A 122,276-nucleotide genomic window follows, 5' to 3' on the forward strand; every position below is an offset into this window, starting at 1 on the left:
AAAGGTGATGTCAGTTCATCCATTTCTTCCTCAAATACCAGCTCAGGTTTGTGATGAAAGAAAAAAAAATAAAGTAAAAAAATTTTAAAAAAGTATTAACAAAAATATCTGTATAATGAACTGATTTTTCATACTTCCCCAGAGACCACCATTGACAAAAATGGCTCCTGAGAATATAACACCAAGAACTCCCTCCAGAGAAGGAAACCCAAGCCTTTGTAAGTGTTATTAACACTCATGTCAGGACTGCTCTGATCTTCTCTCCTTGTCACCCTCAGCCTTATACATCATCTCCCATCCTATTTGCTCAGCTAGACAAATCCTTGATCTGTATTTCTGAGATGATGCCACCTCAGAAGGCCAGCAATAATCGGCAGTACATACACAGCATAACCCAACTTAAGCATGTGAGCTGGAAGCATGTACTCTGCAGTCATTAGACAGAGAAAAAGGCTCTTTCAAAGCACAAAGCAAGAACAGGAACCTAATTTAGCTGCACTGAATTGCCCTCTGGAAAAGAACAAGGTGCTTGATGATAAATCAGGAAGATAATCTCTCTAGATAGTTGAGGATTTACCAAATATACCCAAAATTATGTGGCATGCAAGCTCACAGGCAGAAGGACTGCACCGAGTGCAGAAATGGAGACTGGCTGAGCTGCACGAGGCTGATGGGGAGCTCACCCCTGGGCTGGGGCACACCACTGCTCAGGCATAGCTGTTTTCCCCCAGAAATCAAGAGGGGAGGGCCACTTGCAGCCGTGGATGCCCCAGTCCCCTGGGATGGCCAGCAGGTGCCCAAACATGGACAAGTGCCTTAGCATTTTGGTTTTCCTGAGCTCCAGCACGGGGGAGGTCTGTGCTGCAGCACATGGCATCACACAGCGCCTGGAGATGAGCCCTGCCAGCAGGCAAAGCACAGCCCTGCTCCTGCTCAGAGGCTGCTCAGAGGGTGGTTTCCATTACTGCCTGACCCCCGCGGGCAGGGAAGTGGAGTAATTCAGCTGCTTGGCTAAAAATAGGAGAGACTTCCCTTTCTCCCTTTGGCCTGTTCAGTGAAAGCTCTCCACACTGATTTGAGCCACTTTAACTGCTGCCTGCCTCTCTCCTTCACTAGCCTTTTGCAGGTCTGGTATTCTCTGCCCCTACATTTCATACCCAGTCTACCCACCTTTTCTCTGCCATGCCGCTTCTGACTTTTCTGTCTTCTTCTACTTTTGCAGCTGCATCCTACCCCTGCAAGTTCCCTTTCCCCATCACTATTTGTGCTGTCATTTTTAGGGCATCACAGATGCCCTAAGAAGGACTATGAAACCATAATTTTGAGTTCATTGCTGACATGCCCTCTGATGGTGGCAGCTGGCTGGGATTGATGTCTGCTGCAGGCATCTGGACTGGTTGATTCAAAGTTCTGCACAGCCAGAGAGCAAACCAAGTGCGAAGAAATACGATCCTTGTCCTTCACACAGCATCCACCCTCCTGTGACAGCACCACAGCATCAGGTTAGCAGCTGCCTGAGCACTGGGAGGAAGACTCAGAGGATGGACTGAGGCATGTGGCAGCTTGGAGCAAACTGAGACTCAGACTGCACAGTAGCGGTATGTGAACTACCTTTGCTAAATTCTTGCATTTGTTCCACATAAAAGTTAATCCAAATGAGAGCAGAATCTGGCTTTACTTTCCACGTGTCCCATATGCTGTTACATAATCCCTTCCAAAAGTATTTAATTGCACTTATAAGTACAGTGTCTCTGATACTAGAAAACTCCAGCGGTGTACCCTACTAAAATCCTTTGGCCAGCATCTACTGCTCCATGGAAAGACACAAAAGTCTTGGGCATTAAGTTATTACCAAGTAAGCTGCTTGTAGGTTGTTTCTTTCCAGCCTCCAGTGAAGCTGAAGGATAATCTCTGCCTGAAAGCATAGGACTGAATGTGCTGATTGCTTTCTTGTGACTCCTTTTTTTGTAATTTAAGAAGAATACTGGTTTAGATCCTGATTACAAACGTTGTGGGCTAGATGCTAATAAACAGTTGGGAAAGAAGTAATCAGAACAGTACATGCCCTTCACACCAGCTTTGGCACAAAAGAGTCATCATGGAATTTTACTGTCATTAGAGTATTTAACATTAAGACTTGTGGGTAGAAAGATGATTTCACAAGTCAATATTCTGGTCTCAAAGCTGCCACATGACATTTATCTAAGATGTGGACTACTGGCCACTTTTCTAGAAAGTAGTCCACACTTCTAATGTTTTTCAAAACACAGTATTGTCAGAACTGGGTTATAAAACAAACAAACAATAAAGGTAAGTTTATTATAGTAACATGGTCAGAATGGAATTATTCTACTGAAAATATAAACCAGTGCATATTTATTTTAGACCAACATGGCAGAATCTGTCCCACCCCTTTGCAAAAATTTCAGTGAAAAGCAGGATTTACACTAGACAAACCAAAGTATCCCTGGTGCAGAAGATGCATAACTACATAGAAAACATATTTCCCAAAGCAAAAAAATAGCTGACAACTTCTCATTAGTTAATTGCAGACACTAGATACTGCCATGAGACATGAGTTATCTATGTCATTCATCCTTCCCAAAGGTAACTTATTAGGTTTACCACCTCTCAGGAGAAAATGAAAGGCTATTCCTGTGTGGTCTGTATTGCTGATTCCCCAAGACAATTTCCTGGAGCCTCCCATATAAACTCTCTCTCATGCCTGATGGCCATACACAGGCTGGTGCCTGGACTCATGCAAGACATGTAACTGTGCAACAGGTTTTTACTGATTTTGGGAGGAAAAGGATTTTCTGACAGAGGAGCTGTTGGCTGGCTTGCTTTCACTTCTTGTGAGAATGAAGGCAAATGAAAATAAGGACTGAATTTGGTGTCCAAGTGCTTTGTATTGTTCCAGAAAAGGGACAGTGCTGACAGCAAGAAATTCTGGTGCAGCACATTCACAGTGATAGTGGCAGTCACATACCATGGCCAGGCCCTGTTTTATCATTTTTGTCTACATCCTTTGCATCAGCCTGGGCAGCACAGGAAACTGGTCAGACTGAAAAGGAGTCTGAAAAAAATTCCTCTTCCAGCTGGAAAATAGACAAAATCTAACCAAGGCTTCTCTTGAGCAACAAGAGCTTTCTCAAGAGATCAGGTACCAGGTGTCTGGGGAGAGAATTCTCTTCAGCTAGAAGAGAACTACTGCATTAGAGGTGAGACAAAAGAGAATCCCAGCCGAGGGAAAGGAGACTGGAACATATTGGTAGTGCAACAAGGATGTTCTTCACTTTGCTCTTTGCAGCAAGATGATCATTGATCATATACAACCACCTCGCAGGCAGCACAGTCTGCAAAACCTCAGGTGAAAGACAGAGTTCTGCTTTGGGAAAGTGTCAAACATTACTCACAAGCTCTTCCTTTAGCAACTAAAGGCCTGAGTAAAAGATTAAATTGAAGAAGGGTAGTTAATCAACACAAGACTTTTCTTTAGTTGAAACGAAACAAAACAACATGTTTTGGGAACTTGCAATATCATACCTCCTGCATAAAGTAAGTATTTTTACTGACATCCTTACAAATACTGGGATTTTGTCAAGAGGTTAAATGTTTAATTTTTTATTCAGCTTAGAATTCAGGAATCATACAGATTTTGCTCTCAAAGTTTCTAGCACTTATGGTGTATATGGAAATTTGAAAAGCTTCATAAATCCCTTTCCCAGTCTTCTTCCTGCACCCAACCTTCTAACCCCCAAGAAAAAAACAATAATAAAAGAGGCCCACTATGATTTTTATATCTCTGTCATAATATACAGATGCCATTTTAACAATATTTTTCATGGAAAATTTATGAAAATTTTTTGCTATCACTGAGGTTACATTCCTTGATAATAATCTAAGCTATTAAAATAGATTTTTCCTTTCAAGAAAAAGACTGGAACATTTAAATTAGCCTTTGAGAATTAGATAGAGATAATTTTCTCTAATTAACCATTCCAATTTCTTCCTAAATGACTTCCCCCAGTAAGTCAAAGATATTTCCCTTCTTAATTCTGCTACTACTGTGTCTAAAATAAGTCTACACTCAGTTTTACATTTCATTTTCTGCTACAGTGGATCTAATAAAGCACCTGATTTACAGAACAGAATGCACAGTGCTTAGGGGCTACAGGGAGAGGTTGTCCAACCCGTTGGTTTCAGAGGGTAATTAAAATTTACCCTCTCTCCAGCTCACAGCAAATCAGAGACATTTTGCAAGCTTGCTTCAAAAGGTCAGCAAAGATGGCCATGACTGGAAGAAGAAGATGCTTTTGTCTTCAAATATTATCTCACATATTATTCTTGTCCAAAACATTTGTCACTAGTCATAATCCAAGACTGGATACTGGAGCTGGGTGATCTGTGGTCTCTAATACCAGTCAAGAATTTCCTCCATTTCATTTACAGACTTCTCCAGAAAAAAAGGGAGATCCTAGTCTCAGGGGATGATAATCTCTCTTACCTTGTGAAGTAGAGATTTTCAATATCCTGTTAATCATGAAAACACTTTAATCATTCGGTGTCACACATATTCCCTCCAAACAGGCCTGCCATGTTTCTCCTCATGGAGAAACTCCTCATTTCTCCTAGGGCAGAAATCATGTCTATGCATGGAGAGAAACTTTTTATAAGGACATGCAGTGATAGAATGAGGGGGAATGGTTTAAAATTAAAAGACTAGAATTTAGATTAGGTACTAGAAATAAATTCTACCCTACGAGGCTGCTAAGGCACTAGAACGGGTTGCCCAGTGAAGCTGTGGGTGCCCCATCCCTGGAAGTGCTCACAGTGACATTGGATGAGAATTTGAAACATGGTTTAGTGGAAGGTGTCCCTGCCCATGGTGGGGGATTTGGAACTGGGTAATGTTCAAACAGAAGTGATTCTGTGGCTCTGTGTCCAGCTCACTGCACAGAACAAGTCCCATGAAACCCTGGGATCCTGAGTGACTTCCTCTGCATTGTGTACAAAAGGTTCAACACATCCATTTCAGTGTGTAGCAAATACAGCACTTGCATAGAACAAACCAGTTCCTCTGCAGTGCTCCAACTCAAAATTTCTGCATAACAACTCTGATCAGGACATTGAACATCTGGAATTACAGGCAAACATCCAAATATGGCAGATTTCAACCAAACATAATTTTCAGCAAAGCTGGTATATGTGAAAGAGCTGGAAGCATAACAGTTTTACGAGCCCAGAGCCAGCCAATCCTGTCAGAACTGAAATCTCCTACTCACTCATTATAAAATCAGCTGTTTTTACAACAGAAGGTAAGTCTTTTTGGTGCTTTTTTTTTTTTCTTTAGAGATTTTTTTATCAAAGACCTCAGGAGAGCCACCCCATCTCTATTTCTATTCTCCCTGTGCTTCTCAGGTTTTCCATGTTACTGTGCTTCTCTGGTTTTCCATGTTACTGGCCTGACTTTCTGTATTTTATTCAAAGTATAAAGAGCCACTGGAAGTTTTTCTGCAGATCCAAGCCCTGAGCACACATGCAGTCTCCAGAGAGTTTGTCAGGGAAGGATTTGCCTTTATCCAGTCCAAAGCCATTTAGATTGCAAACTCAAGAGAGGCCTCTGGAGTCAACAAAAGGAAGCTGCAAGCATCTCCCGGAGCTCACTGCATCCCAGCATTTGCTGCCTCCTCCCTGCCTTGTGAAGCAGTGAAGACATGAGCAGAACAGTGGGGAAACAAGGTTCCTACCACGGAATAAACACTATGAATAAAGAAGGAGAAAGAAAATCCCAGGAGCTGCAGCCAGCCTCCCCACAGACCAAAAATCAGGGGAAACCTGGACAACCAAAAAACATGTTTTCCTCCAAAACAGAAATTTGGCATGCACAGCTGTGGGGCCACTGGAGATGCACATGCAGAGGGCAGATCACCCGAATCTACAGTTTCTAGACTGAAATTTTTATGACAGAGGAAGAACCAGCATTAGACCTCTGGTCACAAGAATATTATAGCTTTGGGTAACAGATGGTCACTTCTTGTTATCATGTCCGTGAAATGTGTTAAAACTGGATAAAAATTTAGGTATAAAAGCAACTTGTATCATGCCTACAGTAGCCTTCTCACCTTCCTCCAAGGAAAGAAAGGTTGAACACAAATTATTCTTACAGTCTTCTTCCTGGCAAACAAAAAATTTCCTCCTTAGAGTACTTCAGTGTTGCAATGCATATTTCTCAAAGAGCAGAAAATCCTTTGCTAGGGAGCAGCAGTTTGCTATTAACAAATGCAGTGTGTTACTGCCTACTGGAGCAGAGCAGCTCACAGAAAATCTCTTTTTCCCTTTTGATTCAAAAGGTCATACAGTGTCTCAGAAACAGTATCTACTACTGTCATAGCTACTTCTATAGCTCAGAGAGAACTTTGCATAGCTGCCTGAACACTAGAATTAGTCCTTGGCATAAGAGTGAAAATTCAGCTGTTGAGCTACCAGTGAGAATTTGGCTATTCAGCTAGCAAGAAAACTCTCTCTGAGCTTTTGTGCAAGGTCTTATAAAACATTAATATATCCAATAGCAGGAATAGCAGTAAAGTAGTACTTCAATACAGCTGTAGACTAAGCCATGTCAACAGCCCAGCTCCAGGCTCCATCTGTTTCACTCCCAGACTCTGATGCCAGATTGATAGCAAAGATTTCATTTGATCTAACTCCCTCTCAGAAGAAAAATGCGCAGCTGACAAGATAATTTTTACATTATTGTCTCCATCACAATCATCTTATAAACCTGCACTCCTAAAGGTTATCCCGTTTCATGGTGCACAGAACAGAGCACGGAAACTAGAATGCAGGAGAGTTGTCTGCCATGAAATGGGGATGTGCTAGTTCCCTCCCCTGAGACAAGTCTCAGCTACCCTAAGATAATGTTTGTCTTCTGTAGACCACCTAGAGTCATGGCAACACAGACAGCACAAATGTACATGCTTTGACTTCATGCTCATAATTCCATGTGCCTTGCCAATTCTTCTTCTGCCCACAGCCTCCCTTGCCTAGGCTAAGGAAGAAGTTTCTGCATAGTCTCTCCATTCCTGAAGTAGCATAGAGGAAAGGGTGATCTGGCATCCAGCTGTGGGCCTTTTCCCTCAATTCTTCCCCCTCTCCCTTGTACTCAAGCAGAACAGACTTGCCTTGCACTTGGACCAGCCAGGTTTGGGGCCCAGGAGGAGTTGAAAGAGCAAAGGATTATGCTGAGATAAAGGAGGGAAGGGACATGGAGTCAGATCCCAGAATCTCTCTAGTATTCAAGTGTCTGGGTACCCTGGGGGTTATCACCAGAGAGGCAGTGCCTTCACCTCACACCCTTGGCCAAACAACCCACGCCAGGACAGTGCTTCCCGCAGCACCATGGAGGTTGCCAATGGTCCAGCCTGCCCCATGTCCCCACAGAGCAGCAAAGCAAGCCCTGAGATGATGCATTGCTGCTGCATTCCTGTGTGATTCCTCCACTTTGAAGGATGCAACACATGCAAGTCACTCTGGGGAAGAAGACTGAGACACAGAGGGGCCTAAAGCAAGCCCACAGTGTCCTGCCAGCCTTCCCCAGATGAAGGGCAAGGTAGGGGTTGCTGCTCTGCTAAATGCATGTAGCAGGAGTGCTGAGGCTCAAGGGCAGCCTCTGGAAGAGGGCTGAGACTCCACCACAGCCCTCAATTAATGGGAGACACTACCCTTCATTTCAGCTTTGAATTTGTTTTGTTTTAAGCTGCAGCAACTGGGTCTTTTTATCTGTCTGCCTGCTTTACTGAAGAGCCCTCTGTCATCACAGCTCTGCTTCCTTCAGGTACTTGCAGATTTGGATCAAGCCAGCCAGTGGCCTCCTGGGTGATTAGTCAAATAAATTGAACTCCCAACAGTTTCATTACAAAAGCAACTTTCCTGGTACCTTACTTGTTTTCCTCCCTTGCCTCAGAACCTCCTCTAAATCAACAGCCTATTTTCTGAGCTGCAGGCTCAGGGCTGGGCACAGCATTCCTGCTGCTGTCCCCCCTGTATCAAGCACACTGTTGCTCTACTTCTATCCCAGTGCTGCTCTATTCATCCCAGACTCACTCTAGGATACTCCTCTCGGTGAATATCCAGCATAAGATCATGACGAATATGGGCTGCCTTCTTCATTGACAAGATGTCAATGGTTTGTCCAAATGGTTTGTCTGCATCCAGCTCAAATGGTGAGCTCCAGGCTCCTTCATAGAGTAGTAGCACACGTCCATAATTATTTTCCAATCTGTGTTTATTACAACCTTAATATTGTAATTTCTTTTATGCCCCCTGATGCCTTGATCCACATCCCATTGTTATCTCTCTCCTTAAAATGTACATGGAGATTTCTTCTCTTCCTAGAAGCAAAGACAGATTTACCTATCGATGGATATTGTGGCACACATCCCAGGCCATGCCAGGAAGTTTTGTCCCACCAGCTGTCAGTCTGAGAGGGGCTCCTGGGTGTGTGCCACCAAGACACCTTTGTCACAGGTGACTGCAATATGCCAAACCAGCCAGAAGAACCTTCTAGAAGAGACAGTTTCTCCAGGGTAGGCTGGCATTCAGCCCCAAGCTCTATACCTTGTGTGGCAAAAGCCAAGAGCAAGGAAGGAGGGAAGTGGTTCTGTAGCTGTGTTCTCTCCACCACAGGACAGAGGCACTACAGATCCATGCTCCTGTCCCCTTGCCATGTCCCCTGTGCCAGGGTGCATTTTTTATTCCTGCATCCTGGCCAACGTGTATTCCTTGAGCACCTGGGGCAAACAGGATGGACCAAGGTGGCAGGCTGCTAGTCTCCAAACCTGTGTCACTCCTTCATCCAGCAAGCATCTGCAGCAACGTCACAATCACTGCTACAAAGGTCAGGGTGGCCCCTTGCAAGGAAAAGAAGATGCATCAACATTGTCTCTCTGTGCCCAGCTGCTGGAAAAAAACTTGAAGGTATTTCCAGGTGTTTGAGAGAGAGTTTAATGCATGGTAGGGCCTGTTCCATGCTCTGCTCCATGGCTGTATTCTGTCCAAAGGAACAAGAGGATGCTTCCAACTGCTGTGAAAGTGAAGCTGTGCTTGGAAATCTGACCTAAGTCACACAGCCTATCATCAGAGAGTGTTAAAAAAGAAGAACGGCTCCACAAAGACAACCAGGGCTTTTCTTCCTCATTATGTGTATTCTGCAGGGTACTTATTTACCACAAATTTAAGATTTTGCTTGGCACTGCTCTGAGCCCAAAACACTCTGAGGCACTAGGGCATGAAGGGCACTGGAAAACATTTTTTAGCCAAATAATTGTTTAATGTATTTTCATTTAGAAGGCATTTTGATGACAAGTTCCACAGAGATGTATTCAAGCACTCCCTCAAGAGTCATTTAATGTGGGGCAGGTGATACATGACCGTAATGGGTTTCAAATTGATTTGGATTAATTTTACTGCATTTCCAGAACTCTTGTTCATTAACATATGTTTGCTGTATGAGCTTTTTTAACTTGTAAAGTATTTTAATACCCACCAGTAGCTGTTTGGCTTGATTGTTACTCAAGACGCTCTCAAAAGCTCACATTTCCTTTGATAAACATGGAGGCACTGTTGCAAGGCACTAAACACAACACAAAGGAGCTTGAGGGCTGAATTAATTTTGTGTAAGTAGAAAACCTCAAGACATTATCCTTTGTTTCTAAGAACACATTTGTCAGCTCATTGCATAAGGAAAATAAATCAACTCAGTAGACTATGGATAACTTTTTAGAATGGATGCAGATCAGACATGTTTCATTTTTGGGTTTTGGATGACGAGCCATGCAGAACTATGAAACTCTGTGCATGTGTTTGCAGTGAATTCATTGACTGAGTAGCAGAAAATTCTGTAAGTAGGTGGACCAAGAAAGAGGAGCCCAAGCAGCAGACAGAAACCTCTGTCCCTCAGGACTGAGCATGCACATTTACTTATGCCTAAATTGAAGGCTTTGAGCAGCAGGACAAGCAAGGAGGAAGAGCACACAGCTTTTTTCATGTTGTGGCTTATGCCAAACATTTTGTCATGCATGTTGGGATTTTGGAGAGATTTTGCACTTTACAAGCACACATTGCAGGGAAAGGTCCATAAATGGGGACATGATTGCATACACAGAGGAAGGTGCATTCTGGATGCTGCAAGGAGAGCTACAGGGGTGGTCCTGTGACTTACAAGAGAAAATAGGAACTGGCTTTATCATCCCTACAGGTTGTCCCTACCTTGCAATATTTCCTTATTTTCAGAATAGCTCCCAGAAGCTTACAAGAATACTCCTGCACCCTGCAGATGTTCCAGCCTGTAACACAAACATCTCCCTCCCTTCCTCCCAGGACTCCTTCACCAGATCAGCCAGGGGTCCTGAAGCTACCTGAGGTTTTCAGAGAGGAGCAAACATTAACATTTTCGAAATTACAGGGTTCCTAGGGGGCAGCAGGGTGGCCAAAGCCGTATCTGACAGAAGCTCACCCCTCTGCATCTCAATCCAGTATCATGTGGCTTTCTCTAGCACAAACTCCTTCATCCAGAATAAAGGCACAGCAAAAGGTTATCCTCCTTGCTGTGGAAACAGCAGTAATTTTCCCACTGAAAGGAAAATTTCCTCCAATGTACAAAAAGAGAAACAATAAAACCAGCTATGTAATGACACATAATGTTATTTGTTTTGAGTTGTCAGAGCTTAGTTTAGTATCTCCATGTGAAGTTCTCAGATCACAGAAACTGAATCTTAAAGTGAATGACTTTTAAATCTGTTATGTTTGAATGGATATTGACAATGCTGTAGCAGTAGGCTGGAAGAGTGTTCACATAAACACTTAATCCTAATCCAGAACACATACATGACTCCAGCTCTCTACATTTCCTACTCTATATATTTTAAGAGCAGGAATTTCACATTACAATCACTTCCAACTCTAGGTATCTTATTTTGGAAATAATCTTTTAAAAATATGTTAATGCTTTAAGCATCCCACACAGAACTGGTTGCTCTGAGTTCTCCATTATTCTTTTAGCATAGTGAATGCACACTTAAAATTTCCTAATAGGTACTAAGAAGCTCAAGGCAGAAAAGATTTCTAAAATAACTCATGCTATTTTCAGAGAATCCAATTTAAACAAGTGCCAGCTAAAATATTTTTGGATTGAAAAGTTTTCTATAGTAACTTGGAAATACAAAATCAGTCACCAGGACAGTTCCAGCTGCTGTCTTTTTTGTCACAGACCTATACTTCTGTCCACTTAAAAATTCCTAGTTTGAAAATAGAAAGGTGTGAGATGAGCACTGTTTTTTATTTAAATGCTAAAAAAAAACCAACAACAAAAACAAACAAACAAACAGATTCATGTTTCTAAGCCACAGATTAGAGGTGAGGTCAAAGGATAACTCTGTCCAGGGGCTGGTACAAGGTTTGTTCCTACAGTTGCTGGAGGAAATGGAGCTATAGCTTCTGAACACAGGAATTGATGGGCAGGTTCTGGCCAGTGCAAGTTTGGGCCAGTTGTGGCCCACAGCCTTCCCTGTGGATCTCAGGAAGGAAGGAACACAAGAAACACAGACTTGGTGTTGCAGCATCCCAGACAAGTGCATTTGCAAGATCAACACCAGAAGACCCACTCTACCTCTATTTTATTTTTTCATCCTGGCTCCCCCTTTAAATTAAGTAGCAAAAGCTACTTTGTGGTATTAAAAGGGAGGAAACTAATGGGTAGTTGCATTATTTTGTTTCCAAATGGTTTCTATTAAAGCTTTGGGATATTCTCTGCCCTTCTGGAAGTCAAGCTGCAGATTTCATCCTCTGTGTGAGATTTCAAGCCCCTGCCTTTCAGCAAGCAATTTCCAGGCTCCAGGCTCTTCTCACGGACTCCTGTGCCCTTACTGTGAGTACCCGAGTCAAAGAATCTGCTAGGAGGATGTATGAAAGGTAAGAAGGGCATGCTCAAATGCTCAGGCAGGAGGGGAAATGTGGCTCATCCTCTTCACCATGTGCTGCTGCTGTGAACCCTCCTGGCCACGCTGGGCAGAGGGCAGCCCTCGCTCAGTGCAGTCAGGTCCCAGGACACGGGCTCCTGCTCCTGCTCTGATCAGCTTGGAGACAGCTTCTCTCTTACAGCAGCTCCTCATGCCCCTGCACCACTCCCCGAACTCCCCTGCCACTTTTTCACAGCTCGATCTTTCCATTTAGCTGCTTTACTTCCAGCACTGAAGACTGGTCCCCTGGGGCAGCTCTGTAAGTAGAATCAGCAGATAGAATTGTCTGTATCAAGGAGCAAACAGAAAAAAAAAAAAAAAAAAAAAAAAAAAAAAAAAAAACAACAACAAACAAAAACACAAAAAAAACCCAAAACCAAAAACAAGAACAAAAACAAAAACAAAACCAAAAAAAACTCCTTTAGCCCCAAAGAAGTGGATGTCAAGTAACTTCCCTTCCTGGAAAGATCAAGACTGTACAGGTCTCTAGTGTGACATTAGCTGCCACACAGCAGACCCCAGCACACAGGAAGATTTGAAAGCCTAGATCCTAGAAACTCAACGAGATCAATCCCACTGGGGATGGAGGAGGCAGAGAACTGACCAGAACCCACACACATCACTTCTTCCTCTGTCTCAGTTGGACAGACACAATGCCAGCCATCAGGAAAGTTCACGCACTGCTGCTTTAAATAGCAGCTAATTCCCAAAGCCCAGAACTCAACAGAAAGCTGCCTGAGGAAAAGCGCTCAGCAGCCTGAAAATCCCAAATTAATTCATTCTGTTCACTGCTGACAAACAAACTGAAATGGATTAATGGCAGCACACAGCAGAAAACTGACCAAAAGGGCTGGCTTTGGGTTTGTTGCTTGGCTCTCCAAAAGACATCACAGCACATCTCCATGTGGGGAGTTCCAGCTGCTCTGCCCCCAGGCAACATTTGCAGGACAGAAGGCCAGGGGCTGAGGCTTGGGTTCCTCAGTGTGTGTGGGCATGCATCTGCTTTCAAGGACATGTTGAAAATCCACTGAAATCAGCCTGTGGAGGACTAGGGCTGAGTTTACACCTTGCCCCAAGGACCTCACACTAAATTCCCTTCCTGCCACGTTCTGCCTGTGTCGGACCGTCAAGGTAGATCCTCTTAAGTGCTAGTGCCCACATCATTGATACAGGGTTTCTGTCTTCGCTCATAACCCATCTGTGCCAGAACTTCACACACTGAAAATTAAATGTCCAAAACGAGCATGTGCACACCTGAGAAAATGGTGGTGGCTTTCTGTGAAGCACAGAAATGAAGGGTTCCCCATCTTCCATTTCATTTGGGAGTCTCATCCTCTGGCAGCCCTTAGCTCCCTGAAACAACGTCCCCAGGGAGCTCCACCCTCACCTGCCAGCACCTCATCAACCAACTTGCTTTTTGTTGCTCTTTCTGAACCCTAGAGAGCAACCTGCCCAGAAAACTGCTCCCCTCTTAAATGAGACACTGGAGATCCATGCACACCTTCAGGTAACTATTCTTGGCAGTACACAAGACCCTTGAAACATTGTGCTGCTTTTTTTTTCAGGCTTTTCATGACAAGACAGCCCTGCTCACTTCATCCAGTGTAAGAAAGTTTTTGCCTTTTCTTCACAAATTCACTTTGAAGTCTGGAAAACAGCTGTCTTCAGGTCAGCAAAGTCTCCAGCAGCTGGAAGGAACCACTGAGATGTTGCTTCTCACACACCAGAGATGCAGACTCACTAGAGAAATCATTCCTGTCTAGACATTTACATGAGCATGGACATTCACAAGTCTGGGTGGGGCTGCTGAGTTCTAGCTTGAAGGACATCAGTTTCTAAGAGCACCATTGAAAGCTTACCACAGATCTGCAGGGACTGCCAAGCTCTTCCTTCCTGTACATCATCTGGCAGTGAGATGCTTCTAGGGCTTTGCCCAGCTGCCTGCAGTGTGGTAAGCTACCTTCATCCACCAGCCCTTGAGGATGGCTAAATCAGGAAATGTCATTATCTGGGCTTTCTGGAAGGTGGCACATGTTTTTCTATGGCTTTCCAACTTATTATGACTGATATTTCCCTCACATGCATATTCTTTGTGTAGACATTCATAAAAGAACTTGTCTGATTTTTGCCTTCTTATTCTCTGCCCTTCATGCCTTGCCTTTACAAGAAATCTTGTCCTCTATAGATCTGCCCCTGTCTTGTGCACAGGGACATCTTGCCTGGCTCCCTGCAGGTCACACTGCAAGCTGTGCTGAGGGCAGTGCTCCTCATTTTCCCTCTTAGCCCTTCAGCTTGCCCAAGTAATGTAAATATTCACAGCGCAGACGAAAACAGCTCATTATCTGAGGAAGGAACCTCAGCTCTGAGCGATGCTCAGCTGCTTCATACCAAGGGAAAGAGAGTCAGCAGGAGGGGGTTGTGCTGTGTTTCAGTAGGTTTTGGTTGTGGGGGGACTGCAAGAGTGGTTCCATGTCTGTAGATACCAACGGCCTGGTCAGAGAGAGAAAGCCAGATAAACTTTCCCAGGAATTCTTCTAGGAAAAGCTGTGAGAAACTCAGAGAAAAGGATTTAACAATTCTTAAGTTTCTGCACTTGGTGTTTGCGAACATATGGAATGTGTTATGGAAAGATGTTTACCAAAGGGTGGTTTCTTAATTAGCCAGTGGTGACAGCGTGTTGATTAAAGGACCAGTCAGGTCTGCCTGTATCAGAACCATGTATAAAAAGAATGGGTTTCCTAATAAAATTATTGTTAGCCTCTGATAATGTATGGAGTATGTGTCCCCTATCCTTCCCTGACTCAGTGGTGACACATGTCCAACAGAGCCAGTGCCAAACAGCTCCAGGATGGACCTGCCACTGGTCAGGGCTGAGACAGCCAAGAACTGTAGTAATGCCTCTATGATGGCATATTTTAGAAGGAGGGGGAAAAAAAAGTTATTGTGCAGATACAATTGTGGCTGGAGAAGACTGGGATGAGAATATGAGAGAGGAACAGTTCTGCAGACACCAAGGTCAGTGAAGAAGGAGGCAGGAGATGCTCCAGGTACTGGAGCTGAGATTCCCCTGCAGCCCATGGTGAAGCAGCTGTGCCCCTGCAACCCATGGAGTATCACTGGGATGGAGGAGCCCTGCACTGGGGGTTGCCTGGAGGAGGGGAAGACATTTTTTAATAATTTCTTTATTTCTCATTATCCTGCTCTGATTTTGCTAGCAATAAATTCAGTTCAAATCCTCAAGCTGAGTGAGTTTTGCCCATGATGGTATTTGGTGAGTGATCTCTCCCAGTCCTGATCTCAGTTCACGAACATTTTGTTATGTTTTTTCTCCCCTGTGCATTGTTGGAGAGGAGTGAGAGTGTGCCTTTGGTGGGTGCCTGGCATCCAGACAGAGCCAAACAACTTCAAGGGTAAAAGCACACTTCAGTTAAAGCTCCTGACTGCCTGGAGCTGGAGGGACTCAGACAACCATCCCCTCATCTTGGCCTTATTGATGCTCTAATCAGAGGGCTCTGGAGAAAAACCTGCCACTGCCAGTTTTCTGTCCCATTTTGTGACACATCTCTAAGTTTTACCTCTAACCATGAAGTCAACGCTGTGAATTCAGCCTGGGCTGAGGAAGATGAGCATGGGCACAAGCTCATTTTACTGTGAATACATTGCGTGGCAGAAGAAAGGATAGGCTCTTTCTCTTTTGCCCTCCTCGTGCCTCCTCCTGCAAGATCAGAGCTAGACCAGCTGCAGCTTCCATGCCACAATGTGCTGCCAGCCTCATCAGTTAGCAGACTGAAATACTTGTGGTTTTGTGTTGTTTTACACAGCAGACAGCAGTTAAGAAGAAGCATGCAAAAGTGGATGAGTTTGATCTCTGCCATATAATTTGGGAAAAAATTTAATTTGTCATTAAAAGGAGGAGAATCACAGAAACTTCCCCCTACCCCATTTGTCTATATACCAACAAGGGAGTAATTGCCCTGGGAAAGTAGAGGCACAAAAATACTGATATAAAAAAGCTTTTCTCCCTCTTGAAGCATAGTAGTTTCTCTCAACATAGCTATGTGAAATGCAGCAGATGGACTGAAACATACACGGAAAAGCATGGATAAAGTTGCGAGATGCACCCTGAAAGAGGCACATGCTAGTGGTGCTCCCACAAGCTGGTTTGTGTGCAGCTCAGTAGTGCAAGGACTCAGCAGTCAAAGCAAGAGAGGGTAGAATTTGCCTGAAAGCTAGAAGCAATGACACAGAAACAAGCAAAGAAAGCAAATAAAGATGCTGTCTTCCACTTGGAATGGTCTTGCATGTTCCTGTAAGAGGCTGTGTTCAGAAAATAAGGGATTTCTAGATACATATCTATTCACAGAATTGCTGTGTTTTTCTTTCACCAGTAAAACTCTCTCTCCATAAAGCAATGAGAATTCTCAACTACTTTCTAGCTTCATCCTTCTTAAAACAAGCTTCCCTCCTTCATTTACAAGCTGTGACAGGACCTTTCTTGAGATGTTACCTTGAGGGAGCAAGCAGCCCTGTGAAGCAGGAGCCACAAAATGAGTGCCTTGTAAAACATTCATGCATGAAAAAGGAAATTGCTCTGTACTATCAATTTCAACAATGTTCAGGGTGCAATGTCTGTGGATGTTTGTACATTACATTTACAGCTTTCCCACCCTATTCCTGCTTTTCATAGCATCATAGAAAGATTTGGCTTGTAAGGGAGCTTTGAAGATCCTGTAGCCCAAGACCCCTGCAATAAGCAGGGACATCTTCAGCTCTATCAGGTAGCTCAGAGACCTGTCCAACCTCACCTTGAACATTTCCAGAAATGATGCATCCACTGCTTCCCTGGGAAACCTGTGCCAGTGTTTCACTGCCCTTACCATGAAATATTCTTCCTTATATCTAGCATAAATCTCAAAGAATCATAGAATCCTAGAATCATAAAGTGGTTTGAGATAGAAGGGACCTCAAAGGTCATCTAGTTCCAACCCCTTGCCATGGGCAGGTCACATTTCACTAGACCAGGTTGCTCAGAGCTCAACCCAGCCTGACCTTGATTGCTGGAGGAATGGGGCATCCACACTACCCTCACAGTAAAGAATTTTTTCCCTGATTCTAAATTTACCTTCTTGTAGTTTAAAGCCATTGCTGGAGATCCTAATAAAATGTTTGTCCCATCTTTCCTATAGAGTCCCTTTAGGAGGTTTTTCTTCTTCAGGCTGAACAGCCTGAATTCTCTCAGTCCCCTAAAAGTGCTCCAGCCCTCTGATCATTCTTGTGTCTCTTCTCTGGATCCACTAGGTGGATCTGCTTAGGTCCATGTCTTTCTGGTACTGTTTTTCCACCTCCACTCCATTGCTCTGTGCAGGTCTGAAGCTGCACAGAGGATCTCATGACAGGATCCCATGAAGTGCTTACTAGTCAGCAAGTGAGGCTAAACACAATGAGACCCCAGCACTCAAATCCGTACTGTGGGATGCTGTTTACAAGAAATCACCCAGTGTGGAGCAGAATGAAAGTTTCTTGAGATGAAGAGGGAGATTTCTCAGTAAGAGCAGGGAGTTTTAATCGGAAGTTCTTATAAATGCTACTGGTCTTCAAACTAGATCAGTTTTCCAGCACTAGTTGTTTTGTCCAGCCTATGTTTTCAAGACCACTTTAGTTTTATTTGTATTTCAGTTCACAAATAGAGTGGATTGAAGTTAGTCACAAGCCCTCAAGAAAGACCTTGACAACATATTTCAACCTAGCTTTTTCACATTGCCACCAATAAGTCGAAGATTCAGTCCCTGACACTGGATTCACATATTTCAGTATTCCTCATTTGCCTCCGTTCATTTGTCTTCCTGGTGTTTTCTATGTCCCATCTAGTTACTTCCCCCTGATTCCAAACACTCCATCCACACTGCTCTTTTCCTGCCTGCAACAGTTCTCACCATTTCTGCTCTCCTGACAGATCTCTCCCTCCAACCACCAGCACTGCTCAGGGATAAGATGGGGAGTGCCTCTCCTAGTGTCAGTCTGCTAAATGCAGACCCAGCCTCGAACACAAGGGTTGCTGGATGCCTGTGGCATCCCTTCAGAAGGCCTTCTCCACATGCTTAAGCATTTTCAGGATCTGGATCTTTGATGCCCTTGAATTAGAGAATGCACCATTCTCTTTGCACGATCAACAGCACTTAAGGCAATTACACTCAGAAAATAGTACTCAACATGCATATGCCTACATAAAAGCAGCATGACACTAACGTTTCAAATGAAGAATTAAACTGATTTGGTCTTTATTTTCTAAGAGTACTTCATGCATCTCAAGCAATACAGCATCAGGCAAGTAAGAGATTTCAGTAATGGCAACTGGAAATTATTTGCAAGTTAGGGCTCTCTTGGCACTATGAGCAAAACACCCTGATTTCAGTGGGAACAAGCAAGGCTCAATTAAAAAGCCCGTTCCAGGGAAACAGTATGTTTAATGGAGTTGGGGGGGGGGGGGGGGGGGCGAAGGGCACATCACATGTAAAATAATCTAATTGATCTGATGAAAAAAACCCAGCAATTTGATTTAAGCACCTAACAGCAGGTGAAACACTTCCAGGGAAGTTACACTTGCTCTGTATTCAGCTAAGATATTTTCAAACCATCACATATCAAAATACAGACTAATTATAGTCTTTGCATAAAAGAGGAAAACTGCCCAATCTCTGTGCTTTTGTTTCATCTAATCTACGTTCATTGCACTCCTCATGCAAATGAGCACATTTGTTACAAATGGAGTAAAATTACATCGCTAATCATCTAGTATTTTATCATCTGAGTTTCAGACTTTAAATATCTTGTTTGTCTATACCTGTCTGCCTGCTGTGGTACATAGCACGTGGTGTACTTCTGGTATCATGGTGTTTGCTCTGCAAAATTCACCCTAGGGCGAGCAAGCAGGCTCCACACAAGTGATCCTTAAAATGCAAAAGGAAAGTCAGACCTTTGTCTGTCTCTGCTGATCTGTGAGCTAGGACAGTGCTGTGTGCCTCCTCGGGTGGCAGACAGGCCCCAGCCATGGCCCTACAGCATTCAGTGAAGAGGAAGAAGAGTTTATTCCCAGCTCACTGTCCAAGTTGCCGGCAGGCTGTGTGTCACATACCCTGACAGATGCAGCAGTGTGGAGGAAAGATGGACAGAGTGACTAATTTTGATCCTACACTTGTACTAAGGAATCAAAACAGGCAGCAGCTGTCCAGACTCCACCACAAGGATGCTAAGGCAGAAGTGCAGGTGTTGACCATGGTTGCAGATAAGAGCCTTCATCAAAAACCCAGTAAAATTCTGCTACTGAGGCATATTTGTCAGATGGCTGTCTCTTTAGTGAGTAAGAAGGAACTTGTAGGAGCTTCTTCAGTTTGCATTTAAATAAGGTTGTTCCAGGACCAGGGGAACTAGCAAGTCCACGTTTCAACACCTGTTCTTTGCCCAAAGCCCATGTGCACGGACTGATGAGCCTGCTGTTACGTCGAATGGACACAGGCTAAGTCCTGACTGCCCAGTCTTTACAGAATCACAGAATATTTAGGGGTTGGAAGGGACTTCAGAAGATCATCCAGTCCAGAGGTCCTGCTAAAGCAGGGTCACCCTAAGCAAGTGTCACAGGAACATGCCCAGGTGGGTTTTGAACATCTTCAGAGAGGGAGACACAGCAACCTCCCAGGGCAGCCAGTTCCAGTGCTCTGACATCCAGACAGGTATTAAGGTGGAATTTCTTGTGTTATTGTTATGGCCATTAACCCTTGCTCTGTTGCTGGCAGTGCTGAGAGGAGTCTAGAAGCATCCTCTGGGCACATGCCTTGGAGATATTTTTATGCATTGATGACAGCCCTTCTCTTCTCTTCTCTTCTCTTCTCTTCTCTTCTCTTCTCTTCTCTTCTCTTCTCTTCTCTTCTCTTCTCTTCTCTTCTCTTCTCTTCTCTTCTCTTCTCTTCTCTTCTCCTCTCCTCTCCTCTCCTCTCCTCTCCTCTCCTCTCCTCTCCTCTCCTCTCCTCTCCTCTCCTCTCCTCTCCTCTCCTCTCCTCTCCTCTCCTCTCCTCTCCTCTCCTCTCCTCTCCTCTCCTCTCCTCTCCTCTCCTCTCCTCTCCTCTCCTCTCCTCTCCTCTCCTCTCCTCTCCTCTCCTCTCCTCTCCTCTCCTCTTCTCTTCTCTTCTCTTCTCTTCTCTTCTCTTCTCTTCTCTTCACTAAACAGGCCCAGCTCTCACAGTTTTTCTTTCTCTGTTCTCATAAGGCAGATCCTTCAGACCTGAAATCGTCTTAGAGACTCTCCAAGGTCCCTCTCCAGCAGCTCCTTGTCTCTCTTGGACTGAGGAGCCAGAACTGGACCCAGCACTCCAGATGTGCCTCACTGGAGTGGAGCGGGGGGACAACAACCTCCCTTGACCTGATGGCCACACTCCTCCTGATGCCCCCAGGACCCCACTGGCCCTCCTGGCTGCGAGGGCACTGCTGGCTCATGGACAGCTTGTTGTCCACCAGGAGCCCAGGTCCTTCTCCACAGAGCTGCTCTCCAGCAGGTCACCCCCAGCCTGTGCTGCTGCCTGGGGCTCTTCCTCCCCAGCTGCAGGACTCTAAACTTGCTGAACCCCATGAGGTTTCTCTCTGCCCCACTCTGCAGCCCCTGAAGGTCCCTCCGAGGGGGCAGCAAAGCCTTCAGTGTGCCAGCCACTCCCCCCAGTTTTGTATCATCTGCAAACTGGCTCAGGGTCATTTTCTATCCCTTCATTTGAGTTGTTGATAAACGAGCCAAGTACAACTGGACCCAGAATTGGTCCCTGGGGAATGCCACCACCACCAGCCTCCAGTTGGGTTCCACTCTGCTGGCCACAACCCTCTGAGCTCTGCCATTTCAGCCAGTTCTTGATCCAGCTCTCTGTCTTTCATTTAATCAACATTTCCTGAGTTTACCTATGAGGATGTTTTGTGAGACAGTGAGAAAATCCTGGCTGAAGTCAAGGCAGTAGCAGAGGCCTGCCCTGGGAACTTTCTACATAAGACACTGTGGATGTTTAGTCAAGGGGTATGGGAACTCTGAATATCCTGCAACATTTGTTTTTCACCAGGTTTGATTTGAACAGGTCAGCAGGACAGATGAGGTCACATACATTTCGTTTCTTTCTGCTCCCCTTTCTCTCCACTAGCAAAACTTTTTGAGTAGAATGTTGAAATCAAAGCCTATCAGAAGTCAGCTGTTGCGAATTTATATGTAGCTGAACTATTGGTTCCAGTCAGACAACTGTCTTGACTATTGTGATTGGGTTTATCTAGTGATTGGGTTTTTCTAGTTAAGAGTTTGGTTTGGTTTGGTTGGGTTGGGTTTGGTTTGGTTTGGTTTGGTTTGGTTTGGTTTGGTTTGGTGGTTTTTGCTTGGTTAGTTTTTCCTTTTTTTTTTTTAATTCTGAGGTTTTCATAAAAGGGATTTATTTTGGCTTGCTCTGAAACGCTACATGTGTTGAAAGGGCAGATGGCATTGACAGCCCAGCCCACCCTGCAAAAACTACCCTACAACAGAAAAATTCAACACCATTGCTCTCAATATTTTGTTTCATCCTTGCACATCCCTTATTCTACCCTTGCTCCACTTTCCCTTAAATATTTTTCACATCCCATCAGGGAATCCTCTCAGCCTTCCACTGCAAGCCTCAAAAATGAGCCCAGTGCCCTTAGAGGGATTCCCAGGGCTGCCCTCTGTGCACCCAGACCTGTCAGGCATGGAGCTTCTAACCACACACAGCTGAGAATGGCTCTCCACATATTAATCTTTCACACACTTCACACATCAGACTGCGCTTTGCAAACCAAAGCTGTGCCCCACGCTGCTGATCACCAGAGGATTTATCACTGCAGGCACCTCAGTGCTAGTGACAACACCAAGTGCTGCGCTGTGCTGGGGTCCCTGAGGCAGTGCCACCCATTTCCCTCCCATGGGGGATCTCCACAGAGCTGCCCTGCACGCTCATGGCAAAGCAGAAGGGAAGCCACTACTTATGATCTGTGGCACACTGTTGAGCAACGTTAAACAGGCAACACTGGAGATTTTCTGCCTCACAGAGCAGAAAGGAGGTGTTCACACTCTCAGATGCATGTCTTTGTCAGAGCTGTGGACAAGAAATCTCCAGTCGTAACTGCACATCCAGCTGTGAAAATCCTGTCTAACACGCCTCTGCCTTTTCTCAGCAGCTGCCTTGTGTTCCAGTTGTGACAGGGAAGGACCAGGGACCTTACTCCAGTGACAAGGCACCTCCAGCAGGGGCTTTTGTGGAGGAACTGGGCTCTCAGTGCCACTGCCAAAAGTCCTGACCACTGATGTGTAGGGTGAATTCATGTGCAACCAAAATCTAAGAAGCTGTTCTCCTACTCCTAAGCAACTCACTGCTCTGGGCTGTTAACTCCAGTCATGTTAGTCTCTTAAAAATTTATTCAAAACAAAAAGCCACGCACAGTACAAACCAACTCGTGCCAAACCAGCAAGACAGACTCAGCTGAACATTTTGGGGAACCATCTGAATCATAACAGAAGCAATAACAGAATAGGGCACCTTTTGTAATCAAGTCTGGGAATACTCAAGCTACAGAGGCCCTGAAGGGCAGATGACACTACAAATAGGGTGCAAATGCATGGCTATAGAAATTAACAATCATTTTCAACTGTGAGGTTTATCTATTTTTTAAAAAATGACACAGATATTTTCTTTTTTATTTGGTTTGTTTTTTTTTTACTATGAAATCAATTACGAAGTTCTTGACTTCAGGAAGTAACCTGTGAAATGGTCAGTAAGAAACTGTAGAGACAACTTTAAACACAGCAAAACCCCAGAATCCTTACTAGATGTTGGCTGGAAGAGAACTTAGGAGCACACACTGTACAACTTCCAACACACAGCAGGGGTAACTAAACAAGCTTGCTCCAGTGCTGGAAGATCTCCTAGGGAGGAGACTTGAGGCTCATCTCTACAGTAAATATGCAGGTAAGAAGAGTCCCCTGACCTCCTAGAAATGTTCTGTGCCCCAATTTGTGCCTGTTACCTTTGAGGCTCTCCCTCTGCCCTTCTGAGAAACATTCACCTCTGTGCCTCCCCTCCTTAGAGCTGATGGCAGCCAAAAGGTCTTTGATGCATCCTCATCCCCAGGCTGAAACAAGGCACAAATCACTGCAAACTTAGGTGATAGACTGTTCATAATTGCACAAAGGTCAGATGGGCAAGGACTTGCTGAGGAGCTCGGCTAACCTAATTGCTCAATCAGCAATTTATAGTAATTTATTTAGATGACAATATAATCACACACTGAGCAACTGGACAATTATGCCTGGTGTGAAGCACAACAGAATTAGTAAAAAAAAGAAGCATCTCCTACCGAGGTCCTTGTAGACTCAAGGAATTTATTGCCTGGAAGAGAATAGGATTCATGGGATCCACAGGGAAAAGCACTTCAGGATTCAGTAAAATTTATGGCATGTGTTTATGGGGATTGATGGAACATGCAAATCATTACATAGTACTTAGGGAAGAGACAAAAGGATGGGAAAAGAAAAGAACAAGATGGCTCAGAAAGGAATGAACATGGGAAAGCAGAGAAAAACACAGGGAAAAAGGGCTGGCTCTGTATAAACAGGCCTCTAGTGTGTGTATTTCTGTGTGTGAGTCCTTCACTTCATCACTGCTGAGTGCTCCCTCCTCTCCTTAAATCCTATTTCTTTTGAGTGCATACTCTACTTTTGATAGATTTTTATGAGCAGCACTGAACTTCAAGCTGGGCTGACTCGTAACAGAGGTCTGGATACCAGCAACAGAAGCTGGGAACGTCTGGGATTCCCTTGTCTGTATGACAGCAGCAGGGCAGGTCACTGGGATCTAGGCCAGGTGCTGGATAAGCTGCCCATACAGATGTGTGTGTGCATTTTCTCCTTGAACAGTGATGAGCTGGGGAGCAGGATCAGTGTGTCAGGGCTGCTCAGCAGCCCATGGGCACCATCCTGCACCACTACCAGCCAGGGGCACATGCCCAGGCTGTCCTGCAGGCTGTCAGCAGCCCCTTTCTCTAGTGTGCCAAACTCCCTCCAAAGGGTGCTCCTCCCCTTCAGCATATACACCACTCCCCCTCCTTGGTACCACTTCCAGATTTGCTCTGGTGTCTTCCCTCACCCAGTTTAAGAATGATCCCAAAGTGCCTTGCCCTAGTATCACATCACTTCTCTGCCAAGCAAGGCTGAGATGGGGTGACTCAGACCACTGAAGCCTGAGCCCAGAGATCCAGTCCACCCTTCAAGCACACTCATCTATTAGCTCTACATATGGATGCCAAGTACACCCTGCTGAAGCCTTGCTCAAGTTATCCAACATCCAGTGCCCTTCCCTTCTCCGGAGAGTGTCATCCCTGAAGAGAAGAAATCAAGTAGCAATGGGCCAGACACAAACTGTCCTACAAACTCCCTCTCAGTCATTTTGCCTCCATCTCTAGATGCAAAAGTCTCCCTCTGTATTATCTGCCTGTGGACTGAAGAGAGGCTATGTCCCAGACTTTCCATACTTCTGTTAGATGGTGCAATGCTAGCCTCACAAACATCCCCTGATCACAGTCTTTAATAGTTAGGAGAGTGGGAGGCTTATAATGACATCAGCCAGCTCCTTCTCCTGCCCCACTGACCAGTGGAATCACAGCTTCCTTCCACTCCTGCTGGAGAAGCACAGGAAAACCTTGCTTTTTCAGAGGAAGCACTTCATGGTAACTTGCAATTGTGGCAACTGAGCAATTGTGGAGCTAAATCTTGTTTAGTCTGCAAATTCCTGATGTGAGGGATTCCAGAAACTGCCCTGACCCTTACAGAGAGAACCATGGAGGAACAGTGTCCTACCACACATGCCCTGCCTGCTGGAAAGGCTGGGGCTCACACTGTGGATTTTGTGCTGGCTTATGTAGAGGCAAGGAAAATGAAGGCTTCTTTTCCTAGAGAGCAGAAACACATATATGTAGTACCTGAAATAGCAATAGATTTAATATTTTTTCTCTTAAGCCTGAATTCATTTACAAAAATGAAACTGAAGCTTCACCACTGTGAATCCATGAGACCATACCAGACAGAAGTTACAAGCCTGGAGTTGTGCTGACTGGTGGTGATCTCATGATTTAGCAGAGCAAGCTGTAGCACTTTCTGACCAGCAGTAAAGGTGCTGAGCAGAAATACTTAACATGGCAAAACTTTATCCAAAGAAAGAAAATACCACTGCTCAGAAGGTATTTAAGGAGAAGTCTGGGCACAGGGCACTACTGAGGAAGTCCAGGCTGATCCCACACTGGAGCAGGAAATACAGGTGACCTGGACAGAAGGAACTGGTATGCTCAGAATGCTACATTGCCAGTAGCATTTCAGATTCCCACATCACTTGTCTCCTTGTACGAGGGTTTGAAACATGCCGAACATGACAGGAAGTGAGGTGAAACAACTAACTAGTGAGATAAGAATTTGTGTTCAGGCTTTATATTGATTTAAATAAAATTATTCAAACATAATCCATTAGTTAAAGCCTGGTTTCCTGCAACAGGAACTAATTTATTCTTTCACTGCCTAAGGTTTGCATTACTAGAGCCCATAAGCTCATGAAGCATTATTTCATTAACCTACACCCAAAGGGAAAGGGTGAAAAAGAATAGAAATGTCAATTCTGAAGTTGAAAGCACCACGTTTCTTTCACATATCATGCAAACTCATGAGTTGACTTGAGACAGAGATGCAGTCTCTTCTCCCTCTTCTCTCTTTTCCTGGTATTGAAGACCTAAGTAACAGCTTTCCCAAGCCATTTTACCCTACATCCAATCTGGACATATTTCAGCTTTAGAGGAGAAGGGGGACACTGATCATTTAACTAAGTAATCTGAAAAATGCAATTTTAACACACACACACACACAATAGTTTAAATTCCACTATTTGATAAAAGAAATAGTAAAAGAGATATACTAGAAGCAAAAAACAAACAAACAAACAAAAACAACAGAAGGAAGAATAAAATACCTTGTAAATGTCATCCCACATTGTTTTGGGATTCTGTACACCAGAAGAAACTTCTCTATCCCTTCAATCTCTTTATTAGCACCCTTTCTCTCTGACTCAAATGTCTCTATAAACATACTCTGTATGAATTTTAGGGAGGACTGCTTATGAATTAACAATGTAAGTAAACAGAGAATATGTTGATAATGCCAACACAGCTGCTAGCCAGCAGGTAACCAAAAAAATGTTGAGAACTGTGAAAATGGTAGATGCACATTCACAAATACAAGCTGTTTTAAATAACCATAATTGGTAGGAAAAAGTGATTTATTAGAAGTATTTAATTTTTAATCTTCCAGCAGGTCACAGTAAATGACATTAAGATCCAGTACTCTCTCCTCCAGGTAAAGAGCAATATGCTGCCAGTGTATTGAAAATTTCAGTTGTTTTATAGCTGAAAAAGTATTTCATTAGAGTAATCAAGATGGCCTATTATTTATGTACAAAAACTAAGGCCTACATTTTGAGATCTGCATTATCTGTAACATGAGACAAAAAGTTCATCAGTGATTTTAACTGTGCTGTCAGCTATATTGGTCCTGAAAGTTTTTATTTTTCCATATTTGGAACAAAAGTTAAAAGGTCTCTGTATGCTTCTCTTCTGATACACTTCAAATATATTTAGACTAACTCATATTAGCCACTAAGATGGATAAAACTAAGAGGCAAAAAGACCTCACTTGAATACTGATAGTCAGTAAAGTCATTAACATGTATCTTCTTGACAGAAGCAAGGAAAACAACATTATTAGAAATTAATTACAGCACATTCAAGTGAGATGGCTAGACAGGTCACTAGGGGATGGTGATGCAAGCTGCAAAGGTGATGCACAACTTTTACACATTTTATTCTTCTGGTAATTTAATCCATTAAACTGTTTTCCTGTTCACTACTCACAACTCTCTATACCCATGTGTGGAAAACATGATCAAATGTTCAGCCTAGCTGCACTGACCTGATTTGTCGTTTATACATTGATAAGAAGAAACAACATTTTAGCAGTGACTGGACTCCATAAAAGATTCATTACTTTGTTAGACAGTAAGTGTTTCTTATTCAGGGTCTGAAGTGCAGATTGAAATCCATTGCAAATAATGATGGAACTCACCTTACAAAGAAAATGCTGCTTTTAAACAGAAATGCTTGCTGCCTATGCAAAATGAACAAAATCTCTTACCTGGGATTTTTGTACAATAAAAATTTCAATATATCCACCAGAAAGAAAACAAACACAAAAATCCCCTGAAGCTAATAGAGTCAGAATCTTGTGAACAGTGCCTAGAAATCCTGCATATTTTTAGGATTCTGTGGTCTAAGAAAGTAAAATAAATGTATGCACACAAGATTTTTTCTGTGTCCATGAGGCACTGGTCTGTACTTATATCAAGATGTATATTTTTAAATCCAAAACATGTAATAATGCCAAATTCAGTCATTTGGGAAGTGCTATAATGACAGCTGTAGAACAAAAGGTATCCATGAGAAAACAGTTTATTTCAATTCAACATTTTTAAAGCAAACTCAGTGGTAACACAAGACTGATCTTGACTAGAAAAACCAACTCATTTAACAATTTACTCTTCAAAATCTTCCCAACAATTTAAAGCTGGTATTTCCCTTCCTCCATTCCAGTGGCACACTGGACGTTGCAATGCAGAACCACATACCGCGCACCTATTTTCAGTCCTGCACTTTGTAAGCGTGGTTCTGATCCATTGCTGTGAAGAACAGGCAGACAGCAGCTGTGATGAAGACATGCACTCCCTCGTACAGGAGCTTTGGAGAGAAGACACTCCATATGAACAGGTGGTAGCGCAGACCTGTCACCAAAACAACGTAGATGGCAACTGGAATTGAACGCATCAGAGCGTAGCAGAAGCAGCCGTGACCCACTGCTGCGGAATTCCTGGGAACACAAACACATGAGTTCATTCTAAGGCAAACTCAGAATAGACACTGGAGTTCCTCCCCTCTTTAGCATTATTTCACAATACAAGGAGTGTTCAGAGATCTCTACTTTGTGTTAGAAAACTGATTGTTAGTGCAATGATGAACCAATAAAATTTGTTCTTGTCACCTCTATATGTGCTGTGTACGTCAGGTGTAAGCATAGCAACTGCTGTTGCCATAAAGGCACCCAGTAGTTCACTTCACACTTAGGTTGTTCTGTACTTTAAAGTATTTTATTCTAATTGCCAAAGTTTCCATTAAGCAGTTGCAAGACTGCTTTGTCTCCTGTTGGCCTTACAGCGCCGTTCCACAGCGCCTGAATGGCAGGAGGAAGAGAGGACAACAGTACTCCTCAAAAAGCTTCCTAACCTGTTCAACAATCAGATGGAGTCTGTACCACCTTGTAAAGTGCATAAAACTTGTCAGAGTGCACTGCTGCCCACAGCCAGCACCACTGTACAAAACAACAGAAAAAACTGTGCTATTGGAAAACTTCACAAAGCTAACTAACATAACATTATCCAAAGAATATCATATTCTTAGGCTCATAGGACTGATACATTGCATTTCTGTCCTAGCTGCTTAGCTCAGCTGGGTCCACTGCACCCCAACTACATGGTCCATATCTGCCACATGGATGCATTTTGGTGGGTAACAAGAGTCAAATAAAAATGGAAGTGAAAAGGTTTTCTGCACTTCGATTGTTCTCTCTCTCTTGAGGCATTAACTCAAAGCAATGCTGGGCTGGCCACTGTCCAATTTCTCCAAAATACATCTGCTGAGATTAATTCACACTAAATTCATATGTTTACCCCTTCAGACAAAAGGAAGGGAAAAGCTATTTCACTGGAATAATGAGCGAACATTTTCCTCTCCCCATCAAAATATTTTACATAAGCAGTTCCCAAAAGAACACACTGGCAAAGAGTGGAAATGTTTTACAGTGAAATCCTGATCTGAGAATCTGTTCTGCTCCTCCCAGTTTTTAATTCTAATCTTGTTCCAAGTAATAAAAATTTAACACGGCTAGCACTTCTGCAAGATGTTAATTAGGCACTTATGACTAAGTAAGCTACAGAATGCAGTATTTTACATAAACCATTAAACTTCTTATTCTTTAAATAAAAATAACTTGGAATCAGCCCTGGTTTCTAGTGAAGTCAAAATCTAAATTCCCAAGGCTTTCAGTAGAAGGAAGAATAGGTCATGAAAGCAGAGTTTTAAAATCAAGAACAGCAGGCATGAATGACTGAAATACATACATTCAGTTCATAAAAAACTATTTCCCTTGCTGCTTAGCCAAGAAAACTGAGATTTGGGAGTGAACTAGACTGCTCCCTGTTTCTGCATAACTATCTTAGTCTTCAGTGAACTTGTGTAAATAACCAGCTTTATGTTTAATAACTGATTCTGTTGACAAGGATTAAACGAAGTGCAGTACCCTCACTCTTACTTGTTTTCATGTGGATATGAGTTAAAACAGTATTTGTAGCAAAAAATAGTATTTGTTATTATCAGATGAGCACTGAATAAACAGAGGAAATGGCTTTTCAATCAGATAAACAGGCATTTTAAAAAACATTTTATAGAGTTAAAAAATGCACTTTATAGACCATATAGATGAATCCCCAGGTCAATGATACAATTCCTTCTGTATTCTGGTATAATAAAAATAGCTGTTTTCCACTTATAAAAGCTCTCAGCACTCACTTCACCTCTTAAGATAGCAAAGACCTTAAGAGGGAAAACTTGGACAGCTCTACTGCATAATGCAGTGGTGCAATTTAGATAAGGCAGTAAAAGCACACTGTATCCACAAAGTTAAACTGTAAGTGGGATTCAACAGCAGAATAATTGGGTTTATCTCAGAGCTGGTGAAAGCATTCGTACATGGATCGCTGCAGACAGAGCACAGGAATGCCTGAGCACAAGTTAGACCTACTTGGCCTGATCCTAAGGCAACAACTTAGCTCTTCAAGCACATCAGCATTCTTTCCTGTTCCTTCAGCCAGGACTAAATTCAAACACCTGATAGTAATGCCTTTGTGTGCTCCTTCTCCTCACTCTACAGACACAGCGCACGCAGCATCTTCAGGCCGCAAGGAAAGCAGCATCCCAGGATCAGGCAGCTGCTGATAACATGATCATGACAATCCAGCTAGTTCCACTGGTTTCTGAGTGAAATGAATTCCAAATGGATTCGCCAGAGGAACAGAGAAAGCTGGCTGTGAGATGCCACTCATGTATCCTCATGTTTATGATCTGGACCAGCCAGTAATGAATAACCTTGCAAATTCTCAGTGCTGTTTCAATTAAAGTAATGGAAGACTACAGGACATATCCAAAGTATCAATCTGTAACTTATCCACACTGAATCATCTCTTCAGCAATTAATACCTTGCATCATTTAAAGGAGATGAGCACAGACAGATATAAACTACCTCCATGTTCTGACAAAAACAGCCCACTATTAAGGCCTCTGCACAACACAGGACTAACAAAAAGGAATACTGAGCTTCTAATAATCAGCTCATGTAGGAAGTTAGCTTATGGGGACTTGAAAGAGAGATCCATACGTGTTTCAGATGAGAAAGCATATTCAAACTTCATACGAGATCCAGGAAAAAACAATGTTTTTGATGAGTTCTGAAGCAAAGAACACTACAGATTAAAATCACTAAAGATACTGTAAGTAGAATGCAAACATTAAGTATGGTCTAGAAAACATACCAACTTTCAGCACAAATTGTCTCTTTTAATGGAAAATATTTAATACATAGTAAAATATGATCAAGAAACTGTTATATTAATAGGTTTATCACTACTTTGGATATCCTGAACCCTAACAGTAGATGTTTCATGAACAAATTTTTCACCTCTCAATCCATCTCTAAGGTGCCGCTGAGTAATTAAAGGCTTGCAAAATGAAAAAACTACAATGGAAAAAAAAAAAAAAAAAAAAAAAAAACAAAACAAACAAAAAAGCCACCACAAAACAATAAACCAAACCACTATGTTATTGTGAAAACATGTCTCCTAGTTATATAGAATACTTGGCAGCTGGTGGCAACAAGTTTTGTAGCTTAAAAACCAAGCAAAAAAATCTCCATAGCCAGCCCTACAAATGCATCCACAAGGAAGTTTAAAATATACTTTACAGTGTTTACAGTGTTCCAACCCTTTATCCAATACACCATATCAAATAAACAGTTTAGAAATAAATAAGCATGTAAGAGTGGAATACTCTAGTATTGTCACTCTTCTAGGGTTGGAAGAGGAGGGTCATTGTGGAGGGTTTCAGTATGAATGTGCTGAACCCTTTCAATGCCTCTAGTGTTTCCCTCTAGCGTTTCTGCCCTTCCATCTCCTCTGCCTTTTCTAGCTAAACATCACTGCCTAAGTTATCTCCTGCTGGAGATACTGAATTGGCCTGTTTGAAGGCAATTTTTACTGTATTAACATCTACAGTATTAAGTAGCGCTTCTCTTTCTAGGCATTCTGCATTTTCAAAGATCTCCCTGTTTAGTGCCCTATGAAAAAAGACTTGGCATTTTGCTCATCTGCCCCAGATATACTAATGAAGAGTTGCACTGAGAAACAGCACTCCAAATTTCTCCAACATCTTAGAGTATCTGCAATTTGTAAGACATTTCTCTGATCTAAGCAAGTATCAATCAGTTCAGCAGCAAGAACAAATTTGCTACATCTCTCCCACATGTCCCATCCTCACTTAGTATAATTCTACAATACTATTTTAGATTATGCATCTAAAATAGAGATTATAGAACACAATCCTGCATTGTCATGGAAAGACACTTGATATTTTTAGCAGTTCTAAAGGAACCAAGAGTCCTCTGGAAATTTACATTATTAACTCTGGTAGAAACTACCAATCAGAACATTTTTAATCCTATAAAGTCACATTTTTTGTCACCACATCCTATCAATGGATAGATGTCAAAAAATGGTGATTGCCAGCAAGATAAAAGGACTGTAAAGAGTATTCTGCTGCCATGGAAAGGATGGAACTTGGGAATGACTAATTTTTCTCTGCACTCTGCAATCTTTTTCTCAGTAAGAATGGCAGAGAAGGTACCTGAGCAAGGTTGTGCCTGTGGCAATAAGTTGCAGGGGACTGTAGCACATGTGGATTGTAGTACAGGGTTCAGCAGGTTCTGACAAAGACTTAGCAGTAAAATGCAATTAGAACTTGAAACTTTAATTCTCTTAATTTTAGCATCAAGAATATGAAAAATAGAATTGTACCAATGTTCTTCCCTGTACTCACTGCTGGCATAAGCAGTTGTGCTGTGAGCTTCGTGTCAGCAAAATACGCAAAAAAAGACACCCAAAAAAAAAAAAAAAAAAAACCAAAAAACACACCACACACACATACAAAGAACCCAAAGCGAAGACATATACACAAAATAACCCCAAAAAAACCAAAACCAAAACAAACAAGCAAAAAAAAAAAACTCAAAAAAAACCTAAACCAAATAAAAAAAAACCTCTAAACCAAACCAGCCTATTCCTGTTGACACTGTCTCAGATTTTATTGCAGCAAAGTATAACCAAAACATCTTAACAAGCAAAACACAAAACATAAGCTATTTCAAAGCCCAGCATCAGACAGTTTTCTGTGACTATTCTTCCAAAATTCACTGAACAGTTAATAAGGTTTCCAGTAGGAAAAAAAACCTGAAGCATTTCATACTGGTGCCATACATGCAAGAAATAACAAGGAAATTAATAGATTGATTTTCTGTTAAGGTGCATCTGGCAGGCTATTCTGCTCATCTTTGTAAACAAACAGTTATTCTTCATGACCTTAGCTAAAGGTGTAAAGAGAAACTGCATCCAACAATTGTTATTGACAGATGGGATCTGAAGAAATTTACCACAGACTCTTAATGTCCAAGTTATTAAATTAAATTCAAGTGTAAAATGTTAAAATATACCAGTCTAGCAAGACACATCAACAGTAAAACAAGGCATTTCTAGAAAGGTAAAGTGCAATTTATTTAAGTATGGATAGGAAACTGGCCAGCAAGGCCAGAATGGGTGCTGATCTGTTAATTTTACTCAGTGTGGCAGCCAGTCACAAGTAGGGTCCCACAGTGAATATTATTGAGCCCAAACTGCTCAACATATTCATAAATAGTCTAGATGGTAGGATTGAAAGCACCTTCACTAATGTGCTGCTGGCACTAAACTGGGCATTGAGGTGGACACAGGAGAAGGGAGAGCTGTCTTACAGAGAGATCTGGTCAGGCTATTAAGACCTATATGAAGTTTAACAAAGACAAGTGCAAAGTCCTGCACCAAGGTTAGGATGCATGTGGCTGGGAACCAGTGCTGCCAAAAGGGATCTGGGGGTACTAAACATGAGTCAGCAGAGCAGTGCTGCAGCAACAGTTAAATCATGTCCTGGGCTGCATCCTCAGGGGCATTACTAGCAGGGAGAGATGTGATTATCCCAACTCAGTATACTGAGTGCTTGTCAGGCCACACCTCTAGTATGCTCAGTTCTGGTTCCCCATCCTTCCAAAAAGACATGGACAGGCTGGAGGGGCTCTAAAGAAGGACTGGAGAGCATGAAAGAGCTCTATGACATATGACAGTAGAAGTTAAGTCTCTTCTCCATGGAGAAGGTTCAGGGAGACTTCATCACAGCATTCCTGTATTTAATTATTTCAAGATGGCAACAAAGGATGGAGGTGCTCTCCTCACCAGGTGGTACATGGAGAAAATATAGGGCATTGGGTGCAAGTAGTACTGGGAGAGGGTTCATCTCAGTATAAAAAAGACACAATCTATAGTGAGAACAATCAATCACAGATACAATCTTGCCAGGGATCTGGTAGAGTCCCCATCACTTGCAAATTTTCAAGACAAAACTGGACAGCATGCTCAATGATTTCATGGAGGCTCCTCTTCCCAGAAAAGGCTGAACCAGATGATCTTTTAAGGGCATCTCCAACCTGGGGTGTTCTGTGGTTCTGCAAAGCAATGCTCACTCTTCTGCACTGAGGGCAGAGTCAACTCTTCCTTGTATTTTTTCACTACAGTAACTATTTTTAAACTTGTGACTTAAATAAAATAACACTCTCTCCTCAAATTACTCTTGCCATCCCAGTAACACACACATTCAAGAAGAATTTGTTAACTTCAGAAGAAGGTGTGAGAAAAGAAGATAGAAAAATCTTAGATAAATGCAGAATGACAGTATGTCGTGTACAGTCCTATCCACAGCTACCAGAACCAGTTATGTTGGCCATGGAACAGAGGAGAACAGAAAAATAATGGTGGAAAAGGAAAAAAACTTGAAAGAATAGTAGGATTAGGCCAATACCAGCAAAAGTACAGTTTACATCTAGAAACATTGCTAAAATAAAGAGGTATAAGAGGTATAGAGATAAAGAGGTATAAGAGGTATAATAAAGAGGTATATAAGAAAAACTCTACAAATATGACCCTCTCCTTCCAGTACTGTTCTTCTGAATGACTCTGCTTCTGCTTGAGGAGCAGAACAAACCACTCAAAGTCCAACATCATCACACAGCTCTTGCTAATTTAAGAGAGAAAACCAAGCTGACACTAGGCTCCAATCTGTTTCAGAATAAAATGGAATATGCAAAGTACAGAAGAGAAAGGAGTGATGGAATAATTTCTTCAGTGAACTGTGTGTTCATGCACTGTATCAAAATATTGCTCACAACTTTCTTCACAGCTTTTTTTAGTACAATGTACAGCATATTCTTCTGCAGAGACTCTATTTTTTGTGGTGCAATGAGATGTCTTCTGGGACTACACAAAGATACTCTTACTAAGCCCAAGTGTCAGATACACTTTTTACTTTGGCAAGTTTATAGGAGTAATGGACTTCTTAGCAATTCAGCTTTGTGCAAATTACTTTTAAGAGCAATACTCAGCATCAGGATAAAAGACTGCAGAGCCCCACATACTTTCTCTGGAAAAAAAATAGGATTACAGCATGATCTGTAAACCTATACTCTAAAACATCTGCAAAGGATGAGAGGATGAGACACGGCTAATACCATTATATGTAAAAGGGACAGTGAACAAAAATGGTTTCATCTTGGGAAGTAATAAATTGCAAGATCAATCTGATTTTTTATGAAGATACCTTGATTAGTATCTGTAGACCCTCCTCGTCTTTGGATCCTAGTTGAGAAGACAGGCAAATCAGCACAGGATTTTTCATGCCCTAATTTTGGTGATACTGTAATTGTCATGGCTCTGAGACAGAAAGTGTAAACAGATACAACTTTCAGAAGATTGTAGATGTTAATCTGCACTTTGAGTAGGGGGGGAAGGAGGGGTAGGAAGGAATCTGGGAAGGGAGGGAAAGGGAGGGAGGGAGGGAGGGAGGGAGGGAGGGCGGGAGGGCGGGAGGGCGGAAGGGAGGAAGGGAGGAAGGGAGGAAGGGAGGAAGGGAGGAAGGAAGGAAGGAAGGAAGGAAGGAAGGAAGGAAGGAAGGAAGGAAGGAAGGAAGGAAGGAAGGAAGGAAGGAAGGAAGGAAGGAAGGAAGGAAGGAAGGAAGGAAGGAAGGAAGGAAGGAAGGAAGGAAGGAAGGAAGGAAGGAAGGAACAGATACTGATTGAGAGGGACCAAGAGTGTCTAAAACTGATAAATATTCACAGGAGAGACAAGGGACACTTGAACAAACAAGCAGTGTGTATGGGAAAGTGAAAGATCCCATCAGAGAAGGAATGCACATGATAGAGCAAGAAATTGAGGAAGAGAAAGTACATAACAGAAATATGAGAAGTATGAGAGAAAGATGAAAAACAACAGGAAAAAGGAGGGAAAGCATACCAGGGACACACACTGAATGTGTCTGTGGGTGTGAGCATATAGGGAAGCCAGAGAGAAAGTGAGCGAGTGTGTGCACAAGAGAGGAAAGGTGCAATAGAAAGAATGAAAAAGTGTTAGAGAGGGGAAAGGCAGGGGAAAATGAGAGACAATTTACATAGAAGATAATTTTATTAGGAATATACATGTGGAATCACAAGCATGTGACAGAACAGGAAAGCACACAAATGAATTGTAAAGTTTCCAAGACAGCACAGGAAGGGAGGAAAATGGCTGTGTAAGGGAGGGAAAGTGTGCCCAAGAGAGCAAAAGTAAAAGCAATAGAGAGGAATTGTAAGGCTGTGAGATGGGGAAAGTGTACCTGAGAGGAAAAATACATGCAGAAAAAGGGTGACACGCTATACAGAGAGAAGAAAAGCATGCAACTAAGTAGAAACTTGAAAGATTGGGAAATCAACGATAGAGTATGAGACAAAGAGGGTGGAGAGCATTCACAAGGGAGAAAAGTGTACAAGGGCAAGCAAGGAAAACTGCAGCAGACCAAAGAAAAACCACATGCAACCAAGTAAAGACATGAGAGAGAATTCTAGGAATTGAAAGATTTAACTAAAAGGAAAGCATAAAAAATAAACAGGGAATGTGTGAGACAGAAAACATGAGCAAAAGAGAAGAGGGGAAGTGAAAGAGAAAGTGAAGGCATGGGTAAGAAAAAGGCAGTGTGCATGAAATTTTCAGACAAGTACAAGCAAGAGAGACTGGGATCCTATTCAACTGAAATCACTAAATGTGGTCAAGAGAAAGCATTAAAGACAATGAAGTAAAAAATAGAAACAAAATATGTGAGACAACCCACAAGAAAAGGAAAAAATGTAAGGAGTGCCATAGGGATAGGGAAGTGCATATGCAGAAGAGCAGGAGCCAAGACAAGCATGGTAGAAAGGGAAGCCCTGTGAGGTAAGTGTGAGAAAGCAAGCAAGAAAGTGATAGAGGGAAGTGTACAAAAAAGTAAAAGGGTAAGAAGGTGAAAGACATTTGACAGGGGGAGCCCAAGGTACACTGGGTGGGAGGAAAGGGATGTCCAGAGAGCGATGAAGGGAGTGCAAGGGAGAGGGAAGGACTCCAGGAGAGACAGACTGATGGGGAAGGAGCATGTAGGAGTGACAGAACCTGTGTATGCCAGTGAGTGCCAAGGTGTGTGAGAGGCAAGAAGGAAGCAAGAGAGGGAGTGTTAGGGTGAATTTTGGAGGGAAAGTGAGGGGGCAGCAAGATGAATTAAATTATGGAGGAAATGCAAAGAAAGGGAACTAGCAAGTAGATTGTGAGAGGAGTGCTACTGAGTGAGAGACATGCAAGAAGTACAACCAAGAGTGACAACATGTGGTGGGGCTAAAGTGCAAGTGAGTGACATGAAGCATGCAAGGGAGAAAACTACAAGGTGGCAAACTGAGAGAGCATGATAGAGGGAAGAGTGTGGGGAATATGGAGAAAAACAAGAAATCATGTGCAAGAGGGAAGGAAAACAAGAGAAAGGAGGGAGAAGGGAAAGCAAAAGAGATAATAAAAGATGAAAAAGGGCAGCATGAGAGAGAGGAAAGGAGCACAGAAAATTGACAGTAGGAGCAAGAGAGGAAGTACAAGCACAGGAGAGGAGAACTGTGTTCTTTGTACAGCAATGCAAGAAAGGGGGGCAGCAGAAGAACAAAGGGATAGAAGGCAAGGGTGTGCAAGAGAAAGATCACACACACAAATGAGTGAAGGCATGCAAGCAAGAGATAGAAAGCAAGGGCAGGGGTCAAAGTGCCTCCAAAAGAGAGAAAATGCACACTCAAGAGACAGGACATGAACATCAAGGACAGCAGTAAGGGCATATGACAGACATACTGTGAGAGATGTAAAGCTAGAAGAAGTGTGAAGGGCAGCAAGTGGGACAAGGACAGAGAGCAATAGAGAGGGAGGTAGCAAGCTAGAGAGGAAAAGCATTATGCTTCCAGAGGCTGGAAGCACAAGCAAGAGGGAAATCCAAGAGGAATAATGTGAGAAAGGGGGAAAGTGCAAGACAGGAGGTTAGTGAGAGAGAAAGACTTGACACAAGATTAAAAAGGAACCAGTACAGCAGACGGGAAAGAAGAAGTATGCAAGGGAAGCAAAGCATTAGAGAGCGAGCACAAAGTGCATGTTCAAGACAAAAACCACATGCCAGACAGACAATAAAACTGAATGGCAGCATAAGGAAAGGTGTGTGACAGAGGAAATATGGATGAGGTGAAGATGGGGAAGGGGTGTGGTGTGAGAAAGTGCGAGATGAGCAGAACATGACATCAGTGAACCATTAAAAGTTCAGGGGAAGTACACGACAGAAAGAAGCATGGCATGTGAGAGGGAAGCAAATCATACACTGCTGACAAAGTGTGTGAGAAAGACGATGTAAGTGACAGAGAGGTGGGAGTTGGAGAAAGAGAGAGGTAAGGGGGAACTGAGGACAATAAGAAAGAGGGAATGAGGACAGAGGGAAGGCTAGAGAAAAAGAGAGGGAGCAAGACAAAGGGATAGTGACAGCAAGACTGAAGGAACAATGACATTAGACAAGACAGAAAGCACAAGTGGCACTGAAAGTGCAAATAGGAAGGGTAATTTTGTGAGACAGAAAGCATGCAAGAGAGGGAGAAAGACATGGAAATGAAGAATATTAATACATGTGAGAGAGGGGAGTGCCAGAGAATGATAACAGCAAGCAAGGAAAAGCACACATGAGAGATAATGTAAGCATGACAGGCAGAATCCATGTGAGAGAGGAAACACATGAGAATGAGGAGTTGCATGTGAGAGGGAGGCTGCTGAGACAAACAGGCACAAGGTGCACCACACATGGGTAAAGGACACAGAGAGAGAAAAAGGGTGTGGGAAGCCTGTGAAAGGACAAGTAAGAGGAAAAAAAAGTAGAAGAGGCAAATGACTGAGCCAAAGAGAAAAGGGTAACAAAAGGAAAAGAGAAGGATACTGAGGGAGAATTACAGAATCACAGAATTGATTCAGGTTGGAAAAGACCTTTTGAGGTCATCAAGTCCAACATATGAGCTAACCTAAATCATGACACTGAGTGCTATGCTCAGCCTTCTTTTAAACATGTCCAGGGAGGACCACTTCACCACCTCCCTGGGCAGACGGTTCCAGTGCCCAATTACTCTTTCAGTGACGAATATTCTGACAACTCATCTGGCACAGCTTAAGGCTCCATCCTCTTGTTCTGTCAGTTGTCGCTGGGGAGAAGAGACTGACCCCCACCTGTTTACAAAAACATTTCAGGCAGTTGTAGGGAGTGGTAAGGTCTTCCCTGAGCCTCCTTTTTTCCAGGCTAAACACCCCCAGTTACCTCACAGGGTTTGTGTCCCGGGCTATTCACCAGCCTCGTTGCCCTCCTCTGGACACGTTTCAGCATCTCAACGTCCTTCCCAAACTGAGGGCCCAGAACTGGACACAGCACTCGAGGAGAGGCTTAACCAGTACAGGAGAAGAATCACTGCCCTGGCCACACTGTCCCTGATCCAGGCCAGGAGCCATTGGCCTTCTTGGCCCCCAGGGCACACTGCTGGCTCGTGTTCAATCACCTCTTGACCAGCATCCCCAGGTCCCTTTCTGCCTGGCCACTGTCCAGACACTCTGTCCCCAGCTTGTGGTGCTGCAGGGGCTTGTTGTGGCTCAAGTCTAGGATCTGGCATTTGGACTTGTTAAACCTCATATTGTTGGATTCAGCCCACCTACCCAGCCTGTCCAAGTCACTCTGCAGAGCCCCCCTACCCTCTAACAGATTAATACTCGCTCCCAGCTTGGTGTCATCTGCAATTTACTGATGGTGGGCTTGATCCACTCATCCAGATCATCAGTGAAGATATTAAACAGGACTGGTCCCAGCACAGACCCCTGAGGGACACCACTGGTGACTGCCCCCCAAGTGGATGTGACACAATTCACCTCCCCTCTCTGGGTCTGGCCCTGCAGCCAGTTCCTAACCCAGCACAGAGTGCTCCTGTCCAAGCCGTGGGCTGCAGCTTTTCCAGGAGTGTCCTACAGGGAGATGGTGTCAAAGGCATTGCTGAAGGTCAGGCAGACAACATCCACAGCCTTCCCCTCATCCATCAGGTGGGTCACCTGGTTATGAAAGCAGATCAGGTTGTTCAGGCAGGACCTGCCCCTCCTAAATCCATGCCGGGCCATCCTGTGGGTGCCATGTGACAACACTCAAGATGATCTGGACCATAATCCTGCCAGGCACTGATGTCAGGCTGACAGGTCTGCAGTGTCCTGGATCTTCCTTCCTGCCCTTTTTGTGGATGGGCATCCCATTGGGCAGCTTCCAGTCATCTGGGACCTCCCCAGTGAGCCAGGACTGCTGGTAAATGATGGAGAGCAGCTTCACAAGCTCATCTGCCAGCTCCCCCATCACCCTGGGGTGGCCCATCTGGGCCTACAGACTTGTGAGCATCTGAGTGGCTCAGCAGGTCTCTGATGGCCTCCTCCTGGATAACAGGGGGACCATTCTGCTCCCTGTCCCCATCTACCAGCCCAGGAAGACAACCTGTCTTTCTGCTGAAAACTGAGGCAAAGAAGGTGTTACGTATCTCTGCCTTTTCCTCATCTTTAGTTACTAAATTCCCTCCTCCATCTAATAGAGAATTAAGTTTATCCTTGAATCTCCTTTTGACATTAATGTATTAAAAAAAAAATTGTCCTTCACAGAAGCAGCCAGACTGAGTTCTAACTGGGCTTTTGGCTCTCTGATTTTTTCCCTGTATTACTTCCTTAAACACTTCCTGAGATACCTGACCTCCTTCCAAAGGTGTTACACCCTGTTTCTCTTCCTCAGCTCCTTCAGAAGTTCTTTGCTCACCCAGGCTGGTTGTCTTCCCCAGTGGCTCATCTTTTGTCACACAGGGACAGCCTGCTCCTGTGCCTTCAAGATTTCTGTTTTGAAGCATGCCCATCCATCCTGGACCCCCTTGGGAAGGGCTGCTTCCCAAGAAACTCTATGAGTAAGCCTCTTGAATAGGCCAAAGTCTAGCCTCTGGAAGTCCAGTGTGGGAGTCTTATTGTTGCCCCTCCTTGTTTCACCAAATATTTATTGAAAACTGTAATTTCATGATCGCCGTGCCCCAGGTGGCCTCCAACCACCACATCTCCCACCAGCCCTTCTCTGTTTGCAAACAGAAGGTCTAGCATTGTCCCTCCCCTGGTAGGCTTGCTTACCAGCTGTGACAAGTTGTGACTCTAAGAACCTCCTAGACTGACTCTTATCTGCTGAATTCCCAGAAGGTATCTGGCAGGTTAAAGGCACCTACAAGAACAAGAGCTGGTAATTGTGACATATTTTCCAGTGTTTATAGAATAGTTCATCCACCTCTCCATTCTGGTTAGGTGGTTTATAACAGGCTCCCACTAGGATGCCAGCCTTGCTGGCCTTCCCCTTGATTCTTAACCACAGGCACTCAACCATATTAATCTCAAGTTCCGTGGTATCAAGAGCTCCCCTAATATACGGAGCCATCCTCTTCTACTCATTCTCCCTTTCCTGTCTCTTCCAAAGAGCCTGTTGCCATCCAGTGCAGCACTCCTGTTATGTGAGTCATCCACCACATTTCTGTGATGGCAAAAATGTCATAGCTTTCCTACAGTACCATGGCTTCTAGTTCCTCTTGTTTGTTACCCATGCTGCATGTATAGTGTACATGCACTTCAGCTGGGTTGCTGATTTCACCTCTGACTCAGGCTTACCACCCATGGGCTTGTTTCTGGAGGGCCTAGTTGCATCTCCTTCCCCCTCTGAACCTAGATTTCAAGCCCTCTAAATGAGTCCCACCAATTAATGGGCTTTTGTCCTTAACAGATAGATGGAGCCCATCTGACTCTAGTAGGCCATGTGCTGTAAAAGCTGCCCCATGATCAAACAACCCAAAATTCTGCTGATGCCACCAGCCCACTGGTGATAATGTAGGTTCTACTGTTCCTTTCATCATTCATCCCTGCCACTGAAGGGACTGAGCAGAACACAACCTGTGCTTCTGCCCCACCAACCACTCAACCCAGACCCCCAAAGTCTCTTTTAATTGCCCTGACACTGCTCTTTTCAAACTCATCACTGCCAACCTGGAGTATCAGCAGTGGGTAATAATCAGAGGACTGAATCAGCCCAGAAAGTCTCCTGGTGATATCCCATACCCAGGCCCCAGGGAAGCAGCAGACCTCCCTGCAGGATGGGTTTAGTCAATATATGGGGCCCTCTATTCCCCTCAGAAGGGAGTCACCTACTATGAAAACCTTTCTTTTCTTTTTAATGCTAGAGGTAGTGATTCATCTGACAGATTAAGTGTCATTTAGAGGCTCTCTGGGCAGATTATTTTCTTCAATATCATGTGGATGACCGTCTGGATCCAAGCCTCTTACTTATTCTGAAGTGGCACCTGGGCAGGTGACGCAGGTCAGGAAAAAAGTCCCCAAGTAGGGATCCATTTCCATTTTCCTTCATCTACTAGGTCTCCTCCTTCTGCCTGATTGTAGGAGGCACAGGTGTCCTCTGGCTCCTGGTGAGCTTCTCTCAGGGATGGAAGAGTGAAACTCCACAGTATTTCCCTTTCACTTTCACTCCTTAGTCTTTCGATTTCCTCCTCAAGCTTGGCCACCAGACAGAGGAGATCATTCACCTGTTCACACTGCACACAGGTGTCTTCTGCACCATCCCCTGGTACTACTGACAGGCTCAAACACTCCTTACAGGAAAGGGTCTGGACAGATGAGTCCTACTTGGGGAGTTCTGTTTGGGTTGACACACTTTTACTAGCTATGGCATCATTTGGAAACCGTTGCTGAGAAAAAACCCAAAACTAACCAACCAACCAGCCCAACCCCCAACAAAAAATAAAAGCCCCACTAACATGGGGCAACCCTGCCTGTGCAAACTGCCATGCTGCTCCCTCAAACATGTGCCACAATGCTGGTCACCATGCTCCCTAGAGCCTTCTTTTAATCACACCTCTGCACCTCCAATGGCCAAAGGAAGTCCCTCCCTGCACCTGAATAGCTGCTAAGAGGAAGGGGACCACCTGCTCAGCTCCCTTTGAGAGAAATCTGTGATGAAAGAAGAGAACAAGCACATCAGGGAGGAAAAGCATGCCCGAATGGCATGGGAATGGGAAGAGATAGCAAGCAACAGGGGTAGGGAAAGCATGAGCAAGAGATCACAAGTATAAGCAAGAGGGAAAGTGCACACATCAAAATAGAAAATTGTGTCTGAGATGGAAAAGCACCCAAAGGGGAGGAAAGAATGACAGAGGTAAGAAAGAGTGGGAAGAGGGAAGTGCAAAAGAAACTAACAGCACTCAAGAGAGGCAAAGCATGTGACAGAGGGACAAAGGATATGTCAGAAGCAGTGTGAGAGAGGCGAACAAAGTAAATAAGGAAGACCACGTGAGAGAGCGAATGTGACAGGGAAAACATCTAGACAGAGTAAAAGGACGGTAAAGAAAGACACAGAGTAGGGAAATGGGAAGATCAGAGGACGGATAGAGTTAGGAGGAAGAGAGGTGAAAAAAAAGAAAGAAGAGATTGAAAGGGGAAGGTGAGTGAAAGAAGGGGAGAGAGAGCATGAAAGAAGGTGGGGAAGCACAAGAGTCAAAGTATGAGGGAGGAAAGGTACTCGCAGGACAGAAAGAGATGGTGTAATTAAAAGCATGTTAGGGAGATGAAGAGAGAGGAATAAGAAAGGGCAAGAGAAAGAAGAAACACATGCAAGGCTGGGAAACTACAAAGAGATGTGACCAAAAAAAAGCACCTGAAAGTGGGAAAGCTAAGAGAGAAGAAAGGAGACAACTTTGGGAAAGTATGGGAAAGAGAGAGGAAATATCCCAGGGGGAAAGATTAAACAGGTGGAAAGGTAAGCAAATGAGAGAGAGCAAATGAGGGGGTTAATGAGAAAAATAAGAATAAAAGGAAAATAAATCAAGCTGGAGAGAGAGAACAGTGTGGGGGGGAAATGGAAGAGAATGGGTGAAGGGGGGAAGTAAACAGATATGTGGACAGCAAAACTTAGCAAGAGCTCATGCAAGAAAGGGAGGAAAATTACAAAGCACAGGCAGCAAGAGCAAAAGGAAAACTGAAACCAGGAGATATGGAAATCATGTTATAGGGAGAAAGCATGCAACATGAGGAAAAAGGCTAGGAATGCAATATCGAGAATGAATATGCAAAAGAGTGAGAAGGAAACAAGAGGAAAAGAAACATACAAGAGAATCAGAGCACATGAGATACCAAAGCAAAGCAAAAGAGAGTGCTGAAGAGTGTGCCAGAAAGTGACAATGCATCCAAGAGACAGGGATAGTGGGGGGCATGCTGTGCAGTGAAGGAGGGATAATGAACCAAAGAGAGGGGAAGGCATGAGACTAAGAGTATAAATGAGGGCAATAAAAAACATGTTTCTGAAATGGAAAAGCATGCAAGGGATGAGAAAAACCAGCAGAGCAAAAGAGGGAGAGGGAAAGTGAAGCAGAACAAGAAAGATAAATGCAAAAACCAGGAAAGTGGTGGGGGGAAGAGTGTGTCCAAGAGAGAAGACAAGTGAAGGGAAGGGGGTCAAGAGAAGGAAGTGCATAGGGATACACGCACGTACATACCACGATGACACAACATTCAGAAAGAGAATGTTGAGAGAGAAGTGAACCATCTATGAGATAAAGTGATGTCAAGGGTATGTGTGTCGGGGAGAGGTACAGCAGAAGAGGGAGAAAGGTGAAAGGGAGCAAAAGTACAAAGAAAGGTGAGCTATGGAAGGAAGGAAGGAATGTGTGCATGGAAGAGAGAAAACATGCAAGACAGGAAGAAAATAAGAAACCATGAGAAAATAAGCATGATAGAGGGAGTGCTAGCGAGTGGGTGTGCATCAGGGAGATGAGGAAAACAAGACAGAGAAGAAAAGCACAATCAAGCAGGAAAGCTTACCCGAGAGTGGGCAAGTACATCCAATAGAATGGCAAAGCATATCCAAAAAGAGAGGGAAAAGATGTCTGAGGAAAATGGAAAGCTCAGGAGAGAGTAAGCAAGAGAGGAAGTCAGCAGTTGAGAATGAAAAAGTGAACAGAGGACAAACAAGAAGCCACAGGCATGAGAGTGCACACAAGAAAGCAGAAAATTCTCAGTGATGAAGTGGCATGTGAGTCACAGGCAAAGACAGTTTGAGAGAGAGGTAAAAGGAGGCAGGGGGACAAGACAGTTGAAGACAGACAATCAAGCAAAACAAGGTGAGTAGGAAGGGCATGGGATGTGGGAAAGGGAATGAGAAAGATGAAAGGGAAAGAGAGAAAAAAGGTAAAAATGAGAGAGGGACAGCAATAGATAGTAAGGAATAGCACAAAAACAAGAAAGCACAAGTGTGAAGGTGCAAGCAAAAGAGGAAAACTGCAAAAGCAGGAACATGTTAGAGGAAGAGGAAAAATCCATCAGAGAGAAGTAAAGCACACACAGAAAGAAAGATAATTTGGAGACAGAAGAGAGAGAAATACACAGGGAAAGTGAGAGCATGAGAAAGAGAAGTTAATAGGATGACAGCAGGAGAAAAAGTGAGGAACACAGAAAAACAGAAAAGAAACATACAAGAGCATGAACATTCACAAAAACATATGGGAAAAGCAAACCAAGAAAGAAGCAACATGTGTGTGAGAGGTAATCTACATGAGAGAAAGCAGATGTGTTTGAGGTTGTAGGAGAGGGGAGGGGTCTGTGCAAAAAAAGGCTGATCAGAATGGAAATGAAAGCACAACTACAAGAAGGAGACAGTTTCTTTGGGAATGGAACAACATGGCCAAAAGGGAGGCAAAAGTTGAGAAGTAAGAGGGAATTGACTGAAAAAAGCACACTGCTAAGAGGAAAAACAGGGAAGGATAAAGACAAGTAGAAGGCCAAGAGGTGTCCAGAGAAAGCCTAAGACAAGCAGAGATAAAGGCAGAAGCTACAAAAAGAGAAGAAAAGTAAGAGTGAGACTGGGATGTAATCTGTGAGGAGGGGAGGGAAAGAAAACACATCTAAGACAAAGAAAAAGCCCAAAAGACAGATGGATAGAGAAAGGAAGGCAGTGGGATGCCAAGATCAATAAACAGCAAGCAGTGCAGGAAAACAAGCGAGGGGATGAAAGCATGAAGGAGCAGGAAAGTGCATGCAAGAATGTGTCATAGAAGTAGGAAAACACATGAGGAATGGAGAAAGTGAAACAGGCAAAGCAAGGGAGAGTGTAAGATGGCAAGCATACAAAAAAAACTTCATGCAAGAAGCAAAGTGAGTGAGAGGCAAAACATGTCTGGAAGACAAGAAAAGCTGCAAGGCAGAGATACAAATGAGAGAGGAAAAGCCTATCTCATGGAGGCAGAAAGATAGGAGACAGAGCAGAAGAGATGAAGGAAGAAAAGGACAGAGGCCAAAGAGACACAGACTGATAGGGAAGAGGGAGGCAAAAAGAGATGTAGAGTGAGATGGAAAGTTCAGGAGGGAGAGGAATGGTTGGGGGCTGTGACTGAGAAGGCAGATAATGAGCAGAAGAGAGAAGTACAGTGAGGCAAAGAATGAGACAGCAAGTGACACAAGGGGGATAGTGAGAGACAGAAAGCTGTCATGAGACAAAGTGCAAGGAGAGAAAAACTGAAAGATGGAAATGTATGAAAGAGAAGAATGTCAGACACTATAAGAGAGACTTGGAGAGTAAAATGTCTAAATCAACTGCAAAGTACAAAAGACAAATCCACAAAATGCATATGCAGGAAACAGAGTGCAAAGCACACACACAAGAGACAAAGTGCACATGCACAGGAGGCAAAGCATGAGCACAAAACATTAAGGGAGAGAGAGGAAGAAAGAAAGCAAGAAAGAGAAAGGCAAAGCTCATGACACAAGAGATAAAGCACAGATGAGCAAAGCATGTGACAGATAAAGCTCACATGAAAGACAAAGTATGTGAGAGAGAAGGCAATGTGTGTAAAGATGATAATATGCAGAAGGGAATGAAATATACATAAGAGATGAAGTGTACAAGGGAGGGAAAATGCGTGTGAGAAGAAACATGCAAGTGGAAGCAAAGGTCAAGGCAAAAGAACAAAATGACAGAGTAAGAAAGGGAAGTTCAGAGTTACAAGAAAAAAAAGGCACATGAGAGAGGCACAGCCAAATATTCAGGTGAAAGGCAGGAAAGGCAAACACACAGGAGAAAGTAAGAACTGGAGAGCAGGGAACATTAATGCAAAAAACATACAGAATAATTTCAGTTGGAAAAGACTTTTAAGATCTTTGAGTACAACCATGAACTCAGCACTGTCAAGTCCACACCTAAACCATGTCCCAAAGTGCCATATCTGCATATCTAAATATCACTAGGGAGGGTGACCCAGCTACTTCCCTGGGTAGCCTGTTCCAATGCTTGATCATCATTTCAGTGAAGAAACTTTTTCTTAACATCCTGTCTAAACTTCCCCTAGCCCAGCTTGAGGCCACTTCCTTTTATCCTATGACTTGCTACTTGGGAGTAGAGATGACCCCCACCTAGTAAAAACTTCCTTCTGGTGAGAGCCTCCTTTTCTCCAGGCTAAATAATCCCATTCTCATTAGACTTGTGCTCCAGACCCTTTACCATCTCCACTGCCCTCTCTGAAGATGCTCCAGCCCCTCCATTAGTGAGGGGCCCAAAACTAGACAAAGAACTCAAGGTGTGGCCTCACCAGTGCCAAGACAGGGGGACAATCACTGCCCTGGTCCTGCTGGCCACACCATTGCTCATACAGGCCATGATGCCATTGGTGATTGTGGCCAACCTGGGCACCTGATGTTCAGCTGCTACCAACCAGTACCCCCCTAGTCCTTTTCCACCAGGAATCTTTCCAGCCATCCTGCTCCCAGCCTGTAGGTTGTTGTGATCCAAGGGTAGGACCTGGCACTTTTTGAGTATCATACCACTGGCCTTGGCCCATCGATCCAGCCTGTAGAGATCCAGGGCCTTCCTGTCCTCCAGCAGATCAACACTTCTCCCTAACTTGGTATTGTGACTTGATCCCCTTGTACAGATCACTGATAAAGATACAGATGAGGGGCAGGCAAAGCACACGAGAAAAAGGCAAAGCCTATCAGAGAGAGGGAAATGTGGGTGCAGAGATAAAGAGAGAAAAAGCTTCACAGTGATGGGGGAAAGGAACAACAGAGAAGAGGAAGGGGAAGGGCAAGGGCAAGGGCAAGGGCAAGGGCAAGGGGAACAACTGGAGATAATGACAGAGGGGAGAGAGGAGGGGAAGCCACTCTGTTTTGGGAAGGACTCAAAGCTTGAAAGACAGAAAGGAAATCCCCAAGAGAGGAAATGTAAATCTAAGAGGGAGGGAGGTTCAAGACCAGCCAAAATCAGCGTATGGCTGGAGGAAGTTCTAAAGATTTTGAAGAAAAACTCTAGAGATGGAAAGGACAGAGAACAAGTGGGAAGAAGAAAGCACAAGTGAGACACTGCAAGCTTAAGAGCAGCATAGTGCGTGCAAGAAAGTATGTCTGTCAAGAGACTGGAAAGCATACAAAGGAGAAAGTAAACGACAAAGAGAAAGAGGGAGGGAAGTCCTAAAGAAAAAGGCATGTGAAAGAAGAAGGGTGGGAGAGAAGATGAGTCTCCAGGTAAAAGATTTAGCATGGGACAGAGAAGGGGAGAGCAAGCAATTTGCATTTGAAAGTATCTGAGTGCATGTGAGAACTGGAAAATCTGTGAGACATGGGAAAATATGCAATAAAGAGAAAAAGCTACAAAAGGGAAAGGAAGACACAAAAAGGAAAAACAAGAGACATAAGGATGCACATGAGAAAGACACAAGAGACCAAATATGCACAAGAAAGCAAGAGAAAAACAAAGCACATTCAAATGAGAGAGGGAGAACATTTTCATGCTTTCAAGAGGGATACAGTGCATGAGCAATGAGAGTTGCATGCGTGAGCGGGGAAGCATGCAAGGGGGGAGCCGCAAGATGGGACCACTCAAAAGAGGAGAGAAGCGTGCCAAGCTGGGGAAGAGCATAAAGGTGAGGAAAACAGGCAAGAGAGAGGGAAAAAGGTATGTGAGAGAAGGGAAGAAGTGTGTGAGAGAAGATGTAAAGAGCACACAGAGCAGTAAGAACAAGTATGTGAGAAGGAATAAGCACGACTGGGAGATGGAAAAAGTGAGTATTAGAGAAGGGGAAAAGCCATGATGGGGAGTCAGTGAGCCATGATGTGTGAGTGAGGAAGTGCGTGAGGAAGAAGCATGCTTGCAGGGCCAGAACCATGAGAGTGACAGGAGGGCACTGAAGAGGAGAGCATGAGAGTGGGGAAGCCCATGAGAGAGGAAAGCATAGCCAGGACAGAAAGCACATGCACATGAGGCAGGAACCAAGCACATGTGGCAAGTGGCAAAAGTCTGCATGTAAAAGAGGAGGGAAACCCAAATACAAGGGGTGATGAAAGCACAGCCATGAGAGACAGGCCACGTGCACAAGAAGGGTAAGTGTCTGACAGGGTAGGAAAGCAAGAGGGAGAGGGGCAGAGAGAAGACAGATGTAGCACCAGACAAAGAGAGAGACCGACACGGGGAGATAGGAGAATGAACCGAGGTATTAAACCACGTCCAGGTGCCTCAGTTTGACTGGGACACCTCATATGCATAAATATTTACTCTTGTAATTCTATGCTTTCCATCTTGGTCCCTCTCCTCAGTCTGCATGTAGCAGCCTTATCTTGATGCAAGTGTGAGAGGGAGAGATGTGATGCACATGCAAGTGAGAAAAGGTATGAAAAACAAGTGCAAAGTGTGTCCAAGAGAGAAGGGAAGTTTGGGGTGGGGTGATGTGGTGGTGGCAAGCAGACAACAAGAGAGGGATAGGGAAGATACCAAACAAGCTAAGAAAGGGATACAAAGGAATGAGAGTAGAGACAGCAAGCAAGATGCAATGAAGGACAGTGAGTCAGAGACAGCAGGAAGGCACATGGGAAAACTACATTTTATAGCAGCATCAAGTTTCACAGTTCTTCATCTACTATCAGCAGAGTTGACTAATCAAAATTTTCTTACATGGCAGTGTAGAAAATCCTAATCCCTTTCACACAAGCTTACTAAAATTCTGATTATTATAGAATTATGTGTTTTTGAAAATAATATACTGTATGACCACCTATTATCCTGCAACTTTGACGAAAGTTAGTTTTCCTCTGTTAAGTTCCAGTAAGCATAGTTCAATTACAATAGGAAGGACTGCCCTAAGTTTATTTACAGATATAAAACTTAACCAACCTTTCATTATTATCTTTTCAGCTTTTCAAGTCTTTTTAGAATCCTGCTAACAGTTTCTGACTAGACTGTCATTATTCTCTGAGGATACTCTGCATGCTTACCACTGGAACACAGAACTTCCCCATGGTTACTCATGTCCAACATGGTTAATACTGATTGTCTTAATATATTCAATAAGCTTTGCATGTATCAAGATTTAATTAACTCTTTTGTGCAAGCAACTTTGGAAAACCTATTCATACAGGATGGTAGAAAAATACTGTCTCACAACATGGAGGTTCCAAACAAAAATAAAGAACAAATACTGCACTCTTTTTTACAGCAAAGTGGTACTACATACGTGCACTATAAGTAGTTGTAGGTCTAAAGATGCAATGAGAAGTGTCAACTCAGTTACATGCTCTTGAGCAAAAGTCTCAAGAAAACCAGAAGAACAAGAGGAAGAAGACAATGTAACCATGACAAGCTCAAATCAGAGCTTGGGCAGAAATAAAAAGCATTTCAGAACCCTTTCAATTTAGTATTACCCACAAAGAAAAAGTGGTAGACTATTTCAATTAAACAGTATAGCTGATGTTACTCAAAGTAACACTCAAAGTGTCTCTACCTAAGACTGCAGTTCTGTTGATGAGAACAAATCTCATAGCAACTGCAACAAAGAGCATCAGTACAACCATTTAAAAACCAAGTAAATAAGTCTCAATGATTTGGGCAGTAGCTAGCACACTGGAGGACAAGTTCTCAATTAGTCATCAGTCATTACTGGAAAGCAAACCTCCTGTTGGATACGCTAACTCTACCAAAAATTGAATCATAATTTTTTAAGTTCTAAATCTATTATTTTAAGTTCTAAATCTAAATCTATTCTAATCTGAATAGATTTGAGAACTGATATTTAGATTATATTAGATTTTATCTATAGAAAGCAAAAATAACCTAACCTACCCCAAATCTGTGTATTCATAAATTCTGTGTACACAATTTTCCTTAATATTTACATAGAAGGTCCTTCAGCTCCTAAAACTGATTCATGGAGCAAAAAGATGGTATTTATTTTGCAAATGGATTTGAAGTAACTTGTTATTTGTTGATAACAGAAGCAACCCTACTTTGCTGGATCACTTGCCAATTAGAATATACTTTTCAATACTGAGAGTCATGGCTGCCTGGAGGAAGCCACAGAGGAAAAGTCTGTGTCTTGACAACATGAAAAAAGGAATGAATGAAAAGGTACCCATCACAGAGCAGTAAAAAAGTCCAAGAGAAATCTTCAGCCATCTCTACAATGACAGCATCTCAGGAAAAACATAAGTGAGCAGAGTACTCTTCCAGCTTGTGCCAATAAAACCCCAATCCAGTTTTAGCCAATCACTTCCAGATTTCCATGCATATCAACAAAGAAGTAGATAACCTCTGTATTTATTTATTTAGAGAATGAAGCAGCATATACTCTTAGATGTCCCCATTTTTTCAGCTTGCACCTTTTTCTTTTTTTAGGTTTTGCTAACCTAAGTAAGACAAAATGGATTTAAACAGAAGAATTAAGAACTACTTGTCTAAAATATTGAAGGGTTTGGTGGAAAATGTTTTGATTGTCCTTTGCCTTTACGGAGACACTTTGTACCTAGGACTCAAAAGTAAGGTATATTGAAGTACTCACTGCATGTCCACCTTACATCAGAAGGAAATGTTTTTAATGCATGAACATGGGTAGTGAATGGCAATGTCTTAGATTGAAAATGGAGGTGTGTATTCTATTGCCATCTGTTAGAGGGGGCAGTTTCTTCTGTTAATTGTGTACCTGTTAAAACCAGGTGGGGCAGTTTTCTTTATCTCTTCCATGACCCATCCACCCTTCAGCAGATACCTCTGTTAATGGGCCATTGAGTGCTACAGCATGACTGATAAAATTACATCATCCCTCTGTGAAATGCTCTGCCCTGTGGGAGGAGCCAAGCATTCCTACCTGGATATAATCTGAGCTTTGGAACACCACAGGCAGCCTTTTCCCACTGGATTCCCAGAGGAACGGTTTCCTTCTCCACTAGATTCTCAAAGGAAGACCAGGCCCATCTACATCACCACTGGACCTTCAGAGGAAAACTGCACCCTTCTAGAGGATCACTGCTCCAACAAGATGACATTTGTCACTGCAGGAGCACTGCAGCCATCATTCCAATGGGACTGCTGACCCACAGGGTGTCGGGTTCTATTCTGACTCTGTCAGTGTTGTTTTGTATTACTGCATTTTTATTTTCCCTAATAAAGAATTGTTATTCCTACTCCCGTATCTTGCCTGAGAGCTCCTTAATTTCAAAATAATAATAATTCAGAGGGAGGGGGTTTACATTTTCCATTTCAAGAGAGGCTCCTGCCTTCCTTAGCAGATACCTGTCTTTTCAAACCAAGACAGAGAACTCAATCAAACACATTAGGCTGAAGATAGCAAAAGCTGACTTGAACTGCTGAAATCCCTTTTGCTAGCACACCCTCCTAATTCTGTTTAGATCAGCATCATAAAAGAATTCAGAGCAAAATTTAAGTTTGCTGTGCCAGAGCTCTACATATAAAAAGTCAAGGCATAACATTAACGTTATGCAACTAACAAACACCCTCCTGTTGGGCATACAACCATTTTTTTTATCTTAAAACCATTTGCTAATGTGAAAGCACTGTTACAGCTTTTGATATCTGAGGAACAAAAAACTAATAGGCATGCAGGCTTCTAGTGCTAGGAAACATCCATTCTGACACCTAACTAACTAAACCAACTAATTTCAATGTGCTGGTAATCTGAAAACTATCATGATGCCTAACTGAAGAGTGGTAATTACACAACACTGTGAACATCACCCACATGACAATTTTGTTTGGGTAGGAGCTCAAAAACTGAATCCATCTGGAGTATACTGCACAGTGAGGTCATATAATATAGGTCAAATTATCCAACAACATGACCCATTTCCAGTTTTAAGGACCCAAAACCCCAAATTCTAATTCAGATCAGAGGAACAGAGTGGTCACTGTAAAAACTACCTTTTATATGAACCAGGTACTTGCAGGAATTTATGCAAGTCACACACAGAACACTTGGTTAAGTTCAGACATCAGTTTAATCAGTACTCCCCATCTCAAAAATAGTTTCAAGAGTTATTGCACAGTTTCCATGGAGACTGAAACTGAAGAGTTCTTTCTATTTCTGTCTGTGAAAATCCCTTCACATTTATGCTGCCAAGTTTCTCAGGAGAGCCTGAACGATTAAAAGTGACAGTAATATCCATGTTAGTGTCTATCACATACCACTTAATTATTTTAGAAGCACATTTACCTTTCCATATGAGGAGAATATCTTATAGTTTCACAAGTTTATTCAGATGAAAGCAAATTATTTAAGGACTTCCAACTACATTTCCACAGCAAATGTACCATCTGAAAACCTCCTTATCTTCTATCCCACCTTATCATACCAGCAAAATATATATGGGCTACATGTATCTAATGTACTTTCATCTCACAAGTAAGCACTTGATGTCTCTCATCACATCTCCACAAGCAAACTGATGCAGTCCAGGGTAGGAAAAGAGGACATTCAGGTGAAATGATAAACTATTGAGATGCTGCAGAAATTCCACCTGAAGGCCAGTCACCAGTGATCAACCACAGGATGTCACACAGGGGCCAGTACTGCATAATGTCTTCACTAATGAACTATGTGATGGGCAATGCCCCCTCAGCAAGTCTGCACACAATACACAACTGAGAGGAACAGTCTGTGCAGGATCTGGGCTTGCAGATGGGTCTGCTACAACTTAGGGGCATCTCAACAGGCCGGAGAAATGGACTGACAAGAAACTCCACATGTTTAACAAAGGGAGACACCAAATTGTGCACCACACAGCAGAGCAGGCTTGGGCTGACCATCTGGAAAGCAGCTAGGAAGAGAAGAACATACATCACTCTTGCTGGACAAGTTGAGCGTGAGCAAGCAATGTTCCCATGAACCAACCCAGGGCTGAAGTGCAAAAAGTGGAGCCAGCAAGTTGAAGGAGGTGATCTTCCCTCTCTATTGAGGAGTTGTGAGATCACATCTAGGTGTTCTAGATCCATTTTTGGGGTCCCAAGTACGAGACAGACATGGGTCTACTGAAGCAAATGCACTGAAACTCACAAAGATGTCTCAGGGACTGGAGCAGTTGACAAAATGAGAGGCTGAGAAAGCCAGGACTGTTTAACCTTGAGCACAGAAAGTTTGGCAGGGTTCTCACCAATGTTCATAAATGTCTCATGGGCAGAAGATGTACTCAGACTCGTCTCACTGGCGCTCAGTGAAAGGATGAATGATATACAACAAATTGTCCTTAAACACCAGTGAACGAGTGTTTAACTCCAAGTGCTGCCATATGCTGGAAGAGGTTGTTCAAGAAGACCCTGGAGTATCTCTGCTTGGTCTGGCTGACCCTCCTTTGTGCAGGAGGGTTGGACTCCAGACTCAAGTACTCTGTGGCTTCATAAATGCAAAGTGCCAAAAGAGGGAAGGGTATGTATGCCTACTTGCATTTAGGCTGTGATGTCCAGTGCAAAGCAGCTATGAGGAATTTCAGCAAGAAGCTCTGGTAAGCCAACCGAACTGATGCAGCTGTAAATTACATGGACTCTGCTACAGTGGCTGAAATTAACAAAGACAGCCTTGGAAACAGGCTTTCCTATCCAGGCCCATCTCCTCAGATGCAACAGTTGTTAAATATGCTGCAGAATTAAAGGGTATTTGCTAAGAATGACACTCCTGAGTGGATCTGGGCACATCTTAATCTTGCTCTCAGAACCACTATCAAAAACCAGGGGTGTGAATTTCACTGACCAAGGCACATTGCTATAAAGCAGTTAATAAGAAGCTTTTATAAAGAACATCCTAAAGCATCTAACACTTTAAAAAAAAAAGTTCAGCCTCCCATACACTTAAGAAAATACATGAAGTAGCTGACCTCCTGCCTTCTCAGTTTCAGCTTTGCTTCCAAGGAGTAACAAGTAAGTAGTAAGAATCATTTGGACAGCAATGGCAAAGCACAAGAATAAAAAATAAAAAGCATATAGACCAAGTTCTGAGCAGATTAACATACCAATTTAAACAAGTCCCAGCAGCTAGAGATTCCAGTCCATGTTTATGGACTGTTTCATTGAGGAAACAGCCTTACCAGTTGATTGAAATGAACCTTAGATCGACTACAGACACAAGCTGCTTGATGGAATCTACTTACGTAAGTGATGTGGGTGTTACAGGCCGTAGCTACCCACTTAAGAGCAGGTTAAGCCAGCTCTGTACCTGGCAACACTACTAGCTGAGATTTAATCTGCAAAAATTCAACCAGGAAAACATCAGAACAACAAGCAACACTACTGCAGAGACACATTATTTGAAGCAATATCAAACAAGTACAAATAGTCAAAGATTTTGTCACCAACGTTTTTCATTATTTTGTTAGAAGAGCTTTTCAAAAACATGCGGTATGTTATCATTTCCTCTTCATTGTATGTTAGTGTTCATCACAGTCTGCAGTCTAGGTTTTAAACAACAGTAACACTGCAGTTCTTTAAATTACAGGAGCTAATTGTTTTTTCTCCTCTTTCCCCAGACAATGCCACAAAGGCAGTGCTCTCTACTCTGCTTGGAATCCTCCAAGCTCAAAAAAAAGTGGCAATTCCACAGCACCTGCAGTATAATGAGGAAGAATTAAGAGTTGGACCACAAAAAAAAAAAATAATCCAACATGGCAGAAACATGGACGTGAACTGCTAAAATGGCACAGGCCTATTCTAAATAAATCACAGCAGAGGTATAAAGGAATTGGGGAAAACAGGACATTGACAGAATTCAGGCAATACCTAGATTCATGAGTAACATATTTACCAGAAGACAAGTGGCAACACTTCTTATATGTACTTCTTATCTTTTGTAAAATAGAGTGAAATAATGTAGAATACTTTAAGAGTTCGGATACTGGGAAAATGAATTGGTTGAGCAAAGTCGTAACTAAAACTAAACCAGGGAACATTAGAAAAAGAGTTAAAACTCAGTTTAGTGTTAAGTCAGCAGGTAGTAAAGAAAATTCAAGAAAGGGCTTTCTGAGGTTACACAAATCAAGACATCAATAATTAGTGTACTCTACATATACTCCTGCTGAAGCAAAAAAAAAAAAAAAATTCTAGAATGAACAGAGAAAAGACTGGCTTTCAGAAGTATTATACTCAAACACCAGTACTTAGACCTTATCAATTTAAGACTAAAGACAAAAGACAACTTCAGAGTAGCTGGGTCAGACTAAGAGGTAAGGTTCTACAGCGAGTCTCAATTCACAGAAAGGAGTGCATGAGTAGATCAATCCAATGGCCCAGCACTGGTCTGAATAAAACCCACAGCAACCAAGTCGAGACTGCTAGACATCTTTAGAGAGCCATGTAGCAGACAGGCAAATCAGTGAACAAAAGTTAATCACTCTGAATACCTGTTAAGGAGCATGTTAATCCAGAAAAATGGACACAGGGACTGTGCACAAATTTAGTCTGCTAGAACAGGTCGACCCCTCCTGGCTGAAAAAACCTCACTTGGTCAGCTGGTGATCTCACCCCCTTACACCTCTAATGAGCCAACACGAGTACACAGTGTAGGCATAGACCAAAACAGAGAAGCAAAAGGAGAAGAGAGAAGCCAGAAAAAAAAAAAAAACAGGGTGAGACCAGATGACACTGTGTAGATAAAAGGGAGTCAGAGATCGACAGATGTTGACAGGTAAGGCAAAAAGAGTAGATAACAGAGAAAAGACTCTTAGATGGTAAGAATTTAGTCACTGTCAAATGTCAATCCTGTGAAAATTCATGAAGTTTTGGCATTTGTGAATTGATATAATATGATATGGAATTCACAACTCCCCTATTTTAACATATTGTATCACTCAGTTTAAATACCCTCAATGATGAGATAAAAGCAATTTTAGAGAGTCCAATTGGATTTTATATGCACACTGCTAAATTACATTAGCATTTTACAACTGTCTTCTTAAAATTCTAATGCAATAATTCATTTTACTTTAACTCATCCACTACACAAGATACCCAGAAAAGTACAAATATTTTAGCTACAAAATACTGCAATAACCAGTAACATACAATAATATTAGTGTGTTTTATTTATAAAACTTTGCATGTCACTATGCCAAAGAAGGACTTTCAAAGAATACCATGTTAGTTAAGTCTGAATTCTATTCTAATACTTTAAAAAACCATTCTCAGGACTCAAGAAGTTTGAAGAAAAATGTTTCTAGGCAGAACATGCTGTCATTAAAAAAAAAATCACAAAATTTTAAGTAATTTAGCACAACAAACTGAGAAGTCATTAAGAAACAAAATTAGTAAAACATGCACATATATTCCCAAAGAAAAACTTCTGCAGATAAAATGGAACTGGAAGAGTTAGGTGAACTTATTCTGGAAAAAGTAACATGCATGTTTTTTATACAAAAGTAACTTTCAGGAAAAAAGATAATGTGAACAAGAATTTATTTGAAAATATATATATTTTATGGATGGTGTTTATAACCACAGTGCATAGAGGAGCATTACTTTAGTTCAAAAATTATTACCTGCTGACTTCAGAACTCAAGTAGCAGAGCAGATGGATGGCCCAAAGGAAAGGTCCTGCATATGTTGCAAATGCTGTGAGGAAGATAGCTGGTATCTCCACGTAGCTGTCTAGTCCCACAAAACCTGCTGAAATGTCCACAGTAGCAATGCCATTTGAATTTCCCTGAAAATAGAGATAAAATAGTAAATATTCATATACCTCCAAAAATACATTTAAAATACATTAGAATCATATTCATTATTGCACGCATTAAGGACTTATTCTTTAAATTGCTTTCCAGTACAGCCATATTCTTTACATCTGAATTTCAATAAAACAGCTTACCAAACAAGTGCTTATAATTAAAATTTACTGATTCACAAAGGCAGAAACAGCATGCTGTTTTGGGAGTTTTATTTTGTCTTCAAATTAACATGCCTATTGTTTAGTAAGTTACATTTAAAAATAAATTTAAATAAATAGCTCCACTTGCTGAAATCACTTGTTGAAATCACTTGCTGAAATCACTTGCTGATTTCAGATACATTAATGAAAAATATGTAATTTTTTTGCCACACAAGGTTAAAACACAAGATTTTAGGTCTGCTGCTAAAATTACACCAGGAAATAAATATTTTTTGCCCTTAGAGACAGCAGGGCTCTAATTTAGAGCTGTAATGGAACATTACATCGCCCACCTGCCTGCCTCACGGCACAAGTTCCTGCATGTAAACAGATTAAGACAGGCAAATTTAAAGAGGTTTCTCCTTCTCAAGTCTCTATGCCACATAAGATTGCATTGAAATAGACCAGAAGTCAATCTAGATAGCCTGAATCATCAATAAAAGGCATATAAACCTACCAAGAAAAAAACAGAAGGAACATACAGCAATTAGAGTACCAAGAGCTGTCATAGTCTGGTATGTTTTACCTAGTTTTCTTTTCCAGTGACCAGGACCACAAAATAACAAAGAACAATGTAAAACTGAAGGAAATGTTTTTCATTAAAAATCCAAAAATACTTAACTTCACCCAAATACCTAAAGTAACAAACATACCCTAAGATTAAGGCAGAATATTTCTTAAATTAGCAGGTCACAGGTTTCCTCAACCTAGTGAGAAAGCTCTCAGATATTCTTGCTGTACCTTAAGAAACTGGTCAGTGTCTACAGCACTGATATTCTAACAGCCATCAAACCCTCTTTTTCCAGCTACAGAATGCCAAAAAAACACTAATGTAAGGTCTGTCACCACTGATAGCCTTAGACTCGATCCCAGCAGAGCCTATGAGGAGTGGTGGCTCCCTATTTCCCTCAAACCTGACCTCGGATCACCTTAGTGACTGCAGTTCTTTTGACCTGCAAGTTACCCCAGCAAGGAAGTGCTATCATCAAATACACACTTCTGTCACAAAGCCCAGAGCACACAGGGAAGCACAAAAGATAGACAGCTTTTTTAGGTACATAACTAACTAGGCACCAGCAAAAAAACTGATCCTGAGACAGCTCTAAAATCTAAGAGAAAAAAGGCATCTGTGTTGATGGAACCATTCAGAGCCCATTATGAGCAGTCACCATCCCCAAACTCAGCATGAAGATATCTCCAGAATGTACAGGGAGCCTGAAGCTGTAAGAGTTGTATGGTATGGATTTTATCAACATGTCATCTTCACTTATGACTGTTAGTCTTCCTCATTTTGACTTTCATCATGTACCACTGTAGTAAATCACTGCACCAGTGTAATCAATTACTAGTGCAAGGTCCAGCAATGCCAGGAGCAAAGCACAGCATAACTAATGATTAACAGCTAAAAAAAATAAAATAAAAAGCATGTCTGTGCCCTACAACCTGTAATACGAAACTGTAAAAGAAAGCTGTAAAATAAAGCTACTCCTCAGGTTTAACCAGTATAGACTGAGGTCATGGCAAGAGCAGAAAGGCAGGTGTAGCACTTTGAGCACTGAGCAGGGATTTTCTCAACAAGCTAGAATTTGACAGAGACAGGTAGGGAGGGAACTTGCTCTCTTTTCCTCCAGTCCTTGTCCACAGCAGCAGGTCTTTTACCCACCACATCTATTTATTTTTCATTGCCCTTCTGCTCTGCATGACATATACAGAGCAGAAAAGCTGAGACACCAGGAGATCCTTCCTGCTCGTGTCATGAGGAGCTGAATTTACACTGTTTAATCCACATGCACATGGTTGATCTCTGGCACCTTGGGGCAACTCCTCGTGCCACTGTATGTGAAAAGAAGCAAGAATAAATGCAGCACTGCAGTGCATGTCACTGGTCCTGCAGAACCACTGCAGACAAAAAGATGTACTTCCTATGGAAGATAGTCAGGGCAAGTAAGGAACCTGGAGGAAGGAACAGGTTCTTCTTCTCCTCAGCTCCCTGCGTCCCTTCATCACAGGGGTCACTCCATTTGTCTTTGACTTTGTTTGAAGTGACATAGCTGCAGAACAAGGATGCACACATTTGGATCCACACACAACTCCAATCACACTGGGAAGTGCCTGAACATCTTACTCCTGCTGTGAATCTGCTGAGCCTCATGGATACTACTGCCAATGTGCTACTTGAAGAGCCCTGATGAGTAGTAAGAAGCATTTTTTCTTCACATTAAATATCTTTCTCCATGAAAAATCCATGTATTTACACTAAATTTTTATAGCTATAAATTTTAACACTCCACACAATAAATAACTGACAATTCAGAGTGCCTCCTTTTATTTTAATATATCACTCTAGTATTTCAGAAAAGGTTGGCCAGAAAGGTTCTGCTGTCTCCAGATAAACCTTGGAGGTTTCAAGACCCTGAGCCATCTAGTTTGACCTCACAGCTGACACTGAAAATGGGACTGAACTGTAAGCCTGTTGAAATAATTTCCAAAGTCAATTATCCACAATGCTTTGAAATCATAACAAGAAAAAGTTAAAATCACTTTAAAATGTCACTTAGTTCATCTCTTTACTTAAAGGCAAGGTGAATTAGATATAAATTATTCTAAATATACAAACCTATTCTGGTTTCCTTCAGTGATAAAAACCACCAGAGACTGGAATTGTGTTTTCTTTCTCCCATTCCACAGATATACTGCTCTAAGCATGGCAACAAAACCCTCAAGACTAATAAATAAATACATAGAATTTTTGTTCATTTATGAGCATTCACATAAGGAAATGATAATATTTTTAGCAATATTTACAGCAAAATAAGTTTTTAATGAGCTGGTTTATAAAGAGAAAAAGCCAAGTTATTTATTTCTATTCTTACTGCATTTTAAGGACAAATAGTAATGATAAAGATACAACACACTTTTGGGAAATGCCTGCTGAGTTACGAGATGTGGACAACTTGGGACTTAGGAGAAAATAATCAATTATTCAAGCTCATTGCAAAATTCATCAAGAGATTCTCAAGCTTGCAGTAATACCCTGAAAAATAAGTAGTATTCTGACTAAATGTATTCATTTAACCTATTTTTGACAATACTGGAGTATTTCAAACTTTGTTCACTTCATCAGTTCACACAAAGTGATAAATGCAGCAAAGACCTTAATTACATAAACAAGACCAGAAAACAAAGTGGGTTTACCCAGCTCCACATTAATAACACAGCACTTTATCCACACAATTTCTAAAATCCTCCAAGCACAAAGACTGCACAACTGGTGTGAGCAACCTTTTCCTCTGCTAACTATTCACAAAAAATCTTGCTAGAATGCTAGAAAAATGACATCACACATAGCCTTCCCATTTAATTTACAACTGTTTAACAAATTTGCCTTTCAGATCCAAACTGCCAGAGAGCAGAAAAGGACTTCCTTTGGTTCAACAAAGGAAGGTATGCTGGGAAATAAGTGTTAAAACAAGGCAGGTGAGAGCAGTAAGACAGGACTGCTCAGTGGCATGTCCAGGTCAGGGCTGGATCCAGAGACAGTGATCAGGGCTAGATGCAGCCCAGGGACTCCAAGTCTGTAGTGACAAGTTCAAGATTAGGCTAGAAAGCCCAATCATCAGGTCCAGGGCAAGATCAAGAAAGTTTAAGACAGGCACACACATATCTGCTTACACAGCTGGGATAAAGCACAGGCAGTAAAGCATCAGACTAATAAAGCAGAACCAGAATGGAAAGAAAAGCCAGGCCTCTCCCTCTGCTTTTCTCCCACCAGCTCCTCTCTCAATCAAGGACATGGCCTTCAAGTCTGCTAACTAAACTCTTGAGACAGGAGATGCACTCAGAGTTCAGACACAGATGAAGTGCACAATGCAAAACCAAGTGTAATTTGTTTTCAACCCATCTTTTTTTTTTCCCTACTTAAATTCAAAATCAAAAAGTTAGCTTCCACACCCAGGCACTTCATTTTTCCCCCCATGCTCATCAACTATAAGAATTGATTAGTGAAAAGTACTATCTGTTCCTGTCAGCTTTGCTTATTCTGTACACTTGGGATTTTTGTAGATCTACTTCCATGACATCTTGAAGGACTCTACAATACTTTTTTGAAAGAACAGTGCCTCGTTCATTACATATGCTATCCTGAAAAGGGCTATTTTTATTATCATATTCAAAAGGCCATCACTTACAATCTACACTCAGCAAGACAGTTACTGCTTTAGTCATTATGTACCATATTGTCTACCAAGATTTAATAACAGCTCAGCAACATGGGCAAGTCTCATTTACTTCATAATCACACCAAGACATGTGCAAAAAGTAGTCCTCCAAACCTCTCTCCTATTTCCAGATGGAAGCATTCATTTTTTCATACATATTTCTCTTCTCCTGTCTCATTTAGCTAGCACAGTTTAAATTTAGTATCCAATGTAATCTACATCACCAATGAATTTCAGTGGTAGTCAATTTTTGTATTTCAATCATAAGCCTGCTATTTTTTTGGTATGCTACATTAGATCTTTATGCCTGTCGGGAAACAAAAACCTTAGCATCACTGTGAACTCAGGCAGTTTAATACTGAGGTTCTAGTGAGCACAAAACTTGGAGAAACAAATCTAAAGAAGACATTTAAATCTATGCTAGCAGTACATATCATACCTAATATACCTAATAATACAGTTGTGCTTCCTTCACATCTCTCCCCTAGAATTCTAGCATCAGTATTGCTTGCTCCTGAGGCAGTAAAAAAATTACTGTTTATTACCAAGAGCAAGCTGAATAGAAGTCAGTACTGAAGGGGAGAATTTGATGGACCCCCTCCAGCAGAAACAGCCCAGCTGTACTTCCTTAATGTTTATTCAGTGTCTGAGAACAAACTAAGTCAGTCAAAATGTAAGAACTCAGCACTGATGGTCCTAGTCAGGACAGGTAGTTGCTAGACCTGGGACGCCTGAACTGTATTTAGTAAGAACAGTGTCACTTCCCAGGGAGGCAGAGAAGTAAGGTAGGGATCTGAAAGTTGTCACCAAGCAAAGACCTTCCTGGTTTTCCCACAAGGTAAAGATAAAATGGATTATTCAAACAATTAAAATCTGTTACTAAAATGGTATGAGTACATCCAGAACTCCACCCTCCATCACTCACTTAAGGAAGAGATAGAAAATGCACCCAAACAGAATCATCTACAGCTTCACCTGAGTCCCTTACCTATGGTACTCTCAAGATCCATGAAGAAAGCCTGAGTGCCTGCATCTGGCAAAGGAGATGTGAGTCAACAGGGAAAGGTTACCTCCATGTGTTTGGGAAACTGGTGTCTCAGTGCAGGGGATAGATTTTTTTTCCAAATGAGGTACACAAAATAGCATAAATATTGGTAAAAGTTGACCTGAAACATTTTTAAGATGTTCTGAATACAGAAAAACAAAAAGAGAAAGAAAGAGAGATAATAGAGGAAACCCTTCCCGTTCTATTACAATTCATTTGTCATTCTAATCAGTCTTTGGCATCATGAATAGGCACACATCTTAATTTTTGTGGACACACGCACAAAAAATTCTAGAAGACCGTTAGCATGTTCTTCTGAAATTGATACTTTTTAAAGGGTACTGTGCTAAAACACCTTAAGAATTCCTCAAAAATTTGCTAAACCATTGCTAATTCAAAAATATCTTTCCAAAGCTAGAGCTTTAATACATGTGATGGGACACAAAAATGCAGCTTCTTAACTGGGCCTGCACTTATTTCATACATCACAGTATGGGAAACAACATGCGGGGAAAAAGCTTTGCTGTGCTTCTAATAGAAGTTTCAATAAGTGACTATCACCCAGATTAAATCATTTTCCAGATCTTACACAGACAGGACATGCATAAAGACCACTTAGAAATCTGGCTCATAATAGAGCAATAAAGAATTTCTCATTTATGAGATTTGGATGCTGTGACTGAGCAACATGTCTATGTGGAAGAAAGTCAGAACTAATTTTTCAAATATCCTAAAGTTCACTGAAATCTGTTTCATACTGGAAGTTATTATTTCCAAAGGAAACACTTCTAGAAGAAATGTCAAAATTGCAAGCAGAGTGATAGGGCCTAGGCAGATGCTCTGAAATTACAGGATGGGCAAAAACACTATTTGCAGTCATGTAAAATGGAAATAACTACTTCCAGTCTTCTAAAAACAAAACAAAAAAAATCTCAATTGCAAGGGTAGTTGAAACTGCAAAACATTCATCATGAAAAAGAGCAGTCTTCCCCATAACACCAGTTTAAGACCACTAGAAAGCTGAAACAGATGTTACCAGATACTGTTATCTTCTATTGGTCTTGCATAAATATGTTTTTATTGGTGTAGAAAAAAACCCTTCAACACAGCACTGTAAAATGGAAAGATGTATCAAGCTCTTGCTAACTCTAACAGCTTATTTCTGGAAGATGTTTATAGCTGCTTCAAAGCTGATATAAATTCTTCCAGAAAAGTTAGTCCCAAATTTTTGGCATCATTAAGAGCAGAAAAGACACAACATTTAATCTGCCATATTAAATTTCCAAAACGAAACTATTACTTTAAGAAGCTTCTGTTTCCTTTTCCTTCATGCCATACTGGCTAAAGATACATGGCCTACATTTATCTAAGGCACATTCACTTCACAAGCACTTTTAACAATCTCCTCAGACAAACAAATAGATGCAGTCTAGGCTAGGAACCTGGACACTCATTTGGAAACTGCTCAAATGTTGAGTTCACAGAGCTGCCATCAGCAGCTTGAAGTCCATCTGGAGGCCATTCACTAGGGCTGATAGTGTTTAAGATCTTTACCAATGACCTGGGCAGTGGGATACAGAGCTCTCTCAGGAAGTCTGCCAGAATACAGAACTGGGAGAGTGGCAGATACAGCACACGGGTTGGCTGCTATCAGAGGTGCCATCAGAGGCTGAAGGAATGAAATGACAAGAAATTCAGCAAGTCCACCAAAGGGAAATGCCAAATCTAGCACCTGGGTAGGAATAAAATCATGTCTTTGGTGACACTGGGAACTAACCATATGGAAAGCAGTTTGCTAGAGATCAGCCAGCCATTGTCCTTTTTATGCAAAGACCAACAGCATCCAGGACTTCATTAAGGGCCTCCCTAGCTATATAAGGGAGATCTCCATTCTCTCTAACAAGCAGTGGTGAGACCCACATTTGAGTGCCTGGGTCCAATTCTGGGCTAGCCACCACAGAAAAGCCATGGGTGTGCCAGAAAAAGTCCACTGAAGCAGCACAGATGGTGGCAGGAACAAAGCATGTGTCATACAAGCAACTCCTTGGGTCTTTTTACTCTCCAGAGGAGAAAGCTCAGCAGGGATCATAACATTGTGTATAAATACCTGATGAGAGGAAGTACAGAAAATGTAGCTAGACTGTGACTTTCTCAGTCACCCAACAGTGACTAGCAAAGGGATGAAAAGCAATACACAGGAATAGAAATACAAGAAGTTCTGATAAAAATCAGAAAAAGCTTTTTTTTATTAGCTGGGGTGGTCAAGCTCTGGAGCAACTACCCAGGGAGCTTGCAGAGCCTTCACCTTTTTGGGTATTTGAAATAGGGAATGGACACAGTTCAGACCAACCCGGTCTGTTTGACCTGCTGATTCATGTCAGGGTCAGGTTGGACTAAATGATCTCCAGAGGCATCTCCAGAGGCATCTTCCAGCTTCAAATCTCCAGTAATTTCATGGTCCTGTGAAATTCTCAGCCAAGTGTACCAAGTATTCAGCATCACTGAAAACATTTATGAATCATTTGCTGCTGTATGAAAAAATCTGAACCATTCTTTTCCAGTCTCTTTTCCACTAGGATTTTTGTGCCAACATCCCCACCATTAAATTTTTGGTAGCTGTTTTTGTTTGGTACCTCAGTATAGAGATGGCTCTGTCTTCAGCATTTTGCCAGCTGCACTAAGGGGTGCTCTCAGAAGGCTGCAATCAAAGCTGACTGCCTGGACAACAACATTCAAACATACAAAAGCCACTCAAGCAAGACATGCTATGCCCTCTAAACAGGAAAAGTGGGTAGGAAGGGATGAATCATAATGACCTTACCTGCGTGACCAATTCCCTATCTACATATACTATTCTCAGTCAAGCCAACCCTCACTCTGCAGTTACAGTACCCTCAGCTTGACCAGAGATTCAACATCCCCAGCCATGGCTCAGAGGTAGCCAACAAAGGTCTCACACTCAAATTTTGCAAACCCCACCTCTTAAACCTGATTCCCAGGTTAACAAATGCTCTCTTTAGACAACCTGCTATGCTAAGGTTCCAACAATACCAGAAGTAGAAAGATCCTCTCCAGCTTCAGTGCAAAGCAAAGTTTTTGTAGAATTGCAGCCTTATTTGCAATGTAGAGAACTAGGCTATTGAAGTTAGGAGTAAGGCTCCTTAGGAAAGAAAGTATTATTTGATACAACAAGAAAGAAAATTAGTTCTGGTTCTCATAAGAGATATTATATGCCACAGTACTTTCTTTCAGTCTTAAACAATATATAGACCTATCGTAATTCTCAATAACCAGTGACAAAAGCCACCAATCTTTTACTGGTATGAATCAACTCAGATGAAAATTTTAAAGTAATTATCACCTGAAAAGTACTTATGAGGCCCATTAACAGACCAAAATCATTCTGGTATAGGTCTCTGATCTTTGTAATACTTTTGGAAATCAGCACTGAGGATAAGACACTAAATTATGCATCTTTCCCTGATTCTGAAAACTAAACATTATTAAAGCATTTAGAAACTAAATCCTTCTGAGAACCCAGTAAACTCTTCCACTGTAATATTTAGTTAGTATTTTATTCACAATGGACAATATTTCATTGAAAAACTATTCAATTTCCCACCTCTGCAGCAGAGGGAGTATTCAGCTTACCTGAAAATAGAAGAAAGCTTGGCCAAACCAGTAGTGCATGATAGTAATCTGTGCTGCATCAAATTTCAAAGGTATCCAAATATATTTTGTCATCATTGTCTGAATCAGCAGACAAAACACCAAGACTGGCAAATTGTGAGGTCTAAACAGAAGAGCTGCTAGTAGAACCAATCCACTATATACTTCCCATAATCCTGTGCTCTTTGTGTTGGAGTCTGCAGAAATAACCTGTGACTTTAGTAAATCTTTAGTGCCAGTGAAGACTATGCCAAGAACAAAGACATAAACAAAACGAGCTTCAGTAATCCCCCTAAAGAGAAAATAAAATTGAAAAAAAGTTAATAAAAAAATAAATAAACCAGAAGGATTAGTTACTTACTAATACCTACTTCAGAGCCTTTCAAGACAGGTCAAGACCAACTAGTTCTGCCAAACAGGTTAAATCCAAGGCTAGTATTTTTGAAATCCCTAAGCAATTTCATTACAAAAAAATGTACATTTTAAATTGTAAGTGTAATCAGCACTTACATTATCTTCAAACCACTTATAAATTCATTTGCCTCTTAATTTCCAGCTTCTGAAGGAAACACAGCATGTTGTCCAAAAAAGTTGACAAGAACAAGGATCAGTAAGCTTAAAAACTGTGACCTGCTGTTCTAGAAGTTCAAGGTCTGAGAAACTAGGACTGAAAGGGACTACAGCAAGTCATCTGATCCAATCTTCCTGCTCAAGGTTCAAACAGGGTCATCCTAGAGCACATTGCACAGGATTGTGTCCAGATGGTTCTTGAATATCTCCTGTGAGGGAGACTCCATGCAACCTGTTCCAGAATCTGGTCACCCTCACAGTAAGGAACTTCCTCAAATTCAAGTTGAACGTCCTGTGCATCAGTTTCTGTCCATTGTCTCTTGCTCTGCTGCTTGGCACAACCAAGAAGAGCCTGGATCCATTCTCTGACACCTCTTTCGGAGACACTGCTGAGGTTGTCTCTCAGTCATTCTCTTCTCAAGACTGAGCAGGCCCAGCTCCCAAAGCCTCTCCTCATTGAAGAGAAGCTCCAGTCTCCTAACCACTTTCAGAGTCCACCTCTCAACTCACTCTAGGACCTCCATGTGTCTCTTGTCCTGAGGAGCCTAGAGCTGGACACAGAACTCCAGATGTACCTCACCAGGGCTGAGCAGAGGGTCAGGATCACCTCCCTCAACCTGCTGGCAATACTCTTCCTAATGCACTCCAGGATCCCATTGGCCCTCTTGGCTCCCAGGACACACTGCTGGCTCATGGACAGCTTGTTGTCCACCAGGAACCCCAGGTGCCTCCCTGCAGAGCTATTTTACATCAGCTCACCCCCCATTCTCTGCCCAACTCTTCAGCCTGTTGAAGGCTGCACAGATGTGCCATTCAGCCAAGACCTAAGTGTCCACTCATCCAGTCCACACTTCTTGAGCTTGTCTTGAGAGTATTGTGAGCTGAAATCAGGGTAGACAACATCTACTGCTCTCCCCTCATTCATCCCTGTATTTGTTTCATTCTAGGACCAGTCACGTTAGTCAAGCATGATTTACCTTTATTGAAAGCCCACGTTATAGAACACTCAACTGCAAAAGTAAGGTATGTAAAAGCAGCTCTCTGAACTACCAAGCACTTCTGAAACTATGTAGCTAAATGAGCTTGGCTTGTGCTCTGCTAGATGTGGCAAATCCATCTAAAAACAAGAGATGGCACATTTGGAGTTTTTTTGCAGCAAAAAATATAGAGTATAACTACTAGATTTTCCTTACATTACTTTTTATATGACTGGCTTCTCATCTGTCACAGTGAAAAGGACACTTCATGTGGCTTAAAATCAAGCACACATCACAAAAATTCAGTGCTGGTTACCTACAAACTACAATTCTGTTAGTAAGAATGTAATTCCAATCTAGAACATCCTGTTGAACTCACCCCCAGATAGCCAAAGTTTTCAACACCTTGCTAGAAAGAGTTACTTATCTGCTGATGAACTTACTTTGAAATATCTTTGCCACCATGTTGCCATGGAAATGTGACATTTCCAATAGCTGCCCGGTAACTGTAGACTCCCAGGAGCCCCAGTGCCATAGCAATTTTTGAAACCAGGGAGCATCTTCTCTGAACCAGAAAGAAGATCATAAGAAGGGAGACTGCAGCCAAGAAGGAGAGTTCAGATTTATGTTCAGAGCTGGGAAAAAAAGAAAAAAAAACCAAACCTTTTAAAAAACACTAATTAGTGCTAAACATATTTGGTAAAGCCTTATCTACAGCACTGTATTAAACAAACTGTATTAATTAATGCAGTACCAAATTAACTACTGCAGTGGTGTCTGTTATGAACTTTCCAAGAGGTATGGTAAAATATTTTAGTATTTTTGGAGAAGCAGTTTTATTAATGAGGTTTTATATTCAAGCATGCATATTAAAAGTGTAATTATTGTGTTCCACTATATGCTAGTTATTCTGTTAATCATATAAAAACTGAGCTGCATATTGCACAATAGAAAAAGGCCTACTGCTTTTAAACTAGTTTTGTTATTTATGCATTTTGAAAAAGTGTTTTTCTTATACTACAGTATTTTATTTTCTAGCACTACACGAAAGACTTTTGCATTACAAGATTAGAAGCTATCTTTTGAAATAACTACATAAGATTTGTTTAATTTTAGACAAATTACCTACCCTAACCACCTATAGAACATTTTACCTACCCAAAATGACCAAAAAATATTTACATAGGTTAAAACACACACACACACAAACTCATTAGCGCAATATGATTCCCTTAAGCAACTATAGACCCTTGTATCCTGTCAATACATACAAGAGACAGACAGAAAATTTGCATCATTGGTAGAGAAGATCACAGATACAGCTTGTTTGTTTGTTCCCCTGCATCTTAAATAGGTAACACTGATTCCAGAAACAAGGGCATTCCACCGAACATGCTGCCAGTGTTGTATATTTAAATCTTCAGTAGTAGGAACCAGCACTGCAAAATGTAATGGGGTAAGGCAAAGATCTGCACCCGCCCCCTTAACATGTAGTTTCAGAAAACCTGCTGTAGTCCAAGAATTGCCAAGCCATGCCTACTGAAAATATTCCCAGTATCCCAAATAATATAAAACCACTTATTTTGTTAAATTTGCCTTCAGTTAAGAACAACATGTAGATTTTGAGAGCTAAGGGCTCCATCTTCTGTTTTCCACAACTCAAAATCCCATTATAAAAGATTACTAACTTCAGGAAACTAACAGTGTGCCTGGGCTGTTTCCTGCATTAAATTCAATCACGCTTATGAAACTCCAGTTTTATCTCTGATTTAATAAAAATTATTGTACTTCAGAATCAAGTTTACTTTCCTATTCCCTAGTATACACTTGAGAATATCAGGAGTGACACTTATCAGGAGCTTGACCAATAGTTGTTCCAAATGTTGTGCTTGAAAAGTCATGGAGGAAAGGTTGTAGGGCAGACAAATAATCCTGTTAGTTCTGCATTCAGGACTCAGTCAAGGAGCTCGTACACCTTAACACAATTCCAAGAGATGCACTGTTCTCTGAAACCCAGTGGAGAAAAATGAGAGGCATAAGACCTAGAATACTATGAGACAGAAAATGTAGTCTACAGAAAACATAGATATTTCTCCTCCTAATTATTCTTCCTCTACCATGAAGAGAGCAGAAACAGTGGACTCATGCAGCAACCTATGAAGATAATGTAAGCATCACCTTCTTTATGATCAAAATATAACAAACTAATTTAGTAGCCACTAAATCTTTCAAATGAGCACTTACAGAAAACTCTAAGCATTCCAGTCATATTCTCCTTGGCTAGTCATTCTATGAGAGCAAAACGAATCAGGGATAAATAAAAGCACACATCATCATCTTTGTCTCTTTATCTAAAAAAATCAATATACATTGAGTTTACATTCTTGACTGCTAGCACAGGGATTAACATACATCTCATGTCCAGGTCTGCTTGAAACTTCTGTGATCTCTTGTTTGGAATTTTTTTGGATCATATAAATCTGTTGGAAAAAACCCTACCCGTGTGTTTCATAGCATTTGCTGAAGAAACAAGGAAAGAATTTACAGCCAGCAAAGTCAGGTCAGCACAAATCACCTACAGTTTCAATGTTTTCCAGCCAAAGTTCTTACAGTTAGACAGCTAAAAGATATGTAATTAGCATATATTTTGAAAGGCAATGGTAGTTGTTTAACACAGAGTCCAATCATTTAGCAAAGTTCTAAATGGTTTTGATAGTCTGCTCAGAAATACAAGCACAAACAAGCCACTCTGATCTCAGCTGCTGGGTCCTGTGTTTTGCACAAACCACAAAACTGAAAAGTGAAGAACCAATAGCTCCCTGAGAGAAAATCTGGTGAGAAGGGAAGGAAAAAAGAAGACTTTGGCCCTATCTTCCTACTGTAACAGCTTGTTAGGTCTACACTCATACTCCTGGTAACAGAATGAAGGTTGAAGACATTTTCTTCCACAGCTTGGACCTCACCTTATTACTGCAAATACAAGTAGAGTGAAATGAATTATATATGTGCATGATTAATAACTTAAGTGGATAGGGTCTTTTTTAATTGTTTCTTTCATTTTACAACCAACACACAGAAATCACAAGGTGTGCTAGCTTTGAGGGGAATGGCATTTGGGGATGCTTAAGTACATTATTTAAAGAAAATGTTATCTTCCCATGCTGATGCCTCTTGTCACTTCTCTTCAAGCTGACACTGCCATGTAGCATCTCTGACACATTTCAAGTATCAGCACTGACCAAGATTAGCAGCCAAATAAAGCTAACTGAATACCAACCCATCAGAAAGAAAACCTGACTTCCAGTCAGATTTAGATTGCATGTTTTCTTCCATTTCATCTACTGTCTGATTTTCTTTTGCTCTTTTTCCCATCAAAGTATTTTTCAGTTTTCACAGTCTATCTGCAAATAACAAAGAACATTTTTTATTTCAGCACTGCTGAATGCTTTCCTAGTAGCCAATTTCAACACACTATAGATAGATTGATTTTCTGTGTTTTGATGCTTACATCAAACAGGAAAATCTGGACAACAGTTTCGCTGTTTTAAATGCTGAGCCCCTTAAGCACTTTCTAGTTAAGCAAAATCCTAGAATAAGCATGAGCACAGATGTCCAAAAGATCAATACAGGGGAACAAAAAAAGAGGGCCATTTGTTCATTAGTTTATCTTAGAGACAAAACAGAAGGCTGTCTAGAAAAAGCCTGATCAGCCCAAACTCAAACTAACAACAGCACACATGATCTAAGTAAAGTTCCTAATTCTTACTAGTAAAAAACATGCTATTACGACATAACTACACCAATTAAACTAATACTAAAAATAGAATAACAATCAACCTTAGAGACTAGCATTGCATTTTGGGAAGAAGAATAAGTGCTTTATACAATTCAGTTTATTACTAACTTTTAATTCATGCTCTAAGGAAAACACATCATCCCAATACTGATTAAATCACTAGGGAAACAGACATCTCTACAACCCTAACATCATGTGAAGGAGAAGGAACAAAGATGTTAAAACCCCTGACCAAAGAAAATGCAAGCATGCTGGCCAAATAGGAATTCCCAGACACTTTACAGACCACAGGATGTGTAAAGATTTAGCTGCATCATTGACTAACCTTTCCAAAGCTTGTTCAGTGAGCCATAAAAGAGTCATACTCTCAACTATATCCCATTATTCAAATCTAAAAAATGTCATACTTCAAATATTACTAACCTTTTAACTCTATATTGCAACTAAAGTTTATGTCACCATGGACACATACATAATGTTCTCTGTTAGGCTGAAAATTGCTCCATTGTTTTAAGTCAGGATGTAGCCCCACAGTAGCCTGAGCCAACATGTGCCAGGGCTGCCAGGGCTCTGCTCTTTCATTTGGTCCCTAAACACAGCAGAAGTAGCTTCACCCATGAAAGGGAGAAGGCAGAACTGTGACAGTGACAGTCCTAATCACATATCCTCTTAACCTGCCATGGCACAACACTCTGGACTGTTGCATAAGCTTTTTAAGCCTCCCACAGTACAAGGTAGGTAATCATTGCTTCTTTCTCATTTAGATTTGAAAGGTAAGTGGGTTTTTGTAAGGAATGCTTTACAACATCAGAAAGAAAAAACAGTTTGTCTGCAGCACTTCAAAAGATGTAGACACTTCCATGTTCTCTTCATACAATAATTTCAACAACAGCAGTGCTGACTTGTATACACTTCCCTTCCTGCATTCCTGCTACTAAGCCAGCCCACCAATTGCCTGCCAAGACTGATGGTAAATCAGAGTGAGACGAGATCCAACTGAAAGCCAAGAGTTTTCCATGCCATCTTGAGTTATTTTTCCAGACACATCTACTCAGTGATGTAGTAGCTCACCATACTTACACAGGAACAAGTAAAATATAGGCCAGTGAGGTGAGGAGAAAGAGAGCAAGTTTGCTGCCTTGTATGGCAAAATATAGAACTTTAGCCAAATGATCAGTCATAGCCTAAGACTACAGATGTAGAATCTTTTCTCTTCTGATGGCTTCAAGACCTAAGCAAATACACTCAACATGAGGCCATAATTTGAGGAAGAAATTAATTTGTAAAATTCTGATGTTATGTTTTGGTATCTAGCTGCTATTCTTCAACCTTACTGAAGGGGGAGGCAGGACAGTTTTAATAATAGGGCTGTGATGGCTTTATGAAGGAGATTACTTTATCAACCTGACAGATTTTTGTGATGAGACAAGCTCAGTGGAAGAGCACAAAGCAGACATTGTTTATCTGTGCTTTAACGAGGTTTTTAACACCAGCTCCCATAACATTCCCATAGGCAATCTCATGCTATAAAAGTGGACAGTCAGGCAGACTGAAAAGTACTCAAATGCTGGACTCACAGAGTTGCCATTAGTAGCACAAAGTCCACCCAGAGGACAGTCACTATCTGTCAACCCTAGGATTTGGGCATTGCCCCCATCGGGACCCACACTGTTTAATATCTTCACTAATGACCTGGGCAGTGGGGCAGTGCCCCTTCAGCAAGTCTGCACACAATACACAGCTGGGAGGGGTGGCTGTTAACAGCTGGTGGGTCTGCTGACACTCAAAGGCCCCTTGACACCCTGGAGAAATTGCCCACTTATGAAGTTCAATGAGCACAAGAGGAAAATCCTGCACCCTGGAAGAAATAGCTACAAATATCTGGACAGACTGGGTGCTGACCATCTTCTCAAAGGTGACTCGAAATGCCTGGGTGGACCCTGACTCAACAATAAGCAAGCAACGTGCACTTGTAGCAAAGACAACCAACAGCATGTGGAGCTGCATATGCAGAACCCTACCAGAAAATGAAGGAATGTTATTTCTCACCCTGAGTTCAAAAAAACAAAACAAAACAAACAACAACAACACAAAAAAAAAAAAAAAAAAAAAAAAACACATCAGAAAACTAGAACAGATGTAAAAATGTAAAAAGCTTTGGGTTTGCCACAGTAGGTTGTTTGGAAGGTCTTTGGAAGTTCTTGACAGGCAACTAGTGTTAGAGCTGGGCTTATAGGATTTGCCACTTTTGTTATGAATTAGGAAGCACCTGCACTATCTGCAGTCTACACTCCAAGTGTGTTATCCCCCTGACCCCCTGAGACCCCCACAGGCCAAGGCTACAACAGGTTTTGCTACTTTCCAGGCATACTTAGCACCAGCAAATCAGAGGTGGGAGCATACTAAAAGCAAGACAGGATCTTTGAAAGTTAAGTCCATGCATGCACACACAATTTTTAGAAGCCTGGTAACATTTCTGGGAGACCACATGAGTAAAAGTATGTATCTGAAACAAACCAAATTTTTCAACTGCAGGAGTATCAGATCCTTGTTTCCTGGCCTTGTGGCACCAGCACACTCCAAGGAAAAGGACTGACAGTCTGAAGAAAAAATCTGGCTCAGGACATTGCTGGGCAAATAAATCTTCCGCAGATGCTCAGGATTAATTGTAAAAATCCTGGCAGTCACACCAAATCACACTTCATTGGCTTAGCTCATAATGAAGGAGTGAGTTATCTATCATATAGACTTGATGTAGGAAATATGACATTTTTTTCTCATTTCCTCACCTCAAAAGCAGAAATGCATGGTGAAAACTCTGGTATAGAATAACCACTATAATGCAATAAATTCCCTCGTAACTCATGTCTTTCAGCACTCATGCCTGTCACTGCAATCAGCATTTCATCTGTGAGGCTGGCAATAAATAACAAATCTCATATAAGTTCATTTGCTCATGTAATTTTTAATGAATGATGAATGACATTTCATCCATGTGTTGTAAAATACTGGTAAGAAATCTATTTATCTTACACAGCAGAGCCTCTTCATCTGCTGTTTGCAAAACATTAACTAGACAGTCAAAAAGTATTGCATCTCCATCCACTAACTTAAGTACATGAGACAGTTCAAGTATCACTGAATAATAACTGTAGTTCTTAAAATACTGAAAAGTATTAGAAAAAGCAGAAGCTCTTCTCTGCTGTACTTTCAGTTATAAAAAATCTCCTTCCTTGTTTATCATATTACACTCAATAAATTCCTTCAGCTTTTCACCCACACATTACAAGCATGCAACAGACAAGGAAGAATTCTATGTGTGGCATCTTCTCTTGTGACTTCATAAATTTTGGAATTATGCAGAACCTTCCTGCCTTAATTTCAAAAGTTTCATTCTATTAAGAGACTTTTAATTTCTCAAACCAGATACTGTTGACTTAAACATGGAAAATATTTACTTTTTGCTTCTGATAAGCCTATCATGTATAATTGGCATTAATTAGATAAGTCGTGGTGCAGGGCAAAGATTATAAACTATTGATAGTACACAAGGAATTACTCCTGCATGAAACAGAAATGAAAAATTCCTTATGTCGTGTCATAGTTTATCTGCTTGACATGTTTGCAGCACTTTCTGATCAGAAACCATATAAAAAACACACATTTCACCAAATTAAACACACGTTAATTTTTAAATCAGGCAGAAAATGTGACAGGAAATCAGATACCCACCTTGTCAACCAGTGTCCAAAGTCTGGCCGATGAGCCCACTGAACACCTGTCTGATTCAAGGATCGAAGCAGCCGACAGCAAATAAGGATGATCCATGGAGTTGCTAAGCTTATCCACTTATCTGATCCTTTTATGAATTCAGATGAAGAGCTGGCCTTGCCCAGTTTTGAATTATTTGCTGCTGGAATGTCTATATTCTTGCACTCGGAGGATTCTCCGATACTGTCAAAATTTTGTTTCACATTGGTGCTATGTTGAGGGTCACATTCTTTCAGAAGAAAATTATTTCTACAAAGCTCCTGACACAGCACCAAACAAAGTGTATTGATAAGAAAATACCAGGTTTGATGTTCCTCTTCTATAAAACTGCTTGCCCCCAAACTCAAAACATGGCCGAGAGTTCCAGCCAGAATCAGGACATCTATTTCTGACCAGTTATAACTGGACACAACAGGATTCTGTAAAAAAAAAAAAAAAAAAAAAAGCACTGGTGAAAGAGTATGTAGAACTTTCCCTTGTAAGCATTCAGTGTGCTTACAGCACTGAAAAGAAAATAAATATCAGGATAACTTATTTCTATCTTTAGAAATCTCAACATTTCAGTGAAGCATACTCAGTACTACAACATAGCAATAATTTTAAAAATTGCATTCTGAATAAGGAATAAAACTTCCCTATGAATAATCATCACAACTGTATAGATTAAGATTCCCTACCACCCTGTAACAGAAGGTTCAAGAGAAGTTCATGCCCTCTTGCATATTTGTAGAAGCAAAAATAGAAATCCGGCAGTAATTTTGAGATACAGATAATAGGCAATTCTCTAGTAGTTGAAATTTTTGTTATCTTCAACTCGATACAGTGACAACCTTCACTACTCAAGTTAACAAAGTTACTGCCTGATGGCACTCTTAACCTTGCTTAGCTTGAAACACGTGTTTCATCATAAAAACTACTTTAAACTGTTACCCATCCATTATTTACTTTACAAACTGTGCTTATCTAAAACCACAAATTTTTTTGTGTAATGCCTTCATTAGCTCAACTTCTGTTCTCAGCAGATAATTGGAATTGCCTTACCATTACAACCTTCAACGATAGGGCTAAAGAGAAAGGGCATGAGGAAGTTGAGAGTACCCAGTTTATTGATGTTATCAGATAAAGACCCATTTCAGCACACAGAGAAAGCCATAAAAAGACCACAGAGAGACACAAATGTGTTAAGTATGCACTAAGGAAGATCATAAAGATGACCAAAACTCTTCAGCCATTAATTGATAAGCCAGTAAGAAATCAGAGGCATAGCTCTGAAGAGCGTCAGTCTGCAGTCTGTAACAGGTAAGGGAGAAGCGACAGTACAGAGGCATCACAGACAGAACCAACTCATTAAAGAGAGTTTCAACAAAGTGTCAAGAGTGGGGAAGAGGGGTGGCGAAGAACATGCTGGAAACAGGGGCAAAGTAAGAGGAGAAAGGATTCAGTTCCATACAAGCAGGAGCCAGTGCACATCTCTGAGTCCTGTGACTGTGGTCTATCCTGTCTTACTAAATCCTCTTCTATACCCACTCCCTGTCCTACCTGTGGGTGTTTCAAGATGCCACTGCAAGTAGCTGGGGACAAGACTGCATGTGAAAACCTTGAGACCAGAGCAAGTAAAAGCAAGAAGCAGAGGACACTAGAACCACCACAAGCTGCCTTAACAAACAGGCTAACATACATGCTTGTGAAGAATTTTGGGAAAGACACTGTCAATACACTGACATACATTACTGTTTTATTTCATCTAATTTTGCACTATTACAGAATATTATGCAGAATCTCTTAAAATGTATTTTAAGCACCTAATGAAACAAAAATTTAAAAGCCAGATTGAAAATACTGCATGCCATTTTTACTTCACAACAAAGATCTCTGAAACTACTTTCACATTCACTTCTTTAACTGCGTATTTTAACTACATCATCCTCCTACATTTGACCTATGAACAAACTTTGAAAAAAATCTTGAATATTCACAGGGATAAATTTCGAAGAGAACCTACTAAATTAAAAAATGCACAGTGTACTACAATTCCTATATGGTTTAAGTCATGTTAATAAAAAATGAAACCAAGCTGACCTTTCTTTGATAACAAAAAAGCAGGTATAAACAATACAAGTATCTCTAAGCACATTAAATGCAATATCACTTGTGTTAATGACTTACTGACAGCAGCATTATACTTTTTTCAATAAGCAAGACAATGTAACACAGAGGAGACAACAAACATATGATGCAAGAAGATAGTTAGCATTATTAGGAATTTTTCTTTAGGGGAAAAAAACTTTTGCAAAATCCAAATGTAATGATTTGTATGTGAAAGAATGCAGGAGCTATAATTACAATTATGACCTAGTCACACCTTCTTCATTTCTTATGTTGTTAAAGAACACATTACATAAAAGTAATTTCACTTTAAAAAACCCAACACAACAAACACAAACAAAGACACAAATAAAACCCCCCACAACCAAAAATGTCCCCATGAGGTTACACACAAAAATAATGGGGGGAAAAATACCAATAATTAGAAAAAATACCCAGGTTCAATCTAAATTTATTAGCACTTGAAATTTCTTTGGTGTTCTAAAGACCACTCAGGTTTGTTTAGTACTCTATTCTGAAAAGCAAATACCATAAGCTGGTATTTGGAACAAAAGGACAAAGTAGTCTCTGCAAAGACCAAAGAGCAGGAAATTCACAAAGCTGGGACAAAAACAGTACATGACAGATCTTCAGCAAGTTTAAATTCCAATAATTCTATCATGCTGACCTTAAAGATCTTGGCTAACTAAATAAATGAGCATGTAAGCACCATCTGCTTGCAGAGACAAAGGAATCTGAGATTCTAAATAAATGAGAATGAACAAGTCCATGATATAATTTGTCTTCTTTGTAAGACAAAACATAAAATCTATAGAAGGATTGGTCTCTTGTATCTGGTTTCTGTCAGCAACTGATATGAAAACTAAAGAAGTGATGCATTATCAATAGGGAACATACAAAAACGTCATTAAAATGATGGCTGTAATGTGAAATGTCCCACGTCAGAAATCTGTATTTCTTGCCTGCTTGTCTCTCATAACTTCAGTGAAAAAAGAAAAAATTACTCCTACATTTACACCAAAGGATTAAAATCCAATGACATTTACTGATAAACCACATTTCAAATCAGAGTTAAATCACTATGCAAAATTAAAAATTATAATGTAAATTATAATCTCCTGAGCATTGATAATCTTAAGAAATTCTCAAAATACCTTCATCAAGGTTTTCTAAATTTACTTCTAATCCCTTATATGTTAACTGTGCCTTATTACAAATGCCATGAGTATGGTGTCATATACAGTCTGACCTTAGATTATTTAAATTGTACCTAGTTTTTAGATTTGGTTTAAAGGCATTGAAATGTAGGTCTTATTCTGATGCTCACAATTCTGTTTCTCCAGCTGCTGAACATTTCCAACCCTCAGGAATTCAGCGGACACTAAGATACTAAAAATACCTGTATGACTCTCCGTTTGTTTGGTATCTTGGCAAAAAAACCAGAAGCTTTTGTTTAGAAATCTTTAAATGCCAGGCTTCAAATGATGTAAACATATCATCTCCCCAGTCAAGGCGACTTTAACAACTGATGTATCAGCACCAGTATTTAAGCAACACAGAAACTGACTTCTCTGCATTATCTTTGAACATATGTTGCTAGCTTGAGAAAGTGTCAGTACATAAATGACAGAGTACATGCACCTTTGATCATTAAATTTTGAAACTTCTTCACTTTGAAATAAAGCCTCCTATAGTCTGTGTTCTCTTATTCGGGTTATGGGGTTTTTTTTTTGTATTAACCATCTACAGGTAATGCCTGAGAAATTCTGCAAATACTTTTCAGATGAGAAACATTTTATTTTTCATGCTTACCATCACTCACAACTTAAACACTTATCATTATGTTCCCTTCTGATACCTGAGCTCCCTGAAGCCATGATTCTCTATGTTGGTAACTTTTCCATGACAAAGTACTACAGATCACACTTGCTCCTACATTTTCACAGCAGTTTGGGATCCTTTTTGAATGCTATCTGATAAGGACACCACCCAATCAGCTTTTGTCTCCCAAGTCAGTAAATGTCAAAATATTTATGCACAAATGCATAAAAATGTTAACATTTTTTAATTCATCAAGAATATCAAAAAAGGAGGAAAATCAAAAATACTGTTAAATGAAAAGGTGCTTTAAAATAAACTAAAAGAACAATATTTTGTAGATGTGATAAAAACCCACTACAATTCTGCATAATGAAAATTCTCAAGCCCTCTACTTGACAAGCCTTAACTTCTGTACTCTAGTTGCAAAAAAAAGGTAAGTTTTTATTTCTATCAGAAACAGGGGATAAAAAACCCACAATTAGTAGTAGTAAATACCATGCTTAAATCAACTACCAAGCAATTACATTGAAACTATGAACAAGAAATTTAAATTTTTAATGATTTTCTGGAATTCATAAAGGGCTGCAGAACTATTTAAAGCCTGAAGTATCATTAAAAGAAGGGACTGGTTCTGCTAGAAACACAGCAATCAGAATCTATAAATAACAATCAGGAAGCAGATGCTAACATTGCCTGCACTGGTCTTCAGAAAATTCATGAACTTGGTAATCAGTTTCTATATTCAGCTACAGTGGGGGAAAAAAAGCATTACAAATGAGAAGCACTTCAGAGAAATCTTTAGAAGTGAACGGAAACAATTTGAAGGAAAAAAGCTCTGAAGCCATTAACAGGAGAGCTTATCTTAATTACTTTTAAAATACCTACATTTTATCGTATAGCTTGAGCTTAGAAAAGGCTTTTCAGCTTTTTTTCTTCAACCAGAAAAGCCAAGATTCAGGCTTCTATTCCCACCATCAGAAGACGAGGGCTTTAGAATTCTTTCAGAAGTGGACTCCACAGGCAGATTTGCAATGTGGAGATGCACAGGTCACAAAACACTTGGATTCAGAGCTACTTTAGCATAAGTGATACTCACAACTCACACAGAAGGCCCTTCGAGATCAACACACGGTGTACAAAAACAACCCATTTCTCCCCCAAAGCCTAGGCACTCTACTGGAGAGGGGATGAAAAAGGGAGATGAATGTTTGGAACACATCTGCATTACAAGCAGCACCAGATTTATACACTGCTCCTTTCACCTCCTCCAGGCTCTGTATTTGTCTAAGCAGACCCAAAAAAACCCCCACCACATCATTCTACAACAGCCTTGAGACTGGTCAAAATGTTATTCAGAACCAAGTCACTGCTTTTACACATATCTAGAATGAAGGCACATACTAACTAAACCAAATAAATATTTCAAGCTTTCTTTGGGACTTCAACAGAGACAGCAAAGCCTCTCTAATGCGACAGTTACCTATGGAATAGGAGTGAAGATAGGACGACAAAAATTTCTACTGGTCTGAATACAAAGTCATATCTGCCCAAGAATTACTACTGCCTAAACTTCATAAGATATACTTAACCTTCCACATTTTCAGATATATCTCAGGTAGCAATATGATCACAGACCAACCTGGGATGATAAACCCTGTCTGTATTTTTTATTTCTATCTGCCCCAGCCCTGGAAAAACAAACATATAAACAAACCTGGAAAACACTGTTGAAAATCTCACTTGTGTATTATCAGCTTGAAGCAGATGATCTGAGGGTAGTGGGACACTAGAACAGGTTGCCCAGAGAAGCTGTGGATGTCCCATCAGGGTCAGGCTAGACAGAGCTCTGAGCAGCCTGGTCCAGTGGAAGGCGACCCTGCCCACGGAAGGGATTTGGAACTGGATGGTCTTTCATATCCCTTCCAACCCAGACCATGCTATCATTCTGTGATTCTTTGAGACTATCCACCTGGAGAAGACATGTATCATCTATTGTAATTGCTCTCCATGATACTGAAGTGCCATGTATGTAAATTTTATGCAGGTCTACAAAATTCATAGTATTTAGATTTCTACTGTTTACTAGAATTAGAAAAACTAGTAACAAGATGAAAAACAAGTTTATCTTTCGTAGTTGTGTTTGTCACTGCACACCAAGTACAAGTGAGATTTCTACACTGAAGCATTAATAATTATTTCAAGGTTAAATTTTTCTTCTTTTTCTAAGAAAAAAATCACCTAGTCAGAAATTACATACATACAGAGAGACATGGACTTCCTTCAGCAGGCCCAGTGGAGGGAAACAAAATTATAATCTGGTATAGTTTTAATAAAATATATTAGCAACGCTACTTATAAGAATTTAGATTTAAATCTACACTGAGGAATTACAACACACATCTGCACAGACTGCAAAAATTTTCTAAATTGTAAGAAATATAGCTGTTACAAAATATTTCTTCAAGTCAGAAAGTTTGCTTTTTTCCTTGATAGAGCATGTTGTCATATCATAAAAGCAATGTACTTGCCATATTTTGTCAGATACTTAAAAAAAAGGTACTAAACCCCCAAGCTTGATTCTATGATGAAGGACTGTACTACACAGAGACTGCACAATCAAATGGAGTACTATGAGCAGTGAAGCTATTGAACATCAGAGACCTTTGAAAAATATGACTAACAAGCAGTAGAAAAAACAGCTAGAAGCTGATTTTATGGTGTGATTGACAGCTCTTGGCACACTAAGTTTCACAGTGGAAGAAAAGACATTGCAAATTCTATTTCCTTGGAATTACCTGTATTCTACTGAACACAACAATAAAACTCAACAAGTAACATGCAGAAGGTAACTCCTCACACTGAGAACACTTTGAGAACTCCAAAGATTTTAACAAACTCTGTTTCTTAAGCTTATAAAGTAGAAAAGACAGATTAAATTATCTCCCTTAGCTGCCCTTTCAAAACTATTAAAAAAAAATCCCAAACATTTATAACACCAATATGAGAAAAGGTATACTGGAAAAATGTATTCTTCTTAGAGCATTACTGTCTGTTGTATCATCACTTGTCCTTTGTTCATATTGTTGTAAAGTATTATACATCTGGCTTTAATTGCAATTGTGAAACCTAACTATGTAAAACCACAGTATCTGTACATGGCATAACTGTTACCGATCTCATAAAGTCAACCAAAAAATACTGTACAGTATTTTAAAAAATTCTTCATGTCAAGAAAAGCACTTCTTAGATCTTCATCATGTCGGTATCATGCCACAGAAACAACACATTTCAATTACATTTTGAAATAATAGCACATATTCCTATTGCATAACAAGTAAGAATTTCTTTAAGCACACACAGAGAAAAAAAAATTAACTGACAATATTATGAAAGATAGAAGACAGCATATGACAGAGAAAACATTTCAAACCATAATTAATGAATGCTCTCACCTTCGGTGGAAGTCTGTAATTCTCAAAGGTCTTTGCAATAGCAGATAAAATACCACACATGAGTGCAGAAATCAGCATCATCACTCCAACTGCTGTTAACCAGGACATACTGCAGAAATAGCACAAACTTTCTGCTGATGTGCATACAATGACATGAACAGCACACAGCATCAGACACATCAAGTAGAACAGCAGAGAGAACAGTGGAGGGGAGAGGGGCACTTCAAATTCTGCCCTCTTGCTCAAAGCTTTGGGAATACTGAGCAAAAGCAGTATCAGAACCTAGAAAAAAAAAAAAAAGGAGGATTAATACTTTGAAAATTGGGGTTACCTAAAGCATACAGTAAGAATTCACACAAAAAATCATGCTGTTGTCATCCATGTCACTCTGCTAATATGCATACTTTATCAAAAAAACCTGTGAAGAATTATGTTGGATTTCTTTTCCCCCAGTAAGATATTACCATATAAATGGGAGAACCCAATATTGGCTTTTCATTTATTAAGGCCTTAAACACACAAGTTCCGAAGTTTAATAAATCAACATTTATCTCCTCATCCATGGCAACCAATGATATGTATGACCTTCATTCCCTGTAAAATATCTTGAATTCCCAATATCAAAATAGTTCCTAAGCAAACAAATTTGACCCATTGTTTCTCACCTGTAAATGTCTGAAGTTAATACACTCTGTCAAAGGCAATTTATTTCCTGTATGAGAAATACATATGTATGATATCCTGCTGAGCTAAATAGCTTCCCAAACGAGGGGAAGTTCTCATACCATCACACAAGTGTAATTTTTAGCTTATGAATTCTCCCAGCATTTACTTCTTATATCTCTCCTTATTGTAATTGAACTTATTGGTTTTATTTTCATTTTGCTCTGACCTGCACATAGATCAAGCAGAGTTCCAAGTTTTCTTGTACATAACTGTGGCAGCAGAGATAACATGAAGAAACTTTCTGCTACTCATATACAAACCTTAACCAAAAAGTGTGAAATTTCAGCCACACACTAAAATGTTTGCAAGCTGCAGAGATGGAGCTAGGACTAGACTGACCTCTATCAGCTAGTGCTAAGGGAAGATTAAAACAAATCAAAACAAAAACAACTATATCAGACCACAGTCAACCTGTAATCTTTCACTGTCACTTGTGAAGACCTATGCCTACATTTTTTCCCACACTGCAGTGAGACATAGTAGACAAAAAAAAAATTTCAATAGTCTGCTGTTTCTTCATATTCTGCTGCATATTTCATTTGGTTATGAAAATATCCAGTTTTGAGTAGCATACTGGCTTAAGTCTTACATTTCAGCCCATCACTTAAAACTAAAACAGCACTCACGGCAGAAAAATGCTCAAATTGTAGATATCTACCAAACTAAATTTAGGTCTTTTGAGTAAATGCACTGTTATCAGTTCACATCTCAGAGGTATTCTCTTCATCTGAAATATGGGATAAATGGCATTTATAGTATAGTGAAGTTTGAAGAGACATCTGAGTTTCTCTACTATTATTTATTCAGTGAAGGTGGAAAATCAATATCAAGACAAAAACATTTTGGAGAGTCAGGCAGCTTCTTTAGTATTGCAGTGGAGAAAAGAAATAACTCCAGCCATTTTGCTTACAGCTATGCTGAGCATACACTTCTCAACAAAAATTTCTGTGGTTAGTAGCTGCATGTTTCTTTGATGAAGACTGATTGTGTATAACCTCAGATTTGTTTTCCAGAAATAGTAAACATCTACAACTGCAGTCAAAAAAAAAAAAAAATCCAGTGCTTCAGATCTAAAATAACTGTCAACAACTTGAATGTACAGGTCCTGAAAAGAAAGGAACACAAAAAGATACGCACCTTCAGCTTTGCAATGAACTTTGTCCACCTCCAGATCTTCTACCTGTAGAGCAGGAACAGAACCTACCATCCCACCAAGGGCACAGTGGAACTCATTCTTGCGAAGTGATCAGCAGACTGACAAACCCCACTGAGCAATCTACCAGAAAGCCATTTCAGAAGCACTCTGTATGCAGAGAGCTTCTGAAAGTGCATGGGAGACAAGGCACAGAGTGCTGCCTGGAGAACCAGCACTTCAATTTTCCCCAAAACATCAGCTGGAGAGATCCACTTAAAATTAAAGATATGGTATATCTTATCCTTGTAACTACAGGAGATATGAAGAGGTAACTCCACAGCAAGTATTTATTTTAGGGTTGTAAATCCATCAGTACAAGGAACAATTCCTGGAACTGTGAGAATTTTCCATATAAGGTAGTGCCTGTTTGAAGCAGCTATACTCAATGTTAGATGAAGAGGAATAGCTAGAGATTTACTTGCCAGACTCTTTTTTTCCCTAATGCAGTAAAGCTACTCAAAAATAAAAGGCTAACTAATATGGGAGTAACTGAAGTTGTAGAACATCTGCATATCTACTGTAACTAGCTACACTAAAATGTAAGTAATTCATATCAAAAGCACTCTTGAAACATTTTAAAGACCAGATTTTACTTTAAAAAAAGTATTAATCTTAAGCAAGCAGAATGTCAGCCAACCCTAAGAACCTATATTCAGTAATTTTAAAGACTAGTAAATGTATATATCATATATGCAACACTAAGATACTTTTGTGCACCTAAATTTTACACAGAAAGATCTATTTTCATACCTCCATAATGATCACAGTCCCCACCATCATTGAATACATGTCATATTGTGCCACTTGTTTGCTTAATGAAGAACTCAAAGTCTTGAGGGCCTCCAAGTATTGTTTCAGGACCTTCTTGCCAAGATTTAAGAGTATTTCTGAATTATTCCCCTCTAAATACAGTTTGATCCAATTACTATGGGATTTTTCTGCTATCTTAAAATGTTCATATCCAGGATCTGGAAAGAAAAGAAAAGAAGCAAGAAGATCCATGAACAAAGAAAGGAAATGTCATCATATTTTTATATTTGCTTGCATAATGTATAAAAACATATAATTGCTATGGCAATTGAAAGTTTTTTCACAGGTACAAAATTACACTATCTTTCGGCAGCAATACCAATTACCTGGAATACAAGCAACTAATTCTAACCTAATAAACTGTCAAGACCTCTAACAATTGACAAACTTATTAAAACAACCATTCATTTTTACAAAATTTTTCCCAGAGAAACAATTTAAATGCTTTAGATACTGCAGGGGCATGACATGAGGGGCGAAGAAAGCAATGTTTTCCACCAGAACTACTCATTATCTGGAACACAGTGTATAAGCTAGTAGGAAATGATCAAATAGCTGATGTCTAGTGAAAATACCAAAAGAAACAACACACACACCACATGAGAAGGTAGTACAGGTTGGATGAGTGGACGGTGAAGGTGGACTGAGAACTAAAAGAAAGGCAGAGCTCAAAGGGTTTTAACAAGCAGTGTAAAGTCTATCTAGTTGGAGGCCTGTTAGCAGCAGCGTCCCCCAAGGGTCAGCATCGGGTCAAAGAAGTTTAACTTATTCACCAATGATTTGGATGAAGGCACAGAGGCCTCCCATGAGCAAGTTCCCAAATGACACAAAGCTGAGGAGGTGGCAAATATCCCAGAGGGACGTGCAAGCCCTTCAAAAGGACCTTGACAAGCTGGAGGGATGGGAAGAGAAGAAACATCTGAAATTCAACAGCAACAAGTGAAGGATCCTGCACCTGCAGAGGAACAACCCCAGGTACCAGCACAGGCTGAGGGTGACCTGCTGGGAAGCAGCTCTGTGGAGAAGGACCTGGGGGTGCTGGTGGACAACAAGCTGTCCATGAGCCAGCAGTGTGTCCTGGGGCCAAGAGGCCAATGGGATCCTGAGGAATAGGAAGAGCATTGCCTGCAGGTTGAGGGAGGTGATCCTGACCCTCTGCTCAGCCCTGGTGAAGCACATCTGGAGTTCTGTGTCCAGTTCTGGGATCTTCAGGACAAGAGAGACACAGAGCTCCTGGAGCAGGTCCAGTGGAGGGCAACGAAGATGATGAGTAGACTGAAGCATCTCTTCTATGAGGAAAGGCTGAGGGAGATGGGCCTGCTCATCTTCAAGAAGAGAAGGCTGACAGGGGACTTCATCAATGTCTGTAAGTATCTGAAATGAGGGTGTGAGGAGGATGGAGTCAGGCTCTTCTCCATGGCACCCAGCAACAGGCAGGAGTCTGCCTGTTGATAAAAGGCAACATAGGAATGCAGGAAGTTCTACCTAAACATGAGGAAGAACTTTTTTCTCTGTGAGTGGCTGAGCACTGGAACAGGTTGCATGGAGAGGCTGCAGAGTCCATTTCTGGAGATATGCAAAAGTTGTCTGGACACATTCCTGAGTAATGTGCTGTAGGGGACCCTGCTTCAGAAGGGTGGTTGGACTAGATAACCTACAGTGATGCAATCCTACTTTACCTAATCTGTGTTTCTGCTTTTCAAATACTGGTCATTGAATACAGTATGTATTCACAATACAAATTCAGTTGAAGCAAGAGCATAATTTTCAGAAACTTGTATCTCACTGAAACTTTTGCTATGCATGAATATTCACATTCATCTGCATTTTTTCTGAAAACCAGATGTTTCATTTCACTTCACACTAACAGTACTTGCTATTTCCCTGCAATTTGACTTGAAAGGTAATGATAACTTAAGTACAAAAGGCTGATTTGGAAATTGTATATAACCTGCAGTTGTTCCCTTCTTAGCTGAAAGTAGGGTGAAACATTTGCTGTACAGTTTCAGACAAGAAAGGTTAAAACAATAAGTGAAATAACTTTGGTGTCACAAAGATTTAAGCTGCAGCTCTTTTTCACTCCTCGTAGACGAAGAGTGTATTCCACTTGGAAAAAAAAAAACACATTATCTTTTGTTAAGCCTTTTCAGCAAAAGTACATTATCAAATCCAGGAACATTTAAAATTTTATTTCAAGTGAATGAAGGTAAATGAAGTATTTCTATTCTCAATTTGTATAGTCATGAAAGAATTTGTGCTTACTATTTACAAGACTCTTATCATACAAGACATTTCATGGTCTACTGTGGGCTGAATTCAAGGTGACAATTTTAAAAGGCAATGTTTAACACAAAACGTCCAGTCTGTTTTCCTAAGACTTCTAGAAGACTCCAAGCCTTGCTGACCCTGCTATGCAGGGGGCTTGCAGGGATCTGCTCTAAAGTACATTCCAGCCAGCAGCAAACACCTGTATATTAAGATAGCTGCCAGTGCACACAGAGGATTTCATTTCCTTCCTGTAACTCTTTCAAGTTCCCTGTAAAGTTTCTCGTTCGGTATATGTGAAATAAGAATTAAATATTCATACATTTGAGGACATCCATAAAGGATCATCTAAAATGAATTTTAATCAAACTGAGATTTGACATGACACTTTTTCATTATAGAGAAGACTGAAATGAGTTCAAGCTATATTTTGAAACATATATAAATTCCCTTGACATCTTCTGCTCCTGTTCTGCTTCCTTTTCATCCTTCTTGACTAGTCTCCCTCTTCATTCCTTTTAGCATTTTTATTTCATTGTCATCTACTCCTTTCCATGCTAACTGCCCACCAAAACCACTGTGTCCATGTTATGAAAGATGACTTTTAGCCAAACTCTCATGAATGAATGATTTAAAGATCTTTCAGACACAAATAAAAGACGATGGTTGCCAAATTCATTGGATAACTCCAATTATATTGGTTCAGTGGCACATTTATATGCAGAAGGCATAAAATATTAACAGTATGGATGCTAAGCTCTTGGAGAAGCATTTTGGTAACAGGCAGGTAATATTTTTGGTAACAGGCAGCAAGTTCCTCCCATACAGGATACATATAAGACAAGTCAAAACTGAAGCAAAATCCAAAGCAAGCCTGCCCAGCTGCACATTTCACAAAGCACTGGCAGTGTTATACTTGCATAGTATTACATTAGCAATTTGTGCTTCAGCCTCACTACCATCTTATCACAACCAGATGGATAAGCTTTGCAAGAATCTGTTTGACAATAATTTCACTTTGCTCCAGTGAAAGGCAGCGATCATTTAAAATGAGTTATAAGAAAAGAATGAATAATGTAAATAATTCTCCAGTTTCAACATATACATGTCCCAGTAAAAGTAAAATTATTTTAATCTAATACAAGTTCAGGATAAATCCTAATTTGAAAATTTGGGTCTCATTTTAATAACACCAGCTCTCAAGCATAACAATTTGCTCTCAATGACGCTTCATTCCACTGTAAAATGTCTTTCAATGAAAAGGTCCTCATTTATCACTAAACTACATGCTCAAAAGTTTAGAACATGAGGGAAGCATTGCTATCTCACACTGAGGTATGAACTTGCTCAGAAACAGAAAAGTGTGTTTTTAGATAATTCTCTCAGCTTTTTAATTTTTGCTAGCTATTTTTATTCACCTTTTTCAGACTTTTTATTTAGCGTATTTATTTTATGATTTTATTTATTAGGCTGTCTCAAAAATATATGTTATAAATAATAATGCCCTTAGTCAACCTTCAAGTTTCTCATGTAAAATTTCATTTACTCAATGATACGTTAAAGTGTGAGAATTCTTTTGAACCTCAATAAAGCAAAGCCCAAGTCCCATTAAATGTTGTGCAACCTCTTAGTTTGAAAATGTTTATATGAAAAAACATCGGGGGGAAAGTTATTGATCTGCCTTCATTCTGCTCTTTATTTATTGAGATATATTTAAAACACTTGAAGATGAAAAGAAATTTTTGTGTACTGTTACAGTTTGCTTTTAACATTGGAGTAGTTGAATTCAGGGAAATCCATGCCTGCTTTATGAAATAACTTGCAAAAAACATTCTACCTTCCCATGTGACAGCAATTCAACTCAACTGATAGCTGACTTCATCTCATTGTGTTAAGAAAGAAACTAATATTCCACCAAAAATGAATGCATATTTTATGATATAGATTAATATGGGCGAGTCTTTTCCTGACTCAGTCATCATCCTCATGGTCCCAACAGCTGGTGCTCTAACCCCTGTGCTGTACATTACAGCTCTGGATAGGAATACCATGTTTTCCCCTTCAGCAGAGCTTTCTGGTTTTGACCTCAAGAGTTGAATTTATTTTTTTTTTTAAGCAGCAACGCTTATGCCATGCTTACAAGCATTTCCAAGAATATCTTTCACTTTAAACTGATGTTCCAGTCATAGGCATTTCTCTTGTCATTGAACTGAAATGGTATGATCCACTAGTTGCTACTAGAGGAATATCTGCATTGGAAAGCTTGAAATTGCAGCAGCACTTTCAATAAGAGTTATGTACAACTAAGCAAATGGGAGTGATGCCCAACTGACTCCAACTATCTTTCAGGATTTCTTTCACTCAAAAAACCTGGCAGAAGACCTTGTCTGTGGAATTCAGAAATTATATAGCCCAAGAGCTGTCAGCACAACTCTGATGAGTGTTCAGATGTTCTACAAATACAGATTAAAAGGCTCTAAGCAGTGTGAGCTAAAGAAGATTGCTCAGATCTGTGTCCAGTCAGGTCTTGAATGCTTACAGGTATGAAGCCTCCACAATCTCTCTTGCCATCTCATTCCAGTGTTTGACAAATCTTACCTAAGAAGGTTTCCTCCAATTTTTTTTGTGAGGACCACCAATTAGACCCTGGTCTCATCTTGTTTATTGCCTCCCATAGTATAGTGCCTACACTGATAAGACCCCTCCTAAACAGTCCTAGCACGTTCAGCCCCTCTTCATATGACAGACATTCCAATCCCTTCATCACCTGCATGACCACGCACTGCACTTACTATGTTATATCCACTAAGGTACTGAGAATCCCAGCACCAGACCCAAGACTGCTCACCACTGCGGATAAAGGAAGCAGGATTGACCAGCTGATGATTGTGCTCCTAATGCCACCTTGATGTTATTGCCTTTCATGAGGGTGCTCTGCTGCCTGATATTCAACTTGGTGTCCCCAGTCACCCTGTGGTGGTTCTTCCAGCTGTTTCCAGTCAGTCAAAACCCAGTCTGCTATGATACATTGGCATTGCTTCTTCCCAGGTGTAGAATTCGGCATTTCGTGCCAGCCCATTTCTCCAGCCTGTCAAAGCACTTCTGAGTGGCAGGAGACCCCCTATTGCATAAAGCACTCTCCCAGATTTCTATTGTGTCCTTCCCTTGCTGAGACACCATTTTGTCCCTCTGGCCAGATCATTGATGAAGATGTTGAATAGTTCTGGCTTGAGTCAAGCCCTGTGGTTGACCACAATAGCCTTCAGGGGGTCTTTGTGCTGCTGATCACATTCACATGAACCCAGCAGGTGAGCCACTTTCCAGTCCATCTCACTGTCCAGTTATCTGGCCTGAAATGCAACAGGATGGCTGAAGCACCACAAGACCACCATGAATGGTAAAAGTAAGACTTCCTCTAGTTGTCTGAAAAGCTCCAATTTCCTTACAATCCAAGTGTCTGCCCTAGACATCTATAAAATATTGCTCATGTTGGTCTGTGCGCTAATCTTTACCCAGAAGTTCTCAACTATTTCATCATACACTCCCAGGCACAGCTACATGCCTGTCACCACTATCTCACATAAAGATCAATTTTCCATCCTCAAATTCCCAACTTACAATCTTAGAATTGTAGAATTATTCAGGCTGGAAGTTGATTTTAAGATTATCTCGTTCATCATCAGCACTGTTAATGGAGATATTTTTTGCTACATCACCACTCATTATTAGTTTCCAATCAGACATTAAGCCACCAACTTTACAGATGTGCAGCTAATTTCTAATTCATTACAGAGTCCATTTATCAAACCATATCACTCTAACAACAGTAGCAGGAATGTTCAGGGAGGCCTTGTCAAAGACCTTACAGAAGTCTAAGTAGATGACACATCTTCAGTCCACTGATGCATTTATTCCAACATAGAAGGACACTAAATTAGCCAGGCACAATTTGCACAATGGCAAAGTAACGTCATTAATTTCCAATAACCTTTTTGTCTTCCACATGTTTTGACATGTCTTCCAGGAAGATCTGTTTTATGATCTTACCATGCACAGAGGTGAGGCTGACTGGTTAAGCAGTTCCCAGGATCCTCCTTTTTTTAAAAAGCAGGCAACCTTCTTGAATATGAATCAGATTACTGAATATAGTAACTTCTCTGCAAGGTAACCTCCTTCTAGGGGAATCCTGACAGATGTGTATGTGCCTGTAGTGGGATAGTGGGATGGCATTCATCTTCACTTAAAAGCAATGCAAAATAAATGGCCATCTGCATGCTCTTGAGTTACTGAGTTAGTGACACTGTCTTTAGTATTTCTAAGCCTGAAGTACCCACATCAATCAAACAACACTAAACAAATAGAACATACTGTTTCCCTGCCAGTCTTAACTGAACAGACCAAAACTAGCCCAGCACACCTAGAACACTCTAAGAAAAACAAGATCCTTCTAAGAAGTTGACAGAAACAGGGGAAATTGACATTAAGACTCTAAAAAAAGTTACAATGACTTGGACCTAGATTTCCACCATGTTATTGAGACTTTCCATTACTGAAAGGAGAGAAAGTCATTGTGGATGCTTTGCCTCCCAAACTCTTCCCAGTAAAGTTGCACCTCTAGTAAGTTTGCAGTCACAAGCAAGCACCATAAAAAATTCTCACATTTTTATCCTCAGCAATTTTGACTTTCATTTCTTGGATGAAAGCTACAAGTTGAAATTAAGCTGTTCCCAGACAAAAAATAAAAGGAAAATGAAGATACAAACAAGAACTCCAGCCTGTTTCATAAGTGTTTGCAGAAATACTGTCAAATGGAGATTTGTGATGGCATCTTCAGCAACACAATCATATCCTGAAACCCCTCAACAGGGCAAGCTCCTCACTTGACACAACTCGGTTAAGTGAAGAAATCTGTGCAGAAGAAAAATGTCAGAAAAGATGGAGCATGGGTCCTGCTATAGGCATGTTGCTGCTACAAGCAGAATTTGTTCTGTTGAGAATCCTGGACAATGTTTAATTATGATTAGAAGCTGGGATGTTGAAAGATAATTGATTCTTGACTTAGAACAATCATTTTGCTAAAATCTATGTTGCTATACACTTTAATTATTCCTAGCTGTAAAACAGCTCTGCATTCTCATCTAGTTCAATAACTCAACAGATTGCAAATCAATTGACAAGCTTCACAGTCACTTTAAGACAACATCTTCTAATGACAATGGTAAAATATTCTCCTTCACCCTCTGACTCAATTTTTTTCACAAAATTATCATATTAACTTAATTATTTATACTGCAGTTTGTATCATGCTTCCTAATGAAATGCCACATTTTGCTAGGCTTGGGGTTTTTTCCTACTTGTTTTTTTATTCTTTCTTCCAAATATACACACACACACTCATGCATTTTTAATAATCAGTTCTCTAGGTTCTCATTCCAAGTAAATACATAAAAATTAAATAAAAAGATAACTTACTTAAATTATCTCCCAGCTTTACTTGAAGCACCTTTTTATTTAAACTAGAAAATTCAGTCCATTGTGTTAATTCTCCAAATAGAGTCAGTGCCCTATATAGAACACCTCAGAAAGAGCAGTTATGAAACCACTGAGATTTAACTACACTGGGAGTTTTACTTTAATCTTACTCCATCATTATTTTTGCTCTTTTGCCAAATAGGAATATTAGCAGTCATTAAAAAAACTGCATTCAGATAGAGTGTATCAAAGTAGGTTGCAGTAGAAATTGAATTCAGTACAACTGTTCTGAATACTGCTCTCAAAAGAATAGCTAACTTGCAGTGCAATGCCATACTGTTGAATTTAAAAGTCCAAACTGTTTTATAAACAATATCCTTTTAGTATATCTGTAACACCTTTTTAGCTAATTTACCTTTTTCGTATGCAGGTGTATTCTCTTGCAGCAATCTGCTAAGCTGGAAGCCATTCAAGTGCACAAAACGTAGCTGCTCTCTCATTGTCTTGCCTCCAACAACTGGCAATATAAGGTTCCCAACACTGTTTCTTGAAATTGGTAGGCCAAGACCTATTGCCAGTGTGCTAGCTAAATCTGTTTGCTGCACATGTTCAGGTTGGGCTAGAGGAGCTAGAATGAACAAAAAAAAAAAAAGAGAAAGAAAAAGAGAGAGGAAAAGAAGTATTTCAATAACAAGCCTATTCTTTTTCTCCAGAGACAGCTGGCATCTTAATTAGTTTCAAAATTGTTTCATTGGTGTTAGATCAGCTATTTTAAGTGGTCTACAGAGAGCTGACTGATCTTTTTCAGCTGCTATCCTCTGCTTGTGTAATACAATATTAATTAAATTCTTAGTCAGTGCCACTCTTCATTGCTAACGATTACTGTAAACACGACATAAATGTTATACAAGTAAGAAAACAGATGGTCCAGGACATCACCTTAATATCAAATTGCAGCCTACATCCTAAGAGGGTTTCATAACTTTTACATTAGAAATAATAGAAACCAGTACAGTAGGCCAACTTAATATATGAACAAAGAATGAGAACCTAAAATGATGTTGACAGCATTCCAGAAGCTTCTCAATATGACATGAGAACAGGTCAAGAGTTACTTAATATCAGGTTGCTAGGAAAACAGAATTAGACATCAGGTAAAGAATGTTTATTTTTAATCCATGGCTATATGCAGGCAGACCCAGTGATTTTTAAAGCATCCTGTGTAAGATTCCATTAACTTATTGCAGTTATCAGGATTAGCCTTCAGTCCCACAGAACTCTACAGACATGAATGATTTTATTAACGTAAGGAACCTTCTGTTTAGGATTGTTTTGCCAGCTGTTCGTTTTCATGCTGAACTAGTTAGGTAACGGTGTTTTTCTATATGCTTTTATTTCATTCTCTTTGTAACTTCAAGCATTGAGTGTTTTGACTTAAATGCAGTATAGAAAGATTTCTATACAGTCTTTATTCCTCTCAAGGCTGCTTGTAAGAGCATTAAAATTTGCCTCATTTCTCATCTAGCTCAAATTAATCCCATACTTTTACAGAATGCCATCTATAATCCGTAAAGCCTCTTTGCATGAGTGCCTGTATGTCAGCAGTTTTCAGATTTTATCTTTAAAGGCAAGTTCTTAGCTGGTAAAAAAAAGCCAAACTACCAAACACATTTAGCCAATCATGGGTGACATATCTCTGTAGAAGGCTATAAAAGTAATATTCTGACAGCATACTAAATGTAAAAAACCCACAGGATTACTATTTTGAGGTCTACTGAATTAACCACAGTACATTTTGTTTACAGTAGGATCATAAGGAGCAGTCACTAGAATCCTGATTACTGTACCAATGAAAAGTAAACTGCTGGATATTGACAAAAGCATTAGAAATCACAAACTCTATCCCAAAAACAGGTAAATAGATATATTTTACTGTATTATAAAAACTGCTCATTCAGGTTAAACCTCAGAGAAACTAATTCCAATGACAGGAGACTGCATTTACAGAATCTATACTCTTGTCGCCTGGCTGTCAACACGTGCTAGTGAAACTCATAAAATAAAAATTTAGCCAGGAGCTTTGATCCACTCTTGACTTTGTTTTGTTTACAGACCTGAGAAGAGGTCAAGGACTCTTCAAGCAGTGCTTTCTATTGCACATCAACAACTTTACAAACAACAGGAAAATATCCCTCCCCCATGTTGCAGGAACCTCCAGCACGATAAATAAATCAAGGTTCTGCACACAAGGTTCTTCAGAAAAGAAATCACATGGAAATTATCAAGTGGCAGAATGAAAGGCAGAAGAGAGTATTATTTTGGGGAAAATATTCACTCCTGGTACAACTACATTCCATCAATCCACTCAGTCAAGGACCTTGTTTAAGCATAACACTACAAAGTGGACTAAAGATTCTCTACCACTCCATTTCTTTATTGCCTCTTACCTTTAACTATCTTGCTTTTATTTTTTACCATTATGTGCTTCAGAAATATGTAAACTCACATCAATGATATAAAACTAACTAGCCTATGCAGTAAACACACTCATGGTCCATATTCTATCCTTAAGACTTAGCAACCAACAGTCATGTTATCAGTGCCATCACCTCTCACCTGTTGACAAGGGTCAGATCAATTTAATATTAAAAAATAATCCTATTTCCAATAGTCTCTAGTCTTCCAAGGGCTTTCTTCCTCTTTCTGGTGGATTCTGTGTGAGAAATTGTCATTCATTCTTTCATCCTAGCTGTCTGAGAGAGAAGAATGGAGGCCAAATATTCTGGCCTCGAAAGACAAAATTTCATCACACTTCAAATAGGATTTTGGATCTACACGTATTAATTTACCATTAGCCCAGTATGCTGACAACAGATCTTATTAGCACTCAACATTCAGACAGAACAGTGCTGTATAAGATTATAATCTCAGAAATACACAATTCTCTTACTGGTTACAAAGCCTGATTCAGGTTTCACCGAAATACAGATGCTAACTTTGGCTTAAAGCTTAAACCAGAATTTTAGATCAGATAGAATGGGCTTTCCCAAATAACTGTAAAACAAACCAAAGCACTTTTCAAAAAAAATTCTAGGATAATATAAATTAAGAGTTGCCGGTGTGTTCTTGTCCTGGTTTCAGCTGGGAGAGAGCTAATTTTCTTCCTAGTGCCTGGTACAGGGGCTGTGTTTTGGAATCAGTATGAGAATAATGTTGATAACACACTGATGTTTTAGCTGTTGGTAAGGAGAGCTTGCTCTAAACCAAGAACTTTTCCACTTCCTGTGCTCTGCCACCGAACATGAGAAGTTGGGAGGGATCACAGTTGAAGCAGCTGACCTGAACTGGATGAAGGAATACTCCACACCACAGAGCATCACAGCCAGCCACACAAACTGGAGGGAGTTGACTGGGAGCTAGGAATTGCTGCTTGAAGGTGGGCTGGGCACTGATCAGCAGGTGGTGAGCAATTGCATTGCGCATCACATGTTTCTCCTGGGTTTTATTCCGCTCTCTCCCCACTTTCCCTTAAAATAATAACTACTATAATCTACATATAATTATTATTGCTATTCTTGTTACAGTTATATAGAGTAGTAGTGTTCCCATCCCGTTAGAGTACAGTATGCACTGGTATCTACTGGAGCCTTACACCAAGTACCACGCAGCCACTCACTCACTCACACCCCCCATCCTGGTGGGGTGGAGAAAGAAAAGATAAACCTCATGGGTTGAGACTAGAACAGTTTAATAATTGAAACAAATTGAAAAAAATTAAACATAATAATAATAGTAATGAAGACAGGGGGGAGAATAACACCCAAAAGAAACAAGTGATTCACAATAAAATTTGTCACCCCCTGCTGACCGATTACAGTCCCATCCCCAAGCAGTGACTGGCAGCCTCAGTTTATATACGAGGGATGATGTGCCATGGTATGAAATATTCCTTTGGCCAGTTCAGGTCAGATGTCCTTGCTATGTCCCTTAATTGCTCCTCTTGCACCTCCTCAATGGCAGAGTATGGGAAACAGGAAAGTCCTTGATTTAGATAAACACTAAAACACCAGTCTGTTAACAACATTATTCTCATACTGAATCCAAAAATCAGTCCTGTACCAGCCACCAAGTAGAAAATTAACTCTATTCCTTCTGAAACTAAGACAGTTCTAAAAGAGGTCATGCTTCTTTGCTCCTTACCACTTCTCTTCCCAAAAGCAGAGCTGATAAACAGCAGTGGTGTGTGCACTTCTCCTTCCGAAGAACCACCATGACTGCCTGTTTCAGACATTCCATGATCCCCGCAAACAACTAACAAATTGGGAAGAGAAGCTTCCTCCTGCAAATCACAGAAAAAAAATCTAAGTTACCACACCAACACAATTCATTTATATCATTTCACTATCTTCATCATTCTCAAACATGAATATGTCTCAAATTAACTTCAGTTTTGAAACTTGCTCACCCTGGGGCAGATAATAAGAGATCACTGCAATTAAGTGTAACTCGGTAATAGTAATTTTTAAAAGTTAAGGCACATACATATCTAACACACTTGTCAGAAAAAAAGCTTAAAAAAATCCCCTAAATTTGCAAGAAACTCTCTGGAAGATTAAATAAAGGCTATCACACCACAAGAAGAACATCAGGAGTCCCAGAAGAGCATCATTAACACAGAAACATTCCCCCTCTTCATTTCTTCAGCTTCACTAAGTTTCAATATACATGCTGATTTATTAATATTGTAAATACTAAGAAAATATCAATTCAATATTAAAAAATCATCCTGTTTCTAATAGTCTCTAGTTTCCCATGGGCTTTAGGGATTGAAGTCTGACTGATTTGGGGTCTAAATCTGACAGTTAATGAAGACTAATTGTTGTTGATTGTTGAAGAATGATGTTGAATGAGGTGCATGTTTCCGAATAAAGAGAAACAGAAACTTAAGTGAGACCTGTCCAAGAATTTTGAGCTAACAAATCAAAGCAGGAGAAAATTAAGAGTCATTCGACCAGAAAGTACTTTATCATCTCTAGTTATTATCAGTACATATTCTATAAAAAAATAGAGTGCTTTTATTATGTCTGTATTCTAAAACAGAAAAAAAGGCTTGAATATAAGTGGTAAAAGCAAAGATACTAAAAAACAGCAGAAACACAACTGTAACATTCACAGAACTTCCACACACAGGATTTAACCTTTCTTTCCATGTACTAGTACATACTCGACTAAAAATACTGTTAAAATTTTATGATCAGCTATTCTGAATTGTAGTAGCTAAAAACAAACAACAAAAAGAGCTTCAGGCCACCTGGAACTAGGACTTGGTATTTCAGTATCCAGACTGCTTAGGTAAGTGACAACCAATATTTACAAATCTAAAAATAGATTCAGATGTGCTACATTTACCATAAAAAAATGCAGATTAAGACCACCACTTCTATTTGAATTTATCAAATATCTAAGAATTACATATGCCTTCATAATTCTGAACATCAGAGCCATTAGCTACACATGTCCATTACTCCTGCAGAATTTCATTACTAGAAAGCACACCAAAAACCATTTTAATTCACAAGTGATGAGAGAATTTTGGCAGGCATTGCTCTCCTCTTCCCACATATCAAAGGGATGTTACCTCCCACAGCTGCCCAGAAGAGGCTGTTAGCAGATGTTATTAAGGTCAGCCACCAAATCCTTAAAAATGCTACACTGGGAAATAGCCCAGGACGGCAAAGAACAGTCTGAATAAAGCAGCTACCAATCACAGCCACCAAGCATTTTAATGTCATCACTAACAGACACTGACCCAAGAAGAAGCTGTTTTACCTTTGAAAGAAGGGAAATATGAATCTTCTTCAGTATGTTATCCATCTCACGAAGTTTTGGTCCCACTAATGGGCTGTTTGGCCCAGTCATATGACCAATATGGTCCAAGCCCAGGTAATGCAGTATCAGGAGATCCCAGTCTTCTCTCTTTAGCACTCTATCCAAATGTCTGGTAACATTATCATCAACCTCAAAGAAAAGGAAAACAACTATAAGGTAAAAAAAACTTTCCCCTTTAAAAAGCACCAAAAAAAAAATTAACTACACTACCATGAAAACTCCACAGAAGTTGATGAGATTACAGTCATGCATAATGTTAATAAGAAAAAAAAAATAGTTTGATAACAGGCAGTCAAATATATTTGTCTAAAAATAGATTCTTCACCCCATTTAATCTTTTCTGGTAAGGATGCATCAGATTGCATACAGGCAAGGCAAATGGGTTGCCAAACTTCCACAGAAACTTTTAAAAACTGTTCCAAGAACTTTTCAGTCACTTTCACTCTGCACACTCCAGACTATCACTTCACATGTGATACATCATATCACAAGTACAACAAAACGTCTCAGTTTTGGGGTGGAAAACTCAAGGGTACAACAAACCTTAATCTCCCAACTCCATTTTTGCTAGTGTGCAAACACAAGATGACGGTACTTCTTCAGTAAAAGAACTAAAGAACTGACAACATAGTGAGAAAGAAAAACTGAAAAGGGCTATTTGGGGCCTAACTTAAGTGTTTTCCTGCTTAGATTGACAATACATTTTTAGTTGCATAGACTCTCTTCAGTTATTAAAAATCCCTGCAATATTTCCCATGTGATACTATTTTGTTGAGCCTGTATATAACTACTGAAAGAACTATAAAAAGCTGTGTGTTTAAGACTATTTGAAGACAGTATAAGGACTGTATAAAGAGCTTGGGAGCCACATAACCACAGATCTAGTAGAACATTTGTACTTTTTACTCCAGGTAGAAGCTTTTGCAAGTCTCATCAGCATAATCAATTAAACATGTCTTCCAATTCACATCAGACCTTGCTAACTTCCTTAAATAATAAAATACTTCAGTCAGTAGCAGCAGCTCAATGGCTTGAGGTTTTACAATCATAAACGTTCAAAAATGAAGTAAATTTGTCAAAGCAAATTCAATTTCTATTTAATTGCCAGGTTACTATTTCAGGACAAGGGTAGATTAACTCACTCATTCTCAGAAACCAACACTATTTGTTTGTACTCACTTAATTTCACTTGGGATCATACAAAGCCTCTCACCTCTGTAAAGTCTGACACAAAAAACGATGTTGTTCCATCATATTCCACAAAGTGCTTTGGGAACAGTTTGACCCAAGTATCATCACCATAAAATATTATTCTTTTCCCAGATGTTTTTGCCTGCCAGATCAGATTGTCATCCAAGAGAGCTGGAGAATTGAGGTTCACAACAACATCGATGAAACCAGGTATGCTACCTGTCATCAAAGCCTAATGGAAGAAGAAAAGAGACACATTAAACAGGAAGCTTCCAGTGCTCAGAAAACAGCAACAATGGGAGGGATCAATAAGCCAGATGACAAATATTTTTTGTAAAGAAACATAACAAAGTAAAAGAACACAAGCTGTCTTGCCACATAACCTCATGTGCCACAACACAATGCTAGTTGATGTCTGCGATAACTGCTTTAGAAAAGGAAAAAATATTACTGTCTCAATTAATGAACAGAAAAAAGACTCTCAGTCTTTTCATCAAACAAACAGTTGATGTTTGTTTCATTTACTGGTCATTAAACAGCCAAAAGACAATTTAGGTGTAAGTAAACTGACTCAACATTAACAACAACAGCACCTTCAAAACAGTAAGTAAGAAACTTCCAGAAGGAGCACTGAAGTCCTCCCAGACTGTCTCTCCCTCACTCTCTCACTCTCCTGCTAGTTGACCTACCAATGATCACTCCCTGGATTATTTACCTGGAACCTGGCAGAATTTCCCTTTTAAACTCCTCAGAACTATCCCTACGAAAACATAATTTTATACTAAACTGGATTTTCTCTCAGAAGTTACAAGAACATCAAGAAGTACAATAAAAATGTTCCTAGATAGCAGACAACTGGAAAACTGGACAACTAAGAGACTACTGCCTTCCCATTATTACAAACAAAAAGGCTGAGTCAATCATTTAAGCCTGGACTAGGGCCTTATCTGTCCTTAACCTCTTGCTCATTGCAAATCAGGAATCTATTAATTGCACTACTACAGCAAAGAGACATTCAGCCATAGGTTGCACTAACACCACACACACATCCTTTATTCCAACTCCAAGCATATGGAACAACTCATACTTAAAAGCTTCTCCAGTGAAACGATAGGAAAAAATCCCACTTACCTTAATTCGAGGCATAGTCACAGTGGGTGGCTTGGCTTCAGCAATGAAACTGTAGGAAGTCCCTTTTTCAACAACTTGAGTAGTATAAGGCATGAACTGTTTACCTTTGGATCCAAACACAAAGTCATCTCTCAAAGCATCTATCAGCACAATGACAACTTTTTTGAAAAGCGGTGGAGGAATCTTGGTCCAGTTAGAAACCATTCCTAAGCAACAAACATAGGGCATGTATAACTCATCAACAAATTCTACTGAAGATGAGACAGAAGTTAAAGGACAACTTTACCACATAAATTAGTGCTTTCAACTTCTTTATTAATTCTAGACACGAAAACAAGAAGCTGCAAACAGCAAACCTGAGAAGTAATCTGAGGAAGATGAGTTTTCAAGTCATCCAACACAGGAATAACACAACAACTTCAATACCACCTCCAGGAAGTAAAACAAGATGTGAAAGGAATGTGGGACAGACATGAAATTGGGAAAACTAAGGAAAAGCTTTGAAATGGAGAGTGTTCTAAGTAATAAGAAGGAATAGGTGCTACCTCCTCTTTTTACTTCAGTAAAGCTGAACAAGTTGTCTGACAGACAATCTCTGTTCAAAAAAGACACAGCATTCACCTGTGCTAATACCCAGTTTTGCACATCACAACATAAACAGTGCTTCTGTGTGAAATCTCACCTTAAGATAACAGGAAGATTACAAAGAAAGAGACAGTGTCACTGAAACCTGCATGAAACAGATTTATGCATATTAACTCCCTTCAAGGTAGAAGACTGTATGACAGACTACTTCAGTGATGGCGGCTGCAGGGTCAAAATCCAATTCCAGAATTCCCTGAATATATAGGTGTGCATCAAGCAGTAGGCAACGCTATGCCTTCAAGCCCACCTCTTTCTCTTGCATGGACTTAATTCTGGCCACAGCAACTCTTCATCTGCATTGAACTTGGTCCACATGGTGACATTCAGGTCTTACAGCAGCATTTTTGCTCCAACCTCTATAGGTCTCATTTCTCTATCAGGAAGAAACACACAAGGGCAAAATGGAAGCAGGATATATCCTATCCACAGGCCTCTATCCAGACACCACTGTGTTGAATCAATTGTTCCATACATGCCTTATATAAAGTTAGGGGTTTTACAGTCCTTTAGAGTTTTTTTATGCAAAAGTGGTTGACAACTTGGAAGGTGGCAGATAATGGTGTGTCTAACACAACAACAACAAAAACAACCTCAGAAATTTTATTTTGGGGTACACAGATAAGCATCAACAACCTAACATTCACATACTAGTTACTGCTAGTGATTTTTCCATATCAGGAAATGGGAGAGGAGGGCACAGCAGGGATAAGAAGGAAATCACAACAAAATGCTGACTGCAAGCAATCCTAATTCAACTGAAAATTTTGTTTTTTCCAGGACTTGAATTATCAACTTATCCAGCATGCTTTAGCTCTCCATGAAAAGCAAGAAGGCATCACCAAGATGTTCTGCTAGTTACATCTTTCCCCTATCCACTGCTTAGAAAAGAAAGCTTGCTGGACACCAAAAATGTTCAGATCACAAACACATATGCCCTACTCCTAACTTCCTCCTGCAGTGTGATTTATAAGAAAGTCAAAGTGTTGAGAAGTTCAAATGGATTTGGAGTCATATATAAGCCACGTGAAAATACTTACTGTAAGATAGTTAAATCAACACAATGTCCAAGCCTGGCCATGCAGTATGCTTATTTATATCTGCCAGGATTACTTAGAAAACAGTTACTCTAACTGTTCAGGTCTATGAACCTGAACTTCTGTGAAGAAAACCACAGATTCTCTATCAAGAACATATTACAATAATGTGCTGCAAGCATTCAGTATCACAGTCTTCTCACAGCCAAGACAGCATGCACTCAACAGCAATCAGGAGTGTTCACAAAGGGAAACATTTCAAGAGTTAAAGAAGCACTGGAGAAATACTCTTTTCTGAATAGGTCTAAAGTAGGTTGAAAGCCTCCTGCATCATGGTTTAGTAAGCACTACCCTGCCTTTAGACCTTATCATGCAGGTATCACTCTGCAAGCACATTGTAACCAAGTACTACAGGAAATATTTTTCTACTGCCTTTCCATTTTTGCCTACTACACTTAGGCTTGCTCATGACATGCCTAATTTAAACTGCTTGTAGAGCCCTGTGGCACACACTTTTACTCTTCAACACAAACCCGTCCTTTCATACCCAAATTGTCTGACATCTCTGACAGTCTCCTTCTACATTAGTCTTCTCCTAAATAATCACATGTGAATGCAATATTTCACTCACAGCAGTCTATCAAATACCTGTGGCAGTCTTAGTAAACTCCAGGTAAAAATCAACCTGCCTTTCAGCAGAAACCACTCTGTCTGTTACCAGATTAGATTGTTTCTTGTTCTTGCTTAACCAATACCAGCATGTCACACTCTAAATCACACAACCTTCTGTTCTCTCCACTGCAACTCAAAATTTAAGTAAGCCTGTCCCTACAGGCACAACATCACACAGTTCAAAAGAATTAACAGTAAATATCAAGCAGCTGAAGACCCAGTTTGGGAGTTAGAGTCCTGCTCCAAAAAGTTAACCATAACTTAGTGTCCCAATCAAGAGCTTTGTATGAGCAAAATAATACTCAATCCAGGTGCCAAGTGAACTTGAAGTTTCATCCCACATGCTCCAAACTGGTGAAAAACCAGTCCCTCAAGCGCACAGTCCTCTTCTAATTACTTTAATACAGTTTGTGACTGAACATATGAGACAAGTATCCTTAAAAAGATTCTTGAAAATTCTGATTTCACAAATTCAGCTCTGGAATGGAGCAGGACCTGATAAAGAGTGATTTCACAAAAATGGTGATGGACGGCAACACTGTACATACTGCAACCTGCATTACTACGGTTGCTTTGTCACTACTGAGTTGTTAAAATCTCACTGAGGTGGCATTAAGGCACACACACCACAGAAACATCGCAGAAACAATGAATCTCGGACACAACAAGCCAGCGAATGATCACAAACGCGTGAGGCGATTCAGCTGAGGCGGCAGCATTTAATGCAAACCAGGTGCCACTGAACAGCACCGCGTATCACGGCTCAAAAAAGTGACAGCCGACGCTTGAGGCTTTTCGACTGTGAGCAGGTATTCCTGCCTGCGATCCGCAGCTACGTGAAAACCAGTTAAGTTCTAAGCTACTCGGGGAGCGGGTGTGGAAACTCGAGGGCGCTGCAGGAGCCGCGGCACCGAGGGCGGGCGCGCCGGGCGGCTGCTCGCGTTACCTGGGCCGGGCGGGGCCGGCTCGGCGGGAGGGTCCGCGCGGGCCTCTCTGCGGGGCACCGACCTGACGGGCAGCGGGAAGAAGCCGCGGAGGAACAGCGCGACGCCCAAAGCCTGCACGAGGAGGCAGGAGGCGGCGAACACCCCCGAGCGCAGCCGCATCCTGCCCGGGCACCAGCGACAGCGGCCCCCACCCGGCCCGGCCGGCGCTGCGCCGGCTCTGCGGGGCGGCACCTGCGGCCGCCCCCGCCCCTCCCGCCTGGCCCCGCCTCCGGCCCGCCGCCCGCCAACCAGCGACGACCGCGCTCCTCCAGTAAGCCTCGCTATTGGCCAGCGGCCCGCAGCCGCTCCGCGAGCGCGTACGGCAACACCGAACCGGAAGTACAGCCCCTCATTCCGCCCTCACAGCTCTCCTCACGCGCCCGCCTCCGACCCGCCTCTGGACCCGCCTCCAGACCCTCCTCATCCTGCCTCCGGACCCGCCTTGAGGCCTTCCTCCAGCCTTCTCATCCCTCCTCCGGACCCGCCTCCCGGACCCTCGTCCCACCCCGATCCCCGTGTCCCACCTCCGCAATCCGCCTGCGGGGCCCGTCCCGTTGTGCGTTCGGTCGCTGCGGTCCAGCCCCCACTTGGCACTCTCGTATCCCCATCTCGCGTCCCACACCTGCGACCCAACTCCCCATGGTGCCGCCACCCCGAGTTCCCACCCCTCATCCCACCCCGAGTTCCCACCCTTCATCCCACCTCGAGTTCCAACCCCTCATCCCACCTCGAGTTCCACCTCGAGTTCCAACCCCTCATCCCACCCCGAGTTCCAATCCCTCATCCCACCCCTCATCCCACCCCGAGTTCCCACCCCTCATCCCACCTCGAGTTCCACCTCGAGTTCCAACCCCTCATCCCACCCCGAGTTCCAACCCCTCATCCCACCCCGAGTTCCAATCCCTCATCCCACCCCTCATCCCACCCCGAGTTCCAATCCCTCATCCCACCCCGAGTTCCAACCCCACACCCCACCCCGAGTTCCCCGGGGAAGGTGAACACGGCGAAAGGAGGTTTGATGGATTGCTGCAGTAAAGAGCGCTTGGCAGGTGAGGAAGGAGTCCTTGTTGGTGTTTGGCAAGAGAATCTTTCCACGCTCAAACACACTCCCTCTTAATAAAACTGAATAGTGGTGTGGCTTAATTTTTCCATTGGAATGGAGATGGACTATGGTAGGCTGATCGTGTCAGAGGATGAGGAGAAGTCTTAAAGTTTAATTTTGTGAAAAAGGAAACAGAGCAAGAACCGTGTGAGCAGGCTCCAGGCTGGTTTTCCCACTGGGTCTTTTCTCTTAGCGCAAAGCATGACCTGTTTTGTGTAAACGCAGGCCAAATGCATTGTACAGTGTTTTCCTGCTGCAGTTGGTCAATTTGTGGTTTTACTGATGGTTTCACTGGCCAGCTGTTAATTCTGAGCTTTGCATCGCCTGCCACAAGGCAAAGTTGATGTGATGCAAGGAGTGTGTGTGAGTGGATTCAGGAGCATGTGTGAGTGGGTTCAGGATAAAAGTTTTGTATTTGGCCTTTACTAGGGTCTAAAAATACAGAGAAAAAAAAGTCAAGGAGCATGAGCCCTATGGATTCATGCTCTTTATGTATAAGCATCGCTGAGCACTATGCTACCTTTAGGCTACCTGAGTGCTTTTTCTGGCCACTTTTACCACTTCATGCTTCTACTGAGAATACTAATAGCATTTTCATTTATTGAGATTATCTAAAACCGTTACTTTTAAAATAAATTTCATTTTTGCCGACACTGTCCACTTGTTTCTTTGCAGAAGCACAACTCTGAAGGCCCATGAAAGTTAGTATTCCGTAATTAACTTCAGCTGATTATGAGCAGTGCAATGAAATTCAGAAAAACGTGCAAGGAATGTTGCTTGAAACAGTAGGACAAGGCAAAAAGCACTTTTGGGCCATTGCACTTAAACTTTAAAATGGCTTTAGGTAGTATACCTTAAAGTTACATTATTTGTACATCCAAGAAAAGCTGTATTTGTTGCTTTTTAAGGGTATTTTTCCTGCTCTTTAAACCTTGAACTAGTTAGACTCTCCAACCAGAAACTAGGAAAAGTTTCCTAACGAATATAAAGCAACCTAATATAGGCAATGTTTATGCATCACAAAACACCATCTAAGAAATATCTGTCTTCTTTTTATTTCATGTGTAAAGCTTACTTTCTCTTTCAGTAAGTGGAAATTCCCCAAGCTGCATCTTTGTCCCATCGTTCAAACCTTCAAATTCCCACAGAAGATCGGAATTTCTGTGTTCAGCAAAAAGAATTTCTCTACAGACATAAAAAACAGTATCTAGCATGTGATTCACACTCCCTCGGATCTGTCACTGGGTATTTAGTGAGTACCATCACCATTTGGCAAGTTCTTGCAGCAACATGCTTTCAAGTCCATTACTGTAGCACTTAACTGCAGGGCTCAAACACAGGAAGCATCCTGAGCATTGTACAAGACTTTAAATCGGTCTGTCTGTGAGTCTACAAGTGTGTTACAATATAATATATTGACAAGCACTGCTGTGCACTGCTGTGGCCGTTTTACAAGCTCTTGGGCATAACCTCCTCTGTTGTGCATAAAACATCTATGCCCTGAGAGCCAGTGGTTTCATGAGCATTCAGAGGAAGTGTTTGTGTGCTTCCCAGCACACAATCAGTGTCCATAAATTGTGCAATCACATGCGCCAGTTTATGCCAAGGGCTACTGGCTGACTCAAATAGCCTTTGGAAGGTTAAAGGTTCATGCCAGAATGTCTGGAAAGGTGCAATATAGTGCACTTCATGTGATTCAGAAGGCTTTTGTTTCATCAGAGCCAGCAAACATTTTAGAACACAGTGCAACCCATCCCTGTGGGAGATGAATTTGCATCTTTCCCTACGGGAGAGCATGTTGTTACTGCTGCTGTTGTGAAGAGCCACTCAAGCAAATTTACATCTCTGTATGCTGAGGAAGAAGAAAGAATTTAGTACTCTATGCAAAGCACTCTCTAGAGGCATTTTCCCAAATCTGCTGAGAAATCAGACTGAAAGCCAACCAAGCCTTGTCTTCAACAGACAAATGGAGGAACCAGTAGGAACACATTTTGGTTAGTGTCTTTGCCACCAACATTTAAAGCAACCAGGTGATATTTATAGTCACTCTGGCATCCCTCAGGCCTTTCTTCACTGAAGCAACTAGTAAAAAGTAGATAAGATAAAAAATTGTTGTGTTCCATGAGGGAGGAGCACCTTCCAACAGTCTCTGTGTCCTCTGCCACCACTGCCCATTAGTCAGCACTCAGCATATCTGCTTCCCCACCTCCTTCTCTCCTGCTTCTTTCACTTCTTATGTTTCACAATTTCATTAGAAACACAGACCCTATCTTCACTTCTCCTCTAGTCTGAAAATATGCAATAAGTTTTCTCAGGTTTTGTTTTTTTTTTTTTAATTTTTCCATTCTCTTACTTATCTTTATTTTGAATAATTCCCTTGTAGTTTTGCTCTCAGGCCTGCTGTTTATAAGTTCTGGGTATCTGCAGCTCATCACCTTGCTTTTTGAACTGCATCAGTTATTCTCCCTCTCTGGGCCTAATTTAACAGGATTTCACATCTGAATATGTGTGTTTATGTGAAACCTGCACATCTCTTCTGAAACTGGCAATGTCAGATAGGTAAACATCTCATGCCAATGGTTTAAACAGGCATTTCTTTTCTATAATCAGTGATAGCTCTTAAACTTATCCCTAATACATTTAATACTGTACTGGGGACATGCAAGTGAAGCAGGAATATGGACAGTGGCAAAATTGACATATATAAGCAAAAGCAATCATTTTTACATGCAAGGGGAGTGAGGAAGAATTAATTCAAAATTAAGTGAAGCTGTAATAAAAAAATAAAATAGACTTCCCAGGGTGTTCTGACACTCCGAAAGCACTGTGATGTAGTTAGAAATTCAGAAGGACACATAGTATTTTCTCTCCTATCATTTCTCCATTCTTCAGTACATGGCAATTTGAATGTATGTCAGGTCTCTGCTGTATTTAAGACACAGTAAAACATCAGAAAAGGTTATAAAAGACTGTCTGCTGAAGTGTGACTCTCCCTTCTCCATTCTGGTGCACTACAAAGCCTCCAGAGATTTGTAGTTGCTGAGGCAAAAGGCAAAGCAGAAGCATTGCATTGTAAACCCAGCTTCTGAAATTAAGACGAAACAGGAATTGCTTCACATAGAAAGAAAAACATGTTAAGAAATAATTCAATAGGCTTATCCATATAAAATAATTGATTGTCTGTCTTTGTGCACACGTGCACGTGTGTCTGCCTCCAGATTTAGCTATTTTGGAAACGCTGCTTGCAGAGCTTATGGGATTTGAGATTGAGGCAACCAGGGATCACTGGAGAAGATAACCCCTGATAACCCCTGAGCTGGTGAGCTGTAGGGAGCCAAAGCCTGGTTTGTTTCTGGAGACTGCAGACTTGTTACTTGCCGCAGTATGAGATTACTTGCTTTTGAAGGGGAAGCAAAGCTGCAGAGCAAGAACTAATTGAAGAAAGAAGATGCTTGTTAGTTTCCCCCAGAGCCTTGCACTCAAAGCTTACACAGTTTAGTAGCAATATCCCTCTTTCTCTGCACAGTGTTGTACAGAGGTGTAACTAGTCATTCCTGCCTAAGAAAGCCCTGGCTTCAGAGCTGCGTTTGTGCACTCACCCAGGCAGGTTCTTTCAGACCTGCAGCCATAAACTGGGGTCACTGAGCATGAAACCCATATGTGCTGCTTATTAGAACAAATCATGGGATGTTCACCCAAGGTGAGTTCTTCATTCAGTCAAAATGAACTGGTTAAAATGTGAATGAAAAAGAGTAAAACCTCAAGGAAAACTTCCAAAACCACTTAAGTAGATGGACTGATTCTGGTAATGTTAGTGTCTGAAACCCCCCAAATGTCAGCAGACTCCACAAGCTAGAGTAATGTCAGTCATCTGGCATTCAGAGAGCCACTGAGAGAGCTCAGCAGAAGCAACATCTTTTCATGACGCATGAAAACTAACCATAATCTTTCCTCCCTACAATTTTACCCACTTATCTTGCTTACTTTTTACCCTCCTTTAATCCCACTTTCTTTCCTATCTCTCTCCTGCTTTTCCTGACAGCCTTAGCTGTTTTTCAGAGAGGTAATGGACAGGGAACCCAGTGATACTAGGTTTTTCCAGGTTTAATGATGACTGGAAACAGCAAACAGACATTGTCAGTGCCCCTACTGAGGAGACTGCCTGTAAGCTGACTCCCTATCAGGTGCCAAAGCATCCCGTCCAGAAACGTGCACAACAACCAAATGTTTGCATCTTGGTTACCAGGGAATCCAGCAACTCCTCCCTGCAACTGCAAGAAACTGGACTGTCCCTTTTCTTGCCTAGCTGCTGCTTCTCCGTGACATTAGTGCATTATACTCAGCATGCAGGTGATGACTTCAACTCCTTTCAGTCTTCCTTGCTTGCGTGATCCGCCTAGTGCTATAGAGCTTTCTTTAGTCACATGGTCTTTATCCTACTGAGAATTTCTCATGCTGCAGAAATCCTCTCTTCCTGTGTCCCTGCGAGCAATGGTGAAAAACAATTACAGCAATGAAGTAGGAAATGTAGCTGCATTCTTCCATGACATATGACTTTACCAAAATAACCTCCCTAAATATTCTAGTAAAGCATTTTTTTATCTTTGTAGACTTCTTGCCTCACATCTTTCCCTTCTCTAAGACAAAGCCTTCATTTTTAAGTGAGTTACCTGCAGGTGCCAGGTGTTCAATGGCACTGCCTTTATTTACCTTAGGCCTAGGTATTTTTTGCTAGCTAAACACTACACTGTGTTAAAAAATACCAAAATATAACATAATCATTTCTCATTTCAAAAACCAGCTTCTTCTCTGACACTTCCTCATGCACTTTTTTCCAGGAGAGAGGTCTTTATGTGTTGCTTTTCACTGCAGGGAATTGCTGTGCTGTACCAAGCCAGCATCACAAACCTGCTCATCTTAATGCTCAGACACTCTTCAACTGTCTGAGCTGGGAAAGCAGAGAGTGAGAAAGGCTGGCAGGCATTGAGAGTGCAGGCTGTTGGTGAGCTTGCTAGCTGAAGTGTGCACTTTGTCAAATTTCACGCTGGATAGCCAAGTCATTGCTAAGGGAGAAGCTGAAACTATACAAGGGGCCTTAATAAGACGTGTTAGTGGCTGCAGGGAGGTCAAGAAAACAAGAAACTGTCAGCTGGTAAATTATCCAAAGCAAAAGTGTTTGTGAGGGGGGAAGAAACAGCAACTTAGCTGTGTTTAGTCACCTAGGGTAATTAATCAGCATTATCAAGCCCTGGCATCAGAAAATGCTGAAAAAGGTTTTCAAGTGCTTATAGTTTCAGGATAAATTTCTTCCAGCACTGTGTACCTGGAATTTCTTGCTCTGATAGCTTTGTCATAGAGTAACAGCCTGCCATGCAGATGTTCCCATTTCCTCCCCTGTGGGAAAAGTATAGCTGCTCCTTCATCGGCCAGATCATCATACCTGGGCCCTCTCTCCTCCACACCCTAAATCACAGAACCACAGAATAATGAGGTTGGAAGAGACCTCTAAGATCATCAAGTCCAACCTGTGCCCTAACACCTCAACTAGACTATAGCACCAAGTGCCAAATCCAGTCTTTTTTTAAACACATCCAGAGAGATGGTGATTCCACCACAAATCAACTAGGTCTTCAAGACCATTGATTTTGGGGTTCTCCCAGCTTGCTTCTGCAGTGGCAGAGTGGTGTGTTTTCTGGGGGGGAAGCTGTCAGCTGTTGTCCACCCTGTGAAGGAGCATAGAGGATCAGAGGGGACTTGACCTGCCTGAATGGTCACAGGGGGCCAAGCCTAGTGCAGTGTCACCCAATAATGGAAGTCAGATCCTGAGACAGACTATCTGCATTACCATGTTTCAATTACCTGTGTTCACACCTGACCACTGCAGCCAGGCCAAGAAAACACTGCCAGGCAGAAAAACTAAGCCATCTAGGTTTTCTAGAGTTTCAGTTCTTTATATGGCTGGACGTCTTGATTCCCCCACCTAACTGAGCCAATTATGATGTCTCGTGGATTCCTAAGGTCTAATAAGACAGAATTTTGCTTTAGTGCTTCTCTTGTGCCAACTTCCAGCTCCTTCCCTGTTGCATAGCGCCAACTCACACACCCCGGGTGAGGTATTTCTACCTCTTATTCTGGTTTGTGCAAAGGAGGGAGCAGGGTGGTAGCCCACAAAAAACTGGCTCCCCAATCATCAAAACTTTACAGCATTTGTACATTTTAACAAACTAAGCATCATCATTCATTGCTTACAGATTATGTGACTTCCATTAATTGGCACTCAACCCCCTGTTTGCTATGCTAATTAGTCTGCAGGTGCAGTTCTTCCCTCTGCCTGACTCCAGGGTCTGTCTGGAGCAGGTGGTCACTGAGTTGGTGTCCACTGCTGGATTTGCCTCTCCCCCAGTTACTGCACAGTCCTGACCTTACTCCTGGTGGCTCTCATGCAGACAGCCCATCTCATTCATCTTGGGATTGTCTTCCCTTTTCCCTAAAACAAACACTAGCCAAGCATATGATGTTAACAGTGCAATTGCTTAATCATAATTGTCCAGCTGCATCTGCTGATTGACATCAACAAAAAAAAATTGTGAAGTCTGATTCAGATCTTGAGACACTCAAATCTTGAGGGGTTCCATATCACTTCCAGCCTTTCACAGGTCCTCTCTACCTTACTCAACCACGTCTCCTCAAGTCATGCAATATTGCTGCCTCCCTGCATGTTTCTTTGTACTTGGTAAGGGAAATAAAGTGTTTAGATGGACTGACAGTGACACAGAGACATTATAAGCCTTTAAATCCTATTTCTAGAGGAAATAAGTCAAGAACTCCTTACATCTAACTGCAGGCTGTTAACCTTATCTGTACTAGTAAACTGAAAAAGTTTCCTTGTCTGAGCTTTCTTTTTTTTTCCCAAGACATCTCCTGGCATATCCATCAAATGAAACAAAGCTTAAGCAGGATTTCTCCCTTACTTAGGCTGTTCTCAGTGCCTGTGTTCTCAAAATGTAGATGGAGAATTAGACTTGGGTCTCAGCAACACTGGAACCAGCTGAGCTTTTGGAGGATGTTCAAAGATCACCAGTGCTCTTGACAGCAGAAAAAGAAGAAGGAAAAAAAAAACAGTAGATTTGTGTCCATTTTAACAAATTTTGAAAGCTTTCAATAAGGACAAGAATTACTAAAACCAATAATCAAAAACCGTGGAGAAGATGAGATTTCTATTCAGCCCTTAGTAATAAAGGTTTTCCATTCTTTGAATGCCTGTATTATTAGGACAGGTATCTGCATATCCTCTTTTATTGAAGTAGGAGTCTTCCTTGCACACTCTATTTTAAACTGCAGCAGACTCTACTGTGAATTTTATTATCAACATAGGCAGAACACCAAAACCACACAGTGTAATAGATACAGCAGCAGGTCAAGATTTTTTTTGTTGTTGTTTTTTCCCTCTCTGGTTTGTTTTTGGAGGGGTCTTTTTCTATTATTTTGCTTGTAATGGTGATTAAGCTCAGACCCAAAAACTCTACAAGGAAGAATGAACTACAAAAAAATCACATCTCTTTTTTTGAAGCAAAATGGCACAGGGAAATAGATGAAGAGGCCACACGTCATCATTTTCCTATCATCTTACATGCTGGCTTCCTTAAAACACTCCATGTTGTTGTTATTTGGGCTTCTTAGGTTGTTCCAAGAGGAGGAATTACAATTGTTAGGAAGCTGTGAATTTCCACCCTCAGTATATTGAAGATCCCTTGTTCACATGCCAGAACTTCATGTTGTCCTGCTTAGCTCCTCTCACTCCCAGCAGGTTTTTCATCCCTCTGCACTGGTAACTTTGTCAAGAAAACTGTCACCACACTTTGGCCCCTTTTGGCTGTGCTGCACTCACCTAGGTTATAGTTTGCCACACTGGGCCTCATTTCAATGTTGCAAGAGACCAATCCTGCCTACAGTGTTTGAAGAAGGCCTCAGTAGGTCCCAAGTGACCCTGAGAGTCTCTTTCCTCTCTGTTGGCAGTGTCCATGATATATCTGAAAATCTTCTCCCAGCTGTGTCCCATCAATTCTATGGTCATTTTGTAACTGGCATGCTGTCATGCATTTTGTTTCACCTACATGACCTCTGATGCGTTTCCAGCTGAACACAAAGATTCTAGCTGCTGGTTCTCAAGACCATAATCTTATCACTTTGGATTACTGAATCTCATGTTGTATCATTGCTCTCATCTCTTTAAATAATCCAGTTCAAATTCTTGTGCCAAAAATCACTAGTAAAAATGTAAACAAGCTACCATCCACAGGACAGCACAGATCAGTCCTATCTCTAAATGGGCAATTGCAGTCAGCACCTTCCACCTTTGACTTCTATTGATCAGCTATTCCTCAGAATCCCAAGCAGAGTACCTATAAATTTTTCTCCCTCATATTGTTATGTTAACATGACTTTACTGAAAAGACACATTCTTTCCTTCTGAAGCTCATAATTTCCCTTACTAGATGAGGAACTTAATTCTTTCCACCCAAGAACAGGTTTCACTGCCACTATGGACGGCATCCTTCTCCAGGTATTTCTGTCCATTGTGTTACCCTGTTTTTATCTGGTTCTGGGTCCCCTTCCTGAGTACTGAATGCAACAAGAAAAACTATTTTTCAGCTTTTTCTCAACTCATAGTGGTACCAATCTTAGTTATTATTAACAGTTTAGAAGTTCCTTACCAGCTTGAAAGTCTGGTGAAAAAATGTATCAAAGTCACTTTGGTTTTCCTATAGGCAGTTGAAGTGTGACTTAACAGTAATTAAAAAAGACATTAAGAACAGGAAAGAAAGATACCCATCTTTCAGTATAAGCATGGGTATCTGGAGCTGCAAAGGATGGCAGGTTGTGAGTATGATGCTTCAGGATATGCCACTTAGCCAAGTGCAGCAGGGCCTTGCTGTCAGCTTCTTGCTGCCTGCAATACTTGGACATTCTAAGGTGAAAGAGGAGATCTGTCATGGAAGAAAGAGCTGAGAATTGTGGAACACCGATATTCAAAAAGAATGAAGCCATTTCTGTGGGGGAAGACTCTAAAAACAAGAGGAAATAAATAATCCCATCATCAAGCCATGGCTCCTAGGAAGCAGTCCCTTTCTTCTGTGTGGAGAGAATCTGTAGCATTTCTTCAAAGACTACATTGCATATGAACTTAAAAAAAAAAAAGCAGACAAGAAAAAGTCACATTAAATGGCCAAACAGTGCCATCTGGGGACTACTCTCCTAAGAATTGCATGAGCAAAAGGCAATAAAGTTAATGAAGGACCTGCTTTTTCATTCAGAATGAGCAGAACTTTATTCTGTGGGAAATTTTGATTATTTGCATGGGGCCAGTCTTGGGGTCAGGCACTGAGTGGCACACAATGCTCTATTAACAGTCAGGACTGCTCCAGGGAAGGAACAGCAACACATCTCTAAATTCAAGAGCTGTGGTCAAGCTACAGCTTTCTTGTATGTTCTTGATGGAAAGAATTTCTTAATTTGAAGCTTGTAGGAAACAGGAGACTACATGGAAATCAAGGACAATATGATGTAGCACCAATGGAGAAATGCTTTCAGAGCTTCTTGTTTTACAATACTGTACAACAGAAGTTTATTTCACAAAGCCTCCAGGGCAAAGTGATCCCCCATTTAAAGCAGTTCCTTTCATATTAGTGTCTGAGATTTTGCTTAAGAACTGCAGTAAAATCACAGAATCATTTCATCAGAATGGTTTGGGTTAAAAGAGACAAGAAAGATCATCTGGCTCCAGTCCCCCTGCCAGGGGATACAGTGAGCACTACCATGTAGCTGTTTGTACAAGCAGTGGGAATATACTGCTTTCCAGGCTGGTGCAGATGACACAAATGGAATCAGAGATCGCTTGTAAGGACAGCTGTGTCATTTGAGAAGTGGCATGAGGGAAAGGAGGGTGCAAGAACAAAGCACCTGCTGCTGCCTTCAGGCAGGCAGATTCAGTCTGGGCTCCTGCAGGAATGCAAGATTGATGGTTGCCTAGAAAATGCAGGCTTTTCAGCAGAATATAGAAAACCCAGAGATGGACCAAATCTGCTGATTTGGGTGTTGTGCAAACAAAAACGAAGAGCAGCTGCTTTTAATCCCAAGCTGCATATACAAAAAAGAGAAGTAGAAAAGTAGCAAGGGCAATAATTTTTTGCATTTCTTTCAGAGCCTTAGATTTCCTTGAAGGATTATGAGTATTACGTTAAGACCTTCAGTTTAAGCTGGATCAAAGAGGAAAGAGGCACCAGAGAATGTGGTCTTCAGTAAGGAGCTATGGAAGTAATGTAGGTTTTTTTTTTTTATTTTACTTTTACCCTCAAAATACCTACAAACCAGGCTAGCTCTCGTAAAACCAAAGTAAAAAAAAAAAATGAGCTGCATCAGAAGTCTCTGCAATGTTTGGCTGCCCATCTGTGGTATTTTAACATTTTCAAGATTTCAAAATGTTCAGTACACAAGTATTCCCTTCTGTTATATTTATATGATTTAAATCACATGCTATTTATTCTATTTATTATTTATAATGCGTTCATTTCAATTCACCTGCTGCAATACACAGTTCATTTTTAATACATCATTTCTAATTTCAGTAAAATCTGCCTTCTCTTGAGCTAACCCCTGGAACTGAGTTCTTATTCAGAGACCAGCACCTGGGAAATCTGCTAAAACAACAGCACATGATCTGCATCCTCATGAAACTGCCTGACATTTAGGGTCACCACCATGTTGATGTTAAGCCTGCTGAGACTGGAGTGAGAAGAGTAGGCACAACCTCTCTCCTTCTTACATATGCAGGGGAAGCAGAACAAGTCATCCAGCCACTAGGGTGGAGTGACCCCCAATTTTCCACCTTCCTGCTCAGTCTGAACAAACATAAGTGATATTTTGACCATCCCTCTGTTGTGGCTACACTCACTACAGTGTGTGAAGATCCCATGAACCTTACTGGGGACAGATTTTTCTCGGAACAGGCACTGAACAACCTGCTCTTGAGGAAAATCATAATCAGATTAACAGAAATCAAGGCATAGTAAATGAATTCCTCCAGCTTGCAGCAGTTTCAGGGCAGGATAGGTAGTTCCATGGCACACATATCATACCAGCACTCAGTCATTCCTCTCAGCCTCACCAAGAGTCCCCAAGGTCCTTGGGGAAATTTCTCTCAGCATCCTCTCTAAGGCACAGCTGTGGGTATGTTCACAGAGGCTCTCAAGCCCATGCTTGAGCCCTCTTGCACTCTCCACTGCTCCTCCTTCTTGCACCAGCTCCCTGGAGAGTTTGACACCCCTCCCCTCCAGCACAGTGATGCTACATCCTCTGTTTTCACAAAGGAGTGTTATTTAAAAGGTGTGTTACCATGGACAAAGGAGATGCTATACAGCAGCTGGCAAAAGATGCTTTTTGCTGGTAGAACTTCTTTGCAGGTATACCAGGGGAACTAGAATAACAAGAAAGCTTTAGACTGTTCCCAGTATGCAGTCTCAAAAAAAAATATCACTCTTTGTTTTATTCATTTCTTCAGATACAAAAGAAATATGTATTCAGCTCCTTAAGGAATTGAACTATTGACCTTTCTGAATGTCAGAAAGCCTAGAAGTAGGGCAGAGAGAGAATGATTATCATATTGTTGAAACAAAAGAACTCCCATATCTACTAACTATTAGACCTGACACTGCCTGTAAAAAAAGAGGAAGACAGAATGCTATTGTTAGAGCAGGATCTGTTGGGGGTTGGTTGCACAGATAATCCAGGGTGGTAGAGATTTTTCTCATGTTCTGGAGGGCACTTGACTTGTTTCAGGTGGCACACACAAATAAGTCAAATACATACATAGTTGTTTGCATGATGCAGGAAGCAGCATTGACCCAAATCAGGGGGGTTTCTCCTCAGGAGAGCCCTCAGAAATATGTTTCTGGTAGAGGTGTTCAGGCATATTTTCCTCCAGACACTGGAAGTCCCTGTGATGGTGGGACAATGGGAGGGGGCACATACACTGCCACCAGACCACTTTGTCTCAGGGAGATGCCTCAGATCCTGGTCAGACAGTGCAGAGCCCCTCCCTCTCCCTGGCCCCTCCAAAGGGAGATCCTCTCACAATTCATAGCAGGTACACAGGCACCCCATGACAGGCAGGTCACTTTCCCAGCCCACTGTGCAGAAGGGGGTGTAGTGGGCACGCCTTGAGGACATCACCACTTCTGCCAACTGCTTGGCAGCCTTCAATCATCTGCTTAAAGTCAATTTCCTTCCCAGGGCCATTGGAGACAAGAGGGCTCAGTCCATGTGTGGGTTTCAGGTGGTAAAAGAATACACCTTTTAACTATGTGGGTGCCCTCACCAGATAGGATTCACTAACACTGTGGGAGCAGCAAACAGTCCCAGCTGCAGAGTTCTGCAGAACCCAGGACACACCAGAGTGCAGCCGCCTGTGGAGATGAGGACCCATGACATTTTCATTTTGACAGTATCCCACATACTGCAACTGTCCTCCAGGACTGGACCAGAGCCATTTTTGGGAGCCATCTCAACTGCAGTGACAAGGCAGACATTTCCTTTCACAGGCCAAGAGCTAATCATCATTTATTTATCAAAGGCTTGTGTTTGTTCAACACTGTATGGCTGGTAGCCAGATAACATTAATAAAAGTGAGTTCACCTTGTGTTGTGGTTTCATTTCTGTAAAGTTTCTTTTTGCCTTTTCTGACATGTGTCCCATGTGAGAAGGCATGTCCTAAACTAGCATGATAGTGACAAAGATAATCTATTTTCACTGGAAGATATTACCATTGCACAATTCATGATGAACTAAAATTATTTTAGAAATTAAGAACTGCTAAAGAATTCTTTTTTCTACATTCAAAAAACCCCAAGAACCTGTGCTTATACCCAGTGAGGCAACCCAATTCCTTTACCAGCAGTGGTGGGATGTACATATATTTGGAAGAAACTAGAGTGCCCAAATACATTCTTGCCTGTTTCTGTGCTTCCAGGAAGCCAAATGTGGTGTTTTCAGCATAGGAAAAACTGCTTCCAGGATTTCTGTGAATGCAACTCTCCATCCAAGCTGCAGTCCTGGTAATTTGATAGCAGGTGGATGTTCACAAGAGGAAGCTGCTCAAAGGGGCAGAGCTAAGGTTGAATAAATATTCAGATTCCCCTGTGCCTGGTTTAACACCTGACTCTTGCTTTGAAAGGAGTTCTCTGAAATACCAGATCCCCTGGAGGAGTCCCTCCAGGTAACAGCTGCTGAATGCCAGGGTGCAAAATGCCTGAACCGCTGGTGTCCAGATTCATTGTCAAGCAGCTTCTCTCTTCTTGAAAGTTGCTTTGATTAGGATTCAATGACTCTTGCAGTATCACATCCACTAAGTGCTCAAACACCAACATAAACCAGAGATCTGAGAACAGCTTTTACACTCCTGGGAGTGTTTCTATGAGTCTGCTGAGGAATCACTGTGTCTCACAGCACTGCCATTTTTCTTTATCTCATCTACTCACTGCCCTCTATTTCCAAGGGAAAAAAAAAACAAAACCAAGGAAAGCTTGTGATGCAGTCACAAGGGAGAGGTTGTCCAGATCAGTAAGGTTGCATTTGGGTTGCCAAAGCTGAGGGAATGATGTTCCACATCCCAGGGTGCATGCAAAAAACACTCTGCATTTGGGAGCTGTGGTTCACACACTTCGTGCCTTGTAACAGTAGCTAAAGGAAGGATTGGTGGTTACTCAGGTCTGTTTCATAAATGAATATCCCTCATTTCTGAGGTCCAGTGGTAGCAATAGCTGAGGCTAAACATCTACCAAGGCATACTTCAAGGCAGGTTTATGTCTCTGTGCAGCTGTAGTGCCTGAGGATGCCCAGGGAGCCTTTACACCTCCCTCCTCTCTCCCTCCTCTCTCCCTCCTCCCAGCTGCGTTTTGCTGATCCACTCTGCGCTGCAGCTGCCCAGGGAGAGCGTGGGGTGGGTACTGCCTCCTACACCAAGATCAGGCCAGGAAATTGTGTAATTTTTGTTTCTGCACAACTAACTCCTACTCAGAAAAAGCAGGGGGGGAAACAAATCCTCTTTATTCCCATCAGCAGAAAGGAGATTTTGTAAGCTACTAAGTACAGGTGTGAGGAGCTACTACCTGTTTAAGATTATTCTTTTAACAGCTGTGTGGCTGTAGCATTGCTTGAATGCTGAACATGTGTATGAGCTCTGCCCACTGGGGCTCTCAGTGGTTAATCCACAATACAGGGACCCAGAGAACAGCTAAAGATTTGAAGAATGACTTTAGGGCTTTCTTATATGAAGAATACAAATTATAAGACAATTCACCTCAGGGACTATTATGTTACTGGTACAGCTCCAGACAATTTGAAATCTGCAAACAGGCTTCCACAGCAAGAATCAGAACATCAGTTGTGCTCAGTGGCAGCTCAGAGGAAATTCACCAAGCTGAAGGGGAACAAACCTCCAGAGAAATGTTTGTTGGTTCTGCTGTCCAGCTCTCCACTGCCCTCATTTTAGGAATCCCTTCCCAAGAAGAACCTGGTTGTGTTGGATGGATGCAGCAGCTTCTCATGTCTAAAGCACTATCTCAGACACTGTGTTTGTGCAGGTCCTTTACCATTCTGCAACAGCATTTGAGGTGTGTGGAGAGAAGCCTGCTGCCCTGAGTTAGTCACAGGGAGCAGTCTCTTGTTTGGCTGTAAAGCAAACCCAGGTCCCTGGGAGTAGCCCTTTCATCACGCAAGGAGGAGAAGGAATAATTGGATCTAATTGGAGCTTTTGCTCTGCCACCTGAGGGAAAACTGTAGCAGGAACTAGTTCCTAACAGTGGAGGAGCTGGGTCAGGTGCACCTGAGAGAGAAACATTGCTCTGCAATGTTAATTAGCATAATACTAAATAATTATACACTGCCTTCCTTTCCAGCTGAGCTAGACTGAGGTACAGCTGATGGAGGAGGGGTGCAGAGCTCCCAGTGAACCTCTCTGAAGAGACTGAGGCTCAACCCCGTGTCAGCCAAGGCCCATCAGCTCATTCCATGTGTGTGGTGGGGCTCTAAGAGCCACAGATCCAGTGCAGACTCTGATAGTGGAGCACTTTGAAGATTAGTCCAGGTGGGAGAAGCCCCTTTTCCTCACTCTGAGAGCATTTAGAAAAGAATTTACTCCCAGACTTGTGGAGTTTCCATTAGAAGACTTTCACAGTGATGAATTTGGTTTCCTCACTTTCCCAGCCACCCCCCTGTTATGTCATTTTTGCATGTTCTATTTATCTGAGAGGCGATTGAGCTGTGAAAGGAAAGGACAAGGACAGCAAAGCAGAGGATCAAGAAACAGGATACTGAGCTGTGCAGTCAGGGCTGTCCAAGGACAGCTTCACACAGCTGTGCACCTGAGCACTACAGCCAAAAACTAAAGCAAACCTGGGTATAAAAAATAAACCAAGCCTTCTTTCTTATAGCACATGTGACTAACAGCAGCCAAGAGGGTGAGGTGG

The 122,276-nt window shown here is 41.2% G+C and overlaps 1 protein-coding gene across 3 annotated transcripts; it reads right to left on the reverse strand.

The window, feature by feature from the left end:
* Positions 1–26,341: 26,341 nt before the first annotated feature.
* On the reverse strand, positions 26,342–105,821 carry PIGG (phosphatidylinositol glycan anchor biosynthesis class G (EMM blood group)). Of its 3 annotated transcripts, none has more exons than XM_021533887.3 (13): positions 105,614–105,821; positions 102,317–102,522; positions 101,208–101,417; positions 99,935–100,123; positions 98,306–98,444; positions 94,521–94,733; positions 86,309–86,526; positions 83,638–83,919; positions 76,220–76,677; positions 69,135–69,326; positions 67,127–67,436; positions 57,828–57,991; positions 26,342–27,999 (listed from the first exon to the last, which is right to left on the reverse strand). In XM_021533887.3, exons 1-13 carry the CDS (start codon positions 105,771–105,773, stop codon positions 27,774–27,776), a joined length of 2,967 nt encoding a protein of 988 aa, XP_021389562.2. In that variant the 5' UTR covers positions 105,774–105,821; the 3' UTR covers positions 26,342–27,773. The 3 variants fall into 3 exon arrangements, with proteins under 3 accessions (XP_021389562.2, XP_021389563.2, XP_031363317.2); XM_021533888.3 differs by having other exon boundaries at positions 105,676–105,778; XM_031507457.2 differs by lacking the exons at positions 26,342–27,999; positions 57,828–57,991; positions 67,127–67,436; positions 69,135–69,326; positions 76,220–76,677 and adding an exon at positions 81,975–82,154.
* Between the last annotated feature and the right edge of the window lie 16,455 nt (positions 105,822–122,276).

This window comes from Lonchura striata, chromosome Z, assembly GCF_046129695.1.
Source record: "Lonchura striata isolate bLonStr1 chromosome Z, bLonStr1.mat, whole genome shotgun sequence".
NCBI lineage: Eukaryota > Metazoa > Chordata > Aves > Passeriformes > Estrildidae > Lonchura > Lonchura striata.

Excerpts from the sequence above, each read along its gene's own strand:
- PIGG (XM_021533887.3), bottom strand. The coding sequence starts at position 105,773 with ATGCGGCTGCGCTCGGGGGTGTTCGCCGCCTCCTGCCTCCTCGTGCAG. Across the intron at positions 83,920-86,308 it reads GGACTGTGATCATTATGGAG|GTTCTGATACTGCTTTTGCT; the intron begins GTATGAAAATAG and ends TTTTTTTTCTAG. Across the intron at positions 67,437-69,134 it reads GGTGGCAAAGATATTTCAAA|GGGGATTACTGAAGCTCGTT; the intron begins GTAAGTTCATCA and ends TTTTCTCTTTAG.